We start from the raw sequence: 144179 nt of genomic DNA, 5'->3' as shown, positions 1-144179 counted from the left end.
AGGTGGTTTCCATCTCCACAGTTTTCACTGAGTGAATTTGAATTTTAAATTTATTTAATATTTGCGAAGTTAGTTATTAAAATCTCTCTTCTCACATTTTTCATGTTTATAATGAGGATAATAATAGAAAATATAATGTTACTATTTACACATTTCTGGAAGAGGGACTGACAAATTACTCTATACCAGTTTTCCATTATTTTTCAGATTATTGAGTTTATCTTCAATTTTCAACAATATTGCTGTTTTTCAAGTAAGTTTGTTGTTATGTGAACAGTTTATACTTTTTCTTATTGTTTGCAGCCTAGGAGCTTAAAAAGAAGGCTTTTAAACCAAATTCATGTTTATAACCATGGGAATGATTCAATCTATGTAACAGTAAACTTAAAAGAAAATTAAAGGGGTGGGGCAAAAAAAGAATTGCTTTGTTTGGTAGTGTGCTTTTAATCTAAGAAACAATTTTTTCTCTTTTTGTTATGAGTTCAGGAGAAAGAATAGAATAGAAACCGATAGGGTAAGATGAGAAAACATCATAACTTGGAGTTTCAATAATTTATTTATTATGCAAGTTCTTTAAGAAAAAAATAACTTAGTCAACATACATCTACAGTAGATTAAAACTAGGTGAGACACTGATGGAGGTGACATAAGTAAATATGAGAGCTTATTTATTCTCTTTTTTAAAATTTATTTAAGTATCTCTATCTCACTTATTTCTACAAAGAGAGCAAAGAGCCTGTGGAAAATTTAGCCCAGAAGATACATTCTATAAATCATAAAGCATCCCTTGCAAGAACAGGCCCTTTGATTACCTGTGTCTCTAAGCCAGTTCTGGCATCAAAGCAGGTTTCCATTATATTTGAACACCTCAAGGCCAGATAATTCTCTTTTTGTTCTACATAGTTGTAAGCATGGTCTACATGCTCATCACCCTTGTGGGAAGAACTGTTCCTTTTCCTTTTTGTCTCCTAGTGATAACATCATTTTGTGCAGGTTGCATTTATTTTTTGAGCATCTACCATTAGGCATAGACCTGGGCTAAGGATACATCAGTGAAAAACATGGTCTCCTCCTTCACAAACGTCACATTTTGGGGGTAGCAGAAAGCAGACCTCCAAAAGGGTATGTGCACAATACTATGCTATGTGCTAATATAAACATATGTACCAGGTGCTATTGAGTACATAGGAAGTTCACATGATATGACATATTAGATAAAATAACATTCAAGAAATATTTATTAAATTTTATTTTTCCTCTAAGAGGGCAAGTGAACAAGTGGGCTGATTATTAGAAAATACATATTTATTTTCAGATGAAGAGGAAAGGCGATTGGCATTAGATACATAGGAACAGCATGTGCTAGAGTCAAGAGAGTACAATGTATGCTTTGGAAACTGTATGTAAATCATTGAGTATGTCAGGGACATACTAGCAGTTTGAGACAGAGAGACAGCCAGAGACCATAAGGTAAAATGTCTTGAATGTCATTCTAAAAAGTTCAAAAAGACAAATAGGATACTAACTTTAATCAAGGAGTGACAAGATAGTAGAAAGACTACTCTGGCAGGTTTGTGCATATATCTGAAGCAGATAAGATGAAAAGCAGAAAGATTTCTAGTGTTATGGATAATACATTTTAATTCATAAGCTAAGATGGTATGATGATTATACAAAGAATGGGATATTTAGACCATTGAAAAAACTTTGTGATAAAATGAAGGTATGAGATCAGGAAGAGGGAACAAGTTTCTGACTGATGAATACCCTGTGAAATTTTCATTTGCCAATGTTAAAAAACAACGACAGAGGTGACTACATGGGGAATAAGATGGTAATTCCAGGTAGTTCATTTATTCAACAGATATTTATTGAGCATTTACTATGTGACAGACACCTAACCCTCTAGGAGGATTCTTAATGGCAGAAATAGGCTAGATATATATTTGATGGTGGTAAGTGTAATGACTAAAAGTAGGCAAGGGAGATCAGGAGTGTAATATAGGTTGCAGTTCTAGGTGATGTTGTCAGGAGGCCTCACGATGAAGAAAATATTAGAGGAAAATCCTAGGGCAGGTAAAAGAACAAGATGGAGGCTATCTGAGCTGGTACTGAGAGGGAAAGTTCTAGGTTGAAGGGGCAGCCACTTAAAGTCCCTGTTGTGGGACACCTGGGTGGGTCAGTCAATTAAGCATCTAACTTCGGCCCAGGTCATGATCTTGTGGTTTGTGTGTTTGAGCCCCACGTTGGGCTCTGTGCTGACAGCTCCAAGCCTGGAGCCTGCTTTGGATTCTGTGTCTCCCTCTCTCTCTCTCTGCCCCTCCCCTGCTTGTGCTCTGTCTCTCTCTCTCAAAAATAAACATTTTTAAAAAAGAGAAAAAGAATGATAAAGTCCCTGTTGTAAGAAAATACCCTGGAAGTTGGTGTCCGCTCAGGGAGGCCAGTATGGCTGTTGTCAAATGAACAAGGCATAAAATATTAGGAAAAGAGAGTGTTTGAGAGGGTGGAGTTAATGGATCACTTAGAGTTTTGTGGGTCAACATTAGAACTTTATCGTGTAATGAGATGGGATGAAGAGTGAAGATCATGAAGATATGATCTACTTATGCTAACAAAGAAAAGAAAAGATCTTTAGGGTTACCATGTTGAGAACGGAGAAGTAAATGTTGGAAGGAAAGAGATCCATTTTCATTGATTTACAATGATCTGGTCAAGTAGTGATTATAGTTTAGGCCATAGTGATAGAAGTAGAGGTGATAAGAAATTGCCAGAGTCTGAAAAAAATGTAAAATCACAGGCACAGAACTTGGAATACAAAAGATAAAAATACTAAATGACTATAAGATTTTACTTAAACAAGTAGTGGAATGAAACATCCAGGAACTGAGCTGGGGAAAACTGAAGAAGACATACTTTGATGTGAGAGTTCAATTTTGAACAATTTTGAACATATTAAACTTTAGATATCCCTAAGATGCATAGAGGAGGAAAAACTACATATCCCAATCAAGAATTTGCTGAATGTACCAGATGTGAGATGTGTACTGTGGAGACATTAATGTGTACATAGTCTCATGGTTAATTTTATGTGTGAATTTGACTGGATCACAGGGTACCCAGATATTTGTTAAACAATAGCTTTGAGTGTGTCTGTAACAGTGTTTCAGGATGAGATTACCATTTGAATCAGTAGACTAAGTATGTGGGTGGGCTTTATCCAATCCACTGATGGACTGAATAGAACAAAAAAGTGGAGGAAGGGAGAATTTGCTTTTTTTCCCTTTACTGCAGGAGCTGAGACTTCATTTTCTCCTGCCCTGGGACCGACTTATGCCAACAGTGTTCCTGGTTCTCGGCCTCAGGACTCAGACTGGTATTTACACCATTGGTATTTGTGGGTCTCCAGCTTGTAGATAGCAGCTTGGAACTTCTGTTTCCATAACCACATAAGGACTAAGCTCTATGTTTTGAAGTCTGGAAAGTAAGGAAGAGCCAGCAAAGGAATTGAGAAGTAATTGCCTAGATAGAAGAACAAACAGAAGTGTGTGGCATTTTGAAAGTCAAATGAAGAAAGTGATTCAAATGGGGAGTGGGGGTAAGCAATTTCCAATGCTGTTAGTAACTCAAGATGAAGACTATGGGCTAGTTTTAGACATTACACTTGATTTGTCTCAGGTTTTAGTTGAACATGAGTGGATTATGGAATACACACACACACACACACACACACACACACACACACACACACATATATATATATATGAATTATTTGTGGTATTTGAAGTCACAGACAGGAGAAGAATTTCCCAAGAAGATAACTAATCATGATGTGAAATCAAGAAAAGGAATAAGTTAATCAAACTGATGCATTAAGAGGGAGAGAGAGCAAAATAGGAAAGTGGGGCTTGAAAAACATTCCCAGATATATTGTTGTGTCCCTTGTTCTTTTCTTAACTCAAGGATGGCCTCTCTGGTTTGGATGGCTTTTATTTCTTCTTTTGTAATTGCTCTGGTTTGGATTTCCAGTACTATGTTGCTAGAAGTGGTGAGAGTGGGCATTCTTGGCTCCTTCCCGTCCTTAGGAAAAGGTTTTAGTTTTTCACTGTTGAGTATGATGCTAGCTGTGGACTTGTCATATATGGCCTTTATTACGTTGAGGTACATTCCTTCCAGACTTAATTTGTTGAATATTTTATAATGAAAGAAGGTTTTATTTTGTCAAATTATTATTTTTTTGTCTCCTGAAATGAATATATGATTTTTTATCTTTAATTCTCTTTATATGGTGTATCGCATTTACAGATCTGTTTTATGTTGAACCATCCTTGCATCCCAGAGGTAATTCCACTTGATCATGGTTTATGATTCTTTTAACGTGCTATTGGATTTAGGCTGCTAGAATTTCATTGAGGATTTTTCTATGTTGATCAGGGATATTGGACTATATTTTTTTTTCTTACAGTGTCTTTATCTGGTTTTGGTATCAGAATAATGTTGGCCTCATAAAATAAGTTTACAAGTGTTTCCTCTTTGAATTTTTGGAAGAGTTTGAAAAGGAATGGTATTAATTTTTTAAATACTTTGCACAATTCACCTGTGAAGCCACCTGGTTCTTCCCTTTCTATTGTTAGGAGGTTTTTGATTACAAATTTAATCTCCATACTAATTATTGGTCTGTTCATATTTTCTTTTTCTTCATGATTTGGGCTTTCCAGCTATATCTCTTTTTTCATTATTGTTAGCATCTTTTCTAGGAAGAACAATAAAAATCTTTAATTTATCTCTGTATGCTTATTTAATATTAAATTACTTCAGAGAATATATAGGAACCTTCTAATTTTGTTTCCATCTACCTCACACCTTCACATTTAGTGTTATCATTTGACCTTTCTTTCTTTCTTTCTTTCTTTCTTTCTTTCTTTCTTTTTCTTTCTTTCTTTCTTTCTTTCTTTCTTTCTTTCTTTCTTTCTTTCTTTCTTTTCTGTTTCTTTCCCATCTGGAATTCTCATTCCTTGTGTGTTGGACTGTATCCTATTGTTCTACAAGTCTCTGAGATTCTGCTAGTTTTTCTTTAATCTTTTTCCTCTCTGTTCTTTGGATTGATTTCTATTAATGTTTTGTAAAATTGTGTTTCTTTTTTCTGTCATCTCCCCTTTAAATTTGACCTGTCTGCTGCATTTCTGTTCCAGTTGTTTTACTTTTCAGCTGCAGCATTTCAGTTTTTAAGTTTTAAAATTCTGCTTATGAAATGTATTCATTAACATATTTTCATTTTATTCTTTGAACGTATATATACTTAACTCTTTTGTGATAGCTCTTTTGAATTCTTTATCCGCCAAAGCTAGTATCAAGCCCTCTCACGATGTATTGATATTGATTTCCTTTTTTCTGAGTGTGGTTTATACTTTAAGAAAGTAAACTTAGTTAAAACTGGACATTGTAGATACTATGTTGTTGTAAATCTGCCATCATGCTCTTCAGCAGAATTTCATTCTAGAAGACAGTTAAATTGCCCACATTCAAACTGTGAAATTTTTCTCACTTGCAGTGTTAATTTTATCTTTTCTTGTAGTTTCACACTGCTAGTTTTTTTTTAACCTGCCTTCCAAGGGCCTCTCTTGTACTTCTGTAATTTTGATATCTAGACAAGAATTTAGATAAAGATGATATTTATCGTCTCCGTAGATCTTATCCCTAGGGATCCCTCTGGTTTTCAGATGCTGTGCAAGCTTCGAAATCTGTTTTTGATGCTTCAAATATGTAAGTCTTTAGCTCTTCACTGCCTAAGCTGAATACGGCTGGAGTATGCACTCATTTTGAAAGAAGAGGATCCACACATCTTTTCCTATACACCTTTGTGTATCAGAAGTGGATTTCTCTTTGCTGTCTGCCTGCTTTTCTCTTAGGTTTCTTGGATTCTACCCCACAGTACCAGTCAGGCAGTCAGGCAGAGTTTATATTCAAATCTTTGGGCCCCAGCTCTATAATTTCCTGGTGCCAAAATTCTTGCTTATACTCTCAGCCGAGTCTTGAGTCCTAGACTCTGTGATCCCTAGTAATTTTAGCAGGTAAGTCTGTGGCTTCTGAGACTTTTTCTACTGCCATGACCTTGGGAGTTTGAAGGAGTGCCTACAGTTCAGAAGGTCATAAACTCATAATCTTTATCTCTTGCAATTGTAGTTTCATGAGATTAAATTCTTTAGCTTCTATTTGATTTTGGACTTTTCCCAGTGTTTTTAAATAGCTTTTACAAAATCAATTAAAAAATTTTTTTTAATCTATGGGAGAGATTATGTAACTACTTCGGTCCTCTGCATTACTGCAAATTCTCCTGTAAACATAATTTAAATGACAACGTATTATTAGTCAGAATAAAATAAAAATAAATTTCTTAATGTTGTCCATAAGATCCTGCATGATTTGGCATCATGATACATTCTCTTACTATTCTTTACTTCTCACTCTGCTCAAGACACTGTGGCTCACTCACTGACCTTTGGAGAATCAATGTTTACCAACTTTCATATTTGTTGTTTCCTTTATCTAGAATGAGACATTACCTCAAGGCTTCCAGGTGTCTGCTCAAAAATGATATTATCAGAGGGGCATTTCGTTTCCACAGATTCACACTTTTTTATTTTCTTCAGAGTAATTGTCATTTGTTGCCACATTAAGTATTTATTTTACTCTGTGTTGTCTGTCTTTGGCCCCTAGAATAGAAAGTCTAAGAGAGCATGGACTTTGTCTGTTTACATTGTCCAATGTCCTGGTTACATTCTATTGCCAATGACTAGAACAATGCCAGGCACTAATTTGTTACTCAAGAAATTCTTATTGATTGAATAAATAATTTGTTGAATTGATAAATGCTACACATTTAGCATACTTGATATCTTAGAGAGATATATTGTATGTATGGTATATTGTAGATATATATTTTCTCTTCTATATAATTTTAGGATTCATTTATAATATATGAAATAATTTACTTGTGATTTTAATTCCTTGCTTATTAACTATTTTATTTTAGGACTGACTATTAAAATATTTCAAAGATTTTCCAGCATAACTGAAGTGATAACATTTTTATTTTACTCCAATCCGTTGTTGAAATGAAAGAAATTAATGGAATTTCCAGTGTTAACCATACATAGTTGCATTTTCCGTGGCTTTCTGTAATGTGGGAATCTTTGATTATACAACTTGATTTTATTTACTAATATTTTATTGATGATTTTTGAATCATTTTTAGTATATAAAATTATTCTATGTTTTTATGCTTTATTCTTAGCACTATCAAATTCTGAAATTGGACTTACACAATCTTTATACACTGTGTTGGGAAGTTTTTATCTGCTTCTATACCTTACAATTTTGTTTAAATGTTGACATTTGTGCTTTCAAAATAGAACTTACTAATATAAAAGTCTTTGCTTAGTGATTTTTTCAATGAAATACTTCAGAAATATACAATATCAGAGATTAGAATGAGTATCTTTATATCTACCACCTAATAGTATATAAAACTTTACAGAAATTAATCAGAGCCCCTTTGGTAGCTCTATTTGATCTAATTCCTTTCCCTTTCCCCTCAGGAAAAACTATTATGGGAATTTATGATCATTTCCATGCAAGTTGTTTTCCTTTACCCATAGCATATATCAATAACCAATATAAAAATGTTTATATGCATTAACATTTTGTATAGATAGCACCTGTGTTATATGTCCTTCTGCACTTGTTTTTTGCTTTATTTGATATATTTTTAAATTTCCAGAATGGAATATGCAGTTCTAAAACATGAGTTTTATCTACTCTGTAGCAATACATTGAATATACACATATCACAATGTATCTGTCACTTCTTTGTTCCTGAGCATTCCATTGTTTCTAGTTTTTCTACAAAGAAAATTACCCACTATGACCAATTGTTTAGATTCCTTTTGTGCAACTCTGCAAACAATTCTAAGGTTATTTGCCCAGGAGTGGAATTATTGAATTGTGATGTGTGAGCATATTCAATTCTTTCGCCAAATTCTCTTTAAGTGGTTCCAGTTTGTACTCCACACAATGGTATACATGAGTTCACATTGCCTCCTATAATATTGCCAGCAGTAGTTATTTCCACACATTTTCATTTTGCCAATCTCTTAGAGGTGAAATGAAATTCCTTGTGATTTTCAATTGTATTTTGCTGATTGCCTGTGAGACTGGGCTTTTTTTCCACACATTTTTTCACACATTTTTTTTCATGCACTTTTGTTGTTGTTATTCATTGGCCATTCAAATGTCCTATATTGTGAATTACCTATTAACTCTTCTTCCCATTTTTCTGTTAGGTGTTACTTTTACATTTTGAACACTGATTGATATTTTGAAGTTTTATACATTGGCAAATATCTTTTTCTATTTTTAAATATTTTCTGTTTCACATTGCTTACAGGGACTTTTAAAAAAAGAAATATTGAAAAAGTTAACAGCTTTATTGAGTTATAATTTGCATACCATACAACTTGAAGATTTTAAATAATATATACACTTGTGCAATCATCACCACAATCCACTTGTCTGAACGTTTTATTGCCCACCCCAACTTTCCTTGTTCCTGTTTTTAGTGACTACCCTTTCTCATCGCTAAACTCAGACAACCACTAATTTGATTTCTATCTCTATATATTTGCCTCTCCTAGAAACCTTTATTATATAATACATTCTCTTTGTGTCTGGTTTCTTTAACTTAGCATATTGTGTTTCAGGTTTATCCATATGGTTGCAAGCATCAGCAGTTTATTCCATTTTGTATGGATATACTACATCATGTTTATGCATTCAGCAGTTAGTAGACATTTGGGTAGATTCTAGTTTTGAACTACTGGAAATAAAGTTGCTATGAACACAAAAATCTTTGTGTGACCATGTGTTTTCATTTCTCTTGAGTAGATACTTAGAAGAATAATACTGGGTCATATGAAAAGTATATGTTTAACGTTTTAAGAAACTGTCAAACTATTTTCAAAATATTGAATCATTTCCATCGTCATTAATATTGTATGAGTCTCAGCTGTGCAAACAAGGTCATGGTCAGGATTTTAAATTTTGGAGATTATATTCAGTGTGTAGTGACTTAATATTAATGCATTTCACTAGTGACTGATGTTGAGCATTTATTGATATGCTTATTAGCTACATCTATGTATATGTATATATAAATTTGGTTAAATGTTTTGAAATATTTTGTCAAATATGTAGTACATTTTAATGTATACATTTTTCATTTAATAGATTTCATTTAAAATATTTGATGTATATCAATTACTATATCTTGGCACCTAATTAAACATACTGTCTTTTACTTTGAAATCCTTAATTTGACATTGATTTCTGTATCTGGTACAAGTCTTATACTAATTATTTCTTGTACAATCTTATATTAATTATTTCTGATATGGCTAACCAATTTCCCTAATATCAGATTGGATTTTTCAATGTTTTTCCCAATGACTGGTGATGCCAGCTCTGATATAAATCAAATTTCTATACATATAGGCTTGTTTATACGTTTCTAATTCCTCTATTCTCTCAATAACTTTGTCTTGGTATATAGAAAACTACTATATACCTACTCAATGTTGTTAAAAGTACATAACTGGGAGACAGCTGGGAAGATGGCGGCGTAGGAGGACGCTGGGCTCACCGCGCGTCCTGCTGATCACTTAGATTCCACCTACACCTGCCTAAATAACCCAGAAAACCGCCAGAGGATTAGCAGAACGGAGTCACCAGACCCAAGCGCAGACGAGAGGCCCACGGAAGAGGGTAGGAAGGGCGGCGAGGCGGTGCGCGCTCCACGGACTGGCGGGAGGGAGCCGGGGCGGAGGGGCGGCTCGCCTGCCAAGCAGAGTCCCTGAGTCTGGCTGGCAAAAGCGGAGGGGCCTGACTGACTGTGTTCCGACAGCAAGCGCGACTTAGCGTCTGGGAGGTCATAAGTTAACAGCTCTGCTCGGAAAGCGGGAAGGCTGGAGAACAAAGGGAGGGTGAGCTGCGGAGCCCCCGGACGACAGAGCTCAGTTTGGCTGGGAACAAAGGCGCTCACCAGCGCCATCTCCCCCGCCCATCCCCCAGCCAAAATCCCAAAGGGAACCGGCTCCGGCCAGGGAAATTGCTCGCTCCGCGCGAACACCCAACTCTGTGCTTCTGCGGAGCCAAACCTCCGGCAGCGATCTGACTCCCTCCGGCTGCCACAGGGCCCCTCCTGAAGTGGATCACCTAAGGAGAAGCGAGCTAAGCTTGCCCCCCCTGCCGCTGCGCACCTTGCCTTCCCACCCCAGCTAATACGCCAGATCCCCAGCATCACAAGCCTGGCAGTGTGCAAGTAGCCCAGACGGGCCACGCCACCCCACAGTGAATCCCGCCCCTAGGAGAGGGGAAGAGAAGGCACACACCAGTCTGACTGTGGCCCCAGCGGTGGGCTGGGGGCAGACATCAGGTCGGACTGCTGCCCCGCCCACCAACTCCAGTTATACACCACAGCACAGGGGAAGTGCCCTGCAGGTCCTCACCACACCAGGGACTATCCAAAATGACCAAGCGGAAGAATTCCCCTCAGAAGAATCTCCAGGAAATAACAACAGCTAATGAGCTGATCAAAAAGGATTTAAACAATATAACAGAAAGTGAATTTAGAATAATAGTCATAAAATTAATCGCTGGGCTGGAAAACAGCATACAGGACAGCAGAGAATCTCTTGCTACAGACATCAGGGGACTAAGGAACAGTCACGAGGAGCTGAAAAACGCTTTAAAGGAAATGGAAAACAAAATGCAAACCACCACGGCTCGGATGGAAGAGGCAGAGGAGAGAATAGGTGAACTAGAAGCTAAAGTTATGGAAAAAGAGGAAGCTGAGAAAAAGAGAGATAAAAAAATCCAGGAGTATGAGGGGAAAATTAGAGAACTAAGTGATACACTAAAAAGAAATAATATACGCATAATTGGTATCCCAGAGGAGGAAGAGAGAGGGAAAGGTGCTGAAGGGGTACTTGAAGAAATAATAGCTGAGAACTTCCCTGAACTGGGGAAGGAAAAAGGCATTGAAATCCAAGAGGCACAGAGAACTCCCTTCAGACGTAACTTGAATCGATCTTCTGCACGACATATCATAGTGAAACTGGCAAAATACAAGGATAAAGAGAAAATTCTGAAAGCAGCAAGGGGTAAACGTGCCCTCACATATAAAGGGAGACCTATAAGACTCGTGACGGATCTCTCTTTTGAAACTTGGCAGGCCAGAAAGAATTGGCACGAGATTTTCAGGGTGCTAGACAGCAAAAATATGCAGCCGAGAATCCTTTATCCAGCAAGTCTGTCATTTAGAATAGAAGGAGAGATAAAGGTCTTCCCAAACAAACAAAAACTGAAGGAATTTGTCACCACTAAACCAGCCCTACAAGAGATCCTAAGGGGGACCCTGTGAGACAAAGTACCAGAGACATCACTACAAGCATAAAACATACAGACATCACAATGACTCTAAACCCGTATCTTTCTATAATAACACTGAATGTAAATGGATTAAATGCGCCAACCAAAAGACATAGGGTATCAGAATGGATAAAAAAACAAGACCCATCTATTTGCTGTCTACAAGAGACTCATTTTAGACCTGAGGACACCTTTAGATTCAGAGTGAGGGGATGGAGAACTATTTATCATGCTACTGGAAGCCAGAAGAAAGCTGGAGTAGCCATACTTATATCAGACAAACTAGACTTTAAATTAAAGGCTGTAACAAGAGATGAAGAAGGACATTATATAATAGTTACAGGGTCTATCCATCAGGAAGAGCTAACAATTATAAATGTCTATGCGCCGAATACCGGAGCCCCCAAATATATAAAACAATTACTCATAAACAGAAGCAACCTTATTGATAAGAATGTGGTAATTGCTGGGGACTTTAACACCCCACTTACAGAAATGGATAGATCATCTAGACACACGGTCAATAAAGAAACAAGGGCCCTGAATGAGACACTGGATCAGATGGACTTGACAGATCTATTTAGAACTCTGCATCCCAAAGCAACAGAATATACTTTCTTCTCGAGTGCACATGGAACATTCTCCAAGATAGATCATATACTGGGTCACAAAACAGCCCTTCATAAGTTTACAAGAATTGAAATTATACCATGCATACTTTCAGACCACAATGCTATGAAGCTTGAAATCAACCACAGGAAAAAGTCTGGAAAACCTCCAAAAGCGTGGAGGCTAAAGAACACCCTACTAACGAATGAGTGGGTCAACCAGGCAATTAGAGAAGAAATCAAAAAATATATGGAAACAAACGAAAATGAAAATACAACAATCCAAACGCTTTGGGACGCAGCGAAGGCAGTCCTGAGAGGAAAATACATTGCAATCCAGGCCTATCTCAAGAAACAAGAAAAATCCCAAATACAAAATCTAACAGCACACCTAAAGGAAATAGAAGCAGAACAGCAAAGGCAGCCTAAACCCAGCAGAAGAAGAGAAATAATAAAGATCAGAGCAGAAATAAACAATATAGAATCTAAAAAAACTGTAGAGCAGATCAACGAAACCAAGAGTTGGTTTTTTGAAAAAATAAACAAAATTGACAAACCTCTAGCCAGGCTTCTCAAAAAGAAAAGGGAGATGACCCAAATAGATAAAATCATGAATGAAAATGGAATTATTACAACCAATCCCTCAGAGATACAAACAATTATCAGGGAATACTATGAAAAATTATATGCCAACAAATTGGACAACCTGGAAGAAATGGACAAATTCCTGAACACCCACACTCTTCCAAAACTCAATCAGGAGGAAATAGAAAGCTTGAACAGACCCATCACCAGCGAAGAAATTGAATCGGTTATCAAAAATCTCCCAACAAATAAGAGTCCAGGACCAGATGGCTTCCCAGGGGAGTTCTACCAGACGTTTAAAGCAGAGATAATACCTATCCTTCTCAAGCTATTCCAAGAAATAGAAAGGGAAGGAAAACTTCCAGACTCATTCTATGAAGCCAGTATTACTTTGATTCCTAAACCAGACAGAGACCCAGTAAAAAAAGAGAACTGCAGGCCAATATCCCTGATGAATATGGATGCCAAAATTCTCAATAAGATACTAGCAAATCGAATTCAACAGCATATAAAAAGAATTATTCACCATGATCAAGTGGGATTCATTCCTGGGCTGGTTCAACATTCGCAAATCAATCAACGTGATACATCACATTAACAAAAAAAAAGAGAAGAACCATATGATCCTGTCAATCGATGCAGAAAAGGCCTTTGACAAAATCCAGCACCCTTTCTTAATAAAAACCCTTGAGAAAGTCGGGATAGAAGGAACATACTTAAAGATCATAAAAGCCATTTATGAAAAGCCCACAGCTAACATCATCCTCAACGGGGAAAAACTGAGAGCTTTTTCCCTGAGATCAGGAACACGACAGGGATGCCCACTCTCACCGTTGTTGTTTAACATAGTGCTGGAAGTTCTAGCATCAGCAATCAGACACCAAAAGGAAATCAAAGGCATCAAAATTGGCAAAGATGAAGTCAAGCTTTCGCTTTTTGCAGATGACATGATATTATACATGGAAAATCCGATAGACTCCACCAAAAGTCTGCTAGAACTGATACATGAATTCAGCAAAGTTGCAGGATACAAAATCAATGTACAGAAATCAGTTGCATTCTTATACACTAACAATGAAGCAACAGAAAGACAAATAAAGAAACTGATCCCATTCACAATTGCACCAAGAAGCATAAAATACCTAGGAATAAATCTAACCAAAGATGTAAAGGATCTGTATGCTGAAAACTATAGAAAGCTTATGAAGGTAATTGAAGAAGATTTAAAGAAATGGAAAGACATTCCCTGCTCATGGATTGGAAAAATAAATATTGTCAAAATGTCAATACTACCCAAAGCTATCTACACATTCAATGCAATCCCAATCAAAATTGCACCAGCATTCTTCTCGAAACTAGAACAAGCAATCCTAAAATTCATATGGAACCACAAAAGGCCCCGAATAGCCAAAGGAATTTTGAAGAAGAAGACCAAAGCAGGAGGCATCACAATCCCAGACTTCAGCCTCTACTACAAAGCTGTCATCATCAAGACAGCATGGTATTGGCACAAAAACAGACACACAGACCAATGGAATAGAATAGAAACCCCAGAACTAGACCCACAAACATATGGCCAACTCATCTGTGACAAAGCAGGAAAGAACATCCAATGGAAAAAAGATAGCCTCTTTAACAAATGGTGCTGGGAGAACTGGACAGCAACATGCAGAAGGTTGAAACTAGACCACTTTCTCACACCATTTACAAAAATAAACTCAAAATGGATAAAGGACCTAAATGTGAGACAGGAAACCATCAGAACCTTAGAGGAGAAAGCAGGAAAAGACCTCTCTGACCTCAGCCGTAGCAATCTCTTACTCGACACATCCCCAAAGGCAAGGGAATTAAAAGCAAAAGTGAATTACTGGGACCTTATGAAGATAAAAAGCTTCTGCACAGCAAAGGAAACAACCAACAAAACTAAAAGGCAACCAACGGAATGGGAAAAGATATTTGCAAATGACATATCGGACAAAGGGCTAGTATCTAAAATCTATAAAGAGCTCACCAAACTCCACACCCGAAAAACAAATAACCCAGTGAAGAAATGGGCAGAAAACATGAATAGACACTTCTCTAAAGAAGACATCCAGATGGCCAAGAGGCACATGAAAAGATGTTCAGCGTCGCTCCTTATCAGGGAAATACAAATCAAAACCACACTCAGGTATCACCTCACGCCAGTCAGAGTGGCCAAAATGAACAAATCAGGAGACTATAGATGCTGGAGAGGATGTGGAGAAACGGGAACCCTCTTGCACTGTTGGTGGGAATGCAAATTGGTGCAGCCGCTCTGGAAAGCAGTGTGGAGGTCCCTCAGAAAATTAAAAATAGAACTACCCTATGACCCAGCAATAGCACTGCTAGGAATCTACCCAAGGGATACAGGAGTACTGATGCATAGGGGCACTTGTACCCCAATGTTCATAGCAGCACTCTCAACAATAGCCAAATTATGGAAAGAGCCTAAATGTCCATCAACTGATGAATGGATAAAGAAATTGTGGTTTATATACACAATGGAATACTACGTGGCAATGAGAAAAAATGAAATATGGCCTTTTGTAGCAACGTGGATGGAACTGGAGAGTGTGATGCTAAGTGAAATAAGCCATACAGAGAAAGACAGATACCATATGGTTTCACTCTTATGTGGATCCTGAGAAACTTAACAGGAACCCATTGGGGAGGGGAAGGAAAAAAAAAAAAAAAAAAGGACGTTAGAGTGGGAGAGAGCCAAAGCATAAGAGACTGTTAAAAACTGAGAACAAACTGAGGGTTGATGGGGGGTGGGAGGGAGGGGCGGGTGGGTGATGGGTAGTGAGGAGGGCACCTTTTGGGATGAGCACTGGGTGTTGTATGGAAACCAATTTGTCAATAAACTTCATATAAAAAAATAAAAAAATAAATAAATAAATAAAAAAAAGTACATAACTGTATATTACATCTTCTATCATCAATCTATCTATATTAGAAAACTTCATATATCATAAAGCAAATCTCTCCATATATACATTTCAAAATTGTTATTCTGGGCTCCTGCTGTTCTATATAAATTAGAGCATTGGCTTTTAAATTTCCATGAAAAAGACTTTAGGGGCGCCTGGGTGGCGCAGTCGGTTAAGCGTCCGACTTCAGCCAGGTCACGATCTCGCGGTCCGTGAGTTCGAGCTCCGCGTCGGGCTCTGGGCTGATGGCTCAGAGCCTGGAGCCTGTTTCCGATTCTGTGTCTCCCTCTCTCTCTGCCCCTCCCCCGTTCATGCTCTGTCTCTCTCTGTCCCAAAAATAAATAAACGTTGAAAAAAAAATTAAATTTCCATGAAAAAGACTTTTGATATTTTAATCAGTTATAAAGAATGAATGATTTTTTTAAACTTTTTTAATATGAAATTTATTGTCAAATTGGTTTCCATACAACACCCAGTGCTCATCCCAACAGGTGCCCTCCTCAATGCCCATCACCCATCCTCCTCTCCGTCCTACCCCCCATCAACCCTCAGTTTATTCTCAGTTTTTTAGAGTCTCTTATGGTTTGCCTCCCTCTCCCTCTAACTTTTTTTTTCCCTTTCCCCTCCCCCATGGTCTTCTGTTAAATTTCTCAGGATCCACATAAGAGTGAAAACATATGGTATCTGTCTTTCTCTGTATGACTTATTTCACTTAGCACAACACTCTCCAGTTCCATCCACATTGCTACAAAAGGCCATATTTCATTATTTCTCATTGCCAAGTAGTATTCCATTGTATATATAAACCACAACTTCTTTATCCATTCATCAGTTGATGGAAATTTAGTCTCTTACCATAATTTGGCTATCGTTGAAAGTGCTGCTATAAGCATTGTGGTACAAGTGCCCCTATGCATCAGCACTACTGTATCCCTTGGGTAAGTTCCTAGCAGTGCTATAGCTGGGTCATAAGGTAGATCTATTTTTAATTTTTTAAGGAACATCCACACTGTTTTCCAGAGTGGCTACACCAGTTTGCATTCCCACTAACAGTGCAAGAGGGTTCCCATTTCTCCACATCCTTGCCAGCATCTATAGTCTCCTGATCTGTTCATTTTAGCCACCCTGACTGGCGTGAAGTGATATCTCAGTGTGGTTTTGATTTGTATTTCCCTGATAAGGAGTGACGTTGAGCATCTTTTCATGTGTCTGCTGGTGAAATTTTGATTGGGATTGCATTGAATGTGTAGATTTCTTTGGGTAGTATTGATGTTTTAACAATATTTATTCTTCCAATCCATGAGCACAGAATGTTTTTCCATTTCTTTGTACCTTCTTCAGTTTCCTTCATAAGGTTTCTATAGTTTTCAGCATACCGATCTTTTACATCTTTGGTTAGGTTTATTCCTAGGTATTTTATGATTCTTGGTGCAATTGTGAATGGGATCAGTAGGAATGAATGAATTAAATGCATAGCTTGAATTAGGAGAACATTGTCATCTTTATAATATTTTGGTTTCCAAGTCGTGAATATGACTTTCTCAATGAGTTTGAATAATATTTTATTACATCCATAATGTTTTTGTACATTATATTGAGTTTAAGCCTAAATTCCTTTTTTTTTTTTTAAATTTTTTTTTTCAACGTTTTTCATTTATTTTTGGGACAGAGAGAGACAGAGCATGAACGGGGGAGGGGCAGAGAGAGAGGGAGACACAGAATCGGAAACAGGCTCCAGGCTCCGAGCCATCAGCCCAGAGCCCGACGCGGGGCTCAAACTCACGGACCGCGAGATCGTGACCTGGCTGATGTTGGACGCTTAACCGACTGCGCCACCCAGGCGCCCCAAGCCTAAATTCCTTTTGATTCTTGTTGCTATTGTAAATGGTATTCCTATTTCCCCTACAGTCATACTATTTCAAGTGTTACATGTCAGTATATAAGAAAAGGCATTAACTTTTATATATAATATATTGATTTTACTATTGCTAACCTCACATTTTAGTTCTTATAAATTCCCAGTAAAAGCTTTTGTATTTTCAATGTAGACAAGTATATCTTCTGAAAATGATTGCTTTATTTCTTATATGCGGATACACACAAATTATTATTATTATTACTACTTTTTCTTTGTCTTTTTTTTAAGTTTACTTATTTATTTTGAGAGAGAGGAGAGAGAGAGAGCAGGAAAGGGGAAGAGAGAGATGGAAAGAGAGAATCCCCCAAACAGGCTCCTGCTGTCAGTGCAGGGTCCAATATGAGGCTCCATCCCTCAAACCATAAGATCATGGCCTGAGCCTCGTTTGCTGAACCCACTGAGCTACCCAGGCACACCTACTTTTCCCTTGTCTTAATGTATTACCTAAAGTTTTCAGAACAACCTTATTAAAAACAATGACTACTAACCTTCTCTTTCCTAGTATCTGACTTATAAGAATGAGTCCCTAGTGTCTTAATTGGGAACAGGTTTATAATTGTCACTTCATGTCTTCCTACTGCTTCTTCCATTTTTCTCCTTCCTCTCACTTCTCCTTCTCTACCTGTTTCTTCTCTTTTTCCTCCTTCTTATTCTTTGTTCTCTTCCTCCTCTTTCTTCACCCTCTTGCTCTTCATTTCAGAGTTTTTGGTCAATTTAAAACTTTTCATTGGGTATCATATAGAGAAATATGTGCATAATGGAAAAACTCAGTAAATTTTTATATTCTTAGACTATTTGGTGGCAATTTCATTAAATGGTTTTTCACTAGAGTTGTTCTTTTAATTTAGTTTTCAAAGTTGATGGGTATGAATTTTTACATAGTATCCCCTTAAAATTAAAACATTTAATTTTTCCATCTCTTTTTCCCCCAAATCTCTTCTGTCAGATATGTGTTTCCCTTTTGTGTCATTTTTATTTGGGTTTTCTTTCCGTTTGTCTCAATAACTTGCAATGTTTGGTGATTTTACTTTTCAAAGAAACTGGCTTTTTATTTCTATAAATAAGTCCCATTTAATTTTTTTTTTCAATTTTATTAACTACTATTTTTTAGTTACTAATATATCCATTCAATTCACTTTGGACTTATATTTTTTCTTATTTGTAATTTCTTTCTCCTTTTATTTCTCTGGTCATTTCTGGTTACAGTACATAGTTATTAGCCAGTATATCTAGGATCTATGTCCCTGAAGGTTAACTGAAAATATAGCTAAGTAGAGAAGGACACTGGGTGGTTTTTTTTCCAAAATTTATTCACTAAATCATGTATTCAAGGCATTTGGAGAATCTGTCAAATATATGGCACAAAAATACATGACCTTTGTCTTTGAAGATCATATTGCTTAGTGGAGAAGATTGATTTCTAAGAAAGAGATCATAACTTAAATGTCTATAATAGAGGTTAAGTATGATATGAGGAGGCTGTGAATGAGCATTACACATAAAGGTAACCTTTGTGCTTGAGTAAAGGGTTGGGTATTTTGGTCAGAACTGTGAAGAAATTTGAGGTAAGAACAGATTTTCTAGGTCCAGTTTAGATGGTAAATGGGAGGAGGAAAAAACGAATGATGAAGCTATATCTTAGTAAGAAGTGATTCACTTAATAAATGTGGGGCTGGCAGAGAAAATAAAGCCAAAGGAAATGAAAGCACCTACAGAGAACAACACTTTCTGAAAATAAGCAGTGCAACTCTGAATATTGTATATCTTCTTGACTGTCCTGAATATTTCAGAAAGTAACACAATTATGTAGTCAAAATTCAGCAGCTATTACAATTCTCACATCCTAGCAAATCACACTAAGTGATAATAAAGCCACTATGGCTAAGTAATGCTTCTATGCATTGGGAAAAAAATGATCATATGCAGAGCTTAAGTGGAGAAAATATATCTGAATTTAGATGCTGAAGGCTTTCTTTATAGCAAAGACTGCTTCTAACATCAAAACCTGTCAGTGGGGGCACCTGGGTGGCTCAGTCGGTTGAGCGTCTGTCTTCGGCTCAGGTCATGATCTTGCAGTATGTGAGTTCGAGCCCCGTGTCGGGCTCTGTGCTGACAGCTCTGAGCCTGGAGCCTGCTTCGGATTCTGGGTCTCCCTCTCTCTCTGCCCCTCCTCCACATGCTCTGTGTCTCTCTCTCTCTGTCAAAAATAAATAAACATTAAAAAAAAAAATTAAACCTGTCAGTGATTACCAGGGATTTTCTTCTTTGAAACAATTCTCTGTGTCTCAGTATCTCTCACTTGTTCTCTCTCTCTCTCCCTCTCTCTCTCTTTCTCAAGCCCCCTCTCTGAATTTCACTGTCAGGGTCCCCATATTTGCAGTCTGGGATTTCATTTTCCTTTATTTTTTTCCTTTTTTTATTGTGATAGCAAGTCTTTTGGTATTTAACAGTAGTTCCTTGTGCTAAAGAGTAGATATCTCTGCACTAGAGAATTCCAGATTCTCCTTTTTCTTTATATTATGAACAAAAGACAAGCTATCATATTCATTACTTTCTCAGACAATTGAAAATTAATTTCTGATATATTAAGTCAGTAGGAGAATCTAATAAATTCCATTATTAAAATCAGCAAATTGCTATGGGCTTTCCAATGATTTCATGTTACACTAATCACTATATTCATATTCAACCATATAGTATGGCTTCAGTTGTAAATATTCTTTAAATAATGAAGAATTTTACATTCAATTGAGATAATATTGTAAAAAGAGAATATGTGTATTTTGTGAAAATCACAAAAATATTATCTAAAGGTACTTTTCCTTCTGAACTTAAAGATAGGTCCTTATTCTAATTCAGATTCCTATCATACATCTTTATTGTGAAATAAGAAATCTTGGGGATGATTATTCTGTTTATATGTGTTTTTACTGAGTGCCTACTTTGTGCTGAAAAGTTGGCCAACCATGTTTAGAAGAATTAATTGTATTATCTCTTTTCTATAGTACAATTAACTAATTGTATTATCCCCTTTGCCTAAAAGGATATGTAGTTGTTTTAAAAGTTAAACGGAATAGAATGAATGAATTCCATCAATATATATATAAGTATAAATAGAGATATATAAAATGAGTGGGGGTTCATTTTGTAGTAGACACTGTGATGGGCATTCCTAATGGAATGAGATGTATTTCCTGCCGCCATGGGTGGTAAAGCTGTGTGTACATGTAAAGGGATTATAGAGAAATGGGTCTCTAACTGCATGGTGGAACATATCAGTAGAGATTTCAGGAAGGGGTTGATATTTAAAATTGTGTAAAAGATGAGGGCTACTTTCTCCATATAAATAACATTACTGATACTGATACTGAACAGTGCTACTGATGTTACTTTGGCTTATTTAAAATAGGAGGTCTTGGGGCACCTGGATGGCTCAGTTGGTTAAGCTTCTGACGATGGCTCAGGTCATGATCTTTGGGACCATGGGTTCAAGCCCCACGTCAGGCTCTGTGCTGACAGCTCAGAACCTGAAGCCTGCTTTGGATTCTGTGTCTCCCTCTCTCTCTCTCTGACTCTCTTTCTCTCTCTCAAAAATAAATAAACATTAAAAAAAATTACTGTTATTTATTTTTGAGAGACAGACAGAGTGAGAGTGGGATGGGGCATAGAGCAAGACACAGAATCTGACGCAGGCTTCAGGCTCTGGGCTGTCAGCCCAGAGCCCGACATGGGGCTCAAACCCATGAACTGTGAAATCATGACCCAAGCCAAAGTTGGACGCTCAACCTACTGAGCCACCCAGGCACCCCTAAAAAAAAATTTTTTTTAAATAAAATAGTATGTCTTGACACTTGGTTTCCAAGAAACATCTAAATCCTTATCTTGGATACAGTTAAATGAATAATTTGTCCTTGATGAGCTTGAAGTTCTATCTGTAAATGAGAGACCTAAACAAGTGAAACCACCATAGAAACGTAAGGGTGGAAGGTAATTAAAGATGGACACACGAATGCTTCAGTATCAATGTTGATACTTAGTAATGAGGAGACTGGAATGGCACTCCAGCACTAGTCATGAGACTACCCTGAAGACATGATGAACATGATGGACATACCAAATTCCTATGGAAACAGCCAAGATGCTGTAATTTCCTATAAACCCACTCAGCTTTTGAGCTTGCATTCTTGGAGGTATTGGCCTGATGCAGCCTCCTTTGCCCAGCAAAGGAATAAACTATCTTCTTTCTTTACACCTGAACTCTGTCTTCATGTTACTTATTTCAGCTCAGGAGCACATAGGTTGGTTTTTGTTAACATAAGGAAGAAGCTAAAACTTATTTCATCTTTACAGTTCAATTAGATCCTTTGAATTTTTTGGTGTGTGTTACATACTACCATGTCACCTTAATTCTCTATTTTAAACTCTCTTTATAACCACCTGCTTTCCAGAAATAGCTAGAACCTACTCTAAGAGCAGAGTAACCAAAAGCCCCAAATAAAGCTAGAATTAGTCTTAGTGGTTATGTAATAAATTCCCTGCTGGAATCTAGGGCAGTGTCAATCTTGACACTTGAAACTAGATAATTCTTTGCTGTAGGTGGGGCTGTCTTGTTCTTTGGAATATGTTTACAAGTATCCCTGGCCTCTAACTGCAAGATGACCTCCCCAGTGGTGACAAGATTGTCTTAGGACATGTCAAATGTCCTCTGTAAACTGTAGGATTGCCAGTTAAAATGCATGATACTCTCTTAAATTTGAATTTCAGATAACCAAAAAAATACACTTTTGTTTTTCCATTTAGGCATGTCCCCAATACTGCAGAGATCAAAGTTATACTAAAAAATGTTGTTTATCTGAAATTCAAATTTAACTCTATATTTTTATTTTAAATCTGGCAATTCTACTTGAGTTTGAGGGAAGCATGTGTGTGAAGGGGGTACAGTTGCTCTGGTTGAGAACCACTAATCTAAGGTTATATTAAAAAATAAAATATAAATAAAGTGTTATAAGCATAATTTTGGCATTGCCATGTATTTAATGCATTTAGCTAAGTGGGTTATTGTTACTATTAATATATTATTTTGGTATGTTCACTTGTCTTCAATAATGGAAAAGAAAATATAATGTACCATCTAGTTTCATTATGGGGTCTCAGTTCTTGAGGAATTTAGTACTTTGACTGATAGCTTTAAAGACAAGTGGCTCCATTGACTTCAGTTTTCTGCAGCATTCATTAAGCTGGAGGCAGGCTTTCTTCAGATATAAAAATGATGGATGGAATTCAGGACCTGAGAGTTATTCTCATGATACCATAGACATCAGGAATATGTGTTTGCCCTATGAGTAAAGCCTACACATTCTGCCACGTAAACCCCCAAGTGCATAGACATTGAACCATTTAATCTGCTCTGGGCCCATGTCGCCTAATCCTGCAGTTGATATAATCATCTTCAGACACTTACAGGTCTCTAGACGACACAGCTAAAGAAGATAAAAAGACAAGGTGAACTTGTGTTTGCCCTCTCATTAAATTTTGCAAGCTGCTATGTTTAAGTTTCTATTTTATGGACCACTTAGGCAACTATTAACCTTTAAAAATACATTAGCATTTTTATTCAGACTTTCAAGAAGACACAGATGAAAATAGAAATTAATGATAGTGGGGAGTTCTGACTTACAAATTGATATTCAAATGTTTGAATCATGTTTTTCCTCTACCATATAAAGAAAATATTCCAAATAATCCACCTATTCTAGTTCTCCTTTAAAACTGGCTATATCTTTTGTTGGTACAAATTATGGTATAATGGCAGTAAGCATTTCAAGGTTTATTGAAATACAGTGTTAGAGAAGAATTACTGATGTTCAATTACTTTAAATTGAAAGATGATGAAGACTTAAATGAGCAGAGAGAGACTCATTTAAACAATAAAACTAAATCTATTTGCTTTATAAGATGATAATTAAATACAATTTTATTAGAGCTTTTAAAATTCCATTTTAAAATTTGCATTGACTAGAAATCGTCTTCTATAATGTGGATAATTTAGGCAGATAATGATTAAAAAACATAAAATATTATGATTTGTTTTACCATCATTAGTTATCAAAATGTTTCTTCTTTTTGCTGGCAGGATGGAGAAAATATGATATTTTTAATATTAGTCTTAGAGCATTTTAAAAGTGTTTTAAAAATACACAAACACTATTCTTAATATTCATAATATAAATTATTAATATTTAATAATATTATATAATCAATAACATTACATAATATTAATATATTACATATTAATATATTGTATTAATATTAATATAATTGTAATATGTGATATAATTATATAATATTTATAATATTATTCTTAATAGGTGCATTTTTGGCCTCATGATTATTTACTTTATTTTTGCAAATTTGGAGCCAATCTATTAGACTTTGGATACTAAAACAGTCAGCCATTCACAGCTTTGAAAAGGCCCTTATAAAACTTTGAAGTTTAGCATTAAGAATCTGTAATACACCAGGCTAACTAGACATGGAGCACGAATGACAACTGTTTTGCTGTGTATCCTTCTTACCCAGCACTTTCAGGCAAGTTATAAGGAGCATCTAATGCAACTTCAAATTTACAAATAAAATTCCTGGGGTGCCTGCGTGGCTCAGTTGGTTAAGCATCCAAATCTTGGTTTTGGCTCAGGTCATGGTCTCATGGTTGGTGAGTTTGAGCCCCACACAGGGCTCTGGGCTAGAGGCACGGAGACTGCTTGAGATTCTCTGTCCCCCTGTCTCTCTGTCCTTCCCTTGCTCGTGCTCTCTCTCAGAATAAATAAACATAAAAAAAAATTTTAATGTTTAAAAATAAAATTCCTAAACATGCCTGCTTACAATGAACATGATCTGTTCTATGTGCTTATGATACAACGATGACTAAAACAGGGACCTATCAGCTGAAAGGGTTGGAAAAGAGAAAAGGAATTTTCTTCACTTCCTTCTTTTTTCTATTAATGTGTACTTGGAACGAACACAAGGCGATTTGTTGCATGCATATGGTTATAGATTCTGTTTTCTTAAGATGTAAGAAAGCTGGAGCTTTTTCCTCTTTGAGCTCCTTTCTCCATTAGGAAATTGAATGGCAAAATATGAGACATTGCTGAACCCCATGGTTAAAGCAAAAAGGAGAGTAAGGAATAGACACCAAGCAGTGTTTGTGATGAAAAAGCACTAACCCTGAAGTAAGAAAAAATCAGGTATTTAAGATAGTAAAGAAGGTAAGGGTTTAGGGGTGGGAGAGGTACCCAAGACTGTTTTACAGCTTAGCTGCAGAAGGAGCCTGTATTAAGGAAAACATCAACTGAAAGAACCATTTTCCAGATGTATTGTAAGAAGCTAAGAGCCCGATAACTGACAATCATGAAGACTGGACACTAGCTTAGGTGGAGCATGAACCTCCTCTCTCCATCCTTCACTGCTCTACATTCAAGCTAAATGGTTGTGGGAGACAAAACATGGCCTCAGACATGCCAGTGTTAAGTGGCAAATGACAACTTGGTAACAGTTAATGAAGTTTGGAGACTTATAGAATAAATGCCTAAATTATAAGGTGGAAAATTATAGTAATGACATTTTGGATCAATGTGAGGTATTTTATGTACTTTCTGGAAGCAGAAGACTGGGTTAGTATAATTTAGAGAATGGATAATAATTTCTAGCTGTGATATTCTTATCTTTGCAATATTGTACCCCTAGATACTAACAATTTGTCTGGTCATTTTACTTAATTTATATCAAATTTAGAAGACCATTGTGCTAAACTGATGCATACTGAATCTATTTTTCCTAATAATGTTAATACAATATCAACTTTAGAAACTTTTTTTTTTTTAATTTTAGGGAGAAAGAGCATGAGCAGGGGAGCGGGACAGAGAGTGAGAGAGAATCTTACGGAAAGGGAGAGAGAGACAGAGACAGAGAGACAGAGAGAGAGAGAGAAAGAGAGAATCTTAAGGGAAGGGAGAGAGGGAGAGAGACAGAGAGAATCTTAAGCAGGCTCCACGCTCAGTGTGGAGCCCTATGCAGGGCTAGATCCCATGACCCTGACATTATGACCTGAGCTGAAATCAAGAGTCGGCTGCTCAATGTGACTGAGCCACCTGGGAACCCCGTATCAACTTAGATGAGTCAAAAGACAGATAAAATCACCACCTATCTTAAATTTAGCAGAAATCCAAGTTTCTTTTGATTTAGAAAACATTTCAGAAAAAAATTGTGAACTTTATTTCCTTATGTTTAAATATCTGATTTTGAATCCTCAGAGTTTTCCTTAGTTTGTTGGATGCTGTCACATAAGAAATGAAAGCCAGACAGGGTGGGTTTATGAGGTGATGTATTTTCTCCCTGGAAACTTTTAAGCCTTGAACACAAAAACGTTCTGAAAATTCATCATTGTTTAGTTTTGGTGCAAACCATTCAATATGGCTTTAATTAGCTTTCAAAGTCTCCAGCACAAAATAGAGTGGTGGCAGAAATAAATTGTTTAAAGGAAAAATACAGACTGTGCTAAAATGCACAGCCTAATCTTCAAGAAATACTATATTCTAAGCACAACATAGTGTTTCCTTCATATTGCCTTTGCCTCATTTTGATTTAAAAATGTGTTTCTTCCATTTTCCATAGAATATAAATAGCTTCAGAAATTTAAAGTTAACTTTGAAAATTGTAGCCAACAGTGCTTTTTCTGCAAGAGTTCACATTTGTTATTTAAAGGAACAGTGAACTCATAAAAGTTTCTTTATCACTTATCACATTCTTTGAGGTGGTGTTTATTCACAAATTATTGAAAATGGAATACAAGGATGTGAATCCCAAATGGGAAACAGTGCTATTGAGAGGACTGTCAGTCGTCTTCACACGAGCTCTAAGGTTACGTCCAACTGTAAAGTTTCTATGCTGGAAAGGGCAAATAACGCCTGGGTAGGAGGAACGTTAGTGAAATATAAAATCAAACAGTTGCTCAGTGGGGACATTTGTAATAGTCTTTGGAAAACTACAAGTTTTGAATGTATTTTCCCTGGAAATTGATCCTACAGTAATTCTCCCAAATTGAGCTTGGGATTATAAATCTATATGAATTATTTCCCAACTGATTATAATGAAAGATATCTTACATTTTATCAATATATTAATTTTTATTCCCAGAAAATTCTGTAACTATTATCTCATTTTCATTTAATGGAACTTCTTCCAAAAACCGGGCAGTTGTTTTTTACCACTTGAAACAGAAAAAGACATATAAAAATATATCAATTGGCTTGTTTCCACTGAAAGAAGCAGAGATATTTTCTATTCTTTCTTTTTTGTTTTGTGCATGTAAAAATTTAGTTTTACAAGATGTCAAAAACAACAAAAAATGTCTAGATATGGCGATATAGAATTCTGTTTTTTTCTCAGTATGAAGGGTGCTTTTCCGTGGAAACTGCATCATTTTCATTACCCAGGCAATATCTGCTCCCTCTAGCCTGTGCAGTTTAAAGATTTCAGCTTCCAAGAACAGGACCCAACAACCATTCTGGTTTATTATGCTGTCAAGTTGTACAACCAAAACATATGATATTCTAGCCTGAACCCCTCCATCCCAGCAATGCTAGCTAGCTACCTGACCTTGGGCCAATTATTTCTGTCTTTCCCATTTCTCACCACTAAAATAATACTTACCCCCATAGAGAGCTGAAAGAACTAAGTGAGTTAGCACATGAAACATTTTTAGAACCTGGTAAGAGGTCAATAAATAAAAGTTATCGTAATTTTTTATCAGCATATTAATTTGTAAGCATTACAATCATCTTTAAGAACAATCAGAATACTAACTGTAATTTTTGTTTCACACATTTACATGAATTATGTTATGGAACTATCATAACAGTAACTACTAATCCTAACCCCATTTTACAAGTAAGAACACTGAGATCATGGGAAGGTTCATTAAAATCACTCACACAACTAGTAAATGGTAGAGTTTGTACTATAAATCCATGGAGTTTGACTGCAGAGCCATGATCCTTAAGAGTCATAATAGATGATGCCTTATATATCTCAGATCAGATTCTCTCTCCTCTTGACTTCCAGATGCATACTAAGATTATTTTTCTCACATAAATTGTTAATGGTACTTGCATTGATTGAGAGAAAATCTAGTCAGTAGTTTTATATGAGAATATCTCTCTGATCTTTTTGCATTATTCCTAAGTTTGTGAAGAGGTGAGAATGCCAACAAACCCGAGTTAGATTGGATTATTTTGCGGCCATAGGAATATCAGGCAGCCAGCTGGGTAAGTCAGGTTAGGGCAGGAACACAGAAATCAGGGTCTCTCCTATTGGGAAACTCAATTCTTTAATCACTCATAAGGAAAGTTCTCTGGCTGTTTTGCCACTTTTATCCTCAAGTACACATTTGTCCTCTTAGACATAGAAAGGTGTGTACCACGACCTCCCATTGTCCCTATTTACTGAAGGATCTGTTTGACAGTCATGTCGTAGTATTATAAGTTCTCCATTTTTGTAATTTAGTAAATTCGATATGCTATACAACTTGAAAGCTTCTATTCAGTCCTGATTTTTTAAGTCCAAGTATTAGTATTAGCATATATTGGTGAAATTATAATGTGGCATGCTTACTCTTTTTAATGTCAGATTGTCTGTGATCATGACTAAGGGAAAGTAACCATGACTAAGGAAATCATTAGTGTGCACTTCTTTTATTATTACCTGCACTTAAACCCAGGATAAAATCTTAATATGTCCCTGGAAGAGTGTTTGATCTCATTTAATGCATAAAGGGCAAAACACATTCCCTTAGAACAGGGAAGCAAAAAGATAAAGCTGCTTCATATCATCTCTTACATTAGAAGGGAAAGATAGCTTCAATAATTTAACATTCTTTTCCTAACTTTAAAACAAAATGGGGTGATGATGCCAGAAAATTGTATTTAAAACCCTATTTACATAACATATGCTAAGCATATATTTTGAGTTTTATGAATTTACTTCATTAGAATTCCTGTTTTTGGAATTTTTATTAGATTATCAGAGTGTTCAATTTCTTCTGCCCACTTGGCTAACTGATGGGTCCCATAAATATTGAACCCCATGAATTGTACTGATTATAGTCTCTGTGCTCAGAATTCTTACTCTTAATTAAGTGGTGACGCTCATAAATTTCAGACCGTGAATTGTCCTGGGAGCCACAGTTAGAATGTTTATCAGCCAATCAGATCTCTTAATTCTCTCTCTTGTTTTATGAAATGAAATGTGGCTTCTATATAACATTGTATGTGATGGATACAGAGTGGTTGTTAGATTGGCCTTCTTTCTTTTTGTAAGCACTAATATTTTAGAAGATAAATAGTACTTGATGCTTCATTTACTTTGATTGTTTTTAATCTCAAGATACTTTGGAAAATTTGTTATGCTATAAAGCTTGACTTAGCTACAGCTTTTCTGTTCTGATCCAAATAAGCAATAGTCATCAAAACTTCAGTAATTCAGAAACATTGTGTCATGGCTATAGCAACAAAACCATTTCAGAATGAAACTAATTATTGATTATCCCCAGGGCTTCTGAGATCAAGTATGCCTCAGTATAGTTAATTATGCCCTCAGCCTGGCAGAGTTTTTGCAATGGCAGGTTCAATTTACTTAGCAAAAGTATTGCTTTGTAAGATTTGCAGATGAGTCAATTAGACAGTCATTAATTGGGTGGCAATTGGAAATATGGTGTTGCCCAGTTGGGAAATGGGCTACTCCAATAATTAATGTATACTAATGCCAGCATTAATGACCTTGAGCTTTCCCCCATGTATCCAAGGAAAAACAAATCAAAGAACCATTCAAGGAAAAATAGATTTTGCTGAACTGGTATGTTTTTGAGACAGAGATTCAGACTGCTTACTGAATGCACCAAAAACCTCAAAATTTCAGGCTAACAGTAGCTGTCCTCAGCTGAATAAAAAACTAAGTATTGGGAAGCTCATAATTAATTTTCATAGTATTGTATTTTCAATATTATTTATTAAGTAGCTGGTTTCTGTCTCTTTAAGGAAGAATTTTTTCATTGTTAATAGACTTCAAAATATAGCAATTATAACATTCCCCATTTTAAATGAATTATATAGAGTATTAAGGAACTTATTGAAACATAATACCCAATTTCTCAAAGGTTAACTGAAAAATTTTTAATATTCACTTTCCTTCTTGGAACACAAGATAATTACAATAATAGAATTAGGCTATGTTCTTATTTATGAAACATCCCAAATTGTTAATATACTTTGCTGAGTAAATTGTAATATCTACATTATCACTATTCATTTGAGGCTGTGTGGAGGTCGCATAAATCTGATTTTCAGGAAAAATCTTTGTAATTTATATAGTCACATTCTAAAAGAAATGTAAAATCAAAACCTGAGTTAGACAAAAAGAATACATCTGGCTAAAAATTGACTTGTAATGTATATAAGAATGGACATAATCTTTTTCAAAATACCACACTTCATATTTTGAAAACTATATATTAATTTCTTTGTGGGATGCAAAAGAAATGATCTTGATATATGTGATCTAGTGATCTAATACAAATTTAGTATAAATTATGTACACGCATGGGTGAAATTTTAGAAAGTGTAGACAGCAATGTATAATTAGGTCAACATAAATATCACATAAAAATATATCTAGGCTGAAAGGGCACAAAATAGAGATTCAGTCTCCCTACACAAAGTCACAATTCTGCAGAATTGGTCTGAAAATTGTCCCTAGGGCACCTGGTTGGCTCAGTCTGTTAAACATCTGACTGTTGATTTCAGCTCAGGTCATGATCTCAGGGTTTGTGAGATGGAGCCCTACCAGATTGGGCTCTATGCTTGGCAGCGTGGAGCCTGCTTGGGATTGTTTCTCTCCTTCTCTCTTTTCCCCTCACCTGCTTGTATGCCTGTGCACTCAAGCTCTCTTATTTTCTCTCAAAATAAATAAGCAGTTAAAAAAAAAAAAAAGATTGTCCTTAATCATCTTTCACAGTTTCTGAGAGATTAATTTTTTTTTCTGTTATCGATGCTATTGATGGCTATAGATTTATAGTAACCCTGGTAAGTTAGTCAGCAAAATTTCCTAAAGTATTTCTATTGAAAACTATTTTCAATTTTGAAAAATGATGGAATAACTGTGGTCAAATAAATCTGACAAATGCTAAAATAAACAAATTTTTAAAAATGTACTTACTGAAGGACTTTCTAGGCCTATGCAGGTACATATTAAGAATCTTTAACAAGAAGATATTACAAGGAGTCTATCAAAAAATGATTTGGCCGTGTAACTTTTTCTTTTTACTACAGTACATCTCCTTATGCAAGTATTCCAGGGAAAGTCTTGGAGAAAGCTAAAGATTAAATTGAAGGTCTAATTTTAACTGAATGCATAGAACTCAATTCAGGACATTGGATTAAGTATCTCTAAGATGTTTAATATTTTAAATAATGTGTAATTATATAATATTTGTTACATCTTAAGTCAGAAACAAAGTATAAGATGAGTTATGAAATGTAATAATACAGTGAACGTCTATGAATCCACCAGCATGGTTTTGAATGAGAACATTGCCAACATACTATATCTCACAGTGTGTACCATTCCTAGCCCATCCTCTGCCTAAACATGGTGATAGCTATCTCCCTAAATCTAGTGCCAACATTCTTTTTCTTCTTAAAATACTTTTGCTATGTATGTAGATACCTCCCCAAGTGATTTATTTTGTTTGTATTTTTTTGTTTTATAAAAAGTATATTGCATATGAATGTTTATAACTTAATTTTTCACTTATTTCTAAGATACATCTATGTTGCTGTTGCCTATCTACAAAACATTCATTTTCATTGCTATACAGATTCCATTGTGACAATAACTTTACTTACTTATCAATACTTATATCTTCAAATCATGAGTTATCCACGAATCTTTTAAGAATATTAAAGTCAGGATTATGTTTTGATTCATTTTGTATTTTCCAATGTTTTAGAAATGATTTCTTGAGTACAATACAAGATGGGATATCAAAGATACCCTTCTTCAAGGATCCTATAATCTTGTAGGAAGTATAAATATGCAGATCACCAGTGGGATACAATGCGGTATTATCCTACCTGAAGGAAGACTGACTTATTCTGATTTAGAAAGATAATAAGTGCTATATAAAACAAAACAAAAGTAAAACAGGACAAAGGAGACCAGAAGTCCAGGAAGGGGATGTGATTTCTGATAGAATGGTCCAAGTACCATCATTGAGAAGGATTTGAACAAAGACTTGAAGGAGGTATGGAACTCAATGATTCATACAGATAGAGGATGGATATTCCAGGCAGTACAAAAGCCAGTGCAAAATGCCTAAAGGAAAGGTGTGTCAGACATGTATATAAGCCCATCAGACTTGTGAGACAATAAAGGACCAAGAAGACTAATAGATGAAACCACTGAGGTCATGACTGAAGATCACACAGGGCACTTAGGTCATTGTAATGACTTTGGCTTTTATTTGGTGAGCAATAGGATGCATTTGGAAGGTTTAATCAGAGCAATGCCATGATCTGACCTATTTTGAAATGAACTCCGTGGCTGTTAATTGTGAATTCTGAGATCAAAACAGGTAGCAACAAGGATAAAAAATTTATTGCAGTAATCTCACTCTCCAGGTGAGCGTTGTTGGTGGGTCAAATCAGGATGGCAGCAGAGGTAGAAATGAGTAGTGGTTAGATTCTGAATAGATTTTTCATGAATCGTTCCATTTTACTCTTTAACTTATGTGTTATACTTTTATTATTTTTATTGGTTTTAATAGAAATTAGAATATACGTCCTGATTTATTAAAATCTATAAATTAATAATTTTACCACCACCTAGTCTTAGAACAAGGATTAGGACACGTTACTTCCATATATTCCCTCCCAGCTCACCTTACTGTACTCATGCATTTTAATTTCACATGTATTTTAAATGTCTCAAAATATTGAGGTTGTTTTAATGAATGCTACTTCTTATTTACCTATATGTCTCCTTTTTAGTAGTCTTCCCTTCCTGCATTGTTGTAGTTTCATCTAGGATAATTTTGCTTTTGTCTTAAGAATTACTTGATATTTCTTTTGTTTAAGACTGTAGGCAAACCGGTCTCCCAGTTTTGCTCATCTATAAACATCTTTACATAGCTATCATTTTGAAGGATATTTCTAAGATACTCGGAATCTAAGTTGGCAGGTATTTTCTTTCAGGTCTTTAAAGAAGTCATTCGATTTTCTTTCCATTTCTATTGTTCCTATTGAAAAATTAGCTCTCAGTTTTACTCTGTTATGCCCAGAATTCGTGATCCCCAAAGACCACCAGGGAGCCGAGTCCGATGCAAAAGCAAAAGAGCCTTTATTCGAGCTAGCTCGAGCTCAATCCCCTACCTGCACCGACGCAGCAGTGAGATGCTGGGGAGAGAGAGCGAGTTTCAAAAGCACAAAGGTTTTATAGGGGTCTAGGGGCAGTTGATGAGGTAATGGCTATGGCCTCAGCTGATTGGCTGGGGAAGGGTCGGAGTCCTGTTAGCAGGTGTTTTGATTTGGAAGTTTGAATGGGTGAGCGGGAGGTTACTCAAGGGGAGGAAGCGTGGTCCGAGGTTTCTGCGATTTTCCCAGAAAGGGGGCATGTCGGGGACATAGTTACTCAAGGTGGAGGACACAGAACAAGATGGAGTCGGCCGGCGTAGGTCCGCTCTTTCAACTCTTTCTGTTTAACAGTATTATGCTTTTATTTTTCTTTTGGCTTTTAGATTTCTTGTTTGTTGCTGGGTTTCAACAGTTTTATTATATGTAACTAGGCACAGTTTTTGGCTTGTTTTGTTTTGTTTAATATCTTCTTGCTTCTGGAGAGCTTACTGAACTTAAAGTTGGATTTTTTTTTTTTTTTTGCCAATTATAAGAATTTTCTATTACTTTTCTTGTATTGCCTCTGCCCCTTCTTCTCTCATTCATCCCGTTCAAAGACTGAAATTACACATATGTTACAAAATTTACCCGTGTCTCATACAATGGGTGTTTCTCATACTTTTTTTTTTTCTGCCTGTGTTTTACATTAAACATTTTTACTCACCTAAAGGCCAGTTACCAGTTTGATATGTGAAAGGCCAGTTACCAGTTTGATATGCGGGCCTACACCAGCCAACTCCATCTTGTTCTGTGTCCTTCACCTTGACCACGCCTCCTCGCCTTGAGTAACCTCCCACTCACCCTTTCAAACTTCCCTATCAAAACACACCCTGTGACCTGCTAACAGGACTCCGACCCTTCCCCAGCCAATCGGCTGAGGCCACAGCCATTACCTCACCAACTGCCCCTAGGCCCCAATAAAACCTTTGTCCTTTTGAAACTCGCTCTCTCCCCAGTATCTCACCCCAGCGTCAGTGCAGGTAGGGGATTGAGCTCGAGCTAGCTCGAATAAAGGCTCTTTTGCTTTTGCATCGGGCTCGGCTCCCTGGTGGTCCTTGGGGATCACGAATTCTGGGCATAACAATATGTATCAAATGTGTGTTAAATCTATCTGGTAAGTTACTTATTATAATATTGTCATTTTCTGTTCCAGAATATGCATTTATCTTTTAGTACAGATTCCATTCCTGGTGAAATTCTCCGTCCTGTTTTATACTTTACTCAACACATTAATTACATAATATGAGATTTTTTAATCACAATAAATTTTAAGTCTGTGTATAACTTCAATATTGGAACGACCTAGAAACCTATTTTCAGTGTTGATATTTTCTCTTGGATTTGTCTATTTGTTCCTGCTTTTTTCTTTTTTTTTACTTGCTTTGTATGTGTGTGTTTGTCTGTGTGTGTGTATGTGTGTGTGTGTTGGTATACCTGTTAAATTTTGGCTAAATTCTGGACATCACATTTGAAAAATTGCAGAGATTCAGGATGAAACTGATGAGGAAGCATAAGGTAGGCTGAGGGCAAAATACAAGCTAGCCACCCCCACACCCCCAGACGTGATATGTGTGATATTCCTTATGAACTGCTGGCTGCCCAAGAACAAAGGAAAAGAAAGATGACAAATTGCTAACTGATAGAAATCATAGTCATACAGGACATGGGTCTCCATGTGTTTACAAAGATCTTAGTAATTGCAAGAAAAAGGCAATCTTATCAATAGCCCAATCTCCAGAAACCTATAGACTCCATTTCCTGGAGCCCCAACATCACCCTCTCTTCCACAGTCATGTGGAGAACAAAGGCAAGAAGGAAATGGCAGGTAAAATTCAATTGCCTTATAACCTGCAGCCCATTGACAAATACTTGAGGCTGCAGAGTTAAACATTTCTTCAGGAACTCTTTACTGTCTTGATGTTAATGATTTGCTAGAAGGAAAAGTAACCTTAGCTTGACAATAGCAAGGCCTCAGGTATCTTAGGAGTCTTCTCAAGCATACAAAAGTACTTCTGTTGGCCTCCTTTTTGACTTTACCTCCCGCAACTTCACAATATATAAGGAGCCACTCCTCACAAACCCAGTGAAGCTCTTCCTGCCCATGGTTCCTGTCCCCATGCTTTAACTTAATCACTTGTTTCACCAAAGACATCTCTAAGAATTCTTTCTTGGCCATCGGCTCCAAACCCCCCACCACTCCAAAATTTCAACACTGTCTTCCTCAAAAATAGATGTAATGTCAAGAATTTCTATCTTTGATACAAGAAGATTTGATATGATTTGAGGCTGAATTTCGGTCATCCTGAAGAGCTCGTCTTTCCAATTTACCTTTACTCCTTGAGTTCCTTCGGGACTTTCATATAACAATATAATGTTTCTAAACTATCTCCTAATTGGTGAGTCCCCCCAGAAGTTTTTTTTCTCTTCCTTAGGCCCATGAAATTGCCAATTTCCTGTTTGTTACATTAGCCCCTGGTTGATTATAAATTGACAAATTCCATGAGTGAAGATGTAATGCCTCTTTCTTTCTTGGGATCTTTGTTTCCCCAGCAGATTCTAGCTTATTCTCCACTGCTTACAAAAGCGGTGTGTGTGTTGTATTTTGTTCAGTTTTTAGTTGTCCTTATAGGGAGGGTTGTTTTTTGATATAGGCTATCTCTTTAGAGATGGAAGGAAACATTTGGGGCCTATTTTTAGGGTAAATAAAACAAAGATTCACATCAATTTGGAAGAAAAATATGAGGAAAAATGAAATCTAAGATCACCAAGATTTTTGTCTTGAGCCACTTCTAAGTGATGGATTTGTCATTAAATACGTGTGCTGCAAGTTTTGAGGACAGACCTAGTTATAATAACTGAAGCTTAAGAATGGGAACTGGACAAGAAATATGAATATAGGAGTCACTAGCCTAGAGAGAACTGAAAACCAAGAGGCTGACAGTAGCCTCTTTGCTCTCCAGCTCACGTTTGTCTCACAAACCTTTTACATCTCTGGGACTTGCTGTTTATTATTCTTTATATTTTTTCACTCTCTCAGTTCCTCATGACCTTCTTTCCCTCCTTACCCCATTGATATTCCATAGTCTAGTATCACAATCATTGCCCCAGATATAGTCCCTATTTCTTTATATTATCGCTCTCTATCATACTCCACAGAAAAAAAATCTCATCCCTGATTAAGTCCAACTTTACTAGCTTTCACCTACACCCTAGAAGCTTAGGTCTAGCCACAGAAAACACACAACCATAATGCTTGATACATTTTCAATTCTTGACAATTAAACAGATGTGGAACCTTAAGTTTGCCCAGTGATGCTCTTATACTTCCCATGCCATTTCACTCTCAGTCTCTGAGACAACTATTTCCTTACTTTGCTTTCCTTAAACATGCCATCAACCATGGCTTCTTTCCTCCTCACATTTAGTTCATGATCTTGCTTCCTGTTGCATTGGGAGAAGTAGTAGAAATTAGAGCATTTCTATGATCTGCCAGCATTCTCAATCGGCATCTGTGCCATTGTGATTTACACTCCCTTATTTCCACTGATGAATTTCCCCTTGCTCCAAAATATGGAGAACCCCTTATTTGTGTATTGGATCCATGCACTTTTTTGTCTACTCAAAAATATTCCTAGAATTTTGTCTCATTAATATCTCTACATCATCAGGGTTTTATTTTTCTCTCACAACTTGTTTATTCTCACCATTACTCAAATAATATATTTCTCATCTTAAGAAAAATCATCCCTTGACCCTTATCCCCTGCAATCGCTGTTCAAAGTGTCTGCTTTTCTTTACATAAAAGCATCTTGACAGAGTTCTTTATACTCATTGTCTACATTTCTCCTCCCATTCTCTCCTAAATGGCTTCTTGCCTCCAGCACTCCACCATAAGGCTTTCGCAAAGATCAGCAATAACTTAGATTTTGCAGGATTCAATGATTAATGCTCAGTCAATGGGTTATTGACCTATCTGCAACATAAGTCCCAATTTCTTTATCTTTACTTGGTCTCCAGAATCTCATTCTCTTCCTTATCCTCCTACTTCATTGGCTGATGATCACAGGTCTGTCTTTTCAATGGTTCTTCCTAATTTCTAATGCAATGCCCTGGGCTTACTGCTTCTTCTTATCTTTTACAGTCCCGCCTCAGTCACCACATATATCAAGATTTTAAGATCAGGGGTGTTGCATTTCATGTGATGCCAATGACAATATTGAACTCACTGTCCCTGACAGCCGGCTTAGCACACACTGCTTTATTCCTGTTAAGCCTGTTATACAAGACTTTAGGTGGCCTGGATATGCTGTTTGTCTCATTTGGGAAGCAGTTACATTTTCCACTGTTTCCAAAACCTTTTCTGAAAAAGAGTTAGATTAGAACAAAGAGTGAACTAAAGAAATGAAGGGAGAAAATGAGTTAACTCCCTTGCTGTCTGAATTTTTATTTTGTTTTACTGAACCATTAAAAATGAATATATGAAAAGAATGTAGAGTGGTAAGGTGAATTGAAAGCTCTACTTAAGGTTCTGAATTATGGCACTTTTCTTTGGAAACTTAGAAACATGAGTGTTCTTTCTGGTTGCACCATTTTGTTGGTAGGGTGGTATGTATACATTACAAGTGAATGTGAAATAGCTTTCAGGAAATCTTCTAGGGGAATGATAATTTGGATACCTTAGTCTCACAGTGGTTAATGTGGCAGTTAGTTTTTTGTTTTTATTTTTTGTCATTGTGCTTATTGTGGTCCAGCTTAAAATATTCAAACTTACCTGTTCTCCTACTGGATTTTTTTCTACCTAACTTAAAATCTTATATGCAATGCTTAATTCTGCAGTGACTTTCCATGCTTTTTCTGCATGTGGGATATCTGACATTGCAAATAATTTTATTCAACTGTTAGACATTTTCATTTTTTGACATAATCCTTATTTAACCATGTATACATGACAGATGTTTGGATGAAATCTGTCTATTTCTGTTATTTTGCTGTTTTCCTTAGCAATGCATTTACCTTTTTTCTTTTGCTGTGTCTTTCCTGGTTTTATAAGAACAAGTGCATCTGCACAAGCACGATCATACACACACTATAAGCCAATGAAGGTAAAAGCTTTTCACAGCGCACGTGCCCAAATTGTGCTAGTTTCGGTTAGATAGATTTAGCTATTGATGCCACAGGTCACAATGCAATTTAGAAGCAATTAAAAGGTAATGAATGTGCTGAACTGAAACCTCTGCCTAGAAGCCTTTTTCTGGAGAAAATAGATAGATTTATGTGTCTTTATAGTCCCCTGCAGTAATGTCTTTGGGCAAAATGGCAATTTCAAGGACTATGGGCAAATAGTAAGGTATAATCTTGATTTTTTTTTCCTGCGATGTTTATAGAGAGTTATGAATACTTCATTGATACAACAGCATGAATCATCCTATAGTAGTTATTAGACATCAACTAATTTAAAAGAAAAATTACTATTATGAATAGCTTTCTTTTATGTTTATTTATTTTTGAGAGACAGAGGTGCAAGTGGGGGAGGGATAGAGAGAGAAGGAATCTGAAGCAGGCTCCAAGCTCTGAGCTGTCAGCACAGAGCCCAAAGCAGGGCTCCAACTCCCAAACCAGGCTCTGCACATGACCTGAGCCAAAGTGGGACGCTTAACCGACTGAGCCACCCAGGCAGCCCATTAATATGTTTTTAAGAGCACATTTATTGAAATAGGTTTCATAGTATTGAATAATGATACTTTTTAATGGTCTGTGAAGAAGTGCACTGGCAGTATGGATTGGATGCTTGGGCATTTTCACAGGCTCCTGCAGTTATCTGTAGGATGAATATCCTAACTATTGTGTCAGGATAGTCTATGTGCCTGGTTAATGTCAATATGCACCAAACACTAACAAAATAAAAAGTTACAGTTATAATTTTAGACATAAAAACATCAGATAGTTTTGTTCACATTGCAAAGATGTGGCTAAAGCAGTACATTGCCTTTACACTATTTTAATAAAATGAATAGATTTTTCTTCCAAGAATAATTTTCTGATTAACCCAATTGCTGTGTATGCAGTCCCTTATTTGGGATGTGGTTTGTTGGGCTTGTTCTATAACCAAAAGGGATTTTAAATATGACTAAAATAACATAATAATTATGTTACAAAATCCAGAACTGTCAGCATAACATCTAGCCCATGCCTCTCATATTTTTATTTTCATTGTCTTGTATTCCTGGTAGCCTTAAGATTAGAAGTTCTAGATAATATTCTGGTCAAGAAAGGATAGATTCGTCCTGAAAAAAAATATTATACTATTTTAGGTGAGTTGTTTTAGAAAGTAAACAAGAAAATAACATAAAAGAGCCATTTAAAGGCCACCTCACTGACAAATGGCTTATTTAGAATGGAGAGTATCCTAAACTGTCATGGTTCTCCAAGTCCTACTCTAATTTTATTCTATGACTTTGTCACTAACATTGGGACTGCCACTGAGGAATCATTATAGACCAAAAAAAAAAAAAAAAAAAGTAAAATTATTGGTGCCTATTGATGTTACTTAAAATGGCCCCTAGAGGGGCGCCTGTGCAGCTCAGTCGGTGAAGTCTGGCTCTCTCAGTCTGGCTCTTGACTTCAGCTCAGGTCATGGTCTCATGGTTTGTGAGATCAAGCCCCACATCAGGCTCTGCACTGATGGTACGGAGTCTGCTTGTGATTCTCTCCTTCTGCCTCTCTCTCTGTCCTTCCCCCACTTGTGTTCTCTTTCTCTCTAAAAATAAGTAAATAAACATGTATAAATAAATAAATAAATAAATAAATAAAATGTCCCCTAGAACACCTGGATTGATTGTTGTATTCTCTCTCACTTCAGTGTCTGTATTCTTCATATTTTTGTGACAATTTTTTTATATATACCTCACAAATGTTCACTTTGAGTATACAGTAGTTATTCAGCAAACAAGTATGTATAGAGAAACTACTACATGTCTACTATGTGCTAGAGGTACAAATAAGGATTGCACCAATCCATATCTTTGAGGAGCAGGAGGTTAGCAGGAAATACTTAAGTAACATTTTAACTCTATTTGCCAATACTCTGGTTTCTCTTCAGATCGCATAAATCTTTCCCCTTTTAACTCCATTTGCCTTCTTTGAAATTGTGCATAAAATCTGGATTAAAAAATCATGTAAATCTAAAATTCAGGGGTTTTTAGTAAATTAATACATTTTTGTTGAATTTATTGAATTTAATGAAAGTTTAGTGTCAAGCAAATATATTCTAAATCCCATAGCAGAATTTGCCTTTAATTATCTGAGTAATAGGAGAAAAGACCTGCTTTTATAAATGCCAAAAGAGTATATAGTGTTGTTTTACAGACCAGGCAAATAATTCTTCAAATTTGAGTAAGGTATAAAGCATGACTACCAGGTGTCAAGTCTTCCTGTGTTTCATTTTTGAACAATTAGCAGATACTAATAGTCAAAAAACAATCTCATAATCTCATTTATGATGAATATAGCTATGAGATAATTGTCTTTTTTCACTATTGCCAATGGGTTATTCTGGTGTATGTTCATGGCTGACCTCACTCTGCTTTAGTCAAGGCAGAGCCATATCCTTTAGGTTCACACATTTATCCACATTTAATGTACATGGTGTTTTGTTGTTTTGAATATTTGCAAAGTATCTTCCCCATCCCCCTGCCCAGAGAACTTTGAAAAATGAAAACAAACAACATACTTAGCAGTCCCAAAGTGGATTAAATAAGGGCCAAGGGAAGAAAAACAAGAAAAGATAATAAGAAAATTATAATAGTCAACAAAAAGAAGTAACAATCAAACAGGATATATACATATACAGGAACAGCAGAATTCACAGCATGGTTGAAGTAAAAAGGAATGTGTCAAGAGGAAGGACTGGACAGGCAAAAGGAAATTTCCTGGGCTGAGAAATGTTGGGATACTCAACCATTCATTAAAAAAAAAGTTTTCAGCTTTCCCTCTTAAAGTGTGTATCCTTTGTTGGCTATATGGATTGCCATATAGAAAAGAATGCTGAGTTAATTTTTTTGTTTTTGCTTTTGATAAGAACATGGATAGAATACAGTGATTAAGAGCATTAAAATTTATGATTCTGAGAGAAATTAATTCATATTTCAAATATTTAAATTCCCCAGATTCTTCATATGAAAAATACTGACAATAATACTTATAGCCATTAAGGTTGTAGAATTAGAAGAGAAAATGTTAATAAATCACTTAGTTTGTGCCTGATAACTACTATTGTTTCTTTGCTCTTATTATTGTCTATCTAGAAAAATAGGACACTGGAAAACTTTTTTATACTTGATGCTTCGTATCTTCTTGCATAAAAATATTATTTCTAAGACAAAGTACTATACAAGTGTTAAGGAAGTAGTTTCAGATTCAGTGAAAGAGTCATTTTTCATATATCTCATTTAATCTCAGTTTTGAATGTGCATGCCTACAAAATCAAGTGTGGGGAGAAAAGGTCTTTACCAGCTGACTTCTCTCAAGCCTTCTTGGAGGATATATATTTGTTTTGGGAATATGTGCCTAAGGATATCTAACAATATTTTATATGTAGTTTCCATAGTTCAAATTACAAGCCCATCAACTGGTTTCCATGTAGACTTGCAAGAAAATATATAGGCCCAGTATCCCAACTTTTATAGTTTGTTGGGCAGTTTAATAAAAGCATACTTACTTATGATTTAAAGATAAGTAAGGTACTTAATTTTGGAACTAGTAATACAGAGAATGCTGATTCAATTAATAGGAAAAAGAGCCTACATCAATTCTCACCAGAATACTGACCATTCAAGAAATAGTAAAAACAGAATCTTTTCCCAATTAATTTTGGAAAATATTGTATAGTTTATTCCTGCTATAGTTTTACAAGGTAAAATAGCATATTAAAACCTTTGAAAAGGCCTAATGTATAGAAAGCTTCTTTTAACCTTGATTAATATCCTTGATAACTCGAGATGGCTTGTTCGGGGGATATTGATCTGCATTAAATAATTTAGCTGTGCCTAAATTCTTTTATACTTAACACCAAACATTCCTCAATTCATGTTGTCATGACTTTGTTAAATGAACGTTTATTAAGTAGAGCCCAGTCGGGGTGTTGGACAGCAAAGGGGAAGTTAAATAGAGAAGTTGATACTCACAGGCCCTAGAGGAGATACTCACACAACTGGAGAGACCATGTGACAAGGTCAAGGCTGAGTGCAGACAGAGGGTGGGCCAGAGCCTGCAGCACATGACTGCATTAGGGTTCATGTGTGGAGTGCCTAGGAGTCACTAAGGCTAAGGCTAGATTTGTCAATTCAAACAAAAAATAGTGGGGTTTTAGTAAGCCTCCTAGAAGGTTTTCTAAGGGGCTCATGAGGGAAAGCCTGGGGAGGATGCTCATCATAAGGGCATTGTTGGGAAAGTCAGTACCAGGAATCTACTTTTATTTGTGAAATTGTGGCTGTTGTCTAGATCATGGCTCAAAGGAGAAGCTGGTGTCAGTTCAAGGCCCCTGTAGGTCACTAGGTTGCACAAAATGGATTCTGCCAAGACAGCACTACTGTAGTTTAACTAATATTCAACAGATGTCTTTTACTGAAGTCCCTCAAATTATTATTTATATACCTCTCACTTAAGATACTATGTCTCTTGAGGATGTCCGTTAAATACAAGTTTCAGCAAGCATTATTATTATTTCTTTTAGCAAGCATTATTATTATTGTTACTATTTTTTAGAAGAGAACAAAGCCATCTGAGAGTAACACACAAGACATAAAATATTGACACATTTACTTTTCCAAGCCGGAAATCTGGGGTTTATATACAAGTTTTTTTTCCCATCATATACTGCATTCTATCAACCTCTACTTTTTATTGATTGTACCTCAGAAATATTTAGTGCTGTGTTGGAGCTGGCTGGTGTGTGCTCAGGAGAACTGATTATGTGCACTTCTTCCCAATTCTGCATTCAGTGATAATTCAGTCTGAAGTTGATAAGGTAATTCTAAATTGGCCATGCTGGGGGCATTTGTATACCACAAAAGCTGCCAGATGGTCCAAATCAGGCATTGTTGTGAGCTAGTTCATCATTTACCAGCATACCCCTATAAATATCTTTGTGCTCTGCTCATCCTTTGCATTCTTAGAGCTCAGTGCAAGTTCAGGCCTCCTCATGTCTTACCTGGAATATTGCAACATGGGCCTCATCATTTAAGTTTATTCTCTATGTGACTATCCTATGCTCCTTCTTAAAAAAATAAAATTAATTAATGAGTAAATGAAACATTTCTTCATATTTTTTTCTGTTTAATTCCTTAGCCTGTTATCTATAGGTGATATCTAAACTCCTTAGCAGGTCTGAAAAGGCCCATTATAATTTGGTAACTCCTTCATTTTCAGTTTTGTAATTTTCTTTAATGACTGAACTTTTTATCGTTCCTGAAATGGTTCTGCTTGTCCAGTCAAAATGCTCTCTCATTCATCTGTCCAAGTGGTAGGAGGCTCATCTTTCAAAACATTTGAAATATGATTATCATTTCTGCTCTGCTAAGTGTTTCCTGAATAGCCTGACTTGTTAAATATTCCTACCTGTCTTCATCCACAATTTCATATCATTTTAAAATCTCATATAGAACTAATTAAACTGAATTATAATGATCTGTTAATATGGCTGTCCTCTCCATTAGATTCTGAGTTTACTTACACCTTGATAGGTAGATACCTCTTGAACTGATGGATCCAAAGCCAAATATTCTCACTACTGATGGTAGTAAGTTGGAGAAACAGAGAAGGAATATTAAGGACAAACTTGACAGACCTTCTCTACAACTTTGTCTAGTACCAACTCTTTATAGCATATGACGAAACACAGAGAATTTGGACCATCACACATTCCTTCATAAAATAAGCAATCTCATTTAAGACATAGGCATTTAAACTGGGCTTATGAGAGATTGTGAAGTAAGGGTGATTAATGCAGAACCAAATTACTTTAGAGCAGGCAAAACAGTGGATGCTTATAATGGATTCTTCTAGTCATATGTCATTTGAAAAGCTCATATTTTCAAGAAGAGAACAGAAAGTGGGTTGAAGGGAAAATCAGAAAAGGATTTCTCTTCTTAATCTAGGATTAATTCTTTTATAGGGTGAGGGTATATATGGTGGATATTGATTCATAACTCCATTTAATGTGATATGACACACATGTTTAAAAGCAATTTCTTTTAGCCGCTTCCAAAAGCTGCCTGAAATCCTATTAAGGAAAGAATCTCTGAAGAAATACATCTTACTTGCTGTAAAGCGTTTACAAATACAGGTATCTCAGAATAATCCTGCCTCTACAACAAATGTTATCTCTAATGCAATGTTATGCTGAATAGTCATAAGCTGCTTTACCTCCAATTCTACAGAAAATATATTTGGAAGAACACAGTATATCTGTGCCTATGATACTTTTGACTAAATTGAAAACCGTGTATAGAAGAGAAGAAAGATCATTATCTAAAGTGATGCTCATTCATCCAGAAAATATTTACTCAACATCCCTGTTAGGCCAGATACTGTTTCAGGCCTTTAGGATAAAATGATGATGACAAAGAGGCAGAATTGTTACTCTCTCTGGCAGACAGATATTAAATAATAAAGATGCACTATGAAGGAAAACTATGACCCTTTGAGGGCATGAATAGATGAAAGTGTCATAAGGACTGAAACTATTATTACAATTTGGTGGCTTTTTTTTAAAGTTTATTTATCTTTAAGAGAGAGAGAGAGAGAGAAAGAGAGAGACTGAGCACAGGTAAAGGTCAGAGAGAGATGGAGAGAGAGAATCCCAAGCAGGCTCTGCACTGCCAGCACAGAGCCCGATGTGGGTCTTGAACTCACAAACTGTGAGATCATGCCTTGAGCCGAAATCAAGAATGGGATGCTTAACCGATTGAACCACCTAGGCACACCACAATATGGTGGCCTTTTTTAAAAAATGAGGCAAAGTATAGTCTCATGCAAAGTCAACTGGAAGAAGTCCCAGAAAGTAAGAAATTCTGATGCTTCAATTTTATTAATATTGTTATGCCCAGAATTCGTGATCCCCAAAGACCACCAGGGAGGTGGTCCACCTCCAGGGTTTTGCAAAAGCAAAAGAGCCTTTATTCGAGCTAGCTCGAGCTCAATCCCCTACCTGCACCGACGCAGCAGTGAGATACCAGGTAGAGAGAGCGAGTTTCAAAAGGACAAAGGTTTTATTGGGGCCTAGGGGCAGTTGGTGAGGTAATGGCTGTGGCCTCAGCCGATTGACTGGGGAAGGGTCGGAGTCCTGTTAGCAGGTCGCAGGGTGTGTTTTGATAGGGAAGTTTGAAAGGGTGAGTGGGAGGTTACTCAAGGCGAGGAGGCGTGGTCAAGGTGAAGGACACAGAACAAGATGGAGTCAGCCAGCGTAGGCCCACCCTTTCAATATCACCATTCACCTCTGCTCAAGTGTATGTGACAAAACAAGCTGACTTACAGAGTATTATTCCAGAGGACCAGGCACAGTATCTGAAAGAGTATGTCTGATATTATAGAAGACCCTTGATCTGAAATGAGAGAAAAGAATGTGTAGTAGTTAATTGATAGTGTAAGGACAGGGTAAAGAGAGGAGGGATAAACATTCCAGAATGCATAGCTCATTCAGTGGCATTTGAGAACATGATACCTTCTGGGAACTAAAGATTGGATAATTTGACCAGCTCATAGAGAGTAGAGGGACAAGGGTGTCCAAGAACCTGGGAAATTGGTAGTAGCTAAAACATAGTCACGCTAAATTATGTCATCATTTCCATCCACCATCCTACCCTCTATAACTTTGTTTAAAAATATAAGTAGTTCAGGTATTGAGTAATTAGGATATCTCCTTATGTGGGAGATAGTCTTGACTATCACTGGGATTTAAGTCCCATGGATATCTACTTTTTTGCTTCTCTTTTCTTCAATCCAAGAATGTGGAGCTGTTTGAAATGTTTTTAAAAATTTTTTAATGTTTTATTTTATTTTATTGAGAGACACAGCATGAGCAGGGGAGGGGCAGAGAAAGAGGGAGACACAGAATCCAAAGCAGTCTCCAGGCTCTGGGCCGTCAGCACAGAGCCTGATGAGGGGCTTGAACCCACAAACGCGAGATCATGACCTGAGTGAGTGAAAGTCTGATGATCAACCAACTGAGCCACCCAGGTGCCCCGAATGTGGACTTGTTTGAATTGCATTATTCTGTTTTATTCCCATGTTTCATTAAAAAAATTTTTAATGTTTATTTTGAGAGAGAGAGAGGGGGGTAGAGCATGAGTTGGGGAGGGACAGAGAGAGTGAGACACAGAATCCAAAGCAGCCTCCAGTCTCTGAGCTCTCAGCACAAAGTCCGATGCGGGGCTTGAACTCAAGAGCCGTGAGATCATGACCTGAGCCAAAGTTGGATGCTTAACTGAATAAGCCACCCAGGAACACTTCCTATGTTTTATTTAAGGAAGTGTGTGTGTGTGTGTGTGTGTGTGTGTGTGTGTAATATCTCTATATTAATTTGGTTTGTATTTTTGGGAGAACCCTTTCCTTTCCAGATCAGTGATTCTGATGCTCATATTTTCCTATTTTTATCAGAGTTAATGGAGTGTCATTTTCATGCTGCAAGTTTCAGAAAAGTGGAGCATGGTCTTCAATGACAGAACTCCAAGCATTCTGCTGTGTCCATGTAACCACATCAAACAACAAAAATTCAACGGGGTAGATTTAAAGATCTAATTGGCTTTATTAAGTAATTCGTGAATGGGGCAGCATCCCATCTGGCAAGTAGGGAGGTGCTCCCAAGAGTTATACAAAACAGGTTTTTATAGGTAGGAAGGTAGTGTGAGGAGTTATTAGCAAAAGAAGAGAAAGAATTTTTTCAGTCAGTGGCATATTCCCTTAGGGGAAATGCAGGGAGTCTCATCAGGAAGTTTACTTCATCTTCCTTTGGGGGAGGGAGGTGTTAGATAAGAGGACCCACGTGACAGATTACCTCATTGGTGCTTACCAGAAAATTTCTGACTGACTAGTTAAGACTACACTTTTGGGAAGGTTGAAATTGTACTTAGGTATTAAACCCCATTTTGGAGACTTGTTTAAGTGACACCATTTTGGATCCCTGGTTTTCTTTTTAACACCCCCTAAGCATTAGCGTTTAGTGGGGGAGAAATATATAGTTTGTCTTTTCCTGTACTATTGATTTTAAAGTCAGATGATTTTATTTTTATATTTTTAAGAGATAGGCTTTAACTGTGATATCAGTATTATTATTTTTTGTTTATTCAACTCTTAAATGTGAGTACTTATAGCTACCAAACCCTAAAAAGATTTTTGTAAGCTTCAATGGAACTAAACTATTCATTCATTCACTGGTTCATTCATTCTATATGTATTGTAAACTTACAAATTTTCTTCTTACTGTATTATATTGAATCTAATGCAAAACATACCATTATTTCATATGTCAACAAAAAAAATACAAAAATAAATACTTACAATTATAATTTAAGATTTTGCTAAGTATGAGATGCATTGGGGTTTTAGATATATTAAAAATATAGTTTAGAATAGATAAAATATTAGAGTATTGACATCTAGGATATGCAGACAAACTACTCCCGTTTCTGATAAGTGCATGGCAACATCCTAGTTCCAAATTGAGCCACCTTTTTCCTTCAAAGCCAGAGATGTAAAAAAGAGATTGAAAACAATTAAACATTAAAAAAAAAGCATTAAAAAAAACACTTCTGTTTTCCACCTCCTGTGTATCTCCTTTACTATTCATACAGAACACTTCACTTCTTGTCATCAAATATGTAGGCAGTTTTCCCCACACCAAGCAATTCTCTGACAGCAGCTGGGTATTCTAACAATTCAACTCAGTTCTGACACTATCCATCTGGAGATAATACCAGCTCCCACTGTTCAAGGTCTCAGTCCCATAAAGTGGTAGAGCCCCTCCCTAAGGAATGTGGTGGCCTCTTCCGAACAAAGGAAGGCAACAGGAAATGTGGCCCAATCAACTCCAATACACATATGCATACCTCTGACTCAACTCTGTAACTTGGACTATGTCCAATCAGAGTATATGTCACCATATAGGGGAGACATATAGTGCTACACCCTGATGCACTCAAGGCTCAGTTTTGTGGGTACAAACCTACTAAGCCCGTGCCAGCATGATGAATAAAGTTGCTTCCTGGATAGAAAAGCCTTGGTGTCCCAACTCTCTGTGTGAGAATCCTGCTACATTTCTTGAGGGCTTGTCTCCAGGATTCAGAGATGGTGTGTTTCCACCTCCTTTGTCCTGGGGTGAGAAACTCTGAGCACCAGGAGAAGTGATCTTGCCTGATTCCAGTGGACCACTTGATCCTTAGGAGACTAGTCCCTCCCAGCATGCTGGGAGGAGGGCCTCAGATGCACAAAGAAACCCAGCCAGGCCCAGGAACCAGCTCAGGGAACACTGCCTGTCAGACAGGTAAGAACCTGGGTTTGTTTTGGTAGACCTGGTAATAACTACACCTTCATCACCTGGGTTATGAGAGATTCCCTGACATGTGTTTTTTCAATATAACTGATAATTCTCACAGACTTAGAACTGATATATGACATTTGGGCATAATTGGACAAAGTCAGGGTCTCTCACTGATTGTTTGACTGGTTTGGAAATTGGAGACATTATTTTAAGATGCCATCTTATTGGGCAGTATAATCTTTACTTTGTGTTTTTCTCTTTGTGTGTGCCAATGTGTGTGCTGCCTCATGCCTGCCAGCCTCCTGTAGAACCATACTGTAGGTCACTTGACCAACCTTTGGGTAGACTCTAACTGCTGTACCCCAAAACTGTCCCTTATCAGCTTGAAGAAGCCAGAAGGGTCATCATCCCTGTTCCCTAACAGAAGTTAGGGGCCCTATTCCAGGGGGAGGAATGAATAGGGAAAGGGTTAACATTAGGCAGGGAGAAATAAGGGAACTTCAGGGGGGCAGACTGCAGCTGCAAGTGGGAGGCTGAAGAAGCAGATGGGGTTCTCCCCTTATGGAATCCCTTATGGGTGCTCTCCCCCATTACCAAGGGCAAAAGGGGGGATCTAAATGAGATAGGCAATCTAGCCCTAAGGCAACAGATACAGGCCCTTGGCTCTACCCTAACCACCTTACACCATTGGGTTAGAGAGCGATTACCTGTGAGTCTGACCGCAAAGGCTCACCCCTTTAAACCAGGAGATGCTGTATGGGGCAAATAATGGAATATCCAACCCCTAAAACTCCTATGGAGGGGCCCATTCACTGGCAATTTGTCCACCCCTACTGCTGTAAAAGTAGCCAAGGTGGGTTCCTGGATTCACCACAACAGAGTAAAGCTGGCAGCTCAAAACTGGGAGTGCATTCCTGATCCTTTAATGCTGTGCAAGCTGACCATATGGAAGAAGCAGTCTACGACTCCAGAGGCTCTGGGAGACTGACTAATCTATGCATAGCAGAAGCTTGAAAAATCGACGGTCTGGTGGAACAAATAGACTGTCCTTATTTCCTCTATGTTTCCTTACTGTGATGTATTATCACTCATTGTTTTTTGCCATTATTGTGATTCTTGCTCTACTTTTTGCCATAGGATTGGCAGAGGCCATCCCAGCTAGCTGGGAATGTGGTGAGAGGTTTCTGTTAGCATTCACCTTCTTTTTGTGGATAGGATGCTTTGTTGGTATTGGTTACTTCTAATTTGGATCCCTTCTGTAAACATAGATTCCTCATCATGTGACCCATGTATTCGCATAACCACGTAAGGCCAGGGAGTTTCTTGGACCTTACTAAACCATACCCACTTCTCAGGCCAGCAAAAGATCCTGGGGACCTGAAAACACAATAAGACCACTTATTCTATCTGCCAATGCGAGAGGTCTGCCACACTACTCCCCAACAGAGGAATGGCTAGAGGTCCAGAGTCGATCCAAGACTGGCACTGCCAGTGTGGGCTGACTAATTAACAAAACTATAATTACCAATCCAAACTGGCCGGTGTCTATATTCTTTGATGTATGCGCAGCCATAGGTGACACATAACCATATGGTTTGCCATGTGGAGGTCAGACATGGGAACGAGAGTACTGACTAAACGATAAATATATGTGTGAGGAGTCTGGTACATATGGTTCCTGGCCCCAGGCACCTGAATTCTTCTGTCCTTATTGGGGCTGTGTCACATGGACCACCTGGCAGACTAAATACAAAACAGCACTCCTCCAAAAGGGTGCTGTTGAGTCAAACTGCCAGTTGGGAAGCTGTAACTCCATTAATTTTACCATCCTTGACCCAGGAGTCTCAAAATGGAAAATAAAAAACAACCAGATTGGTATATTTATCTATGGGAGGGGCAGAGACCGAGGAACCATGTTGTATTTCAAGAGAGTTACTGTCACACATAAGGCCATGACCCACCGGGTCTTTCATTCCTTTTATGAAGAAATGGAAAAGGGTCTTCCTGTCTCTTTCACAATGAAAAATCTGTTTCTAGCCCCAGTAGAGACTGTAACCCAGACTCTAAAGATCTCTTTTTGTTATGTATGCAGGGGAACTAACATGGGGGATCAACGGCGATGGGAGGCTAGACAATTAGATCCCCAGAAACTTTATACTGGAACAGAATACCCCAGTCCTACTATTGGGGTTTGGCTCCTCCAAACATCAATTATTGGAAAAAAACTGCCTTGCCTGGTGGGAAAGGAAGCTCATAGTCTCTGTTGGAAGCTTAACATGCCTAGGCCAAAGATTCTAGAACTCAGCCACCCAAGAAACCCAATGGTGGGGGTCCCCAGAACACCTTGAGCCAGATCCCCACCACCTATCTAATTTCTCTCATCTCCGAGAGGCCTTGGACAATGTCAATGAAGCCATTGAATGGCGGGCCCCAGGTGGAATGTACTGGATATGTGGAAGGACAGCGTATACTTCCTTCAGGCTGGTCAGGGTCATGTGTACTGGGAACTATTCCTCCATCTTTCTTCCTGATTCTACCTGCCAGAGGGGAACATTTGGGAGTCCAAGTGTATGGGGACAGGGAGACTCAAAGGAAAAGATGTGCCCTACAAATTGGCATTTGGAAAGATGATGAATGGTCTCTAGAGTGTATAATCCAATATTATGGCCCTGCCACCTAGCAGAGGATGGGTCCTGGGGCTACTGCACTCCCATTTACATGCTAAACTGCATAATCAGACTGCAAGTGGTTGTAGAAATTATAACCAATGAAACTGCCAGAGCTCTTAACTTACTAGCCAAGCAGCAAACCAAAATGCACAATGCTATGTATCAAAATTGCTTGGCCTTAGATTACTTGCTTGCTTCTGAGGGAGGAGTTTGTGGAAAGCTTAATCTGAGCAACTGTTGCCTACAGATAGGTGATGAGGAGAGATGAGGGGATCACAGATCCAATGAGAAAGTTGCTCATATCCCAGTCCAGACCTGGGGAAGGTTGGAAACCTGGGGAGTTACTAGGAGGATTTTTTTTTTATTTTTTTTTTTATAAAACCCTCGTAGGTATTATTCTCTTGATTTTGGGAGCTTGCTTAATACTACTTTGCCTAGCTCCCCCTGGTTACATGGTCTGTCTCCAGCTTCATTGAAGCAATGGTCTAAAGAAAAATGGCCATGCATGTGATGATGTTTGGGATATATAAACCTCTAAACCAAGATGATACTCTTTGACCCAAAATAGGGAGTCCAAGCATCAAAGGGGTAATGTGGTAGAGCGCCTCCCTAAGGAATGTGGTGGAGGCCTCCTCAGAACAAAGGAAGGAAACTGGCCCAGACAACTTCTATACACCTATGTGCAGCTCTGACATGACTCTAACTTGAACTGTGTCCAATCACACTATATGTCATCATATAGGGGAGACAAAGAAGTAGAAATTGTATAAAAGGCTACACCTAGCTGCTCTCAGGGCTCAGTTTTTTGGGTACGAACCCACTGAGCCTGTGCCAGCATGACAAATACAGTTGCTTCCTGGACAGAAAAGCCTTGGTGTCCCATCTCTCTGTGTGAGAATCCTGGGACACTAAGACTGTCCCCCACCTTACTTCAGATGACAATCCCAAGTCTAGTTTTCCACCTATGTTTCTGACTGAGGGACTATAAACCAGAGATTCCCAATACTCTCTCCTCAGGTTTGATTAATTTGCTAGAAACGTTCACAGAATTCAGGGAAAAATGTACTTACATTGACTGGCTTATTAAAGGACATGATCAAGGATAAAGACAAACAGCCAGATGAAGAGATATATAAGGCAAGGTCGAAGGTTCCAGGGCACAGGAGCTTCTGTCCCTGTGGCATTGGGGTGCATCACCCTCCCATTGTGGATGTGTTCAACAAGCTGGAAGCTCTCTGAACCCCAGACTTTTGCAATTTTTATGGGGGTTTCCTCATGTAGGCATGATCAGTCATTAACTTCATTTCCAGCTCCTCTCCGATCTCTGGAAAACCAGGCAGGATAGGAGCAAAATTTCCAGGCTTCTAATCATGGTTTGATCTTTTTGGTGGCCAGCCCCCATCCAGGGGCCCACCCACAGTCATCTCATTAGAACAAAGGGAATTCCTGTCACTAAGGAAATTCTAAGGGATTTAGGGGACCCATGTCAGGGAGCAGGCTCAAAGACTGAACATTAGGAGAACAGTTGCTCCTAGGGCTCTTATCACTTAGGAAATTACAAGGGTTTTAGAAGCTCCATGCATGGAACCAGGGGCAGAGACCAATGTACAGGATATATATTTCCTATTATCACACATAACCCATTTTTTTGTTTTTTTTTAAACCCAACAGCTAACAAATACACATACATGGCATGTACGTGGCCAAGAATACCTAAATACAGCAGAATTGCCAAAGAATCCTAAAGAGGTAGATTCAGTGGGACTGGATAGGACATTAGGCAGATCTTAGAAATTATATCAAATATTCACGTCCAGTAGGACATGGCCCAACATTGAGTGTGAATTGCTTTTGAACAGGTTTGACCACAAACAGGCAGGGATGTAGGTATCATAAGCAGAAAGAATTAGGGGTCCCCAGAAAAAGAAAGAGAAATCGTCTAAAGCCCCCAGCTATTTTCCATGACCTGTGTCTTACAGGTACTTGCCCAAGCATACCTCTTGCAGAATTTCCTAGGAAGTATCAGAATTACAAAGAGATGCAAAATGCTTTTAAAAGAATAAAGGGAATGCAAAACTAACAGTCCCTAATAAGTCTGGAAATAGCCTAACCATATCAGAGACAATAATCAGTGGTAAAATTACTAGTGCTATTTCAAAAGTAAGCAAGACCCTGCATTCCTCACCTAAGATAAGGAGACCAAGACCCCATCCAGTTTATACTGGCTCTTGGAGCATGCCCTTAGCCCCTTCTTGTCCAACAGTTGCTTCTGCTTCACTATAATGTTAAAATCTTCACACCAGGAGGAGAACAAGCTTCATTAACAGAACATAAGGTACAGGTACAGATACCTGTGCAACCTTATGCCCACCTTTACATGCCAAGACAAAACTCCCCTTTCTAAATATTCATTCTCAGCCTAAATAAACAGAACCCCTCACCCCTGTTCAGTGAGTCACAGCTTTGAAGTTATTCCCCCTGATCTCCTTATGTGTTGCAAATAAAGTTTCTTTCATGTGACAACTCCACCTGGTGTAGTCTCTATCTGTAACCCACTGAGGAGCAAACTCATGTTAGTTTGGTTACAGTATCAGGTAAACAAAGGAGAGATGGAAATAAAGGTAGAGCTAGAGAGAGTGGGAACAAATACACAAAGTGCCCAGGAAGCATACGGATGGCATATTTAGGAAGGTACTTTTTATAAAAGAGAGAACTTCCTCCTTTTTTTCCTAAGTTTATCTATTTTGAGAGAGACAGAGAGCATGGGATAGAGAGAGAGAGAGAGAGGGAATTACAATCAAGCTCTGCACAGCCAGCCACTGGGATGGGGCCCTCAGTGGTGTTGGCAGTTGTCTGGAACAGTCCTTGGAACCCGGTTCTGTGGAGGGGAGGGCAGGTATGCCACCTGCATGGGGGTGGGGTGGGGCAGCCAGCAGAGGGATGGGTGTAAAACACACAGACACACCCAATCACCTCGATCAAGTTCAGCAAAATATGGCCTGCCTGCCAATTCAGACCCTTCACCTATGTTTGTAAATAGCTTTACTGGAATATCTGTGTACCTACTGCTTACAGTTCTTTTTGCACTGCAACAGCAGAGTTGAATATTTGTGACCGACATTGTCTGACACACAAAACCTAAAGTATTTACTATCCAACTTTTACAAAAAAAAAACATTGCTGATCTCTGGTCTATACAAATAGTTTCACACCAGAATTTAGGAGTCTGTAAAGTGAGTTGAAATTCTTGAAAATATTGTTTATGCAATAATTCTATTGTTGATAATTTTGAACAACCACAATGTTAGCTACTAGGCCATAACAGTTTCTACTTTATTAGTTTATGTGCATGAGCAGAATATTATTTTTTCTTAATTTAGAAGACTTAAGACCAATTAGTTATATTACATTATTAAAATGGGGACACCTGGCTGGCTCAGTCCAATGGTTATGCAAATCTTGATCTCAAGGTCATGATTTCGAGCCCCCTATTGGGTGTAGAGATTACTTAAATAAATAAATGTTAAAAATAAAATAAAATAGGGATGCCTGAGTGGCTCAGTCGGTTAAGCATCTGACTTCGGCTCAGATCATGATCTCACGGTTCATGAGTTCAAGTTCTGTGCTGACAACTCAGAGCCTGGAGCCTGCTTCAGGTTCTGTGTCTCCCTCTCTCTTTGCCCCTCCCCTGCTCATGCTCTGTCTCTCAAAAATAAACGTTAAAAAAATTTTTTTTAATAAAATATAAAATAAAATATTAAAATGTGTGTTTTACCACAATCAGATAGAATGGCATCAATTCCTTGAAATGTAAACTTCGTAAGCCCCCTTTCTAAGTCTCTAAATGGGCCAGGTAGCTGTTGCCGAATGATGGAAAGCAATTCTTTTTTACACTTCAACCAATTGCAGGACAAAGAACAAAACTTCTGCAGCATGTTCCTCACCTGCTTTCTCAGGAATGGAGAATAGGTTTTTACTAAATATCTCCCACCCAAGCCACTTTCCACCAGTATCAGCCTGCTGAATCTGCTTCAATAATGTATATTTTATCCAGCCCTTGAATTATGTCTCCACAACAGTATATAAGCAATAATTTAACTTTCCAAAATAAATATCTTGAGCATATCTCAATGCCACATTTTCTTCTTATTTTTCTTTCATGTTTGTGATATAGCTACAGAAAAGTAAGCTACCATCTCCTGTTCAAAACCTAGTATTCTTCTATATCTGATTGTAATACATAAAACACCTAAGGTGTTAGTATCTCACATTGAAAAAGCAGGCTTTAAGAACACAAGCAAAAGATGTGAAGAGAGCCAAAGAAGTTTCTAACCTAATAGAATAAATTTGGAACTTCCACACGAAGTAGGAATTTCTGGATAAAATCTAGGGAAGTTTATCTTCCAGAATTTCGGTAAAGACGAGCTCTGGTTTTCCTTTACAGTGGCCTTTGTGTTTTTGTTTTAAGTATATGTGGCTACTTGTGCTATGGAATTATTATTCAATTTCTTTTTTTATTTAACAATTTTTTTTAATGTTTATTTACTTTTGAGAGAGAGAGAGAGAGAGAGAATGAGACTGAGCACAAGTAGGGGAAGGGCAGAGAGAGAGGGCGACACAGAATCTAAAGCAGGCTCCAGGCTCTGAGCTGTTTGCACAGATCTTGATGTGGGGCTTGAACCAGGGAGCCATGAGATCATGACTTGAGCTGAAGTCGGACACTTAACTGACTGAGCCACCCAGGCGCCCCTTGTTTAACTTCTTAAGATTACATATAAAAATAATTTTAAATGCTTTTCTGTAAGTTTTTAAGACGATCTTACATGCAAATTACATCATTCTATTTAGAAATCTAGCTATATTTAACAAATATCTTGATTTTTTAAGTAAATTAAATTTTCTCATACATTTTAAACTATATTAAATATTTAAGTACTGATAAACCTTGGTCCTTTTTGAAGTCATTATAAATAAGAGTGACAGAAAAACCAACATTTCTTGAGTTCCAGTTAAGTCCTTGCCTACTTCTTGGGTAACTTCTTTCAATTTTATGTTCTGTGTGAACATGTAAAACTGCTTTTATTTATTTATTTTTTATTTTTTAATTTTATTTATTTATTTATTTTTAAATTTACATCCAAGTTAATTAGCATATAGTGCAATAATGATTTCAGGAATAGATTCCAGTAATTCATCCCCTATGTGTAACACCCAGTGCTTATCCCAAGAAGTTCCCTCCTTAATGCCCCTTACCCATTTTTTAGCCCATTTCCCCACCCACAACACCTCCAGCAACCCTCAGTTTGTTCTCTGTATTTACGAGTCTCTTCTCTTTTGTCTCCCTCCTTGTAAAACTGCTTTTATTAATTAACAAAAAGACATAGTGCTGAAAAACCATGTTTTCTAAAATTATAGATGGTTAGAAACTTGACTAAAATCCAATCTGTAAGAACAGAATATCTGACTCTTGTCTGAAGGATTTGAGCTACTTTGACAGAGATTCACCCAATTTCTAAACCATGTTTACAACTTTCAAAAGAGATTTTAGGACACAATATTTCACAACTTGGTAATTTTATATTGAGTCTACTTTTCAGCTGAGTCTCATGGTAACCACGTTCATACAGCCTAATCTTGCTTTGAGACATCAAAATATTCCTCTTTATAAATTTTACCTGAACCTCTTCCCCCAAATTCTATGAGGTGATCTCTTCATTTGTAAGTGAAAAATGGAAGGCATTCCATGATTCCTCTTAATGGGATTTTTAAAAGATGAATTTCTGTGATATCTTTCCTGATCACTTCATCACTTAATTGAGCTCAACTGTATTTAAATTTGATAAGTTTTTGGATTGTTAAAAATCCGGGAGAACAGTACAATGCTCACTGATATTTAGATTATATGGAATTGTATTATGGTCATTCTAAAATGAGTTTTCTGTAATGAACTTAACAAATTCATTTATCATTTGTTACTTAACATAGATTTGAAACTACAGAAAGCACAATTGTACATACTTCAGATATATTAGAATAGTAATCATTTCATAAAATGTTACTGGAACAAAGAAATACATTTTAACTTGTAAATATAAATGTGATATATGCTAAAATTATTAAGATAAACTTCTATGAAAGAAAATAATCTTAATTATATTCTTTAGTATAGCAAAGTGATAGTAGCTTCAGTATCAAAGAAAAGGATATATTTAAGTACAAATTACTATTAAATCATGGAACTTATATAAGAAAAACTGGCATGCAGATATACAACATTCTCATTCATTTATTCATATATTTACTCTGGATAATACACCACCAAGCCTAAACTCAGCATAATATTTTCAGAAAAACTCACTTTTTAAGTCATTGCATAGTACAAATAACTAATGAAAATTACTGTGATAATAAATTCAAATCTATGTTCATTTCAATTTAGTGCCACCACCAGTTATTTAGAGTTTAAAATGATCCTTTGTTGGAAAATTATAACTGCCTGATAATAATTACTAGAAACCCAAAAACAAGAATACTATTTCAACAGAGAAATAAGTAAACTCATGAAAATTGCTCAAACATAGTCATGAGATAAAATAATTACTCTTTACTATATATTTTATGTAACATTACCAGATACTTGAGAGGTGGTCATTTAATGCTGTTATAGAAAAATGCAATGCTCCGAAAACAGTATCTGTGTTCCAGGCACAAGAGTTAGCCTGGTATGGGAGCTGCCACAGGCTGACTCAAGTTGAAGAGTCCAAGCTGCCAGGTCCTCTGCTTGCTGGAATTGGAACATAACACGAGATAAATGGTGAAGTCTCCATTCATCAAACATCCCTCTACCCCTTTGTCTAAAACTGTGGGCACGTATTTTAATGTCCTCTCTATCTTGCCCTGTAAACTGCAGGCATCTTTTCATGGCATGCTAGAAGCCTGTGAAGCACCGCTCTAACTCCTGAGGTGAGAAAATTGTGTACAGAATTATACTTGGTTCTCTGTGCTACATTTCCCACTAACCTTAGGGAAAGAGAATAAGTTAATTGTATACAAGCTTCTGGAGTAATTAGGTATTAGTACTACAACAAGGTGAACCTCCTGAGACAGAAAGGAACATATAGCTATGAAACAGAAGCATCTGCCTTTGCTTCTCTTGGCTTTAAATTTATGCTCAAGATATTTGTATTAAAGTTAGGAAACTATCAGTAGGCATCATTTAAAATATGCTATGCCAAATTCCTGGATTTTTTTTAGATTATTTTATAGCATCTGACATCATTTTTTCCTCTAATTTCAGCTTGATTCTTATTAAAAATATATCTGTACATGACATAGTTCTCATTCAAACATTTAACTTAATAAGGGTCATTATTTCCTTTTTCAGCTGAATCTCAATACCATGCAGCTCTTCAGAGGGGATTTTGTCTAGCACATTAGTTTCCTAGAGCAAGACAACCCTGTAATATCCCTTAACAATCAATTAGATCTGAAACAAAGTCTGATATGGTGTTAATGGTTTCAGACTCTTAGATACTTTGAGTGAACAAGAACCTTAAAGATTTTTCCAGTAGGTATTAAATTTGAAAGGCACAGAAGATTCTTACATCTAAATGCATTTTAAAAGGATGGTAAGGCTTTTTGCTAAGTGAAGAATAGGATTAGAATTTATAATTTTCATAATTTTCACTATTAGACATGTTTTACATACTTAGTTGATAATTAAAAGAAATGATATCCTCAGGATGCCTGGGTGGCTCAGTTGGATATGCATCTGACTCGATTTTGACTCAGATCATGCATGATCTCATTATTCGTGGGGTAGAGTCCCATGTGGAATTCTGCACTGACAGTGTGGAGCCTGCTTGGGATTCTCTCTCTCTTCCTCTCTCTCTGCCCCTCCCCTGCACATGCTCTCTTTCTCTCTCTCTCTCTCAAAATAAATAAATAAGCATTTAAAAACATAAAAATAATTATATTCTCATGCAGTGTACTTAGAATAACACATTTAGAGCATTTTGTAGAAACTGAAAAAATGAGGATGATTAAAAAATTTTAAAGGAATAAGGAATTTAAAAAGTTGAACATGTGTCCAACCAAAGTGCCATCAATTCCCCAAAGCAAGAATTGTGTTTATATTCCTTAGCCTTGTTCTTTGTTCTCTTCCACTGTCATTTATCAGTTTTCATATCTCAGTGCTGATTATTGATTCAGTTCCCAAATTATTACCCAGAAGACCCTGACTATACTACTATAATATGATGGAAAAGACCAAAAATAACATTTAATGAGTATCTTCTAATGACATTTACTGCTTGGTGCCTCATACACATTATCCTATAAAAACCTCAGAGCCTCACAACCATTCTATGAGGTAGAGAAATAGCATATACCCTGCTTGTAAGATAAGAGGTAACTTTGCATAGTCATGGAACAGAGAAAATGCATAAATGCCTTGGGCAAAGAAAACAAATGCATGCATACCAGAGAATGAGGTTGAAGAGGTAGACAGGGCCAAATAATAGAGAAGACTATAGTACATGTAAATAATTTTGGAACTTTATCTAAAAACAATGAGAAACCATTTGGAGAGTTTTATACTTGCTTGAAATTTTTGGATTTGCTTGCTTAAAACATGACTCTAGTTAAAATGTGTAGAAAGAATATGGTGGGGACAGAATAAAATGCAAAAATCCAATTTAATATCTTAGATAAGTCATAGTTTTCATGGAGAAATAATGGTATCAGTAAACAGAGAAAAGAGTTCATGTGTCTAAGATATATTTGGGAAACATGGACATTCTTTAGGATACTCTGTATTATAACTACCTATTTACATGTCCATTTACCCTTAAAAAATGAGATTTACTTATCGTTAAACACCTAATACCCAGCATGCTTCCTGGCACATTGTAGCTTCTCATGAATGATTTAACCCATGTCATGGACCAGCAAGCAGAGAGCCACAAAAGAGCCAATGTAATGCCCCCTGATGAACCCCGCTGGATCACGTGGTCCTTAGGTGGCTCCCGCAATGGGACCTGATCCTGTTTGCAAGTCCTCAAGGTTGTAGGGATTAGTATTTTCACTTAATGTGCTCATTCTGACTTCAACTTTATCTTAGGAACAAAAAAAAAATCTTCTATCCCCCAATCTATTGATCTCGAGTTTGGATTAAAGCAGAAAGAGTGATGAGCCCAAAATATGACTTGTATTGAAAACTATGTACAACTTAGTTGTAAATAATTAGGTTGAAAATTATTTCAATAAAAAAACCCTAAATATTAAGAAAAAAATTAGGATAGTAAATGGATTTAAAATGATCCCACTTACTCTTTAGATAGATTACTCAACTAATTTAGCACAAGTTGTTTCAATCATTTTTCATATCACCATGAGGAAAGTTTGTTAGAAATGACATTGCTACTAAAGGCTGTTACTAATAACAAAAACACAAATTTAGACCAAAAAACCTCTCATGATTAATATTTTTCAACAATTTTCTTTGGTTCTATAACATTGGCTAAAAGGCATAATTAAAAGGAATTTGAGCAACTGCACAGAAATAGGCCTTCCAATTGGTTCTACCAGTATACAAATTCCATCACCTCTGCAACTGAAAAGCAGAGTGTCTCTGGGATTCTGGGTGGCTCAGTTAAGCATCTGACTCTTCATTTGAGCTCAGGTCGTGATCTCACGGTTTGTGGGATTCAGCCCCGTGCCAGACTCTGTGTAGACTCTGTGCTGACAATATATATGTATATATATTCTTATTCCTTTGAGGGCTATTACTTTCACTAGTAACTGATTGAATATTACTTAACATTCACTTTTCACTTTTTTTTTTTTTTTTGAGTGTTTGTTATGAGTCAGAGACTATGCTCATGGTAGCCAACACATGATTCCTGTTCTTTTGGAACTGACTGTTCAGTAGAAGGCAATATGCAAACCAATATTTACAACATAATATAAAAGCAATAATAGAAATGTCTGCAACCTGGCAAACATCCACCTTCAGTGGGCCCAGAAGTCATGTAAAATTTGTTACAGAATGTTAGCCATTTGGCTTTAACTTTTAACATAGGATCCATTCCAAATAGAAACTACATCCTATAAAAATTATAGTCTTTTCAACTCTATTAATTAGTAACAGAAAGCCCATGAATTTATCATGACAAAGTCACACTTTTTCTACCCCTCATCAGACTTTCTGTTCCCTACTTACTAGACAATGGTACCATGTCAATCTCTCACTGGTGTAGCAGAATCACAAATGCATACAAAAAAAGGAAAAATACCATAGTAGTTTTAAGTGTTGGCAACAGATTTGAACAAAACTGATATGCTCACTGGTATTGAATCTGGCGAAAGCATCAATGTATTTTGTTGTATTAACAAGTTAAGATGGATGTGTATGATGTGGGACATGCCAAAACCACCCAACACATTCCATGTTGTCATAACAATACTAGACTTAGTTGGTACTCCCTACCTTCTCCTGAAGATAAATGTTGTTTCTTCTTGGTTTGACTTAACTGGATCATGTCCTCATATCATGCCCTCTAAATTGTGTAAAGGCTTAAATATGTGCAAATGCTTATATGTATATATAAGACAGCGAGAGAGAAAGACATGAGAATTTTCATACAAAATCTAGGAATAGTAAAACACTATATGATTAGAGAAAATAACCTCTACCCTATAATTTGCTTTTTGTTTTTTATTAGTTCATATTTTTTAACCTGTGATAAAAGTTAAATTTTAGAGGAAATTTATGTATAAAAAGGGAATATGTCTATTTCATTAAAAAACTTATTCTGTGAAAATAGTTTAGTAACGTCTAATTTTTTTGTTTTGTGTCCTGAATTTAAATGTTTTTTTAAACAGTCAAGTAATGTTTGTTCAACAGTTTATTCTTTGATTCTTTCATTAAAATAAGGTGTTTTCTTACGGTACTGTGCAGTGAGCAGACAACTAAAAAAAAAAAAAAGTATAACAGATGAGCCTGTGGAATTGAGTGAAGCCCCAGTTATTGTGCTGTGGATAGAACTTCATAACAAAAGTAAAATGCCAGGGAGGCTTTAGAGAACAACTTCATTACTGAATGTGGAAGAGAAAATTCAACCTTAGTAGTTGAGAATTATTTTCAGAACTACAGATGGCCATCATGCAGCAAATGTCACTCATTTTTGTTGTTTATACATGCCTTCAAAAATTTCCATAAAACCCCATTAATTAATTATTCCTATACCCAGTATTTGATTTATTTATAAACTTAAGAGTATTTTATACTTATTAGTTTGATTTTCGCCTGACAAAATATGTGCATATTATATTTATATATATTTATGTAGCATATAGTAGAATATAAAGTGTGTATATATATATTCACATGCATATATATTTCAGATTTCTGACTTTTATTTTACTGGTTTTATCTTCCTTCTTGGAAGGAAGGAATCTTGATCTGGGTTGGCAGCAGTTTTGGTGTTTCATCAAAGGATGTTGATGCGTCTTTTCTTATTTGACAGAGATTACAACTCTTATCTTCCTCATCCAGAATTCCATGAGCACTCCACAAAAGCAGTGAAAGGCTGAAAGTTGTCATTGTTGTAACTCTGCCTTTGTGTTTTGGCACTTTTGCTCTCAAATGTTATCAAATCAATACGATCTAATGAAAGTACATTGCTAGTATGATCATGGTCATAGATAACTTGGCACTATGCACCACCAGATAACAGTGTGATTTATTTTGGAATACTGAAGAGTATGGTATGTGTCTGTACAGTGCCCTTTATACATCTGCAAAGTTGATGTGTGTCTATATAAAAGAATTAGCCAAGAAACCTTCATTCTCCAAAATAAAAAACATTTATACCTTCAACATATGAGTTCTGTTTCTTGGCTTCCTATGGTTCAGAATATAACCTCATTATACTTACTAGCATGGATAAAAAGTAATTTATTTTCTTAAAGTCATTAATTATGTTAACACTAAGAACAGTCTAAACATGAGATTCACTGTCATATTTTTTGAAGTCAAATCAGTTATTAAGATGATGAGTTTATGTATGTTTTGATTAGGTAAGAAGTTTAAAAAACAGAATCATAGGTACAATTATAGCTGACCCTATTATTTTAAAAATTTGGTATTTATTATTTCATATTAATCTGATATATGTAACATATACCTACATAATTTTTTTCTCTAAATAGTTTCAAACTATTCAAACTTTTTTTCAATTGTTTTTCATTCAACAATACAATGTGTTCATTTTTCTAGGTCTATAAATAATGTTTTTAAATTATCATAGAGCCCCTACAATATTCTCCATGGAGAAGTGAAATAATAGCCATGATTGCAAAAAATATATTTGTAATATAAATATTGGCTCTATTAGTTTCTTCCTTCTTCTCTTCCCACTTTTGCTTTTTTTTTCTATTTTATTGACTTATAAAAACATGAGCACAGCATAAAAGTCAAAAGGAACAAAAGAGTAAACAGTGAGAACTCTGCTTCATATGCCTTTCCCTCACCCCTTAGTTCTCCTCCCCAGGGTTATTACTCTTCAAACTTTCTATCTGTCCTTTCATACATACTAGAAGCAGTCACAAACATCAATGTATAAAAAAGGGAAGTCCTCTTATTTGGGTAGAATAGTATAAAAATTAAGAACATGGATTATAGAATAAGACTGGCTGGATTTAAAGTCAAGATTGGCCACTTCTCAGCTTTTTAAACTTTGGGTCTGTATGAAGTTTATATAACATTCTGGGTCATCTTCGAATCTATAATTGGATATTATAGAGGCAAATATAGAGCAAAGCAGTATAGAAGTTTATCAGGCAGTCAATGTATATTTTTAATATATTATTTTCTAAGTTTTGGAATCCCTTACCAGCATTTTAAAATTTATATATTGTGGAGTATTTACTTATTTTAATAAACTGTTCAGGGTTGAAAACTCCTTTTTATTCATAATTTTATATTATCTTTTTTTTTAAGCCCCTCAGATTGTATGAGTTTCTCATCCTACAGTTCTTGATTTGTCCCTGCCTATAGGGTATTCAAGCTCTGAGCTTGCACTTATTAACTCCCAATTCTTAGATCCACAATTGTAACTTCTCCAGATAATCTATATTAAGATCTATATAGGCAAGTTTAAGTCTCCCAGAAGCATAGAACAAAGAAAGCAATATGGAAATCTATATGCTGCTCAAAGACTTTTTTTTTTTTTTCTTTTGGCCTCACATTCTTCACATATCTCCTTCTTCTCCAGAATGACTGGAGATTTAAGATCTCATTTAAAAAACATTTTTTTAATGTTTATTTATTTTTGAGAAAGAGAGAGAGCACAAGCAGGGGAGGCGCAGAGAGAGAGGGAGACACAGAATTTGAAGCAGGCTCCAGGTTCTGAGCTGTCAGCCCAGAGCCCTATGCAGGGATCGAACTCATGAACCATGAGATCATGACCTGAGCCAAAGTGGATGCCCAACTGACTGAGCTACCCAGGTGCCCCTAAGATCTCATTTTTAAAAAAATTTCCCCAAGTGAGACAGATGCAAGTGCTTCAATGTTTGTTACATAAATGCTGACCTAGGAATTCCTTGCCTGTACTATAGGTCACTGAATCTCTTTGTCACTAATGGGATCTTGAGGCTCCTGCTTGACCCAAGATCTAGGTGATTGTACTTACTTTCTCTTCTCAACTCTCTAATACTTATTGAGAAGCTACTATTACTGGATACTGTGCAAGGAAATTTTATCATTATTTTCCTCAGATCCTTACTCCAATTCTGTTATGGGTTGAATTGTGTCCTTCCCACCCCCCCCCCCAAGAATATGTTGAAGTTCTAAGCCCTACTCTCTTAAAATGTGACCTTATTTGGCAATAGGACTGTTGCAAATGTAATTAGTTAGGATGAGGTCATACTGGAGTAGGGTGGGCCCTTGATTCAATGGGACTGGTGTTCTTATTGGAAGAGAAGAGACAGATAGAGACACACAGGGAGAGTGCCATGTGATAACAGAGACAAAATTAGAGTGATACAACCATAAGTCAAGGAATACCAACAATCCTGGCAAACCACCAGAAGCTAGGAAAGAGGCAAGGAAGGATTCTCCCCAACATGTTTCAGAGAGAGAGTGGTAATGCTGACACCTTGACTTACTACCTCCAGCCTCCAGAACTGAAACACTAAATGTCAGTTATGCTAAGCCATCCAGTTTGTAGTACTTTGTTATGGCAACCCTAGGAAATAAATACATTTTTTTTTGTGATGGAATTTTATTTTCATTTTACCAAGGAGAAATTGGGACTCTGAAAGCCTAACAGAGGCACCTGGGTGGCTCAGTTGATTAAGCTTCTGATTCAGCTCAGGTCATGATATTACGGTTTGTGAATTTGAGCCTCACATCAGGCTCTGTGCTGTCACCTCAGAGCCTGGAGCCTGCTTCAGTTTCCATGTCTCCCTACCTCTCTGCCCCTCCCCTGCTCACACTCTGTCTCTCTCTTTCTCTCTCAAAAATAAATAAAACATTTAAAAAAATTTTAAGAAAGCTTAACATAATTATTCACATTTACCATACTGATGGTAAATAGCATTGTCTGATGCCAAATCTAGTGGAAGTATTTCTTACTTCTTCTAAAAATATTTTTCAAAAATCTTTATATAACTCCTGCAATCTACTGTGATAAAATATGATAAGAAAGATATTCTATAAAACCTTTGAGCGGAATCTTAGATGCATTCTTCTCTCAACAATAAATAGCATTAGAGTGGTTTTTATATGAGTGAGAGAGAAAGTGCTAACATTCTCTGGTGTCTCTAATTGGATGCCATATGTTGAACTCTGTCAACCCAGTACGTCCCGCTGCCCTCTGTGACACCCGTTGAAATCAATGAGAATGCTAAAATTAAATCAGACTATATGTGCAGAAAGAATCATAAAAGCTGTATAATCCAAATACTCTGGTTAATGACTGAACACATGAAAAGCACAGTAGAACCCTATTTATAAAAATCAATACCAGTCCTCATTTGTAGAGGCAACCTTTAATGTCTTTTGTGTTAACATCAGTTTTGAGGAAATGTTTTATATGCATCATTTTTAGAAACACTCCAGCTGCAGGTTTGAAATAGAAATCAAAACACTCACGGGATTGTTTTGCTATGTATGAATGCAGATATAAAATGATATTTACAAAGTAAAAAATGAAAGCATATAGTTTAACAGAATGAGTTTCAAAGAACACTCTATTTCACTAGATTCATGCAGCAAAACTCATTTGTAAGATAGACACCCCTAAAATGGGACTACTTTTGATGATACGCTGATGTCAATAATGTTATAATAAAATGTCTATATATGGAAAATGCTTAATTAAAAGTGGCAACATTCAAATATTCCTGGTTTAATTTTACTTTATTTAATCTTGACATATTTCATAGAGTAAATTGGACACATAATTTTGCAGTATTAGTAATCTGTATCCTGGACAGTCCACTGCATATTGAAAGCTTCCTAAAATAACCCAAATATATAATAGTGCCTTGATCACATATCATCTTCTGAAAGAAAATGAAGTCCTATAGATAATGTAATCATCAAAAGAAAATTTTGTGATGCAATTGCATCATTTTAATTTCATTTTCTGATAGATTCCTAACTTTTCAGTAAAAACTTTGCATCTTCTAGAAATGAATCTTACCAATTTTTATTTAATAGATTCTAAAATGAAAAAGGAAAGTGATTAGAAACAACACAAACTCAGCTGTGAGTGCACATAGATCATTTGCGCTGAGGGAGTTTTTGGTCAATTGGCTTAACTATACGTGGTATGTGAGTATGCTCAAGTTATGTTCAGCCTTATTTTCCTACCCAGTTTCTTACTGGGTAAGAATGATAACATATTTAAACTAAAACTAGTCCAATTACTGTTAAAACTAGAGAACATAATTTAATGGATTGTATCCTGTTAACTGAAGGGAAGAAATAATGTAATATAATTATATGTTATAATCTTATGGAATATGGATGGAATATGACACAATTACAGACCTGTTTCATAGCACATTATCTAATGAAACAAATACATTTTTTCCCTTGTGAGTTTTGAATGCATACATACTGATACATATCCTTTTTGGGTGTATATCTTTTGCATTGCTTGTTTTCTGTTTGGTTCTTAAACTAGAGTTAAAACAACCTTTAATTGTACCCAAGCATTCATTTTCAAATTCTTTGGACCTGGACCAGCCCTTTATTGTCTAACCTACCTTATGTAACATATCTTTAATTCAACATTTGTTCAGTGACCTCAGGTCAAGCTGAGAGTCATGTTGATTTCAGCTGTGTGGGCAAAACTCTTGGCCTCGCTGGTTGAGGTTGATTCTAAATTTGAAGGATGTTTTTGCATTTATAAATTAGTAGACATCTGTTTATGTGGAGCTATATATAATATGTTAAAAGAGTATCTAAATTCTCATAAGATATAAATTTAATCTTTAATTTTTTTTTATTATTTTACATTTACTTATTTTTGAGAGACAGAGCACTAGTGGGGGAGGGGCAGAGAGAGAGAGAGAGAGAAAGAGAGAGAGAGAGAGAGAGAGAAAGAGAGAGAGAGAGACAGACAGAATCCAAAGCAGGCTCCAGGCTCTGAGCTGTCAGCACAGAGCCCGACACGCAGCTCGAACTCACAAACCATGAGATCATGACCTGAGCTGAAGTTTGGAGCTCAACCGACTGAACCACCCAGGTGCCCCTTATGAATTTAATCTTGGATATCGGGAATTATTTTGGAAATGTCTGCAGTTTAAAAGGTTATTAAAGGGAAGACATCTTTGTCAGTAGGTTCCCTTAAAAGGATCCACCTATTTGGCGTATTTGTGAGAAATGGTTTGGCTTAAGCTCTAAGTGTTGCTAGAAATTGGGAGTAACTGAACTGAGCCTAGGGTCAAGTTTACCATGGCTAGGATCCTCTATTACCATATTCAGTGGTGATTATGCTTGAAGGAGAGGACATAGATGCATCTGCATTAGAGGGTGTAGAGGATTTCTACTGTAAAATAAATTTTTGCTAACTTCTGTTGCCACTTGGTCCATTTCCTAACTGTAAATTGGTGATAAGGAAGGGGATGTTTTAGGAATGGTATGGAGACAAGGCTTTTTGTTATTTTTTCTTTATTTAATAATTTTCATTTTTCATTTTCATTTCTATTCATATTCTTTGTACTTCCTCACTTATGTTTGTCTTCAAGTTTCTTAGTTTCCCTATATAAGTCAAAATAAGTAGCCTAATAAAGCTTTGTCACCATACTGCCAATGAACTCAAGTGTATTTCTGAGAGTCACATTTTATCTATGTCAAGCTTCCTTAACAAAGGTAACAATTTACTCATAATCATTGGTCAAAAATGTCACCTTTCAAGAGATGCTCATTTTAGTGGTGATACTGCCTGTACGTAATGTATCCATAACTTTTGCTAGTGCTCCAGTATCTGAATTCACACATTCAAACAAGCTATGACTTCCACATTGAATTATTTTTGACATTGAAGTAATAGTGACATAAAAGCATTTTTAAAAATGTCAGTTCAGCTAGAGTTCTTAAAGCCTACTTTTTGTTTTTAACAGTGATCATTGTATATGGCTAACCCATTGTATATGGCTAACTCTAGATAACTACAAGTTTTATATGCTTGGGTAAGGGCATGGACATTAAAGGCAAAGTACTTGGGATGAAATCTCAGTTCTATTCACGGCTTAAGTGATCTTGGGAAGTCACATAACTTCATTGTGTTTCAGTTTAGGTATGAAGTGAGGTTATTAATGGTACCTTTTTATAGTGCTATATAAATGCTAAATTTTCTTACTAGAATGAGATGATGACAAAATAGTTTCCTCTCTAAACTTCCACCAATTCCTACAATTCCTACGTATTTCTTATGTTTTTGATTGTTTCTTTTATTCTCTTAATATTTCTAAATAACATGTGGGATATGCTATATATTAATTGTAGGTTTTTGTTGTTGTTATGTTGTTTTGTTTTGTTTTGTTTGTGAGAGAGCATGAGTGGGGAGAGAGAAAATCTTAAGCAGGCTCCACACTCAGTATTGAGCCCAATGCAGGGCTCAATTCCATGATCCTGGCATCAAGACCTGACTCAAAATCAAGAGTAGGATGCTCAACTGACTGAGCTATCCAGGCATCCTGGGTTTGGAATTTTACAAATTCACTTCCTATTGGGAAAGAGGAGGATTTTATCCCTTTTTTGATCTCTCTGCTACACACACACACACACACACACACATACACGTACACATACACACACTTGACCACATGTAACACAGCTCTACCATAAACTGGTTTAGATCAACAACCAATGTAATTATATTGTAAATATTCAGAGTTCAGTCCTGTGGCAAATAAGATTACATTTCTTCTTCTATGCAAGTTGCTCTTTTGCTTGGAACAAATGGTTATCTTTTTGTTTGTTTTCTTTTCTTTTTTTCTTTTTTTCCATTTGCTGAGTTTCTAAGTAACTGATTAATTTATGCAAAACTCTCTGCTAGAAAATACTTACAAATATACTAACAAATATAGAATTACCAACTATATGATTGCTCACTTTAGGTTTGATGTGCAGGTGATTCTTTACCCATTTTGAAGCTTGGGGCTTCTTTTTCTCTTCTTTTTCTCCTCTTTGATTCATCTGTTTTCTGGATGATGCTTTGTTTTAACTCTTCATTTCGATAAAGTATTTCCAGTAGTCTCTGAGAGATTATGAATGGGAAATAAATTTGTGGAGACCATGCATATCTGAAAAAGTCTTTAAAGTCTTTACCCCAATATTTGATTGATAGACTATGGGATTCCATGTGAGAAAGAAGACTGAAAAAAACAAATAAAATAAAACATTGCTTTCTGGCTTCTAGTTTAGCTATTTAGAGTTACAACTGCTTTCAGTCTCCTAATGTTTTATAAATGCCATATTTTTATTTTACATATTTTGGAAGTTTTTTGAGTATTATCAATTTCTCATTTCTGTTTCATCCAATATTTTAGATACTCTATGGTCAATTAACTTTTGAGAAGTTTTCTTATACTATGTTATGATGATTTCCTTACCATCCATTTTATCTAGTCTAGCTTTTGGGAACTTTTATTAATTATTTATTTATTTACTTATTTATTATTTTTAAATTTTTTTAATGCTTATTTATTTTTGAGAGAGAGAGAAAGAGAGAGAGAACGTGAGTGGGGGAGGAGCAGAGAGGAGACACAGAATTTGAAGCAGAATTCAGGCTCTGAGCTGTCTGCACAGAGCCTGACACAAGGCTTGAACTCATGAGGCATGAGATCATGATCTGAACCGAAGTAAGATTCTTAACTGACTGAGCCACCCAGGCACACTTGGAACTTTTATTATTTGGGTGCTTATTTCCCTGAATTCTCTCAAATTTCCTTGATTTATCTCTGATATTTTTCCTTTTATTTTGTTTCATTTTTATTTGTTGTTTTATGCTGTTTACTGTGAGAATTTTCTCAAATTTATATCCACTTTTGCAGTTGAATTATATCATATGAAAGCACATTTTTGCTCTCTTTTTGTTAATTTATATGGCATCCTGTTTTTATGTCATGAATATAATAACTTCTCTTATCATATGTGTGTTCAGAATTCTTTTTTGTTAGAGGTTTCATTAAATTCTTTTCTGAAATATCAGTGTGAGCACGCTCAAAAACTGAGGGTTGGTTTTTATATTAAGGGGCTTATTTAATTTATTAGTGGATACCAAAATATCAGTATGTGTCAATTTATGTTTCTGTTATTTGTCAATATCTCCACAGAGTGGTTTTCTGGTATTTTTTTGTTATAGCAGATTCAAAAATTTTATGGTATTATAGTTTGAAGAATAAAGGGGGTTGGAGTATTTTATTTTGAAATTTTGATCTTAATTTCATTATTTTCAGTGTGTGATTGGGGCCCTGTACATGAATTGAGTCTTCTTCAAGTACTCTACAGGTTCTGGATATGCAGAGTGAAGGACAGACCTTGGAGGTCCAACAGAGTTCATGCAGACTTTTAGTGTATACCCTGCATTCTCACTTTTGGGACATTTGCACTTTTTGAAAATTGCTTAACATTTTGACAATTTAGGGACTCAAGGTGAAAATTGGCCTGGGTCTATGATTTGTTTACAATGCAGGTATTTACTTTCGTAGATCTCTGCTCTGTAAATTCAATTGCTCATCATCTTTACGCTTTCTATTTTATTCACTGATAAACCTTTTAATTAAAGTATAATATAAAGATAGAAAAAGATACTATCAAAACTCTATAGCTCTATGAATTTCCATTAAGTAAAAACATTCATGTATCCTTTTTCAAACATATCAAGGAAAGATAATACTGACATCCTTTGTGCTCCTGTTCCACTAACTTAATCTCTGGTTTTTTTGTTTGTTTGTTTTGATTGTTTTCAATAAACTTTCTATCTTAGAGCAGTTTTTGATTTACAGAAAAATTGTGAAAATAGTACAGAGAGCTCCCATATGCCTTAAACACCTTAAAGTAGTATGGGGCATTTGTTACAATTAATGAGTCAATGATGATACCTTATTATTATTAACTAAAGACCACACTTTATTCATATTTCCTTTAGTTCTACTAAATGGCCTTTTTTATTCAGGATCCTATTCAAGATACCACATAATATATAGTTGTCCTGTCTCTTCAAGCTCTTTTTGTATGTGGCAGGTTCTTAAGAAACTTTTCTTTTTCTTTTCTTAATGATCTCAACAGTTTTGAAAAGTACTTGTCAGGCATTTTGTAGAAAGTCTTTCAATTGGGAATTATATGATGTTTTACTGATGATTAGAATTGAGTTACATACTTTTTGGAGGAAGATCACAGAGGTGAAGTGCCATTCTCATTACATCGTGTCAAGGGCACATGCTAACAACAAGACATGTCTGGCTGAAGTAGTGTTTGTCAGATTTTCCAATGTGTATTTGCCACACTGTACTTTTTGGAAGGAAGTCACAATGCACAACCCATGCCTAAGGAGTGGGGAAGTATGATCCACCTAGTTGAGGGCATACTATCTACAGGAATTATTCAGAATTCTTCTGCATGAGAGATTTGACTCTTCTCCCCAGTCATGTGGTCATTCATATGTTTATCAGTATGAACTCATGAATATTGTTTCAGTTTTAGCTACTGAGATTTCTTACAGTGGCTGCTGTGTCCTTTGGACATACTCCATCATTGTTTTTGTTTAGCACAGCCTTATTTTTTCAGCACTAAAAGATGTCCCAGGCTCATCTTGTATACTTCTCCACCCCCATTCTAGAATCAGCCATTTTTCCTTGAACTCTGGTTCCTTTAATTAGAGAAAGGCATTGGAAACTAAGTTCTGGGTACTTGTGTATCACTGGAGTGTCATTGCTTCTAGGTCCTTTCAGCTGACAAAGAAAGGTATACCAGCTGACAAAGAAAGGTGTGTATATAACACATGTGTAAATATTTCTGAGCATTACCAATTTACATGAAGCGAAAATTGAATTCATACTGATGCTTCTGACTCTAATCCATCACTACATGGATTGTTTTACTCTCTTCCTCCCTGCTTATCTGTAACATCCAACTCTAATAGAAATCTAACTACCACTTATTTACTTAATTGTCTGATTCCATGTATAGCAGTATTAGAATTATTAATTCAGCTTCCATGAGAAATGACTTTACTAACTAGAGTATATATAGTTTCTTTTGCCTTTAGGCTTACAAATTCTACACGTTTTGAAAAGTTACCATATCCTTCAACCTTCTTCAATGGAGTTGTTTCTTATATTTATACTGTAGTTACATTGTCATATTCTGCATTCCACACTAGATGGTCAGATCTCCTGAAAGATATTTTAAAATTAGCACTCATTAAGGTTCACTTTTTTCAATGGATTTTGACAAGTGCATGGTATCACTTATTCAAAATGACTGAAAAAGAATTCCTTATATTTCACTAACTCAGTTCTTCCTTCCCACCCCAAGCCCCTGATCTTTTTATGGTTGCTATTGTTTTGTTTTCCAGAATTTCATATAATTGGAGTTGTCTAGTGTATAACTTTTCAAATTGGTTCCTGTCACTTTCCCACATGCATTTGACAAGAACCATATTGTTTTATTCTTAGTATCTCATCCTTTTTAATGCTGAATAGTATTCCATTCTATGGCTAGACTACAGTTTATCCCAGTCACCAGTTGAAGAACATCTTGGTTGATTTCAGATTTTAGTGATTTCAATAAAGCTTCTGTAAACATTTATATTTGTCTGTGAACATAAGTTTTCAAAATAGGTGAGTAAATACACAGATGTGTAATTGTTGGGTCATATGGTAGACTTGCAAGAAACTGTAACAGTGTTTTCCAAAGTGGCTGTATGATTTTGCAGTCCCACCAGTAGAGTGAGAGTTCCTGTAACTCCATATTCTCACCAACATTTGGTATAGCCAATGTTTTGTACGTTAGCCTTTCTAGTAGATATGTTTGGCATCTTACTGCTGTTTTGATTTTCAGTTCTGTAACGACAAATGATGTGGAGCATCTTTTCATATACTCATTTGCCATTTTGTGTCTTCTTTAGTGAAGTGTTCTTTCAGATCTTTTGTCCATTTCTAAATTATGTTGTTTATTTCCTCACTTAGAATTAAAATTTTTTTAATGTTTGTTTGTTTGTTTATTTATTTATTTATTTATTTATTTATTTATTGGGGGAGAGAGACACAGAGTGCGGGAAAGGAGAAGAGCAGAAATAGAGGAAGACAGAATCTGAAGCAGGCTCCTGAATCTGAGCTGTCAGCACAGAGCCCCACATGGGGCTCGAACTCACCAAAGGTGAGATCATGACCTGAGCCGAAGTCCAACGCTTAAGTAACTGAGCCACCCAGGCACTCCCTCATTTACAGTTTTGAAGTTATTTGTATATTTTGGATCCAATTCCTTCGTCAAATATATATCTTCTATTTAATATTTTCTCCTGTTTTGTGGCTTATTTATTTTCTTAACAGTGTCTTTCACAGAGAGCAGAAGTTTTGAATTTTAATAAATTCCAATTTAATGTTTTTTTATGTGTCATCTTTTTGTGTTTTATTGAAAAGTTCACTGCCAAGGTCACAGTCACATAGGTTCTTCTATGTTTTCCTCTGGAATTTTTATAATTTTGAATTTTACATTTAAGTCTAATATCCATTTTAAGTTAATTTCAGTGATGGATATATCTATGTCTGTGTCTAGATTCATTTCATGTGCATGTGTGTGTGTATGTATTGCATATGGATGTCCAGTTTTCCAACACTATTTATTGGAACAACATTCCTTTCTCCATTGGATTACTTTTACTTCTTTGTCCCGAAGGAGGTTGACTAGAAGTGTGTGGATCTACTTCTGGGATCTCTATTTTTTTCCACGGATATATTTGTTCTTAGGCCAATACCACACTGTCTCAATTATTGTGTTTTGTAGAAAGTCTTGACATCAGGAAGTACTTGTCTTCCAAGTTTGTTCATCAGCATTTTCTTGGCTATCGTGAATTATATGTCTTTCTATATAAACTTTAGAATCAGATTGTCAATATCCACAAAATAGGTTGATGTGACTTTAACTGGATTGTATTGATCTATATAGCAAATTGGAAATAATTGACATCTTAGCAATAGTGAGTTTCCCATGCAGTGAACACAAACAGTTCTTTAGTTTTAGGGTCTTTGGTTTCTGTCATCAGTTTTGTAGTCTTCCACATATAGATTCTGTACATATTGTGTTAAACTTACACCTAAACATTTCATTTTTTGGTCCTATTGGAAATAATCTTGTGTTTTTAATGTCAAGTTCTAAGTTTTCATTACTGATATGTAGCAAAGTAATTCATTTAAAGAAATTTTTTTGTACATTACTCCACTCTTTCTTTGCTTGAGTGGTTTCTTATAAGGAATCCAATGTAATTCTCATTCTCATGTCTTTATAGTCAGGTGTTTATTTTCTTTTTTTCCCCTTCTGTTTTAAGATTTTCTCTTTGTTTTTATTTTTTATTTTTTTCAGTTTGAAGGTAATGTACCTAGATTTCCTTTTTTTTTGGTATTTATTGATATTATGTATTTTTCCTTTTTTATGTTTTTGGAGTTTTCAAGGTCTGTAGTTTCTTGTTCATCATTAATATTAGAAACCTCTTAGCAATAATTGTTTCAAATAATCTTTCAGCTGTGTTCTTTCTTATTCTGGTTCATTTAGAAGAGTATTTCACCTTTACATTGTCCTGCAGGTCTTGGATAGTCTGTTCTGTTCCTTTCATTCCTTTTCTCTCTTTGCCTTTGCTGTGACTTATCTAGAAGTTCATTGATTCTGATTCTATCCTCAAGTGTGTCCAGGCTATTGATAAGCCAATCAAAGGAATTCTTCATGTCTCTTACAGTTTTATTATTATTACTTCTAGTATTTCTTTTAGATCCTTCCTTACAGTTTTTTTATTTCTCTGTCTACATTTCTCATTATTTGTACATGTTGTCTATTTTTTTTGTTAGAACTCTACATATAAATCATAGATATTTAAAATTCTTTGTCTGGTAATTCCATAATTCATGCCTGAAATTCCAATGTCAGTTGGAATTATCTTAGTTTCTGATGTTTGTGTTGTCCCCTCAGACTGTATATTTCTTTGCTTTTCAGCATGTAATTTTTTTGTAATTTTGTTGTTGTTGTTAAAAGCTGGAAAGATGCATTTGGTAATAGGAACTGAGGCAAGCAGAATTTTACTCTCTAACTGGGTCGTAATTGGGTAAAACTTGGGCTATGTTTAATGTTTGCTGTAGTTGTAGAAGGCAGAGACTTCAATTTCCTTTGGTGACCTTGTTTATGTCTCCCATGTGAATTTTGGTTTTATCTAAGAGCTCCTTCTTTAATAGAGTATATGCCTCATAGCTTTGTCAGCTGTAATCTGCAATTATTATACAGGAGACCTTTTGGTGTGGTGGCAAAGTGTTGGAGAGGGAAAGGATACCATAATCTTAAGATTAAACCTTAGTGCTTTAGTGGTCTCTGTCCTTGGGATATGACATTCACAAGTATTTCTTAACTTTTTTCTTCCCTTCAGGTGAGAGAGGAGGTCTAGTATTTGGAGTTGGACAACGGACCTTCCTCCAGGTCTGAGACAGTTCTAGTAAAATCTTTTCCTTTGGAGGGTAGGCTTTTGTTATGAAGATCTTACTAGGCATATTTTAAAATGGGTACATTCCTCTTCACCTTGGCTGAAATATGAAAGGATTTTCTTCATATCTTCCCTATGAGGACCTGGTGGGACTCCTGGTGGTAAAGCCAACAAAAATGTAGCAGACTGGGCTCCAGACTATGTCATATCTGAGTTTGTTTCTGATGATTGCATTGTTCCTTCAGATGGAATTTTTTCTTCTTTTTTTTTAGCATACCATGTAATTTTTTTTTTTTGAAAATAGAAGTATTGAGTAATAGAAGCCGATGCGAAATACCTATAGTGTGAAGTCTGACTAGAGTTGAGCTATGTTAAATATCTGCCAAAGCTGTAGCCTCCAGTGGCTTCAGTTTCCCCTGCCATCTTCGATTTTGTCTCTTCTTTTGACTTTGTTCTTCCCGAAGTACTCCTCCTTAGAGAAAGTCCACCTCTTACATCTCTTTCAGCTGTGATCTATGCTGTTACATGGAACTGTTGGTGCAGTGCTAAGGTGTGAGGTGGGGAAGCACTCTACAATCCTTTGATTAAATCTCAGTCTTTTAGTGGATGGACCTGTGTTTCTGGTCTTTCACAGGTGTCTCTCCCCTTTCCCCATGCAGAGGAAGGAACATTAGAGGGGGCTGAAGTGTGAGGAAATTCCTTCCCCAACTGGAGTAAAGCTCTGATAAAGTTTTTCTTTTAGATAGTAGGCCTTTTCAACAGAGCACATTCTGGGCATACTTCACAATGTTTACTTTTACTGTCTCCCTTGTTCTGGATCTTCACTGAGAGAACCTGGCAAGTTTCCTATATCCAGTAATTTATCCACATGACCATTTTACTGTTTCTACCACTTTGTAGCTCTAGTGGCTTCTGCTCTAGGTAATCAAATCTTGGCTGTGACCCTGAATTTGTCTCTTTCTTCCAAATTTCATGGTGGCAATTTGCCTCTTCAACCTCAGTTTTCTGGAGGTCCATGAAAGGTAATTGATATTTTTGCTTGTTCAAAGCTTTATTTTTGTAACAATAAAAGGGAAGACTTCCAGGGTCTTTACAATCAGAATTGAAAAGAAAAGTCTCTTTTGACATATTGTTTCTTATTATTTCATGTTCTTTTCTTTCTATGCTTTATTCTGCAATTTTTTCTTTTTATATATTCTCTCTTCTAATTTGTCTAATCTGCCACTTAAGTATATTTTGTATTTGATGATAGCTTGTGTTTTAGTCTTCCTCACTGGGAGAGATGATCTTAGATAAGCTATTCTTCCATTGCCAGGAGCAGAAATTCTTCAATAATTTGCACAAGCTGTGTGCTTAACAGTTTTATTCAGTTAAAAAATACACATAAATAAATTAATATGCAAAGTGGTTGTGGGTAAAATTATCAAATGTAGTAAAAATAATGAATTTTGAAAAGAGAAAGTTATACAACATAAATGTCAATAGAGAAAAAAAGTTGTTTAACATGTTATCAGGCTTTGAGGTCCACAAACGCCTGAAGTATCCAACAGTGGTAAGCTTCACTGACAATACTCATATTGTTAATGTGGAAGTTATGTAAGAACTAGGACACCACTATTGTTAAGCAGCACAAAAATACTTTTAGAGGATTTGGATGTGACTCTAACAATTCACCTTACTTTTTTTGTAACTTGGACATTTTCATTTTTCTAGGACATTTATCATTTGATTTTCAAAGCAACTATGATCCCTTCTTATAAATTTTTCCTGGAAATAATAGTTCTATCAAATACCTAAGTTCCAAGAATACCTAATCAAACTGTTCAAAAAGTGAAGGCAATTAGCTTCCCTTAATGTAAATGTTTGCATATGACATATTTTTATTTTTTTAGAACTGTTTAAGCCATTAGGTTTGCAACAATATATCCTGAAGACTATAATCTCATCTCTAGTTTTCACCCAATGCAAATGATGGTAATGACAGTGTGAATGACAGTACAATCACTATTACAGAAGTCAGAGTGGGCTCCTAACATCTCAAAGCTCTTTTCCCCACTGTTCTGACACCAGTGTGCATTATTTTGAGAACAAAGTAGATATTTTTTCTTGGCTAATGCCTAAATATTAAACCACAAAATGAGTGTAAATGCCCTGTTAGCATATGGTATTATGTGACTAGTTTCTATTATGTATGAAAAATTTGGACCATGGCATTGATTTTTGTCATTTCCTCTGTTTCTTTTTCCTTGAACAATCCCCCAGCCATTTACCTACCATTCTCAATGATAGTAAGTTGTTTTTGATGCTTTAAGCAAAGGTAACATTGGTCCTCATTGGGAGGGTTATTCATGTTCTTTCTCTTTGACTATTCAACTGACAAGTGTTCATCTCAGAGGACTGATATTACAGCAATATGCCAAATTGATTTCATGACACCAAACATATAGCTCTTCCTAATTTGCAGTAGTTTTCACTTGTTATTGCCAGTTAGCAGTCTTCTGCTCATATCTATTTACATAACTTCTATCCTTTATTTTAATTAATATATTAAACCAAAAAAGTCTACTTGGTATAAATGCAAGATATTTTTTGTACCTCCCTACCCAGTTAACTACAATTCATTGTGAACACAGAAATAGCAATCATTGTGTTACTTTAACAAGCTATGTAGCCCATATAATTCTACAGAAGTGTTTATATAACTCGTAAAAGTTATAGATACAACAAACCAAAAAGTCACAGTGAAAATTAAAATTTGTGAACTAAATATCAAAATGAAGAGAGAGGAGAATAAAAATGTAAATTTACTTGAACAATTATGCTCAGAAAATAGAATTTATTCTGAATTTGTTAGCAGCCAAACACGAGAATAAAATAGTGTTCTGTAGAGTTTTAATTATTTGACAAAAATCATACTTCTGTATGTATGTACTTTTTTATGTATACTTCATTTTTTTTCCAGCTGAATTCTAAGAGAATATGATGACCTACTTTGTATTCTGAACAACAAACCATATATAAAAATGATCCATATTAGCTATTTTGTTTACAAAAAACACTGAAATGTTAGGTACATGACAATGTTTAAATAAACCTCCATTAAATGTTGAATGTGTAATATTATCATAATCCTGTATGGTTAATAATGGAAATTAGAAGCTTATTTTCACTATCTAAGACTGTAGTTTTGTAATGATTTAATATTGAAGTATGACAACATATGTCTAAATACTGACATGTAACTATTTCTTCTGATAGATAACACACAATACAAACAATACAAAACTGAGGTCCCAAAGGAGATTTGATGGACAGATATTATGGTTCTTTAAATGAAAGAGAATATATAATAGATACACAGGGGGGAAATAATATTTTAAAAAATTCCAGCTTCTGGATGCTGTAAAAGCTATCATTTCACTAACAGAATGCAATACCCCAGAGATGAGGAGTTACAGTGATACCTGTGGGCATGAACATTTTTTTTTCCAAAAACTCTGCTCGGGGAGCATGATATATTTTTGTACAGTCATGATATTCCAAATCTTGCATTTAATTTAATTTGTTACACTGTGGGTTCTTTTAGACTTTTGGCATATGAAGCTACACTAGCTTTTATGGCTTTTTCCCTCCAACTCCTGGCCCTGAAGTGCAACTGGCAGAAAACCAAGAATCATGAGCTAATTTTATAAGAAACTGACACTTCTGAATTTCTTCCAATAATAGTTCTTTAAGTTCTGAATAAAGAACTGTAGTATTCTAATCTTTCAGCGATTTCTGTCTTGCCTCCTTCAGTAGAAGGTTTTTGGATTTAGAACGAGAATGTAGGAGAAATTTCTTTAGTTGCCACAAAGAAAGAAGGAGGAAAACTGTGGGAAGCCAGAAGAGAAATGTCTACGAGTTCAGGAGTTGCTTAAACAGTGGCAAGAAGTTTTGTCCTATTTAGCCTTAAAGGCTGTGGTAGGTCTTAGGAGCCTGAAATCCAAGAATGGAATTTAGGAGCTGTCTTGCAAGGACAAGCAATACTAAAGATAGTGAAATGCAGTTACATGTTTGGAGTTCAGTTAACTTGAAGTCAGAGAGGGATCGGAACATCATAAGCACTGGAGGTCTAAAATTTACAGTTAGGTGTCAGGAGAGGTTTCTTATTAAAACAAACAAACAAAAAGGCCAAGGTTAGGTCAAGAGCAAAATACTAAATTGGAGAGCTTGTAGGAACATTTTTTGAACTAAGGCCAGAATGTAAGACAGGGGAGACAAAATTAAGGAAATGCTAAGACATTTGCAGTCCACACTTCAAATACCTGCAGGCATTTATTGGGTACCAGCAAGGGGATCCATAACATCCCTAACTCTGATGTTGGCCTGCCAGAGTCTGCATTTTCCTTCTCCATCTCTGAGTCCTTTTTATTATTAGTTGCTAGTCTCCATTACTATTGGACTGAGAAGTAAAGTTCCTGTAATGTTGGTTAGACTCCTATAGTTTTTGACAATTTCAATCTTAGGTTATTGCTTCAGTGCTATGACCAAGGCACCTGGGGGGTGGCTGGAGTTTTCTGACATTTTTAAATTCTAAGCCTGAGACTTTTTTTGATCTTCTTTGTCCCTTTTCCCCTCATTTATCAATTAATAACAAATCTCTTTCTATTCTAAGTTGATCGCATCTAGGTTATGATATTAATGAACATAAGGACTATTACATGATTTATTCCAACACTGCAGCTTCCTGTGCTCCACAGGGAAAGCATCTTTGGGTGAAGTTCTTTGCAAATCTGCTTTTTTCTGTCACCAGTTTTTAATGTTAAACAATAAAATATTTGGACTGAGCACTTCCTCTACATTTCCTTCTACAGCTTAGTAAAATCATAGAAATTTTTGCCTGGAATTCATGGCAAGTTGATATTATCACACCAATAATTGAAGATTGCTTTAAAATGAGCACTTTGACTCATTGTCATTGAAGACTTCTTTAAAGAAGAACTATTGTTCTGATTACAATTATTTTAATTATATTCATCTTGACTTTTGTTAAGTGTATTTATTTCTTTGAGAGAGAGAGAGAAAGAGAGCAGTCAGGGGAGGGGCAGAGAGCAGAGAGAGAATCCCAAACAGGCTCCACATTGTCAGCGTGAAGCCTGACAAGGGGCTCAATCTCACCAACTCTGAGATCATGACCTGAGCCAAAATCAAGCTTAGTCGACTGAGCCACCAGGTGCCGCTATATCATTCATCTTGACTTTTTAAAATACCAGTTGAATAATATTGAAGCTAAAAGTTATTTTAACAGTCATTTTTTAATGCGTATTAATTTTCAGATAGAGAGAGATTGCACGACTGTGAGATCATGACCTGATCTCAAATTAAATCAAACCTTGATTTGAGCTCAGGTTGGACACTTAACTGACTTACCACCCAGGTACCCCTTAACATTCATATTTTTAAAAGATAAGCTGGAAATGCCAAAGCTTGCTTTTATTTTATTAGAACTTTCAGTTAAGATTTGGAAATTTTTTTGTATTATATCTTTAACTCAAAGTGTTCCAAATTGTAGAGCTATATCTTGAATTGATAGATGACAGATTTTGACGTTTTACCTCTCAATGCATATATGATATTAAGTATTTCGCTATTTATACTTTTTTTGTAAAAGTGTCATTAAATCAAATGGATGTAATTCTAACTGTTCTTCCTTTTCACTGCTCTTGACTACTTTTTTTGATATGTCACATATGCATACAGGACTAAGGGATGTCTCCCAACCGCAAGCAAAAGCAAAAAAAGCTCTCTTAGACACTTAATAATTTTCAAGTTGATATTACCTTAGTAAAAAGTACAAAAATTGATATCACCTTAGTACCTAAAGTACTCTGGGAAATCACCATTTTACAGGTAACGGATTCTAACATTTTTGTCACTTACATCTGTGATAAGGCTTATTCTTGTTCACCAGTATTGAAAAAGATGTTGACAAGGGTACAATTACTGCAATGGTAATGCTTTTCATTCATAAAACCAACTAGATCTGCTGACACTCATTTGTTCTATTGTGTTGATAATTTACAAGACATTGTGACATTGTGGCAAACTGTCAATAGATAGAGGCCTAGAGCAATTTTCTCATATTTATATGAATACTGCCTGTTCTGTTTTACCTGTAAGGACTGTATAATTGATAAGTTTCTTCATTTTTAACTCATTTTAATACTTTTAATATGAAGTTGTCTTTGACATAGATTTCCAATTCTTCTGGAACTTGCTTTAAAAATAACCAAAAGAATTAATGACTTCTTTTGGCTTTAACAAGCAGAGTGTCACTGGTGCTAGGCATCTTTCCAAGATGATTAAAACAAATTATGGTTTGGGGCGCCTGGGTGGCGCAGTCGGTTAAGCGTCCGACTTCAGCCAGGTCACGATCTCGCGGTCCGTGAGTTCGAGCCCCGCGTCAGGCTCTGGGCTGATGGCTCGGAGCCTGGAGCCTGCTTCCGATTCTGTGTGTCCCTCTCTCTCTGCCCCTCCCCCGTTCATGCTCTGTCTCTCTCTGTCCCAAAAATAAATAAACGTTGAAAAAAAAAAATTTAAAAAAAACAAATTATGGTTCTACAAAGAAATGATGAAGCAAACAAAAAATGAAATAAAAGATTGCTTTAAAGAAACAATAATTTACCATTTTGATGAGTATCTTAGGTCATAGAAAATAAGAAACAAGTATCCGTTCTAATAATATTCTAGATACTTTTCTTATTTTACTGATTTCCATGAAAAGAACATTTTATCTGAAAAATTTTGATAAAAATTTTGATGAAATCTGGTAAATTTTGAGTCATGTTGATTATAGCTTGCAATTATATTACCTTTTACTTAAAATACTTTGGGGCACCTGGGTGGCTGAGTCGGTTAAGCATTGGGCTTCAGCTCAGGTAATGATCTCGCAGTTAAGTTTAAGCCCCATGTCGGGCTCTGTCCTGACAGCTCAGAGCCTAGAGCCTGCTTGGGATTCTGTCTCCCTCTCTGTCTGCTCATCCCCTGCTCATGCCCTGTCTCTCAAAAATAAATAATCCTTGGGGGCACCTGGGTCGATCAGTCAGTTAGGCATAGACTTTTGCTCAGGTCCTGATCTCACAGTTTGTGAGTTTGAGCCCCGAGTCGGGCTCTGTGCTGACATCTAGGAGCCTGGAGCCTGCTTAGGATTCTGTGTCTCATTCTCTCTCTGCTCCTCCCCACTTGTGCTCTGTTTCTGTCTCTCAAAAATAAATAAATGTAAAAAAAAATGAAAAAATAAATAAAGGTTAAATTAATAAAATACTTTCACATGTTCCTTTTTATTGCATCCTCTATTCTAGGCTCCTTTAGCACTCTAGTATAATGAGACTGTGAAAAGTGAATCACATTGTTTTAATTATTTGAACTACTAAAAAAGACATTTTAAAAACTACTCATAATAGCAAAGGTATGTGTTTATAAATTGTTCACTATATAACAGTTGGCTGTGCTATGACAACAAAGAGGATGTCAAGGAGTTCACATCCTTGTCGACATAACCATATAGAAATTTGCAAGGGTATGGGGGTACCTGGGTAGCTCAGTCCTTTAGGCATCTGAGTCTTGGTTTCGGCTCAGGTCATGATCTCATGGTCTGTGAGTTGTGAGATCAAGCCCTGTGTTGTGCTGGGCTCTGCACTGACATTGTGGGACCTTCTTGAGATTCTCTCTTTCTTCTCTCTCTGCCCCTCCCCACTTATGCGCATGCTCTCTCTCTCTCAAAATAAATAAATAAACTTAAAAAAAAATTAACAAGGATAAGTAGACCCAATTTACCTGAGACTTACCTGTTCACTATAAATAACTGTATGTATTTCAGTTTTCTTAAATAACTTCTGATCACGGACTTTCCTGATTAATCAATGCCTTATTTGTTTTGTAAGGCATATTTAAAAAAAAAAACACTCATTAAAAGATATGTTTGTGAATATTTGGCTATTCTTTACCCTAATAAATTCATATATAATTGATTCAACCATTTTAGTTTTATGCTTACCTAGTTGTCCTTGTTTTTAAGCTGTTTATCTTGGTTGTTCTTTTTATACAATTATTTCATATATATTTTCTATATAAAATATATGTTATATTTATATATCATATCCTATGATATATCAATTTATTATGTTAATTCTAGTTCAAACTTTGTCCTGTTAAATTATGCAGCTGCTCAGTCACTGTAACTGAGACTAGACATCGTTGATCTACTTGTTTCATGAAATTGCATATTAGAATAAACTTCTAAAACTTTTAATGTTTTGGCAATGCTCACAGCTATTCTCATAGTTCTTCCATAATTTTGCTAAAAGACATTTGATATATTTACTCAGTGAAGTTTGTAATATTTGTCTTGTAGGAAGTAAACTGGATTGTTTCATATAAAACATAGAACTTTGTGTTTGTGTATATGTGTATATTTGCATTCATATATGTGTAGATATTGTCCACCTATATCCACTTATATGTTTTACATAAGACAGTTTGCTGATAATGGTATAGTGATAGATACAATAAGTGTTAAGAGGGAAAATTAGGTATGAATTGCTAAAGTCTCAGGAAAAATAGCCTTATATTTAGATTAAAATATATTTTATTTTCAGTCAAGTCCAGTGTTTAAACCTCATGTATTTATTGTGAATCAGTATGGTAATTTAGATCTAAATTTAAAATGTAATTTTATGCACATTTTATGTACCTTCTAAGAACCAGCATTTTGCTGGGTGTTTGGATTATAGGTAGATGGTTCACGGGTCCTCCCCTTGAGGTGCTGATAATTGTACTGAAGAAGATACACATGCAAAGTTATAACAATGCATGAAATATGTTAAAATAATAAAAGGCTGTACAATGTATTTATGGCAGTATTTTGCACAAGCTATGGAAAATTCTGCCCAGTTACTTGTATAGTTTTTGAGTGTTTTCTCTTGTTTTAAACTATATCTTCTTTTCAGATACATTAAAATGCAAAAAATAACGTGCAAATTGGGGAAAATGAAGATTGTATTGAAAAAATGCAAATTAATGTTTTTTTAAATATTTATTTATTTTGAGAGAGAGAGAGAGAGAGAGAGCGCACAAGCAGGGGAGCAGCAGAGTGAAAGGGACAGGTTCCCAAGCAGGCTTGGCGCTGTCACTGTGGAGCCAGAAGCAAGGCTCAATCTCATGACCGAGAGATCATGACCTGAGCTGAAATCAGGAGTCAGAAGCTTAATTGACTGAGCCACCCAGGTGCCCCACAAATTTAAAGTTTTAATACATACATTTTTTACCATAGAGAAATAAAAGATCTATGAAATTAGGTCTACAATCAGCAAGTTAAATTTGCTGCATTCTGTATTAAATAACTTTGTTCACCTGTATATTATTAAATTAGTTTTATTTCAGAAATGACAGCTACCTAGGAGTTTTAAATTTTAACAGAAAAAGTTAAGGCAGATTTTATAAAATAAGTTATATTCCTTAACTTTTATTCATAGTAGTGTATATATTACTATGCACCTCAAGTAAATAGTCACACAATACCAACATTGTTGCCTGATTAACATATGCAACTTAATATTGTATATAGAATAAAACATAAGTTTAAGGACATTGGATTAAGTGTTCAGTAATATGTTCAATGCACCAAAAAGTTAATACCAAATTATACACTCTAATGTGATATAATTTGTCCTCATTGTTAAATGTATAATTCTGGGCAAAGTGGTTAATACTTGAGCTCATAATGTATTGCAGTAAATTCTGAATTAATAAAATAACATCTTTCTCCATATTACCTTTGAATATATTGAATAAATCTCTCCTTTACTGTTGTTTCGACTGGGACATTTTCATTGACCATATTCTATTATAATGTTTGATTTATTATTAGCTTTAACTTTTCCAAAAAAATCCTGGTGAAAGCTGAAACATTCTGTTAAACTAAATAAAGCCTTTACTGAAAAAGCATTAGAAATTTATGGAGCAGTCCAAACAAAATGACTCTGATTCTAGGCTTGCTTTTACAATGGAATCCTTACTTAAAGAATTCTTTCTTCTTTTTATGTAAAGACATGTCTCAAAATATCATTAAATCATTTTCAATCACAGATAATACCATAATATGCATTTTAATTTTGCATGTCTAGCCTATATTTCTGAAAAAGCTTCTGTAGTCCATGCCCATGTCTGAAAAGAATTATCTAGAAAGTTTTCAGCAACTAGTTCACTGTTTATTCATTTCATTGTCTCTTTCAGAAGAAATTTTAAGGACAGTTTATCTAGAAACAGACTAGCTCATAAAGTATTGGAAAGGGTGATGAAATGAGCATGAGAATCAGATGATGCTCCATTTTATTTCTAGTAATTTCCTTAATGACAATGGGAATCATGCTATATATTTTAGGTTGAATAAAAATATTTAAATGTAGGAAATATTATGTTTATATAATTTAGGATCTCTACAAGTAATTATATGCACAAATTCACATATATTATTTATTACATTTGTCATCTGAAAATGTGCCTGAATATCCTATATCCTTTGAAGTCTGCACGCATTTGCTTCACTGTGACTTAATCCTATATTAATTTTTCCTCCTTCTCTTTCCATTCAATACATTTCTCAATGTTCACCTCAGATATCAACCCCATCTGAAGTTTCCACTGACTTCTAAACAATATTAATTTTTCCATTTGACTCAATTCCTCCTGAACTTTTAAAATATCTCTATCACAGAAATTACATTGCTCTTGTTTCAGTAGCCTGTTTTCCTTACCATATTTAATACTGAAGTCAAAGACCACAGTAACATACAATAGACACTGAATAAATATTTGTTGGAATTAAATCAAACCAATACTCTTCTCCTTTTTGCAGATAAAAAGCTAAATCCCAAAGGCATGCAATTGATTTGTGGCTTAACTAGGAACAGAAATAGAACTTAGGGGTGTTAGCCTGGTATTCATCATTTTTTGTTGTTGTTACACTGGGGACAAGAAATGTGTTTGCTTTGTTATCAGTATATCCCGTTTGAAAATAAAGTTTAATAGAATAAATGCTTTATCTCAAAAAGTATTCAAATTGAGATTCTATATCCGTAGACTTTGCTTGTATCATATCAGAACTATAATGTTGAAGTGTGTTAGCAATAAAATTAATAATTGGCCAATGAATAGAGAGCATAACTTGTATTGGGATCAAGTTTACTTATCTCTCTAAAGGAGAGAAGTCATATAATTTGATCTGGAGAATTTCAGAATATCTCTGCCCTTCTTTGCCTCTAGTCTTGCTTTACTGGGCTGCCATTAACATCTCTGACCAATGCTCATTGAACCAAGCAGGATGAATAATCAAAGCAGATTAAATCAGTTTTCTCTCCTAGGTATTTGGAAATGTAAGAGATAGGTTGAATTACTATGCTAGGTCAGGTTCCATAGAAGAGACAGAGATTTACATGCACATAATTTATTGAGAGTTGAATCACTGGAAAAAGGGGGTGAGGGAATTAAACAAATTTATAATTTCAGTTGCACTAAGTCCAGCTTCATTAGGATCTGATAGTGAATTCTGGAAGAAAAATTGTACTCTTGAACAAGAGGACTGTCCTTTCGACACCTGTGTCAGTCAGTCATTAGTTGTAGGCCCCCCTGGGGGTATGTTGTACCTCCTGGGTGAGGGAGCTTCCATTCAATTAATGACAATTTTTCAAAGAAGGGACCATCTGTGAACTATTAAGAGGCCAGCACAAACAGAATCTGATCCTAAGTGCAGTGGCTGGCCAAGGGGAATATGTGTAGGGCCCTATCAGCATGTGATATTTTGCTTGGTTTTGAATATTTGAACATAATATTTGGATCCTTGATAATATATCATTGTTTAATTGAGAAAATGTTCAGAAATATTAATATTACTTCAATTATATATGTATACTTCTATAAGTGCTTTTTTTAGATCTGATAAATAAATTTTTTTGCACATTTTCCAAGTGGCAAAAGTATTTCACAGTAGCTTAAGCTTAAAGTAGTGCTGGATTACGGATTTTTTTGGTGATGTTTCCACCTTTAAAGATATATTACATTTATGTATCTATTTATTTGTTTATTGTGCCATTAATTCTACTAAATGTATTTAATTTACTGACTTACTGTTTAATTCCTTTTTTAATAATTTTTTCTCCTTTATTTTTAAGTTTGAGAGGAAGAGAGAGAGAGAGCAGGGGAGGGGAAGAGAAAGAGGGAGAGAGAGAATCCTAAGCAGGCTCCAGGCTGTTAGCAGAGCCCAACGTGGGACTCAATCCCACAAACTGTGAGATCATGAACTGAACTGAAATCAAGAGCCAGATTCTCAACTGACTGAACCACCCCAATAATTATTTTACTTTTTGTAATTTTTAGTAGAAATAATTTGGTCCTCAGGTAATACTGATGAATGCTGAAAGGATAGGAATCATTTTTTTTTTGTTCAGATTTATGAGGGGAAATAGAAAATTAAGAAAATGCATTCATTTATCAGTTAAATACCTACCATCTTCAAACATTCTAAACCTAATATCACTTTATAAGCTTCAGGCTTCTAGATTTAAACTTAATCTACATGTAACAAACAGAATCAGCCTGTCAAATTGATCAAGGTTGGTATCAAGTTTCAGGATGAAGTTCTGATTTTGACCACGATGGATTCAATGATTTGAATTTATGTAAGCAGATACATGTATTATGCATTATGTGACTATTACAAAGATAATTTGAAAGCTCAAATGCAATGAAAAATTGTCAGTAGAATAAGGAATGACCGGATGAAAACTGAAGAAAAAGTGGTACCTGGAAAGGTAAGTGAACAAAGGAAATATTTGAAGAACTTCTCCAGTACTAGCTCAGCTCTCCAAAACGATCAAAGAAACTCATGAATTTGCAGTTCTTTTCTCTCAAATAAATGGAATGGCATTTTCACTGCTCCATACACTCCAGTGAAAATTTGAATCCAGTTGTTATTAGTGTATAGAAATTCAACTGATTTTTGTGTATTGATTTTGTATCTTTCAACTTTGCTAAATTTGTTTATTAGTTCTAACAGTTTTTTTTTGTAGAGTTTCTAGTTTTCTATATATAATATCATGTCATCTGAAAATAGAGGCAGCTTTATTTCTTTCTTTCTGATTTGGATGCCTTTTATTTCTTTTTCTTGCCTGATTGCTCTGATTAGGATGTGACCCTTGAGTTTTGTTGACTGTACACTCTTAGTTCTCCCACCCCCCCCTTTCTTTTAACCACTGTGTTTCCTTTTGCTAATCCTTCATTCTGCTGTAAGTTCTCCCATTTCAGCCCACATATTCTTTCACATGTCACTCCTCTTCATGTTACTAGACACAAGCTTTATGCTGATGACTGTATTCCAATTTCCAGCCCTGAATTGCCAACTCTCTATAGATATCTATATCTGTGTGTCTCACCATCATCTTACACTTATTATTTCAGAGTGTTTGAACTTACACTAATGATGGCAATTTGAATCTTCCCCCATAGTAAGTCCTTTCTTAAATTCATTATTTCAAATAGTTAATTAATTTCACTTTGATATTGGACTGTGTATGGAGCATTTATGATTTTTCTTGACCAGTCTCTTTCTCCATGTATCGAACTCCCTTCATATTCTTACCAAGGGGTGAATAAATGAGCTAAGAGAAATCTTTCCCAGGATTTAAAAAAACTGGATATGGGAAGGAAAAGTGGTTTTTTTCTTCATTTATTGAGTGAAAGTCCAGAAAAAAAATTGAGCTCAGTGCTTTTGGTACAAGCTAACTCACAGAGTGAGAGGCTGAGGTGAAATGGGAGAGAGAGAAAGTTTAAGTCTCTGGTTCCAGAACTTCCTTGGGCCACTAACTGGCCTCTCTCTTTTTTGGTTTCATGAGTAAAATATTGTATCTTTACAATAAACCAATTGTGAATAGGGTGTTTTTTTGTGGAAAAGAATAATACTATAAAACAATAAAAAGTCCCAAATAATAAAGTTTGAGAATCTGCCTCTCTTCTGAAACAACTCTCTATGCATACCTATGAATATTGTTATATAATGTTACAACCACTGCCTTTCAAATTAAGCCCTCTTAAATAATGCCTATCCTTCATACCAATCCTAGAATGAAATATGATGCATGCATTTGGTGATGCCATAGAGGCTAGACCACTTTGTTAAATAATATTTATGAAGCTGCTACTTTGTACCTGTTACTATGCTAGGAAGGACACAATGATTTATATGGAGTTATAAATAAGTAAAAAATTTGGCTAGCATTCTCAGGGACAGTTTGGTTATTTTTTTCCAGAAATTATATTGGCATTTTCATTGATGAAGCACTAAATCCTAAGTTTCCAGGTGTCACTCTAAATAGAAACTGCCAGAATCCTGGCAGTGCATTAGTTTATGAATTTGGAGCCAATTTTCTTTTCAGAGACAATGGAGCCCGTGTGGTAAGTTTAGAGAGAAAGAGATCTGCAATATCTCAAAGTCATAGCTACCATACTGCAGAGAATATTGGGAAAAAGAAAGCTTCTCATCCAATTGGTTCTTCAACCAATTTATAGCCTTGGTATGCATGCACCAACTTTGAGCATGTGCATGTCCAAAGATTAAGATGGATTTTCAATGTCCCTAAATGTAAAAAGCAGATACCATGGCATAAAGCAGAACTAGTAGAAATAGGGGGGAATGGGAAAGGTGTGTGTGTGTGTGTGTGTGTGTGTGTGTGTATGCCCTCACACGTGTGTGTGAGTGTGTGTTTGAAATTGCTTAGAACAATGTTTTTATCTTTACTATGGAGATTGTCACATATTTCTCATGGGGGAAACCAGAGAAGTCTATCAGAGAACAAATTCCATACTCTAAAACATACAAATGTAGAGTGAATAAGCCTTATTATTACAGAGTATAGGTTTAATTGTGGACAACAAATCCTTTTATTTCCTTAACAAGTCTCAAGTTTAAAAATCCCACAGTAGATATTTCCATCTCTGATCCTAGCAAATCCAAATTATTAAATTTTAGTGCCTTGAATCAGAAAAATCAGGTAAATAATTTCCATTTTCTATTTTAACAGGGATTTTTTGTAAGTGTAATGACTAGTGTTTTGAAAGCACACACATAAAATGGAATATCTCAGCAACCATATCAGAAGAGAGGACTCTAATTTGTTCTTACATCTGTTTTATCAAGATATAGATCAGTCTGAAAAAAGTACTGCATTTCGAATGTTGATGCACCTCAAAGCACTTTTAAAAGGCAGAACTAAATAGATGGCATATCCAGGCTGATTATCAACACAAATGCAATAAACAAGACATGTGAGCAATAATATTACCATTGTTCCTTTTGTGGCGACACTGGGGATGTTTTAAAGGGGGCTTGGCTTCTGAACAATTTTAATAGGTTTCCTCGGAGCTTTAATTAGCTAGAGATCCAAGTAGTAGCTGACAGCTAGCAGAATCTCTTTTTTTTGAGTTAAAGTCAAACTAATTAAATTCCAGAAGGAAAACATTTTCTTTCTAGTATCCTTAATCAGTCACCCTTGCTTAGCAAAAATGAAAAACTAAATATGGACTCTGATGGCCTGACACTAATATAAACAGGAAAATTTGTAGCTGTAAACAATGATGAACCAATTATTCAACAGGGAAATTTTGAATTTCTCAGCCAATCATCATAAGGTATATACAATTTTACTTTAACAGTATCCATTTTAGTGAGGAAAAGCTCAAAGAATTCATAATTATTGATATGTCCTTAAGCATTAAACTTACATGAACATACAAATACCAATTTTCTTGATTTCTTTTAAAACACCAGAATCAAAGATTATGGCTCACATTCATATTAATTATAATATTCAATAAAACACTACATAGCTACCTCATGAGATTCCAAGTAAAATTTTCTTAAACAATGGGATTCAATTTTTTTCAGCTAATCACTTTAAATAATCACTTTATTTATAAAAAGAAAATGCTCTTTTGTTTAATACTTGAAGTTATAAAAATAGGGATAATTGCAAAATAGTATTTTGCTGTGTCTTTGGCAATCATTTTCTTCCTATTCTTTTATTTTCTTTTTAGAGAAATGCCAAAGTCTTCTGGGATTCTGCACTTCTCAGCGGCGCTGAGCAGGAATCAGGATATTCCTGATTGCTGTAGCCACATTGCTATAGCCACATTTTGGCCAAGACTTGCTATCTTGTCAGTTAGGATTTGTAGCTCAGTCTCTCAAATTGTGAGCTTGAACCAGAAGTTGACATACAACTTGATCTATGAAAGTTACATTGGGCTATTGCAAGGAAAAACAAAATCAATAACAGCATCTGCAGATGACTAGAAGAATGATACAGGCATGTGAATCAAATAGAAATTAGAGAATGGTGGTAAGAGGAGAGACAAAGAGTAAGAGAAAGAGAAAATCACATTATTAGTAGTAGTAGTAGTATTTTGCACTTCTACTTGATACACTTTCTATCATCTATCTATCTATGATCTATCATCTCTATCTATCTATTTATCTATCTATCTATCTAATTATCTATCATCTACCCATATCTATCTGCTTATCTACTTATTTATATCTTAGTTTTTATACTCTTCTAATTTCTGCTCTATACAGAAAAAAAATTAAGGACATGTAGACAATCTTTTTGTTGTTGTTTCCACTCTAGTCAGACTAAATGGTCTCTTCAATATTTGTTTCCCCTGTGGTCAATAATCTTGAGTATTTGGAAATGAACAACAGTTAGGTATCACCATATACCAGAAATTGAGATAAAAACTATAAACATAATGGTAAATAAGACATTCTATCCCTTTTTCAGTTTGGAATTCCCCCGTACTAGAACCTGACACAATGACTGAGTTGCAGGTGGTTTATTTGCAAGATAATTCCAGAGATAGAGTAGGAAGTTGGGAGAGTGATACAGAGAAAAGCAATAATGGTGCACTATTGAAACATTTGCTCTGAATAGTCAGGGTTAAAAAATTTCTGGGATCATAAAGATGTGTATAAAATCGTCTCCTACATTGTCTTTCCCAAACACAAGAGGCTGGGACGTTCATCCACCAGGCACTTTTGCTCATTGATTGAGGGTTACCCCCAGCACTGTTATCTTTCCCCATCAATTCTGGGCTTCTCTTGGGTAATGGATGAATGGTATCCTGTGGTTTTGGAGAAGGCCCTGAGGAAAAAATTGGAAAAGTCCATGGTGCTCATTTTAGTTTGGAAAAAACCAGGGTTACAGGATCAGCTGCAACTGCAGCTAAACTCACTGGTAAGCTGATGTTATAGGCACACCTGCCGTAGTCCGTGCTTCCATGAACCAATCTCTCATTTGGCCTTCAAGATGCAGGAATCTCTCAGAGGCAAATTTAATTACCAGGTTTATTGCAACAACTATAATCATTGTTATTGCAACTAATCTTAAAGCCCTATTAAGTACTCATCATCTCTTTCTTGGAATTTAATTGTTCTAGTATTTCAGCTAGACTAAGCTATATTGTCCAAACTCCTGGTTACCTTGTCCATGCCAGGTCATTATTATCACCAGGAAAAGAGGAATGGAGACACCTCTTTTTGTTTTGTATCTTTTCTTTTCTTTTTTCTTTTCTTTTCTTTTCCTTTCTTTTATCTTTTTCTTTTTCTTTTCTCTTTTCTTTCTTTTTTCTTTTTTCTTTTTCTTTTCTCTTTTCTGTTCTTTCTTTTCTTTTTCTTTCTTCTTTCCTTTTCCTTTTCTTTCTGTTCTTTTCTACTCTATTTTTTCTTTGGTATTTTAAAAATATTACTTTATTATCTTCTTCCATTGTTTCTAGAAAGAAACCTATCAGCATTATGCCATTATGTACATAGAAACAAGTTCTAGACCTACTCATCCTGGTCCGCATTATGTAGCAGCAGCCCTAGCTGTATACCAGAATAATTTTAGCAGAGTAATTCTTCTCTTCTCTTGGTATGCTGGTCCATTAGTGCCAGATAGATGTTAAGTAATTAGTTAGTTAATAATTTCATGTTCACTGGAACTTACTGTGTCCTTAAGGCTCCCCTGAAGAATATAGCCTGTCTCAGGACCTTAAATAATCATCACTGAGAGTGATGATGGGAGGGGGTTAATCCTGGGTCAGCCCATTTCTCCCAAATTTGTGTATTCTAGGTATTAGAACCGCAGCATCACGTATTTGTTGTTTCTTCCACACATAAACTGTGTTCTGAGGACAGCACCCTAATCTTACAGGGTGGCATACCTAAACTGGACCTTTAGCTGAGTCTTTAGGCTGCTCTGATGCTCTCTATTAGGATGTGCAGAGTAATGGATGCTGTGGTCAAGCACAGTTATGAATCTCCATCTTAAAATGTGTCTCCTTGGGATGCCAGGGTGGCTTAGTCAGTTAAGCGTCCAACTTTGGCTCAGGTCATGATCTCACAGCTTGTGAGTTCAAGCCCCACATCAGGCTTTGTGCTGACATCTCAGGGCCTGGAGCCTGCTTTGGATTCTGTGTCTCTGGCTCTCTCTGCCCCTCCCCTGCTTGTGCTCTCTCTCTCTCTCTCTCTGTTTCTCTCTCAAAAATAAATACACATTAAAATGTGTTCCCTTAGTTGTGATATTATCATATGGAATCTCATGAAGGTAAGTCAGGCATTCTGTAAGCCTTAGTGATTTTGATGTAGGCTGTAGGAACATATCTAGAGGAAGTGTCAGTATCATAAATATGAATCACTGACGCCTCCAGGGTTGAAGGAGACAAATGTAATTAACTTTCCACTAAATCACAGGCCGGTCTTTTCACAAGATGGTATCTTATGAAGAAATTGGCTTTATTCATTGCCACTGACAAGGTGAACACTCAACAACAGAAGTAGTTAAATCAGTCTTGGTGTCAGTGAAGCCACTCTGTTGAACACTTAAATGGCCTCTGTCCTTGCTACCATGCTACTCCATTTGTGGCCCTTTGCAAAACGTCATCATACCCAAGAGCAAAGGTTAACTGAGGGCTCCTGAGAAATGGATCTTGCCTACCTGATTGCTGAGTGCTTCTACAATGGATGCTCCTGGAGGGGGTTGGTAGTGAGACAAAAAGATCCACAGACTTTTTACTCACTTCCATAGGTCCATTCAGTTGTTTTTTACCCAGAACCCTTTGTATATGATCTTCTAGTTATGTGCTTTTTTAGATGCCTAATCAACCAGTCTAGCTCTTTATTAACTGTCCTGGAATTTGTTTATTTTGTTGTCTCTGGCAACTTCCAACTCCAGACAAAGTGGAAGTACCACATGTACTTCGTGTATTTCTGTCCATTTGAATGTTTTTCACCTATCACTGTCCTTTTGAAGTTAAATTGTAGTGTGGTAATATTTTATTTTTAGCACACACCTACATTTCAAGAAAACGTATCTGAACCAGAATTGTGCTTTCTTTTCCCTTCCTGCAAACTGGTCATATATAAAACCTTCCACCAGGCTAAAAGCATTGAGTTGAAGAAGAGACATTGGTACAAAGAGGTAAGTAAAATGGGTGTTGGGTCCACCTCTTTGTGCAATTTAATTGTGCTATCTGGTATTAGCTGGGACCAGTGCCAAACATACTTACCACTGTGAAGTGGTATTTTCTGTATGTATTAAACCTTATGATTTATTGGTTCTGAAAATACCCAACTTAAGAAAGCCACTCAATTTTATAGTTAATCAATGTCCTCTATCTATTTTTTATTTTTTTTTTCAACGTTTATTTATTTTTGGGACAGAGAGAGACAGAGCATGAACGGGGGAGGGGCAGAGAGAGAGGGAGACACAGAATCGGAAACAGGCTCCAGGCTCCGAGCCATCAGCCCAGAGCCTGACGCGGGGCTCGAACTCACGGACCGCGAGATCGTGACCTGGCTGAAGTCGGACGCTTAACCGACTGCGCCACCCAGGCGCCCCTCAATGTCCTCTATCTAGGTGCTAGTTTCTTAGGGATCCAGAAGCATAACAGGAACTGATATTTATTTATTTATTTGTTTATTTATTTATTCATTCATTCATTCATTTGGGGGGGGAGAGAGAGAGAGAGAGAGAGAGAGAGAGAGCATGATGCCAGAGCAGAGTTTGATGTGGGACATCACCCAACAAACCCTGAAATCATGACCTGAGCCTAAATCAAGAGTCAGATCCTTAACTGACTGAGCCGCCCAGGTGCCCCAAAACTGTTTAAATAGTAGTTTCTGTAACTATTATGCATTCCTCCAGCAACCTTGGATCTTCTAAGTCACAACCCTGAGTGGGAACAGCAAGGACTCTTACATCACAGTCTAGAGCAGTTGTAAAATTGTTATATTTTGATCTTGCAGCCTCCTCGATCTTGCCGCCTTCCAAGTCATTCAATAAAGGAGCTGGAGGAGTATCATGAGCTATGTGTTCTGCTGTCTCCAAAATTCAGAGGCCCACCTAGCTTTGTTTCTGCTGTTTTTACAGGTTGCTTTAGAGTGCATAGTATACATTTTTTATTAATCTATTTTCCAAATATATTATACCACTTTACATATAATGTAAGAACCACACATTAGTTTCCATTTCTCCCTCTTGACCTTTATGCAACTGTTGTCACATATTTTTTTATACATGTGACCCAAACTCTAACACACTGTTATTGTTTTTGCTTAAAATGTTAGTTATCTTTAAAAAATAAATATTGAGGAAAATATCATATATTTACAAATACGATTACCACTTGTTCTTCTTACTTTTGTGTAGATCCATATTTCTGTCTGATGGCATATTCCTTTTGCTTGGAAAATGTTAACTTTTCTTGCAAGGAAAGTCTGCTGGTGATGAATTCTTTAAGCTTTTTGAATGTCTTTATTTTGAAGATGTCTTTATTTTATCTTTGCATTTAGAAGACACTTCCCTGGATGTAGAATTCTATTTGACATTTTTCCCCCTGTACTTTAAAGATGTTACTCTATTACCTTCCAGCTTGCTTTGTTTCCAGGAAGGAATCTCCAGCCATCTTTATTTGTTTCTTTGCACATAAAGTGCCTTTTTTCTGGCTCTATTAAAGTTTTTTTATTACTGTTTTGAGCTTTATGGTTTTGATGTGTCTTTATGATGTGTCTTTGTGTTTCTGATGCTGGGGGTCCACTGGGTTTCTTGAATTTTTATCAAATTTGGAAAAACCTAATTATTTATTCAAATATTATTTCTGTTTCTCTCCTCTCTCCTGTCCTGCAAGGACTGTATTACATATGAATTAAGCCTTTCGAAATAGTCTCACAAGTTATGGATAAGCTGTCCTTATTTTTATTATTATGCATTTTTCCTGCTCTATATTTCATATGCGATAGTTTCTACTGCTATGTTTTTAAGGTCACTTATCTTTTCTTCTGCAATGTCTAATCTAATATTAACCCCATCTTATATAATTTTTATCTCTTGCATTATATATTTTAATATTTATTTATTTTTGAGAGAGAGAGAGAGAGAGAGAGGGAAAGACAATGCAAGCAGGGAATGGTCAGAGAGAGAGGGAGAGACAGAGTCCAAAGCAGGTTCCAGGCTCTGAGCTGTCAGCACAGAGCCCAATGAGGGGCTCGAACCCACGAACCACAAGATCAGGACCCAAACTGAAGTTGGACGCTGAACCAACTAAGCCACCCAGGTGTCCCATCGTGCATTATATTTTTTATCTCTAAAAGTTTGATTTGGATTTTTTAAAAATATCACAAGTATCTACTTAACTTGTTTGAACATATGGACTAGAGCTGTAATAACTATTTTAACATTCTTCTCAATTAATCGTAACATCTGTGTCAATTTAAAGTCGATTCTGAATGACTTTTTTCCTTATATGGGACTTATTAATTAATTAACTTTTTTGGATTTTTTTTCTTTGAATAGTTGACACACAATGTGACATTAGTTCCAGGAGTACAACTTAGTGATTTGACAAGTTTTTATATTATACTATGTTCACCACAAGTGTAGCTACCATCTGTCCTGTTACATTGCTACTACAATAACAAGTGTATTCCTTATGTTGTGTCTTTTATTCCTGTGACTTATTCCATAACTGGAAGCTCTATCTCTCTTTCTTTTATCCCACCTCATTTCATACCTGGTTATCCTGGATTCGATGTCCCTTTACCTTGTTGGTTTCTAGATATATATATATATTTTTTTTTTCTTATGCATCTTCATGAGCTTTGTTTAATGACACAGTTAAATCATTTGGAAATGCTTTTATTCTCTTGAAACATATAGTGTAAATTTTGTTAGTTGGTTCCAGGAGAGTGCTTAGTGTAGGGGCACTAAGAGAGACAAGCCTCTCTTGAATTCTTTACAACATGTTGTAGATTAGAAGATATCCTTGGCTGGCGCGTGGGAACAGGCACTGTTCTCTCTTTTCCTTGTTAGTGGTTCATTTCTTGGCCTGAGGTAGTTTCCTTATTTGCACGTACTGCTCAGTACTCTACTGAATAATCAAGAAGACCCTCCGCAGGTCTTTGGGCTTCTGTCTGTGTACAGTTCTTTTCTGTTATTTACTTCTAGGAACTCTAGCTTTCTTGGTCTCCCCAGACTAACATCCATCTCCTTAACTTGGGAAAGTCTGCTGAGCTCTTTTTCAGTTTCCCTTTTCCTGTGTCATGGTCTACAAACTCTTTGGATGCCACTGGGAAATTGCTAAGCTCACATTTGTTTCCCATTTCTTAATGATCACTGTTTTTCATGGCTTGATGTCTAGTGAATCAAAAATTATCATTCTTTGTAATCTTTCTGTTTTGTTGCTGTTGTTACTGTTTCAGACAGGGAGGTAAATGAAGTTCCTTTTACTACATCATTGTCAATGGAGTGAATTTTCCTATGGTCTTTTAAAGATTTTTGTTGTAGTTGTCATTCTTGGATTTTAGCTTTAACAATATGAGGTGCATACAGATGGTTTTCATTGTATCATTTCTGCTTATGTTTCTTAGTGCTTATTGAATATACAGTTTGATTTTTTTCAGTTTTATAAAAGTTTCAGGTATTTCATTTTCAAATATTGCTTTCTCAGTCTGTTTTTCTGTTTCCCCATGTCTCTCTTTCTCTATATCTTTCTTGTTTTCTCCCCCTTTCAAGACTTCAATTATACATATTAGAACATGTTTATTTCCTATATTCATAATTTATACAATCTATTTTCTTTTTTTTTTAATTTTTTTAACGTTTATTTATTTTTGAGACAGAGAGAGACAGAGCATGAATGGGGGAGGGTCAGAGAGAGAGGGAGACACAGAATATGAAACATGCTCCAGGCTCTGAGCTTTCAGCACAGAGCCCAACGTGGGGCTCAAACTCACAGACCGCAAGATTGTGACCTGAGCTGAAGTGGGACGCTTAACCGACTGAACCACCCAGGCGCCCCTACAATCTATTTTCTATATACCTCACTTTTAAAAATATTCACCATACTTCATGGTAAACATTTTAATCTGACACCAAAACCAGTGTATTAGTTTTCTTTTCCACTGTATCGATACTACTATTAAACCCAACCACTGAGCCATTACTTTATTTAATTTTTTTTTCTCTTTAGCTACATTTGGTGACCCTAATAAGTGGAGGAGTTCCAATATTCGGGTGATGAGAAATGAGAAAGCGATTACTCTTCTACTTTATCTTACGGTCTAATTTATTCTGACAGCCCCAAGGGAACCTTTCTTCCTAAGAGTGTATGCTAGACATAGGGATGTTAATGATAATTGTCTCATATATTCAGCTGACTCAGTTTCATAATCAGATTTACAGTTCTATGCTATAATTTCTCCTCCCTCCTCTCAGATAACTTTATTCTATAATTATCCCAAACTTAAAGAATTTCCTTTTCACAATTACCTTCCTCCCAAATATTTTCAGTACTCATAACGACTACCAATAACCTAATTATATTTGCCTTCTAATTATACCTGTGAAGATAGATAGATACATAGATAAATAGATAGATAGATGATAGATACACAGATAGATAGATAGATGATACATACATACATACATGCGTACATACACACCTAAAGAAAATCTTCACTTTGTGGAATAAAAAAGTGATGAGGGTCAAAATAACAAGTTCTACATCTTTTAGTTCCCCACAGTATGTAAAGTAGTTTTCTGCTCAAATCAATACATGGTGGGTCAAATATAAACTAATTATAATTAAAGATCAAGGATAATTGCATCAATGCTTTGTCTAAAAGTGTTGTTATTCAATGTTCATTCTAAACTATATGCATATCAATTATTATCTCTTTTTGATAGGTCTTTTTCATATTTCCATAAATATATATGAATATATATTTTTGCATGTGTGCATGTGCTCCTTTTCTAGCCTAGCTTAACTTTTATTCACTGCCCCTACTGCTTTTAATTTATTTTACTCTCTTGTGCTCAATGACATCTTAATTAATGGGCCTTACTTGTTTAAAGGAATTTCCTGAAACATGAATGATGAGATTCATTTAAAGTACTTAGGCATTACTACTACCTGTTTTTTTTTTAAGTGATTATGGCTCCCCACCCTTTTCTTTAGGTCAAGTTATTGCCCAAACTTTTTAATCTAGGTTTTAAAAAGATCTGCATGCTTCATTTTTCCTATGTTCTATATGGTATGCACCCTTTCTAATACAATAATTTATTTTTATTATATATGAAAAATGGGAGTGACACCAGTCATTATTCCCCTTACTGACCTACCAGCAAGATTTTTTGCTTTCTATTCCTACAACACTAAGCTCTACTTACTAGCCCATAGGTTTTTCTCCAAAGAGAGCAAGGATTCTACCACGGAACACAGCAATGATTCCTTTGAACTAGACCTTAAGACTTTGGCCCACCCATGTTGGACTCCTCCTGGTTCCAAATCAAAAGGCAGAGAAGGGGGTTATTGCATTGGTTGGGTAATTAATATTGACTACTAAGGGGAATTTGGACTACTGTTCTATAATGGAAGTAAAGAAGAGTGTATCTAAAATATAGGAGACCCCTTAGAGCTTCTCTAAGAGCACCTTTTAGTTTTATCATGCCCTATAATTAAGGTAAGAGAAAAACTACAACCACTCAGTCCAGGAGGACTACTAATTACTTAGACCCATCAGGATGAATGTTTTGGTTATCCTACCAGGTTAAGAACTATGGTTAGCTTTATATATGTATATATAAGATCTTTATTATAAAATTATTTTATATACTTATATATAAATATATAGTTTACATATTTATATAATATATATAATTTTTATATGTGTTATATAATATTTTATACAAATTATCATAAAATATCTTTATTTTAATATAGATAGATAACAAATATCTTTATTTTTCCCCTTAATCTTTATCATGTAACAGAGACTGTATTGACTTTACATTGCAATATTTAAGCTACATGACATCAAGGAGAAGAGTTACATCATTCAAGGTTTTTTCTTCTGTGGAAAAGGGATTAGTACATTTTCAGGTGTATGCAGGATAGTTGTATCATGTTAGGCAGAATTATGGCCTTATTATTGTCTTTACTTGGTGATTAAGTATGGTTAAGGGGACATGGGTTAAATTTGTGATGGCTCATTTTATGTCAAGTCCACTAGCCACAGGTGTCCAGACACTGGCCAACATTCTGAGTATGTCTTTGGGGGCGTTTCTGCATGAGATTAACACTTGAATCAGTAGAGTAAAGCAGATTGTCTTCCATGGGTGAGTTTCATCCATCAATAGAAGATCCAAATAGAACAAAAAGGCTACAAAGGAACTCCTGGTATCTGGCTGCTGAGTTAGGACATTGGTCTTCTTTGGCCTCAGATTCAGACTGAAATATCAGCTATTCTTCAGTCTCAATCCTGATGGCTTCCAGACTAGAATTTATACCATCAGCTCTTCTGGTTCTTAGGCCTTCAGACTTGTACTAGAACTATCAGTGTTCCTGGGTCTTTGTCTTGTCGACTACAGATCTTATGACTTATCCCCCATAATCATGTAAGGTTATTCTTTATAATAAATCTTTCTCATTCTTTCTCTCTTTCTTTCTCTCTCTCTGTCTCTGTCTCTGTCTCTCTCTCTCTCTCTTTCTCTCTCTCTCACACACACACACACACCCCATATTAGCTCTGTTTCTCTGGAGAACACTAACACATTATTTTTAAAATAGTGTTTGATATAAAAAATTGCATATAATTTATGATTGGCAATTGCCAGTATATACCCTCAAATTAATTGTATTTCTAATATCCATGTATTTAACTATTATTGGTGTATTGCTTCATTTTGTTGGCTTTGGAGCTAAATTGCTGGGTTTAGTTTTTGCTCCACTGCTTATTAGTCTCATGAACTTGAGTGTGTGTGTGTGTGTGTGTGTGTGTGTGTGTGTGTGTTTGGTGTGTTTTCATTACTTCTTTTGTAAATATGGATAAATTAGCATCTATCTAAGGTTATTGTGAAGATTATTGTGAGAATTATTAAGTACAATGTTCATTTAAAAAGTGCTTGGCACAAAATAAGCACTCAATCAGTATTATCTATTTATTATTGTTTCCTCAAACCATAGGCATTATATAACTCTTTCCATCAGACGTTCCTTTCTTTTCTTTGGTCAAAGATTGTTTAATATCTCCCATTCCTTTATTACATCAGACCACTTCAGCAAGGTTTATTCTTCAAGGATTTTTTCTTTGTTTATCCTTTAAAATAATTATTAGTTTGATTTATCTTTCCCATATTCTATCATAAGAAGTCAATATATTAATGACAATATGCAAGTTAATTGATTTATTTTTAAGGGTAATATCCTATAACACAGACATAAGTATTTTAAATTCTAGCTATAAAGAAAAAATAAATATTAATTTATATTCACTTTCTTATCATATAAAGACACTGGATATGTAGAGATAAATAAGAAAAGATCCTTGACAGTCAGTAATTCAACATGTAGTGGGAAAGACAAAGACATTAAAGAGAATATAATGTAGTCCAAGTTCTTCTCTTCCCCGTGTCAGCATTATCAACCATCAGGATTAAGCAGACAGTTTTGTTTGCTGCTTGTCTTGAACTTTTCCTCTCTGAAGCATTTTTTGCTGGCTCAGGTGTCCCTCTCCCACGGCCCGGCTCTGATGTGTATTATATCATTAGAACCTGGAGCATCGCTTAATGTGGCAGAAGGATGCCCTCTCTCAGTGTGAAACAGCAAAGAGCTAAAGTACAGCAGACCTCTCTCCCTCTTTCTCCTTACACCTCTTCCCCAGAGGTTATCAGACAGTCTATTTATATAAATAAATACTTTCATACAAGGTTTGGAGACCATTTCAGGAGGGAATGAAACATTTGATAGATCTTGGATTCTGAGCTTTGGTCTTGAGAGACAGAGAGAATATTGTCAATGGGTTTCTGTTTGTTTTATTGTCCCTTCCTGACTCAGCTTTTTGAGAGATTAGCCAGTGATCACACACTTTATGCCTGTTGTTTTATATTTTTCTCCCAGCTTGGGGCAATGTGATGTCTCCACCATTTGGGGACAGTCCTTTAGTAGAGAGTTATTAACAGCATTCACAGTGCCACAACCTATGAACAGTTATAACCCTTTCTGGCCAAAATTCCCTATAATATTTGACACTATTGAGCTATCCCCCCTTTGTTAAAACTCCTCTTTTACTCCTGTAATGTCTTTTTTCTCTTATGTCATCCTTTCTCTATGATTATTTATTCTATGACTGTGAGCTCTTGCTTTCCTCCTGCCCACTAAAATGTGTGCTTTTCAGGAATCTACCTTTGTCTTATTGCTTTCTTTTCTTTCTCATTCTTATTTCAGTAACTAATTTTTCTGCCTATGCTTCCATAGAAATCTGAGCACGTGTCTTTCTTTACTGAACTGAATTAATATGTGTACATGACTATATTTCTCACTAGAATGCATGGGTTTTTTTTTGGGGGGGGGAACAGGGACTTCATTATAGTCATTGTTGTATCCGTATCACTTAGCATGTCATTAGGTACACAGAAAGGGATGATAAAATCTTGTGGAAGTGAACTGAATTATCAGTAGGGGTAATCCAGAGAGTGAAATGTCATCATTTAAAAATTCTCTATAGGAAAGGGATGGATTGTTTACAAAACAAATTTTAAAAAGCTAAAAATATTTTGGGAGACAAAAGAGGAAAATAATGGGAACGATGTGATTTGTGCATACATGGGATGGGAATAGAAGAACCTGAATGTGCAGAATTGTTTTCATCCATAGTGAAATTTACTAAAATGCTTTTTACCTTGGTTATTTTGTTCTTTCTAATGTCACATTCTCCTTTTTCAATTCTTAGTGAATTAGGTTTAAAAACAAAAGACTTGGGTAAAGCCAGGGTTTCCAGTGTATGGAAATTTAACTAGACACAATTTCAAGGTTTCTAGGCATGCATTACAGTGGGAATGGAATATTGGCTTGCAGCTAGAGCATAATAGATCAGGTTGGCCGTGGAAAACTATTTAGTGAATTTAACCAAGTGAGATTTTGGGTGGTGAAAATATGGGGAAATGGAGCCAAATTCTCAGTATCTGTTTCAGGATATTTAACATTAATTATACTGCAGATAAATAAGAATATTAAGATTATTCCTTTAGGCTAAATTGAAGTAAATGAATAAATAAGCAAGTTTTCCCTATGTTAAGTACCTTTCTGAAATTATAGAATTTGCAGATAGAAATAAATTTAAAAGACAGGGCCTCCTGGCCTTCATTATAAAAGAACTGAGTAAATTAACTGGGAACACAGCAGGATTTTATTACCAAGGAAGAAATTAGTTCAACATCTTTTAAAACACAATTTTGGAAACTGTGAGTTCACTGGAAGGCAGAGTGAGAAATATATTTGACTGTCAAAGAGAAGCATTCATTAGTTCTATCATATGTTCTTTCATTTCTTTTTTTCTTTCTTTTTTTTTTTTCTCCTGTTCTCTCTTCCATGGCACTGAGTCCTAGTATTTTCTACTTAGTACAAAGGGTTAGGAATATAGTAGCCATGCAGAATCATAAAAGATTAAAAGTAGCTATTTGTTCAAAAGATAATTAACCAGCATGTGAATTGGTTAATTTGTAGTCTTTTACCATTTCATTTGCATTTTCTTTCTCTCCCCAGTTTTACCCCCTCTACAGAAACAAATAAGGCAAGGTATTTTTTAACAAGGTGCCCATGATGCCTACTATAGTAGCCTCTACCTGTTAAGACCGTCTTCAAGAATCATGTGAAGTTTTAAAATATAGACACTCAGAGACATATTGAACCAAAATCTCTAGGGGAGAAGCTGAATGTTTACATTTTCTGAACAAGTTCACAGTTAATTTTAACATCTACCAAGGAATGAGAATGGCTAACACCTGAAGCAAACAAATAATACTCCGTGGATTGTGAATAGTATAATAGTTGTATGATAGGGCGTTTCTGACTGCTAGTATTGTGTGAAAAATTGGGTGCCTGAACTGAATCCTTGTTTAGGTGCTTCAGCAATTACCAAAGTGAACATGTGTGTATCTGTGGATACCTATGTGGCTTCCTTTCACTGGGGATTGAATGAATTACACCTCAGGAAGACTACTTTGTCAAATTTGTGCACATTATATCACTATATTAAGAATACCTTACAATAGAGGATACATGGAATTCCAGAAAATTCCATGAAGTAGTCCACATACTTTTCTATTGTATGTATGTATGTATGTATGTATTTTTAGTTATTGTATGCTTAATCCTCTTTTAGGTATTAGGGAATTAGCTGTGAACAAAGTAGACAAACTCTCTAACTTCCAGAAGCTGACATTTTAGTAGAGGCAGAGAGAAAATAATTTTATGAACAACTGAATAAATAAATAAAATTAATTATAGTCCAATAATTGGAAGAAGATAGAATGGATGAAGTTAGAATATATCATCATAGAAAATGAAGGAGGAATGCCATTTTAACTAAAATGGTCAGAGATTATACATAAATTAATCACAACAATCAAAAGAAGGTAATATGTGAGGATGAGCGAGAAAATAATTCTGGCAGAAGAAAAAGCAGGTCTAAAGGCCTAAAGATGGAAAAGAGCTTGGTGTGTTCAATTAGCTGAGGGTAGTAAGAGCTCACCACCTTCAAATATGTATAATCTAATTCATGTCAAATGTATGACTAAAACAAACAATGCTATTTTAGCATAAAATAGCAATTAACCAAACTTTATTTAAATAACTTTTAATATAAAAATTGCATGTCTTCCTTTACTTATTATTTTAAATATAAGAGGTGATTGTTTTTTACCATTGCTTTAACTAAAGAAGAGCAGCTATTAAAGTACATTTTCTATTGTAGCATTTACTCTGGCTATAAATTTTCTGGTACACCTATCTCACTAAACATATATTTGGGATTAATTTATTTTATACAACTGAATATATGAATTTTTATTTTAAATATCTATGCAACATTCATAAAAAGTGGTCACATGAAACAAAATTTCTCAAAAGGGGCTATAATGATAGCTTGCCATTTTTAGGAGGCCATTATTTTATTTTAATCTCGTATGAAAGATTTACATTTTAATTTGTCTGTTTTTAATAAAGCCATATTTAATATTAAAACATTTTTGCAAATACTGAGCATACAAAAAATCATATTTTCTAATCAGATTTATAAAACCAGAAATCTTACCTTCCCTCAAGGTTTAGTAATGATTTAAAGGATTGAAGCAATTATAAAGCTCAGACAGAGTAGTGAAGGATCTGGAAAACCTTGAAGTCACTTTCTTGGATTAGTCAATTATTCTTTGCCCTACTAACATGCTTATTACCAGATTTGTCTTAGCATTGTCCTAATTAATTCACAAGCATTATCTCACTTAATTCTTCTCATGGTCCTGTGAGATACAGATGATTTTTCATACACAGAAGTTTTAAATCTATTTTACTGTTTATATTCACTTGGTTGCTCTAAAAATGTATTTTCAAAACAACAAATATTTGTAAAATGTTAAAGTCTTTATGTTACAAAGCTTCAGATGCATTTTCCTTCTAAGCGTCACTCTTGTAGGAAATATATTTCTTTTAAATAGTATGAAACATTTTGATAATGTTGTTTTCATTAAATGTTGTTTCAAATAATTTTTACTCACATAAAGATATCAGGGATAGGTTTAAAAATAGCTTTACCAGGGGTGCCTGAGTGGCTCAGTTGGTTAAGGATCTGACTTCAGCTCAGTTCATGATCTCTCGTTCATGGATGTGAGGCCTGCATCAGGCTCTCTGCTGTCAGCACAGAGCTCACTTTGGATCCTCTGTCCCCCCACCCCCGCCCCTTTCTTGCTTGTGTTCTATCTCTCTCTCTCTCTCAAAAGTAAATAAAATAAACATTATAAAAAATAAAATAAATAAAAACAGCTTTGCCTGTATATTGTTTTCATAGTCACATGCAGTGTGCAATCAATCCCAAACAGGCATAGATAGAGTCCATTTTAATTTTCTTTGCATCTATAGAAATAATCTCATATCTGTTTTTATGCAAATACTTCTGTACTCTCATGATAGCAATAAAGTCATCTAATTAAAATGTAGATTTAAGAATGTTAAGTATGTGCTTAAGTAAGGGTATATTTATGTTTTGGTGAGCGAGAAACATGATGTTTGGCCTTTGTACTGAAACAAACTTGATATGGGACTTCAAGTAAGATTAGCATTTGTAGATTGCATTTAAAAAAATTAATTTAAATTTTAATTTTTTTTTTCAACGTTTATTTATTTTTGGGACAGAGAGAGACAGAGCATGAACGGGGGAGGGGCAGAGAGAGAGGGAGACACAGAATCGGAAACAGGCTCCAGGCTCTGAGCCATCAGCCCAGAGCCCGACGCGGGGCTCGAACTCACGGACCGCGAGATCGTGACCTGGCTGAAGTCGGACGCTTAACCGACTGCGCCACCCAGGCGCCCCTAAAAAAATTAATTTAAATTTTAGTTAACATATAGTGCAATATTGGTTTCAGGAGTAGAATTTAGTGATTCATCAATTACATTGTAGATTTCATTTTAATAATCTTACTTTACCATCTCTGCCATTGTATAATCCCAATGTAATAAGGGCTACAATAACTCTTTTTTGATCATCTAATCCATATCTACATTTTTATCAATGAGTAAACCGAAAACCATACAACTTGAATAAGTTCCCTGGGCAACATAGTTGAAAGCCAATCTAATCCCAGGATTTAGCTATTTCACCTTAGGGCTCTTTATACTTGTTCTTGGTCCCTCAAGTGTGTGAATGTTGCAGTGAAAATTCATCCTATCCTTATGACAACAACTCAAGTACATGCAAAAAATGAAGTGAATGCATTCTGCAATTAAAAAGCATAGGAAAATATATCCCAACATAATTATAAAACAGAATAATCTAGCAGTAATAGAATAGCCAGTACCAGAAGACATGAAAACTAACTGAAAAATTATGTGACTATTTTTATTTATAAATACAACACTATGCAATGGATCCAATGAATAAATATTTCAACTCATTTTTGTACACAGGTAAAAATAGAAATTCAAAATATGGAAATTAAAAACTCTATTTTCCTCTGCAGTAAATTATTCCTCTATGTAAGACTACATTTCATGATTTTCTTCTTTGTGATGTTGGCATCGATTCACATTCCTGTTAAGCATATGTATAAATTATAATGTAATGTTCTTTAAGAAAAATTAGTGTCAGGGTGGTTGCTTTTGTGCCTGGAGTAATATGACAATCATATGGCCAAATAGGCTGAACAAACAAGAAATTAAAACCATGGATAAATCTGAGCAAGAGCAATTTTAGAAGAGATTTTAATATATTTTAGGGAGTTATACATGAGTGCAAGTATAATAAGGTTCCTAATACATAAAGAATGGTTGAAAAAATTACAATTAAACCCTCTCTATGCATTCTATAAAATGCATGCCATTACAATTGGAAAAAAAAAAGGTCTTTTCAAGGTCACAGCTAGCCTGTAATAAACAATTGTTAAGGAGTTGGTTGAGGTGTTTACTATTGGTCTGATTTTCAAGTAAGCAAAAACTTCATTAAACTAAAGGCAATTAATTTTAAAATGCTTCAAATTGCAACTAATGAGTTTACAGGACTCATTACCAGTGAAGGTCACAGAACTAACTCGATTCCTGAGTTTATCTCTAGTTGTAGGACTCAGTTGAGTATTGTGAGGCCTATCGACTATTGTGAGGTAGTCGATCAGACCACCACCCAGCAGTAGGGCTACAGCAAGGCACTCTGATAAGAAGGTCAGACTGGATTCTGTGGACTATGTGTATCATATTAACATCCCATTTCTTTTTTTGAATGATTTAACTCTAATTTTGTTTAAAAATTCCCTTAAATATTGAAGTGTCTCATGCTTCTTAACATAAGAAAAGAAATAAACACCTTCTATCTTAGCTAACACATTTCTGTATTCTTTTTAAAATCCACTGGGAATAAAATATTTTATTTTTATGAATAAACAAAATACCCAAAGCAGCTTACTGTTATGGATGGTGTAAGTGAAATGTGCCATATTGAAATCAATGAAATGTACCAGCCATGTACACCATCTTTTGAACCACAGTGGCTGGGATGACATTGAAAAGTATTTTCTAATCACATTTTGGCATTTGTTTGCTGTTCTCTCATTAATATTCACATTGATTTATTTACCCTATTCATTTTTTGAACAATTATCTGCTAAGTAATGACAGAACAGTCAGTATGGTATAGGTGGTGGGAATAAGGAAATAAATATAAGATGTGACTTTCTCTAAAGAAATTTAGACTTTGGTGAATAGAGTAAGGTAAAAATTCCAAGTACAAAATAGTATCATTATAGCTGCTATCATAGAAGCTCTTCCAGAGCACCATCGGACCACTAATGAACACTTGACCATTGTAACTAATCCTTATAAAAATGTGATTTTTAGGGGCGCCTGGGTGGCGCAGTCGGTTAGGCGTCCGACTTCAGCCAGGTCACGATCTCGCGGTCCGTGAGTTCGAGCCCCGCGTCAGGCTCTGGGCTGATGGCTCGGAGCCTGGAGCCTGTTTCCGATTCTGTGTCTCCCTCTCTCTCTGCCCCTCCCCCATTCATGCTCTGTCTCTCTCTGTCCCAAAAATAAATAAAAAAAGTTGAAAAAAAAATTAAAAAAAAAATGTGATTTTTAAAATGTATCCTTCTTTTCTAGTAGTTTTCTGCTGAGGTATTATTAATCTCTGAGCTACTAGGCCTTACCTGAAATTGAAAGTCTATAAATTATGTGTGTGTGTGTTTATGTGTATGTGTGTGTATGTACGTGTATATTCAATATTTTTCTGTCCACACTGTATAACATGACATTTGGAAGTTATACGACAAGACATAGGAAAACTAATTTAAAGCCTATTAAATAATATTGGCAATCTATTATGACTCTGTAGATTAAGTCATCAGTATTATTAACGGAAAGGACAGGGTTTGTACAACAGTGTAAGAGAAGAATAGTTAAGACTTATGGCTTATTGGATGTTAGAGTTGAAGGAGAAGAAGGTTTTTGGCTTGGATATTTAGACTCTATCACTTAAAATAAGGAAAACAGATTTGAAAAAAACTTATTTGAGGAAGAAACCAATAAATAAGATGGGGGGCATATTGATTATTATATGCCTGGATGACTTCTAACAGAAGATTTTAAGTAGCCCAATGGGTACATGGGAATGGAGCTCACGTAAGGATATTTGGTCAGTATTTTAATCTTCAGTTAGAGGGAAAAAATATTAGTTGTGTGAATTTCAAATAATAAATTTGTAATTATATGGGCTCCTAACTCTAGAGAACAAACTGAGGGGAGGTGGGTGTGAAGATAAGTTAAACAGGTTTTGGAAATTAAGGAGCACACTTGTGATGAGCACCAGGTTATGTATGGAAGCGTTGAATCACTGTATTATACACCTGAAACTAATATTACACTGTATGGTAATTAACTGGAACTTAAATAACAACTTAAAAATTAACTAAAAGATATCACAAGAAAAAATAAATAAATTGGCCGCTTGAAATGAGTTGGCCCTTGGAAAAAATACATTTGTAATTATATGTTTTTTGTTTCAGTGAATATCTGACATCTTCATTCAGAGTAACTGAAAAAAGCTAAAATTTTATTATTTAAAATTCATAAAACTCAATGAGTATAAAGAAGTGTAAATAATTAAATTCTCAAGTAATTTTTCTTTTCAGTTTATAGCATTTAAAATTCTAAAATTATTAAAGCTTAAAATTGAACTCAGATTTATGAGCAGCATCTGTAAAAATGTGGTCCGAAAAAGAGAATATGTAATGTATAAGATTCAGAGAAAGGAGCAAAGATCAAGGAAGATCAGCTTCAGAGAGGCCAAAGAGAAAACAATTTCAAGAAGTAAGTAGTTGGCAGTTTCAAATGCTTTATATTGGTCAAATAATAGGACCGAGCGATTCAGTGCTTTTTTATATCAAGCAGAGACCATCATTTTATTTAAATGCAAGTAAACAAATTCCCAATGTTTAGGGTACAATAGCAGTGAGAAAGTGAACACAGATGGTAATTTATACCATTGAGAAACTGGCTAAAAAGGGAAGGTGATTGGGGAGTAGTTAGAAAAGTTCATGGTCAAGTAATGTACTTTGGCTATTTATTTTTAGTTTTAATTATATTTCAAATATCAGTAAGTTTTCTAGCTGGCAACAAAGAACCCAGTGAAGAGGGAGAGATTGCTAATACAGAAGAGAAGAGAAAGAAATGGTTGCACAAAATCCTGGAGTAAATGGAAGTGATCAAATCAGGACCTAGGATAAAGAACAGACTCTTACAAGTAGATTAGACTGGCAAATATGACAGATTTAAGCTACAGAGACAAAACTTTCAGCTATTATCTGCTTAAGGAATTACCTTTTAAAGTCATTTTTTTTGCATCTTCTATTTGCCTATTGGATATGGCATAGAATTAAGAATCATCTAAATTCAAGTTCTAGCTACTACTTACTTACTAGCTAAGTGACCTAAAACAAATAATGTCTATGAAAATTGGTTCTCTCATTTGACACATTGAGACTATAATTTCTATCTTAAATAGTTCCTATGATAATTAAATAGACAACACAAAAATATTTAGTAGAGTCTGTCGCATAATGAAAGGTGATAAGCAAATGTTTGTTCTCCTTCTAGTAGGACACACAAGTGAACAATGTGCTTTAATTTTTCAATGAATTGAATTTAACTTGCTAAAGGAAACACCTGCGAGGACTTTCATTATAATATACTCTTTTACTTATGTATTCAAAATTGAAAAACAAATTCTGTCCCCCTTTTAGCAACTCTCCTAGATTAATTTAATGGAACGAGAAGTTACATAAAATAAACATGTTTTTAATTACTTATTTTTCCTATACTTCATACCTATGATGGATGGTGCAACACAAGAATGCCTTCCAAATTACACATAAATTAATATTAGAAGAAATTTTGTTGCATTAATCTTTTTCAAAAATAGCTGGTTACCCCTCTCCCAAATTTCCCCTTATATTTCAGTCTTACTTAAAGCAAGACTAACGTGAAGGAGAAAAACCACAGCTGTGCCTTTGGCAGGATTTTCAAATGCTGGCTGCAAAGAATAAATTTTAATTTTCTGAATATTCCTTGTTTAAACCACATACATCTATAGTTCTCTTGCGAGTGTTAGGAACACTGTCTATGCATGCTGCTTCTCCCTCAGAACGTCTGGAAATAAATTCTACATGAAACCAGAAGTCTTTACCCTTCTATCTGGCAGACACTTCCAAAACAAGGATAGAGAAAAAAATTCAATTATGAAAAAAATTAAATAATGAAGTCAGTAAAGGCTGAATACTTCATCAAATAACTGTTTGAAGTACACATTTATCTTTACAACTTCATTTAAATGTATATCCATCATATCCAATGTGTATCTTCTGTATTTCTCCATCATCCAACTCCTCTAGCCCTCAAATAAATGAAAACTACAAAGCTAAACAATTAAAAATATCTACTTTTCTTTGATTCCTTGTCCTGGTCAAAATATCTCTATTTACCTAGTCACTTGCAGTTTGGAGTATCCTTTTCATCACCCCCTATGCCAATATCCATGTCCTCCAAATCACACATTAAGCTCTTGATTTCCTTCCTTATGAACAAATTTTAGGATCTTTTTCTATATTCGCCAATCATACAATATTAGAATACTCAGAATAGTTTTCACCTGGCCTGCTGCACCAGCTCTGTAACTTACTCACTTCTTAGAATCTTGTCTCCTATCATTGTCCACATCACTGGTAGTAATCACCTTTCTAAAATCCTCCGATCTCTTCTCACTGATCATTAAATAAGATATATATTTCCTGGTATTATATGTTAAGACATTCACGATCAATCTCTCCTAACTATTTTTTGGACCTCTGTCATTGCCATGTCTCACCTATATCATTACACTTTGGCAATGTGGAAGTATTTGCTATGTTCCAAATTTGTTCTGCTCTCTCTTATAACCCTTCCCTGGACATCAGGTTCATTCTTATTTGAAATGTCCTCTACTTATTGCTGCTTGCTCTTCCAGCTCCCTATAGGGAAATGAAATTTTTTAGGCAGAAATTTTATCTATTTTTTTATTATATACAGGGCAGTGTTTTTTTTAATCAAGTTTTTATTTAAATTCTAGTTAGTTAACAGTTAGTGTAATATTGGTTTCATGGGTAGAATTTAGTGATTCATCACTCACATATAACATCCAGTTCTCATCACAAGTGCCTTCCTTAAAGTCCATCACCCATTTAACCCTTCCCCTGCCCACCTCCCCTCCAGCAACCTTCAGTTTGCTATCAGTAGTCTTTTATGGTTTGCCTCCCTCTCTTTCTTTTACCCAGCCATAAAAAAGAATGAAATTTTGCCATTTTCAAGGACTTGGATGGAGCTAGAGTGTATTATGCTAAGTGAAATAAGTAAGTCAGAGAAAGACAAATACCATATGATATCACTCATATGTGGAATTTAAGAAACAAAATTTAAAAAGCCATAAGTAGTCTCTTTTTGTTTTATTCTTTATAGCCTCTGCCACATAGTTAACAGTTAAAAATTATTGAATTTTTGCTAAATTCATGAAGTAATGGAGGCGTGTAAAACTGTTTTATGAATGGATAAAAGAAATCCAACATTCAAGGATGGAGTAAGTTTACACTACACTATATCATATTAGATCATGGCTTTCATGTTCTATTTTTTGCTTAGCTAGAACTTTTTCTTAGCTAGTACTCTTATCATGAACTTATCTAAAATCATAACTTCATTTATTAAATATTCACAATTTCAATCAGAAATAACTTTCCATTTATTTTATCACCAAAATTTTCTATAGCTCCACAGGCAATAGCCTATTCTGTCCTCTTTTGGAGGGAGTGCAAAATGCCTACAGATCTTGTCAAGAAAGTAGCCCATTCTAGTCAGCACATCTCCTAAAGTACGATCTGCTGTCGGATCCCAAACACTTTGTTTCTTTAACAAATATAATGATTATAATTATATATATGTGTATATATATATATACACATATATATAATTACACATATATATAATTATTGTTCCCTCTTTTCCATTTTTCCCACCTTTTCCCTATACACACCAGTGGTGTCACCTACCTTCAGTGGCGTCTGAGTGCTGAGGGGACGCGGTTGTAGTGAGGAAGCAGGGCAGGCAAACATGTTTCAGTTTAACCTTTTTAAATCCCATTTCATGTCTGTGAAATACCCCAAATAATTTGAAACTACACTAACATCCAACAATACGAAATTTTATACTGTAGGAAAAAAAACATGCAACCACTTAACCATTAATTTACTACTCAAAAAGTACAAAATATAAAATATAAAATTTTTTTTATGCTATGTTAGTGTTTCAGGATCTGTCCTACAAACTATGAAATCTATAAGTTAGACAATGACCTCTTTTAGAAAAATGGAAGTCCAGACCCAAAATAGTAGCAGAGGAGATCACTGTGCTAAATGTTACATGACTCGTTAATGCTCTTTAGTTGTTTCACCCTTTCTAAAAGCTATTAGTATTCCATTACTTTGTAACTCATCAGCATCTCCAAATCATGTAATAATGAATCCACAAGTATAAACTATGAAGTTGACTTGTGATTAATTTTGGAAACATAGAATATTCATGAGTTGTTCCATTGCTATTCTTATGTATTTAAAACTCTCTTAATAACTACTTTTGGAAAAATAATTGACTCGGTCATTTGGTCTGAACATGCATTTGATGGTTATTAAACTCAGACACATGTCTACAGAATTCAAATATCTAATCTCCATTAAGATTAAAATATGAAATCAACTTCCTATTCATAACATAATTGTTCTGTGTTTTGACAAGTGTGTCATCACAATCTGAGCATCGGGTGTGAATGTGCAACTGTTTTTCAATAGCTAGGAACATGTTTGTCCCTTTATCATATAACTTGCTTACTACAAATGTCCTATGTGCCTGTAATGAAAAATGCTCTAATAAGATCAAAGAAATTCCAAAATAATTCGTGAACTCAAAACTGAATACGCAATATTTTTTAAATGCTTAAGATACTCCCCATGAGTGAGACTACTGCTAGTGTATTGATCAGTGTTCGATGACAAGACATAGGGCACAGAACAAGGACATATATGTTAAAATAAGAGTTCTCACTTTACAACCCACCACCCTGCTATCATAAAAGGATCATAGGGATGAGGATGTGACTGGAAAAGTGTCTTTCCTCTTATTCATTAATATTAAAACACTAAGTTCCCTGTGAGGAATTAACCTACAATGAAATAATTTGCTAATTTGTTCATTCACTCAAGAAATATATTTTCTACCTATTTATATATAAACACAGTGATAGATCACATGAATACAGAAATAGATAAGTAAAAAATGATCCATGCCTTATGGCCTTAATTCCAAAGGGGGGAGACACAAGAAATAGTTATTAAATAATTAATTACACTGTGACAAGAAAAAAATGAAAAAGTACAGAAAGCTGTGACAGCATTACAAAAGAGCCCTGAGATAGTCTGTGAAGTAAGAAGAGGTTTCTTTGTGGTAAGATCACTCAATCTGACATCTAAATAGTGATTAAATTCGAGCTAAGACATGGATATGAGGAGGAGAGAGTTACAGGCACAGGAACATCTCATATAAGGTCTTTGAGATTAGACGGAATAATAGAAAAATAGCACAAATAGTCTGTGTGGCTGGATCACCGACATGTGGAAAGAGTAGTTAGATATTAGGCTCTGAGAAAGGCACAAGCCAGATAACATATTTTTTGACAGCCGTGTTGAGCATTCTGAACTGTAATCTAAAAATTTTAAATGTTTTAATAAAGTCTACCTATCAGTCATAAAATATATAAGACAAATTGTCTTTTTTTTTTCTTCCACTGTAGTAAATTAAGTTCCTTGCCCAGAGCAGTGTTGATGGACTGCCAGAACAGTGTTCACTAAATTTAAGGTTGGAAATCTTGCAGTGTTTCGAAGGCAGTACAATCCAGAACAACTGTCTATATTGGTGCAAATAAACCTCTGCCCACATTGATGAAAAGGATGGAAAGATTCCTATATAATCATTTTCCACTAGGGGGATGACTGGTTCTCAGGTTTATGGTACTGGAGAATGAGCGGTGGCAGTAACCAGGTCAGTTGTGGTAAGAGAAAGGCTACGTTGTTGAGACTCTACCTAGTCTTCAGCTCTGCAACCAGGATCTCTTTTCTGTTAACCTGGGGAATAATGCTGACCTACATCACAAAATGAATAATTTTGCCCATACTGTCATATTACAAGTCTCTTCTACTCTGAGAGCTTTTGCTGACCCACTACCCGAGAATCAAATATTCTTATATTCTGCTCACAAATCAGAAGGTCCATTAATATAGATATTCCCAGACTTTTTAAATCCATCCATTCATTATATTTCTTCTAATTTCTTCTGATTACCTATGAAAGCATTATGCATAGATACCTCAAACCATGCCTCCTTTCCTTTCAAGTCTAATTAAAAATGTGATTGTGCCAATTGAAGTTCTGGCTACTGAGAGGTGTTACTTTCTTCACTGCAGTTTAGAATTATGCAAAAGTGTGATTTTTAATACTGCTGTAGTGTACTTTTTGCTGGTGCAAGTAAATAGTATAGTGTTATCTATAAGCCAGACTTATATATGTTTTTTTCATCTGACTAGTGGTCATAGAAATTACTGATGATGTCATACATGTGTTTTGAGATGAGACATTGAGGGACAGCACAGTAAAGCTGTGAATAAATCAACTACTAACACAAATTGCTTGTACTTGTCTGGACATGCTTGAAATAATCTCATATGTACCAATTTTATTCATGATAGAACACTGCTAAGGGAATGTCTAAATTTATTGCTTATGGGATTGTAATAACTCCTAAGTCACCACGTGGAATTCAGGTTGGACAATCATCTCATCCCATGTTAAGAATTTTAGTTTATTTCATGGTACAGGGGAACAGGAAAAAAACAATTTCTCAAAAAAATAATAAAGGTGGCACATCTTTTCTCCCCAGTCCTTCAAGGACATCACTATGACTTTTTTTTTCCTTATTAAGTATAGTTGAACAGTGTTACATTAGTTTTAGGTGTACAAACAACATAGTGATTCAACATTTCTATACTATGCTGTGCTCTTCACATGTGTAGGTACCCTCTGTCACCATACAAGGTTATTACACTATCATTGATTATATTCCCTATGCTATGCCTTGTATTCCTTTGACTTACTGATTCCATTCCTGGAAACCTGTACCTCCCGCTCCCCTTCACCCATTTTTCCCAACCCAACACTTCCCTCTGGCAAACATCAGTTTGTGCACTGTATTTATGGGTCTGATTCTGCTTTTTGGTTTGTTTGTCTATTCAGTTGTTGTATTTTTTAGATTCCACATATGAGTGAAATTATGTTATTTGTCTTTCTCTGTCTGACTTATTTCATTTAGCATAATACCCTCTAGGTCCATCCATGTCACACATGGCAAGATCTCATTCTTTTTTATGGCTGCATAATATCCCCTTGTTCTTCTGTCAACAAAATGAAAAAAGCAACCTACTAAATAGGAAGAGATATTTGTAAATGATATATCTGATGAGGTGTTAATATCCAAACATTCAACACTAAAGAATTATAAATAATTTATAAAACTCTACACTAAAAACCAGTCTGATTAAAAAATGGGTACTCATTTTTCCAAAGAAGTTATACAGATGGTCAACAGACACATGAAAAGATGCTCATCGCTGGTCTTCAGGGAAATGCAAATCAAAACCATAGTGAGCTATCACCTTACACCTGTCAGATGACTAGAATCCAAAAGACAAGAAAAGCAAGTGTTGGTGAGGATGTGGAGAAAAAGGAAGTGCATTATTTTTGGTGGGCATACAAATTGATAGAGCCATTGTAGTAAATAGGATGGAATTCCTCCAAAATTTAAAATTTGGAATACCACAGGATCCAATAATTCCATTACTGGATATTACCTAAAGAAAAGGAAAACACTAATTCAAAAGGATATATGCACCTCCATATTTATTGCAGCATTACTTACAATAGCCAAGGATGGAAGCAACTTAAGTGTCCATTGATAGATGAATGGATATATATATATATATATATACACACATATATATATACACACACACACTATATATATATATATATATACACACTATATATATATACACTATATATACTATATATACTATACTATATATACTATACTATATATACTATGTATACTATATATACACTATATATATATACACACACACACATCTGGGATAGAGCTTATTGTTTTGTTTTGTTTTTTAATTTTTTAATTTTTTTTTAAATTTATTTTTGACTGAGAGAGAGAGAGAGAGAGACAGAGCATGAGCGGGGGAGGAGCAGAGAGAGAGGGAGACACAGAATCTGAAGCAGGTTCCAGGCTCTGAGCTGTTGCACACAGCCCGACGCAGGGCTTGAACTCACAGACTGCGAGATCATGACCTGAGTGGAAGTCGGACGCTCAACCAACTGAGCCACCCAGGAGCCCCTAGCTTATTGTTTTTTAAATCAAAAAATAAGAAATAATTTATCATGCACAATTTATCCATTTTACTTATTTATCCATTTTAAAAGAACATATCTGGAATAGCAATGACAAAGTCAATTAAAGATTAAAAACATGATAATCCACTCTTATTTTCTAAGACCCATCTGTTCCATTCTCCAGAAATAATTGATAACTAAAGGAAGGCGTGAAAGGAATTATTTCTTCAGTTTAAAATTTTAGATAGTTGAATACATTACTCTGAACTTTCCACAAAATTTGGTATTGTTTTTGATTGAGTGATTGATTAATCAAACACTAATATATAATGACTGCGTGCCAGACAATTATTATAAGTGCTCTATAAAAATATAGCATTCTATAAAGTAGATATTAAAATAAATAATTAGATATATCAAAATTAAAATCTAAAATGATTAAGATATTTGTCTAAGGTCACAAAGCTTTAGGTGGTAGAACTGTGATTTTAACCTGTGTGGCTTGATTCTAGAGTTTGTGCTCTTAATGACTACTATTTTGAAAAGTAAAAACATGCTTGTAGGAATTTCCATTTGGACTTTCTATTAGTAAACCCTACTTTTTTGGTCAAATGACAATAGGAGAATTTTTTTTTTAAAGTAATCTCTCCACCCAACATGGGCTCAAACTTACAACCCTGAGGTAAAAAGTCACATGCTCTACTGACGAGCCAGCCAGGCTCTCCTAGGAGAATGCTTATAATTGTACTGCATACTTATTCCTGAACTATAAATCTAGTAATTTGTGAAAGGATAATGAATTAGTTTTAGAATCAAAGTAGGCTTACCATGAGGTGAATTTCGTTCAAGACTTCATTCATTATTGGGTGCTTTGGTCTCCACTGTAATTAAGGAAAGAAAAACAGGTCTTAGTCCCCAGATTAATGAAAATTTATAGTCACTGTTGACAAATACTAAAAAGATCTAAGTGTTTCACTTTCTGATTGTGTAGCTATCCCTTTGTCTTTGGAGAAGGCTAGAAAGAAGATTCTGAGAATGTATCTTATTATTTTAGGTCTTTCTGAATCTGTGAATTAAATTAGGAATTAATTCAGCAGTCATGATTCTATTATTTTAAATCAAGCCTCCATTACCTCAGCCTAATTTTATTTTATTTTAAAAATTGTTAATAAGTGGAATATTAGCAAATTGCCAATCATGTGATCTTATAAGCTTCTACTACAGGCTCTGTATGTGAGATAGATCTCATAAATACTTGGACCCCCTGTTGAAAATACTCACTTTGCTCCTGGTCATTTTGCCCCTCACAGGATTGTGCCATGCCCACTAAAATCAATGAGCCATTTTTAACTGAAGTGGATTTCAAGAGTATCATTATATTAAGGGGTTTATGGCATATGTATTTATCATTGGCCACTACTGAGATCCAGTCTCAGACAATCAACCAAGCAAATAATTGATATTTTATTCTGATAATTGACCAGAAACCAACAATGGGGGGGGGGAGGATAATATACAGGTACAGATGCAGGGAGAAGATGTTAGAGTGGATTTATGATTTGAAAATCATCCATTTTGTATCTATATCTTCTTATAGGACACTTAAGACATCTACTTCATCAAAACTTTGAGAAATTCATTAGTAAGTAATGTGTTAGCATCTTTGAAAAAGATTTTCATAGCTTTGGAAAATATTTTTACATGGGTGAAGAAAGCTCTGTAGTGTATTGATTAAGAGGATAAACTCTGAATCATAACGGCCTGTTTCAGACTATCTATTAGTTTGGCAAATTGTGTAAACACTGTATGTCTCTTTATCTTCACTTGTAAAGTAAAGATGACACTAATAACAATCTAACAGAACTGCTGTTAGTGTTACCTGACAAATAGAGAAGTCCTCCACCTTCTGCAATCTGAAACCCTTAATTGGTTTCCTAAAGCTTGGCTGTCAGTGAGGGCCACTCACTGCTAATCATATAAAGAGGTTGAATGCTCTATTGTTCCTACTTTGGGGATTTCACCACTAATGCCAGATTCAAAATCTCTGTGTTTTTTGTTTTGTTTCTCTTTTCTTTTCTTTTCTTTTCTTTTCTTTTCTTTTTTTTCTTTCTCTTTAGTGTCTGGTTACATGTGCCTTAGACCCATGGCCCTCTTCTAAATGCCAAGGTAACTGATTAAATGAATTATCTAGTCTTTCCATCTGGTACACTGAAAACACAATACTTCAAGAATCCTATGACACTTTAAGGTTACGTAAGATAAACTTTAGAAGGCTTAGATGATTGGAAGATAAGAAAATGATACAAATCTGCTTGAAAGGTAGCTCATACAACTAACTGTAATACTAAAGGAACCTTCTATTTATCTCCTCTGATTCATCAGCCTACAAAAAGAGAATTTGTTAGCCAGATAGAAATGAGTATTCCATTCTGCATGGCAATTAAAGATGATTGTTAAATTTGCTAATGTGATGCCATCCAAAATTTTAAAAATTATGAACTGTAGTAAAAAGTCAGTGAAAATATCTTTATAACGGCTTTCAATTTTTTCTCTTTGATGTCTATTTAAATACAAAACATACTGTTCTCTCAAAGTAGCAATAGTAGCTGTCCTCTCAATATAACAAATAGTTATCTGTAACTATTTATAGACAGAGCAGACATAAGCAAAATACATAGCAGCGTATGCCATGTAATAACCCAATAAATTCATACTAATAAAATGTTATGAATTATGTATATTGCACTTGCCTTATGAGTGGAAAGATTTTGCTATTTTCTAGCTTGAGAATTATTAATTTTTTGTTATAATAGGCCAGACAATAGTTTTGAAGTCAAATTTTAAAGTTTAAATTAATTGTCCAGATGCGTTTTCACATATCCATGGTCTTGCAGCAGATGCGTTTTTTGAAAGGTGTTCAATTCAAATTTGAGGATATTTAGCCACAATTTAAGTGGCCCATATAGAATTCTGTGTTGTAATTAAAGAATATTTCTCTACAGAAAATAACTATCTTCCAATACATTTGATCAGTAAATTGTAATTTTGTTATTTTTGAAAAAGAATCACCTCTGCTTTTTCTTTGGTATTTCTTCTCATATCACTATATAGCTATAACAAAAAACATCTGCGATGCATAGATAAATCTACTGTCTGGAGAACAGTACAGTTACCGAACTCATATCTCCATTTCAATTTGTGACTGAATCCTATCTATCATCCATATAGTGGCAAATTTAAGCTTTCAAAATGTAAATCAGATCACATTGTTTCTGTTCAATCATCTTTCTCTTGAAATTAGAATCAAATCCCAATGATCTCCTATGACCCTAATTTTCAAATCGACCCTAGTTCATTTGCAACTAGACTTTCATAATTTTCCATATTTTTAGCTCCCTACACCCACCTTGTGCCATTGTCCTTGCCTTTTGTATACACCTATCAAATTATTCATCTGTTAGTTCGGATATTAAGCATCATTTGGACTGAGAATCTTTGCACATTTCATTCCTTTTACCCAGAAATAAATCACTAATAATTCTTCCTAGTTTTTGTTCCTTGATCTCCTTTTCAACATTCATGTAGATGCAAATATTACCTCTTAATAGAGACTTTCTTTCATAATCCTATCTTTATCCTTGATACCAGGTTCTTCAAAATATTAATACTCAATCAATTTAATTTTAATTGTTTGCTTTCTTTGAGACTCAATCTAGATTTTTAGCTCTGTGAGACCGGGTACTTTGCTTGCTGCACTAGTGCTAAGTAAAATGTCTGGTGCATACAGACATGATGTCGTTTATTGAATAAATGGAATGGATGAATGGGATTTCATGATTAAACTTACTCATTTGTGTGTGTGTGTGCATATATATGTATATATGTATATATGCATTATTATTACTCTTGTTTTAGTTGTTTGATCATAGTGTCAATAACTATAGCTACAGACCTCACAAATTTGTTAAATAACAGACCCACTCAGCATTTTCAATGGTTTTAAAAATCTACAAGGAAGGGAACTATCCTGAAAAATTGTGCTATTTCTTCAATGACAGAAGATATGTCTTTAAATTTTATATTAATGTGTATGTATATAGACATGTAATGATATATATGCAGAGAGAAAGAGAGATACAGAGAAGAAAAGATTTAGACTTAATTTACATATATGCAGATAATTTGCATATTATTTGCGGATAGTGGTTGAAGGTATATTCTAAAGCTCTATTTTATTATATTCATACATTAGTTTAATGATACAAAATGATTTAATAATATTAAAATAAGAATATATAATTTGTCATAAAAACAAACATACATACAGCCAAATGATATGTGCTTTTTCCTTTGATCTGCTCTGTGTAGGGGAGACACACAAGTAAAACATTTATATTGCAATATTACAAATGTTATACTAGTGATTTAGAGGGAATACAAAAGAAAAGAGTATCAGGAAAGACTTGCTGAGAAAAACTGTAGTTGAACCTTGAAATATAAATAGGAGTTCGTCATGGGTTGGAAGACTTAATATTGTTAAAATGTTCATACTCTATAAAGTCATCTACAGATTCAATGCAATCCTTATCAAAATCCCAATGGCATTTTTTATGTAAAAGAAAAACAATACTAAATTTCAATTGGACCCATTAAAGACTGAATAGCTAAAGCAATCCTTAGAAAGAAGAACAAAGATGGACACATCACCCTTTCTGATTTCAAAATATATTACAACTAAAGTAATTACAACTGTATGATACTGGCATAAGGATAGACATATCGACAGAGCATAGACTAAAATCAGAAGTAAACTCATGCATATATGGTAAACTGCTCTTGGACATGTGTGCCAATCGGGGAAGGATAATGTCTTCAACAGATAGTGCTAGCAAAACTAGATAGTCATGTGTGAAGGAATGAAATTAGACCTTTATCTTACACCACTCACGCAAATAAACTCAAAAGGAATAAACATTTAAACATAAGACTTAAAACTGTAAAACCCCTGGGAGAAAATTTAAGGGAAGACATCATGACTGTCTTGATTTCTTGGATAGGACAGCAAAAGCATGGGCAACAAAAGCAAAAATGTAGAAATGAGAAATCAAGTAAAGGAAAGCGTTTCTAGAGTGCAGAACAATAAACAGAGTGAAAAGAAAACCTAAGGAATGGAGGGAAATATTTGCAAACCATATATATAACACGCAGTTAATGTCCAAACTATATAAGGGAACTCATGCATCTCCATATAAACAGCAACAACAGCAACATACAACCTGATTTAACAATGGGCAGGGGCACCAGGTGGCTCCGTCAGTTAAGCATCTGACTTCAGCTCAGGTCATGATCTCGTGGTTGGTGAGTTCGAGCCCCGCATCGAGCTCTGTGCTAACAGCTCAGAGCCTGGAGCCTGCATCAGGTTCTGTATGTGTGTCTCTCTCTCTGCCCCTCTCCTGCTCATGCTCTGTCTTTCACTCTCTCAAAAATAAATATTAAAAAAAATTAAAAAAAAAAACAATGGGCAAAGGACTTGAATAGACATCTCTCCAAAGAAGATATACAAATGAACGACAGGTATATGGAAAGATGTTCAACATCACTAATCATTGGGGAAATGCAAATCAAAACTACAATGAAATATCATTTCACATCTGTTAGGATGTGTGTGTGTGTGTGTGTGTGTGTGATGTGTGATGTGTTCGTAAGGAAGTGGAGAAATTGAAACCATCACACAATGTTGATGGGAATGTAAATTGGTGGGGCTTCTATGGGAAACAGTATGAAAAGTCCTCAGAAAATTAAAAATATAGCTATCATATGATCCAGAAATCCTGTTTCGGGTTATATATCTACAAGAATTGAAATCAACTTCTTAAAAAGATATCTTTAATCTCATATTCATTGCAGCATATTTACAAAATATACAAGATCTAGAAATAACTCAAAAATCTGTCATCAGTGGATGAATAACCAAGAAAAATGGGAATATATTTAAAAAAAGAAGGGGGGCGCCTGGGTGGCTCAGTTGGTTAAGCGTCCGACTTCAGCTCAGGTCATGATCTCACGGTTTGTGGGTTCGAGCCCCTCGCCCGGCTCTGTGCAACACACTCAGTGTCTGGAGCCTGCTTCTGATTCTATGTCTTTCTCTCTCTCTGCCCTCCCCTGCTCTCACTCTGTCTCTCTTGAAAATAAAATAAAACATTAAAAAAATAAATATAAAAAATAATAAAAAAAGAAGGAAATCCTGCCATTTGTGACAAAATGGATGAGCCTGGAGAATATTACGTTAAGTGAAATAAGCCAGTCACAGAAGGACAAATACTGCATGATTTCACATATATGAGATACTAAAATAGTGAAACTCATAGAAACAGAGAGGTTGCTAGAAAGTGGGGGGAAGGGGGGAAAATGGGGAGTTGCTGCTGAATGCATATAAAGTTTCAGTTACATAAATTCTAGAGATCTGCTATTTAACATTGTGTCTTTAGTTAATAATATTATATCATACACTTACAGATTTGCTAAAAGGGTATATTTCATATTAAGTATTTTTACCATAATGAAATAACTACATACATACATACATACAAATAGGGTTTGATCATGTTAAAAATATGAAAGAATTATTCTGAGCACCATGTGTAAAGAACAAAAGAAAGGAAAGGCAAATATGTTGGGGCTCACCAAACTGTTTGGCAGTGTCCTATTTATTACATAATGTTTGTGTAGAATGAGCGGACACAAATAAACCTTTATTTTTAAAATATTTCTTTTTAAACTACTTGCGTCATAATCATTACAGTGATGTTTCTTAAACTTTGGATTATTCCCTTATTCTATCACATTTTAAATGTTCAAGAGTGTTAAAAGTTAAGTGGAACAGATTATTACTCCTAGTTTACATACAGGGAAAATAAAAGTAAATAGAAAATTCACAAATATCTTGACAGTTTGAGTAGCAGTTGAAATAGCACCCTTTATTACTTTTTAAAAGTCATTCAAAAACAAAACCACTTTCCCTTAAAACCCCAGTAAAATGTTGATCTAAAACAATTTACATTTAAAAAAGGACAAATGAATAAGCATTCCGTTCAATTCAAGTTTCAATAGAAAAACCTGCAACATATGAAGAAACATAATTTACCTTGACACAACATCATTATTTGTTAAGATAAATTAATAAACAGCACCTTTGGGTGCAACCAATCTATTCAATTGCTATCAGTGTTGATTAGAATATGTCTAAACTGTAATAAACTGTGAATGTATTAATATATGATAGTGTCCTTTGTTTATTTAATGTGAAGCAATTACCACTTATTCATTCCACCAATCACAATTTTCCATGAGTGATTCTGCCTCTTCTTACAGTGTTCAAATGAACAAGGCCATAAGTCACATTTTATTGTTGCCCAAAGCTATTATTTACTCTGAGTTAGAGATACTGTGGTGATTTAAATAGGTAATATGCAACCTCACTAATCAGGTTTGTTCAAGAGATATATGATTAGTAACATCCGAAAGAGAAAGATGTCACAAATGAGAACAACATAAATTGAATCTCAGTATATATATTGGTTAATTGCAACAATATTCAATTCAAATCTTCCATGAATGTTTTTCTACTAAATAGTACAATATTCCTTATATATTAATATTTAGTTTTTGTAAGAACTTCTTTACAAAAGTTATGATCAAGCTAATTGAAAGTTAATTGTATCAATAAGGTATCACATTAATTCTACAAATTATTTCTCTTTAATTTCCAATTATGACTTTAAATAATTTATTGTCTCTAATATTTTTGTTTTGCTATTATTTGTCTTTGTTTCCCAAAGACTAGGTATTTTAATATTTATGAAATAATTATACCTACTCTGACTAAATTTTCCCATATTCATTTTTTCATTAATAACTTTGAATTTCGTAATTGTCTGGTTTTGCTTTGTTTCAGATTTTAGATTGACATTTTGTACTTTCTTCATACGTTATGTCTTTCTTTCATTCCATAACTATGAAGGGTTTCAAATATTTCTCTAATATACAGACATACCTTCTTTTATTATGCCTTGTTTCATTGCACTTTGAAGATACTGTGTTTTTTACAAATTGAAGGTTTGTGGTAACACTCACTCGAACAAATCAATTGACATAATTTTTTCAAAAGTATTTTTTCACTTTGTGACTCTGTGCCACATTTTGATAATTCCTAGAATATGTCAAACTTTTTCATTATTGTTAGATTTGCTACAGGGATCTATATTAGGATCTTTGATGCCATTATTGTAATTGTTTTGGGGTGCCACCAACCACACCTGTATAAGATGGCAAACAATTGACAAATGTTGAATGTGTTGTCACTGCTCCACCAGCTGGCTGTTTGCTTATCTTCTCTGTCTTCTTGGGCCTCCTCTTCCCCTGAGGCCCAAGGAAATATTGAAATTAGACCAATTATCCACCCTGCGATGGCCTCTAAGTATCCATAAGGAAGAGTTGAAAGTCTCTCGCTTGAAATCAAAAGCTAGAAATGATTAAGCATGGAGAGGAAGGCATGTCAAAGCCAAGATAGGCCAAACCTTAGGCCTCTTTTGCCAAATGGCTAGCCAAGTTGTGAAAGCAAAGGAAAAACTCCTGAAGGAAATTAAAAGTAGTACTCTATTGAACACATGAATAATAAGAAAGTGAAACAAACTTATTGCTGATATGGAGAAAGTTTTAGTGGTCTAGGTAGAAGATCAAACCAGCCATCACATTTCCTTAAGCCAAAGCCTAATCCAGAGTAAGGTCCTAACTCTTCGATTCTATGAAGGCTGAGAGAGGTGAGGAAGCTGCAGAACAAAAGCTGGAAGCTAGCAGAGATTAGTTTGTGAGATTTAAGAAAAGAGCCATCTCCATAATATCAAAGTGCAAGGTGAAGCAGTAAATGCTGATATAAGAGCTGAGGCAAGTTATACAGAAGATCTAGCCAAGATAATTAACTAAAGTGACTACAGTAAACACTAAATTTTCAATGTAGAAAAAACTGCCTTCTCTTGGGAGAAGATGCCATCTAGGACTTTCATTGCTACAGAGGAGAAGTAAATGCCTGGCCTAAAACTTCAAATAATAGGTTGACTCTTTTTGGGAACTAATGCAGCAGATGATTTGAAGTGGAAGCCAATGCTCATTTACCATTCTGAAAACCCCAGGGGCCTGAAGAATTCTGCTAAATCTACTTTGCCTGTGCTCTGTAAATGGACAACAAAGCCCAAGACAGCACATCTGTTTACAACACAGTTCACCAAATAGTTAAGGCCTGCTATTGAGACTTACTGCTCAGAAAAAAAGATTCTTTTAAATCTTACTGTTCATTGACAATGTACCTGGTCACCCAAGAATTCTGATAGAGATGTACAACAAGGTTCATGTTGGTTTTGTGCCTGCCAACACAACATCCATTTTGCAGCCCATGAATCATGAATTCATTTTGACTTTCAAATCTTATTATTTAAGATTTTACATTTTATAAAGCTATAGTTGCCATAGAGAGAGATTCTTCTGATGGATCTGGGCAAAGTAAATTGAAACCTTTCTGGAAACGATTCACCATGGTAGATGACAATAAGAACATTCATGATTCATGGGAAGAAGTCAAAATATAAACATTAACAGGAGTTTGAAAGAGGTTGACCATAACCTTCATAGATGACTTTGGGGGTTTAAAAATTCAGTGGAGGAAATAACTTCAGGTGTGGTGGAAAGAGCAAGAGAATTAGAGGGGAAGCCTAAAGATGGGGTTGAATGGCTGCAATCTCACGATAAAATTTTAATGGATGAGGAGCTGCTTCTTATGGATGACCAAAAAAAAAGAATTTCTTGAGATAGAATCTACTCTGGTGAAGATGCTGTCAAGATTGTTAAAATGACAAGAAAGTACTTAGACTATTGGGTAAACTTAGTTAATAAAGCAGTGGCAGGGGTGAGAGAATTGACCAGTTTTGATAGAAGATCTAGTGTGGGTAAAAAGCTATCAAACAGCATCACATGCTACAATGAAAACATTTGTGAGAGAAAGAGTCAATTGATGCAGCAGAATTCACTATTGCCTGTTTTAAGAAATTGCCACAGGCCATCCCAGCCTTCAGCAACCACCACCCTGGTCAGTCAGCGGCCGTCAACATCGAGGCAAGACCCTCCATCCTCAAAAAGATTACAACTCACTGAAAGCTCAGATGATGGTTTGATTTTTTTAGCAATAAAGTACTTCTTTTTAATGTTTATTTGTTTTTGAGAGAGAGCAAGCATGAGTTGGTGAGGGGCAGAGAGAGGGGGACAGAGGATCCTATGTGGGCTTTGCGCTGACAGCAGAGAGCCCAATGCAGGGCTCAAACTCAGGAATCATGAGATCATGGACCTGAGCTGTAGTCAGATGTTCAGCCGATTAAGCCACCCAGATACCCCAGGAATAAAGTATTTTTGAATTCAGCTATCTATATTGTTTTTTTTTAGACATAACGCTATTGTACACTTAATCGACTACAGTATAGTACAAATTTTTATATGCACTGGGAAGACAAAAAATTCATTTTGAATAGCTTTATTGCAATATTCACTTTCTCACAGTGGTTTGGAACTGAACCAGCAATATCCCCGAGGTATACCTGTGTGTGGAACAGTTATTACCACAGGAGGAAACATGCTGCAGTGGAGTTAAAGACTTTGCTTGCTTAGAGTAGTAGTCAATTTCTTCAGTTGTATTTTCTCCAATGCATTCAGAAAACTCAGCTTGTCATTAAAATGCTTTTAACCTTTTGGGCAACAGTATCAGGTCAAATAAAGATTTTTTGAAACACTGATACGTAGAATACTAAATTTTTAGGTATGCGACCACCAGTAACATACTACACGTTGTATCATAGCAAAATATATGTGCGTTCTGTAAGAAATAAACTGCATTGGGGGCTCCTGGGTGGCTCAGTCGGTTAAGTGGCCGACTTCGGCTCAGGTCATGATCTCACGGTCCGTGAGTTCGAGCCCCGCGTTGGGGCTCTGTGCTGACCGCTCAGAGCCTGGAGTCTGTTTCAGATTCTGTGTCTCCCTCTCTCTGACCCTCCCCCATTCATGCTCTGTCTCTCTCTGTCTCAAAAATAAATAAACGTTAAAACAAACAAACAAAAAAAGAAATAAACTGCATTGTATGGAAATACAGTTCTCAAAAATATTTGCCTTTTGGGGCACCTGGGTGGCTCAGTCCATGAAGCATCCAACTTAGGCTCAGGTCATGATCTCTCAGTCTGTGAGTTCAAGCTGACAGCTCAGAGCCTGGAGCCTGTTTCAGATTCTGTCTCCGTCTCTCTCTGCCCCTCCCCCACCCACATTCTGTCTGTCTCTGCCTCTCTCTCTCTCTCTCAAAAATAAATAAACATTAAAAAATTGGAAAAAAAAATTTTGCTTTTTGCCAAGTATTAAAATCAAATGTAAGTACAATAGTTCTGCTCTTGAAGCAACTCTAGAATTATCTACAGAGCACAAATTAGTAAGAAATGGGAAAAAATTTTCATTGAAACTATTATATTTTGTATACATTTTCTCTCTATATTAGAGAGAGTTACAATGTCCTGAGACTTGTGATTTGAACATGGTGCTCACAGAAATAAAAATTCAGTAGTATTTTTTGAATCTTATCAAGACCCTTACCATACATTACTATTACTTACAGAAGACTTTTGTGTGTGCAGATAACATTCAATATTAAAGAGTACTTTAAATATACAAGTCTGTAAAGGGAACAAAAGATGAACACCATAATGAATTATAACATACATTTCTGAAGCTGCATTTGTTAGAACATATTTGCAGTGAAATTTTTATTAGGTGAGGTAAATATTTTGTCAGTGATTATTATTGTTTTAATCTGCTGGTTCTTAAGTATGAATTATAGTACAATGACTATTAGTTTTTCATTATGAGCAATATATTTTCACTTATCTTCACTCATGCACCCACAAACCTTTTCATTATTAAATGTAGCATCACATGTTTGTGATTTAACTTGCTTGGTTGTGTCAATACTGTCTTGAGATTGTTTATGACTGTATGAAAGATCAATTAATGGTATGTCACTAGTTCATATATATTGGATTTAAACCATAACTTGAATTTAAAATCTTAAATTACACTTAATTTTAATAGTAAGCATTGATAACTTTATTGATTTCTATGTTTCCCTCAATTCATCTTGGTCTTGACTGCATTATCACCTCACTCTTTGAGCTTCATATTCCTTTTTTAAAATTTTGCTTCCTAAAAGAGAAGGTCAACTGAAAACAAGTATACTTACAGCAAGAGTACTATGTGGGTTTGAACTTGCTTTTGAAAATAATCCAGACATGAATTATCTTACAAAGAGAAGGTATTATGACCATTACAGGTCCAGAATCATCAGGCAGCCTAATAAACATACAACTTATTTTCCCACAAATCTTGATCTTGACATACTACCTAAGAACATATTAACATAAATACTGTTTTAAGATAAATATTGCACATATATGGAAGTACAGTTTAATTTCATATCCTATTTAAAACATCAAAAGAAGTAAAAAAAGAAAAAAATATTAGACAATGTTTTCATGAAGCTATGAGTTAAATTTCCAATTAAATATTCATACCCTCAAGAAAAAACAATGCAATGTATTACAGAATATTCAAATTTACAATGTCCTGAACATGCTATTTATTTACTCTACATTCTTCAGGCAATCACTTCATGAAATGAAGCATACTGAAATTTTAAATTATATATTCCTCCAAGGTCTACTAAGAAAATCATAGAAAGTGTGGAGCAAATTTGAAAAATAATTATAATATTATAATAGTCTGACTTAATTTGGGACCTTCAGAACTCAGCTTTTTTATTTTTAAAGATTTTTTTTTCGTTTATTTATTTTTGATAGAGACAGAGCATAAGTGGGGGTGGGGCAGAGAGAGAAGGAGACACAGAATCCGAAGCAGGCTCCGAGCTGTCCGCACAGAACCTGACGCTGGCTTGAATTCACAAACTCCGAGATCATGACTTCGGAGATCATGACCTGAGCTGAAGTCAGACTCTTCACCATCTGAGCCACCCAGGCGCCCCAGCTCAGCTTTTTTATTAAGAATAATTTACTGTGGACCATGACTAGATTACAAGATAGTTGACCAAAAGCAATCAAGAGAGATTCACATGGCCCTGGTTCCATCACCCCTTTCTGCCTCCACACCATCATCAGTGGAGAAAACACAGTTTGCCTACCAAGTCTTTCATAGTCTTATGTTCCTTTCAGTGCTGCAACTATAGAGGAGTCCATGTACAATCACTATCTCTAAGTGATAAAACCTTCTTCATCTCCACTCTGCAGAAATCTCAGAACCTTGCAGAAATCTCAGAACCTTGCCACAAAGAAATCATCAAGAATATTCTTAACATACTAGATATTCCTACTTACATACTTACATCTAGTCATCAAAAGAAGCACAAGACTCAGCTGTTATGCTTTATTACCTGGTTTCTCATTTCCGTGTTGCCCTGTGATTCTCCTATTCTGATTGAATCATATACTCCACCCCACTATGGGAACACTTTTTCTGTCCTTTTTTTAAAAAAAAAATATAATTTATATTCTGTCTTGAATGCACAGTTACTAGCAAAATCTCCCGCATCTAATATTTCTCTGAATTTTCCATCCTCCATTTTGTTCTAATTAAAATGTAATGGTGCCCTGAGAACATTTGTGACATAGTTTATTCTTCTGTACCTTATATCTCAGAAGCTGGAAATGGAGTAACTGTCTTCATCTGGCCTCCAGAGTACCATTGTCTGTTTTTCTCTCAGGATCTATTTTCTTCTTTTTTACTTGCATCCGCTCAATATTTTAATCTAGTACACTGGCTTTAAATATGAAAACTGAAGACTCCTAATCTTTTACCTCCAGCCCAGTCTCTCCTTGAGCTGCAGTCCCTTAAATTCAACTGTCTCCTTATCAATTCCTTCCACGTGAATATCCAATTAATTTTTCCAAAATGAAAACATTAATTTCTCTGGTACTCAAATTATTTGTTCTCCAGTATTCCACAATTTAATTTAATTTTACATTTTTTATTTTGGCAGAATCATCCTCTTTCTCTCACACTTTACGTCTAGTAAATTCTGAGTTGATGCTAGTATTTAAATATACACATAACCTGTAGTTGTGTGTACTTTTGATAAAGAATCATTTTGTTTTCTCCTTTACTGAGACAACTTTGGAAAAAAAGAATCTATAATGCATCAGTTTTATAATAGGGATTCCCTGGTATATAGAGTTGATTGTAGTAATGGAATAATTTTATACGAAGTGGTATTAATTGCACAAAATTCAGTAAACTTAAAGTAGTAGTAAATTAAAACAGCAGTAAATTAAAGATATATCCACTTGTAGAAATATAGATTGATATAAAAAGTCTATTTTGAAAATTTTATAATTTTACAAATTAATATTTTACTTTCTTTAGTGTTATTAAACCAAATTAGTTTATTAAAGACCAAATGCAACTTGCATAGACTACCTAATAATGAAAACCTTTCTCTTAATATCCAAAGCTTCATAAAGACAGTGGATTTTGAGTGAAATTCCTTCTCTCTTTTTCTCTCAGGGTTTCTGAAATAGGGTATTTGGTATTGATATTTAAGACAGGAAACATCTTTGTTCTGAAATATACTGGCAGGCCATACAGCAACTCTGACCCTCAAGGCGCTATCAATAATATTACTGTCATTTTGATACCAAAAAATGTACTTGAAGATTTCAAGATGCCTCCAAAGAAGAATACTACTGTCTGAATTACTCACAATTAGACAAAGTTTCTATTTATAAATATAATGGTGGCCAGCACCTACCAAAGCACTATATTGTGCAGAGAATATTAAACAAGCTAATGTATGGTGAGGCAATGGGTTCGTCATTGAGTGATATAAAAATATAGACCTTTATTCTTCAGCATGAGCTCCCAAGACCTAACTTATTTTTTAATTTGTCTAGTCTGCTTACTTGACATTACAGCTTTCATTTACATAGGAAATGAAATTGGAAACATTCCTGAGTATACTAGAATTGGAAGAGTCACTGTCTTTGCCAGCTTTGTAATTTGACAATCAAAAGCAACATTCCTTCTTCACTGGAAGCTGGTGAGAAGTAAGATGGGATAAATACAGATTTTTTTCTTATTAATTTAAGAAGTAAATAATGATGGCGTGCCTGGGTGACTCAGTTGGCTAGGTGTAATGATGTCAGGGTCGTGAGATTGAGCCTTGTGTTCAACTACATGCTGAGCTTGGAGCCTGCTTATGATTTTCTCTCCCTCTCCCATTGCCCCTCCCTGCCACTCTCTCTCTCTCTCTCTCTGTGTCTCAAAATAATAATAATAAATAAAATAAAAAGTGAATAATGAATATTTATATCATTTTAGTGGGTACTGACTTCTATGGATAACGCTAATCAAGAGAGTCATTTTTCTCATTGAGGTTTTTGTATAAAAAATAGAAATAATTATATAGCAATTACAGTAGAATATTAAAAGTGTTATTATATGGGGAAAGTGGGTATCTACACATTTACAAGGCTTCTTAATGTGTTTTCTAATGTCTGAGTAATGTTGAAGAGTTAACCATGTGAGGGGAGGAATAATAGAAAATAATTTTTACGCAGACGGAGTAACTATGTTGTGATCTGGAGGTTAGAGAGTACTTCCAACTAAACAAATGCTGATAACCAAACTTATATGTATACCACCATAAGTGATATAACATAAATTATATATATCACTATATATATTTATGCACACATATTTATACACATGTATCTGAAAAATTCACAATATTATGGAAATTACACAACACGCTCTTAAACAACCAATGGATAAAATAAGAAATCACAAGGGAAATTAGAAAACACTACAGATTAAACTGAGAATAAAAACACAACCTATGAAAATTTATGACACATACTAAAAGCAGTGCTAAGAGAAATTTGCAACTATGAACGCGTACATTAAGAAGTTAAGAAATACCTCAAATCGGAAACCTAACTTTATAACTTAAGGAATGTGAAAAAAAGGAACTAAACCCACAGCTAGCAGAAGGAAGGAAATAATAAAGATTAGGGCAGAGATAAATGGAATAGAGAATTTAAAAAATCTAGTAAAGAAAAATCAATGGAATCAAAATTGATTCTCCTAAAAGATCAACAAAGCTGAAAAACTTTTAACTGTATGGACTAAGGAAAAAAAAGAGAAAAGGATCACATTACTAAAATCAGAAATGAAAGTGGAGACATTACTACTGGTTCTACAGAAATAGAAGGGATTATAAATGAGTATTGTAGAAAGTTGAATGCCAACAAACTGTATAAACTACATAAAATGAATGAATTCCTAGAGGTACAAACCCTACCAAGATGAAACCACAAAGAAACAGAAAATGTGAAAAGAAATATTATACTGTATATTAATTAACTGGAATTTAAATAAAAACTTAAAAAAGAAAATATGAATAGATGTATGACTAGTAAGGAGATTTAATTGGTAGTCCAAAATCTCCTAACAACAACAATAAAACAAAACAAAAAAGCAAAACAAACAAACACCTGAACCAGATGGTTTCACTGGAGAATTTTACCAAATATTTAAAATACTAACACCAATCTTTATCAAACTTTAACAAAATATTGAAATGGAGGGAATACTCCCGAACTTATTCTACAAGGCCAGTAATATCCTGATACTGAAGACAAAGATACCAAAAGAAAAAAATCTACAGACCAGTGTAGATGAAAATTGATGTAAAAACCCTTTACAAAATACTAGCAAACTGAATTCAGCAGCATATTTAAAGGAGTATACAGCATGAGAATTAGTCCTGGATTGAAAAGATAGTTCAACATAGGAAAATTGATCAATGTAATACACAAGTTAAAGAATAAATGAATAAAAAGCACATGCTTATCTGAACTGATGCAGAAAAATTATTTGACAGAATTCAACATCTTTTATAATAATAAGAACACTCAAAAATTAGTAATAGAGGGAAAATGCCTCAACATAATAAAAGCCAACAGTAAACATTATAGTCGATAATGGAAGACTGAAAGTTTTTCTTCTAAGATCAGGAACAAGGCAAGGATGTCCACTTTTGCAACTTCCATCCAGAATAGTACTGAAAGTCCTAGCTCGAATTAAACAGGAATAAGAAAAATTCTTTCTATTTGTAGATGACATAATCTTATAATGTAGAAAATCTTAAAGAATTCACACAAAATGGTGTTTGAATAAACCCAGCAAAAGAGTACACTCAAAAAGTCAACACACAAAAATGAGTTGCATCTCTATACACAAAGCAAAAATGAATAATCTGAAAAGGAAAATTTACAAATGATTCAATTTATAATAAAATAAAAAAAATACTTAGGAATGGACTTAATGAAGGAAGAGAAAGATTTCAATAATAAAACTACAAAACATTACTGAAAGAATTTAACGAAAACACCAATAAATTGAAAAACATCCTGTGTTCATGGATTGTAAAACTTAACATTGTTAAGACACCAATACTAGCCAAAGTGATCTACAGATTTAATGCAATCCCTATCAAAATTTCAATGACTATTCATTGCATAAATAAAAAAAACTCATCCGAAAATTCATATGGAATCTCAAGCATTTCCAAATAGGCAATATAATTCTTGAAAAGAACACAGCTAGATGACTCATACTTCTTGACTTCAAAACTTACTATAAAGCTAAAGTAATCAAAACAATGTGGTATTGGCATAAAGGCATACATATAGACCAACACTATCAAGAATCTAGAAATAAACTCTTGAATATATGATGTAATGATTTTCAATAAGACTGCCAAGGCCAATGGAGAAGAGACGGTCTTTTCAATAAACAATGCTGGAAAACTGGATATCAACATGCAAAAAAAAAAAGTTGAACACTTACGTAAAATCATATGCAAAAAATTAACTCCGAATCAATCTGTGACCTAAATGTAAGACCTGAAACCACAAAATTCTTAGAATAAAGAATAGAGCAAAAGCTACATGTCTTTAAAGACATACCCAATAAGCACATGAAAATATGCTCAACATCACTAATCATTACGAAAATGCAATTCAAAACAACGAGACCACCTCATACCCATTAGGATGACCCCTATCAAAACTAAACTAAACTAAACTAAACTAAAAAACAATTGTTGGCAAGAATGTGAGGAAACTGGAATCTTTGTGCACCAGTGTTGCAAATATAAACTGATAGGGTCACTGTGGAAAATAATATGGAGATTTCTCTAAGAATTTAAAGTAAAATTACCATATGATCCAGCAATTCCACCTCTGAGTATATACTCAACAAAACTGAAAGCAGGACCTTAAAGAAATATTTGTATACCTATGTTCATAGCAGTATTTTTCAAACAACTGAAACGTGGGAGCAATACAACTAACTGATTATGGAAGAATGGATAAGCAAAAGTAGTATACACATACAAAACAATATTATTCACCCTTTCAAAGAAGAAAATTTTAACATATGCTACAACATGGATGAACCTTGAGGACATTGCACTAAGTGAAATAAGTCAGTTACTAAAAGATAAATATTGTATGATTCCACTTATACGAGGTACTTAGATTAGTCAACATCACAGAGACAAAAGTAGAATGGTAGTTGTCAGGGGATAAAGGGAAGGGGGAAAAGAGAGCTATTGCCAAATGGGCACAGAGTTTTAGTTTTACAAGATAAAAACAAGTTCTTGAGATGGATAGTGGTGATAGTTACCCAACACTATGAATGTACTTAGTGTTACTGAACTGTACACTTAAAATACTTTTAGGATAATATGCAATGTATATGTTACCACAATCAAAAAAATAGAAAAAGTTAATATATGCTCAGTACTGTGTTGGGTGGTTCTCATTTTTTCTTTGATATTCTTCATCTTTATTATCCTGTGCTGCATTTCAGATAACCTTTTCAGGTGCAAACCCTAGTTACTTGTCTTTTTTCTCTCTTTCTAATAAACTCTTCATTTATCATACTATTTTCTTGTTGATTCTATTTAAAATGCTACTTCTGGAAATGCTTAAATAATAGAAACCACATTTACTTTCCCTCTTTGCACAGTTATAAAGTGAGAACAAATATAGGAAACCAAGGTTTGCATCCATTAGTCCAGAGTCAGGGAATGACAGTGAGAGAAGGGCAACAAATGAGGTGGATGCAGTGAGTCTGATCTCACCGACTGCAGTTTCCAGCCCACAACACGGAAAGCTGCAAACCTTGCCAAGCTTGGCAGTTTTGTTGATTTGAGGACAGTTTAGAGTTCTGGGAAGACTAAGTTGTTAGAATTTGTGGAGTAGAAAAGCAAAGTGGAGAGAAGTGTAGAGAGAAAGCTAAAATCGAACAAACAAAAAACACACACAAAAAAACCCACTTGATACTGGTGTCCTTCTATCTCTTGCTAAGTTTTTTTGTGTCTGCATAGGAGAAAATTATTAGAGGCGGGGAGGAAATACCAGAAAGAAGTAAGGCAATCTCTGAAGCCAAACAGGACTGAAGAGTGTTTTTTTTTTCCAGAGTGAAAAAACATCTTAATACACAAGATATGAAATAGAGTCATCTAAAAGATATTACCTCAAGTGGGATTACATTAACCCTATATTGAGAGCTACATTAGCCCTAAATTGAGAGCTCCTCTCAGCCTGCCTAAAAGCCTAACGACAGCAACAAAAAAATTCCTAAGCATACCAAAACCCAAAATACCATTGCCCATATTTTGGAGAAAAATCAATCAATACAAATATATCCAGATTCATAGATGGAAGAATTAATTGACAAGGACATAAAAACAAAACAAAACAGAACAAAAACTATTACAAATACACATGGATGTACAAGAAAGTAGAGGAAAGAACAAGTATGTCAGGGAAATAAAGACAATATCCTTATTCAATTACTAAAAATATTTGATAGAGGAAAAAATTTAAGCCTCTGGAGAAAAAATACACATTGTAGACAGAGGAAGAAATAGGAAATTTACAAATGTTTTCTCAGAAACACTATAATCTACAAGATATTAGAAAATATCTAAAATTGCTGAAAGGAAAACAAAGGCAAACTAAGATTCTATATTCATTAAAAAATTATTTCAGAAATAAAGGCAAGCCACTTGGGTGGCTCAGTCGGTCGAGCTCCTACTCTTGATCTAGGCTGAGGTCATGGTCTCACGTTCATGAGAGTGAGTCCCGCGTGGGGCTCTGTGCTGACAGTGTGGCGCCTGCTTGGGATTTTCTGTCTCCCTCTCTCTCTCCCTCTCTCTTTGCTTCTCCCTTGCTTGTGCACACGTTCCTTCTCTCTCTCTCTAAAAAAATAAATAAACATTTTAAAAAAATAAAGGAAAAGTACTTTTTTTTAGATGTACAAAAGCTCAGAGAATTTATTGCTAGCAAAACAGCATTAAAGGACATGACACAGGGGAAACATTTCTGGGTGAAGGAAAATGATACTAGATGAAAATTTGGATTTAGAATAGAGAATAATATGACTGGAAATGGCAAAAATTGAGATAATTATAAATACTTGCTTCTTATATTTTAAATCTCTGTAAAGAAAACTGGCAAGCTATTGTAAAAGATAACTGACAATATATATGGTAACATATGTAGAATTAAACTATATGACAACACAACCACAAACTGGAAGAGACAAATGGGATTATATTGTTGTAAAGATTTAACAGTTTTCTGATGTGTTAACTGTTATTTGAAGTCATATTGTGTAGGTAAAATAAGACCACTGTAACCTTTAAAAAAACAGAATAAAGATGGATAGCAAATTAACCAATTAGGGAAATTAAGTATAAATACTTATAGATATGAAAAGAGACAACAGAAAAAGGAAACAAAGAATTGACAGGACCATTAGAAAACAAAAAGCAACATGTCAGATTGAAACCCAAACATTTTGATAACTGCATTAAATTTAAATTAAATTAAAAACAAGAACTTGTCAAATTGGATAAAAATGTAAGAAACAACTGTATGTTGTTCATAAGAAATCATCTTTTAATATAAAAACAAAAGGATGCATTGTGTTAACATGAATCAACAGAGCACTGGAACAGCGTTGAAATAGCAAAGTACGGAGCACCTGGGTGGCTCAGTCAGTGAAGCATCCGACTTCGGCTCAGGTCATGATCTCACAGTTCGTGGGTTTGAGTCCATATCGGGCTCTGTGCTGACAGCTCGGAGCCAGGACCCTGCTTCGGATTCGGTGTCTCCCTTTCTTCCTGCCGTCTCCCATTTGCACTCTGTCTCTCTCTCTCAAAAATAAATAAAACATTAATTTTTTTAAAAAAATATCAATCAAAGTAGGTTTCAAAGCAAGCAATAGTACATGAAAGAAATAAGTTATTTCATAAAGATAAACATGTTGATTAATCAATAGGACCTAATGATCCTAAACCTTTATGTATCTAATTCATACAGCCTCAAAATGCATGACACAAAATGTGAAGAAAGTACAAGGAGAAAGGGATGCATTGAAAATTACAATCGGAGATTTTAGTAATTGATGTGATAATGAAATCATTAACATTATAGAAACCTTGAACAACAATATCCATCTACTTGACCTAGCAGATATATATTAATCAGTCCACCCAATAATAGGAGAATACATAAGAATTAAAAAGAAAACAGAACATTTGCTAAAATTAACCATATCATGGGTCCTGGAATGAAGAGGATCAAATGGAATTAAATTAGTTATCAACAAAAAAAAGTCATCTGAAAATACCAATATATGGAAATTAAGAAAACACTTCTTATTAAGCTATGGGTTTAAAGAAGATATCATGAGAAAAAATTCAAACTAAAATAATCAATGAAAATTAAAACAAAAAATGTCAAGATTTGTGGAATGAAAGTTCAGAGCTCTTAGTATGGAATTTATTTCATTAAATGCTCATATTAAGAAAGATTAGTGATTGAATCAATGATGAATGACTATCTTATGAAGTTAGAAAAAGGAGCAACAAATAGAGTCTAAAGCAGAGAAAAAGTAATACAGAGCAGAAATAAATGTGTGTGAAAAGAGTAAAGCAATATAGAAAATCAATGAAAACAACTGGATTTTTATATGATCAATAAAACTGATAAAGTTTATCAAGATCAATCAGGCAAGAAGAAACAGAAATCCCCAGTATCATAATGATAGAAGAGACATCTCTGTAGAAATTGCAGACATTAAGTGGATAATAAGGAATATTTTGGATGATTATTTGTCAAAAATTCTGCAATTTAAGATGCAATTAACAAATTCCCACACAAATTACCAAACTCATAAAAAATTAAATTCAGTTGTGTAGCCTTCAGCAATTTACCCAAACCCTCTGTGCCTCATTTCTTTATTCATAAAACATATCAATTGCTCATAAATTACAAAACTCTAAGGATACATGGATAATTTTTAATATAGTGTTTGTTACATAATATGCACCATGCATGTTTTAGCAATAATGATTACTGTTATTATTATTGTTATTAATTTCTTAGATTTAACTTTTTGCCTTTGGCTCAGGATTTTTTTCCTGCTTTTTGTCACCTAAGCCTTCATTTTAGAAAGTTTTGTACAGTGTTTAATCCAGCTTGTTTTATTTTTACCAGAACATAAAATCTCATTATCTCATTTATTTTTCAAAAAACAAGTCATAATAATAGACTAAAGGTATCACTAGCTAGCTCATAGTGCTGACTTTATGTAATCTATGGTTGATTAATTCCTAAGTTTTTGGACTTTTAGGAAATCTTTAATTTTTTTAATGTTTATTCATTTTTGAGAGAGAGAGAGAGAGAGAGAGCATAAAAGGGGGAGGGGCAGAGAGAGAGGGAGACACAGAATCCGAAGCAGGCTCCAGGTTCTGAGTTGTCAGCACAGAGCCTGATGCGGGATTCAAACTCACAAACCGTGAGATCACGACCTGAGCTGAAGTCGGACGCTTAACCGACTGAGCCACTCAGGTACCCCAGGAAATCTTTAATTTTAAAATAATTTATCAAACTTCACTTGATGATATTTGTGCTTTTTTTTTTTAATTTTTTTTCAACGTTTATTTATTTTTGGGACAGAGAGAGACAGAGCATGAATGGGGGAGGGGCAGAGAGAGAGGGAGACACAGAATCGGAAACAGGCTCCAGGCTCCGAGCCATCAGCCCAGAGCCTGACGCGGGGCTCGAACTCACAGACCGCGAGATCGTGACCTGGCTGAAGTCGGACGCTTAACCGACTGCGCCACCCAGGCGCCCCGATATTTGTGCTTTTAATATCAGTTCTTTGGAAAATATACAGTGATAGAAAGCTACTTTGAATTTAGTAACTTTAAAAAAACAAATTTTATCATTATAATCCAGTCTAAACACATTTGAAAAATAGCAGTGAATATACATGCCGTTGAGTGTTTCTGTGTAAAATTTACAATGCACTCACCCTACTGAAATACTTCTTTTTGCATGGGCTTTAGTAAACTTCAGCACCTTAGCATTTTGTATATCACACATACAAAAACAAACAAAAAAAACCTAATTTATTTTATAAAAAATCAAAAAAAATTGTCTTATTTCTTGAAAGCAAAAATTAGATGACTAACTTGGGAGATATAAAGACATATAGGATAAAAATTATACATGATATAGATCCTGTCTAATTATCATACTCATAATATTATTCTTTTACATATTATAAGAGGATGATAAAGTAAGCTTATTGATGATGATGCGTTTAATGGTCAGCTATGGTGAATTGAGTAATATTTAAAACCCATGTTGTCTTCCTCATTAAATGAAGCCGTTGGCCATCAGGATATTACTTAGGGTCTTGTAATGTAATTTGTCAAATGATCCTTAGCAGTAAACTTATAGTATGTAAGTCGATATTTGAAGGTAGGGCGTCATTAGCTATGCATTATAACAGCTCAAATCCACTGGCATCTTTTTCTAAAAATATTCTACATAACTCCAAGCCTTTGCTTTCCTTTTGTTGTTGTAATATATACACCTATTAGAATCTACTTATTAGTTATTTCCCCCTTTTAAACAAAAGGAAAATTATTGTGGCTTGTTCACCTTTATGTTGTAATATATCAGGTTGGTGCATTAACCTGCTAATAGTGTCCTTTCCCTTTATTAAACACTAAAGTATTTAAACTTCTATTCAGTGGGGGAAAAATGCTTATATAATCCAGTTAAGGAGACACTATATCTACCCTCTATGTATTAAATCTGCCATGTAATCATATATGTAGATTTATACCTTCCATTATGAACTACATATATATAAAGATGTGTAAAATGTTAACAACATACTACTGTTGTGAGTCTGTGTTTTAAATTGCTAGAGTTTTGCCAGTTGATAAATAGTTACCCAATGAAACAGAAATATAGCTATAAGTTCTCATAAATACAGTGTCTCCTTTACAGGGGACATTGTGAGATTTATCT

Source organism: Lynx rufus, unplaced genomic scaffold (genome assembly GCF_022079265.1).
Source record: "Lynx rufus isolate CCGP_SWC_20201006 ecotype Redwood Valley unplaced genomic scaffold, mLynRuf1.p SCAF_2, whole genome shotgun sequence".
In the NCBI taxonomy this organism is placed as follows: Eukaryota; Metazoa; Chordata; class Mammalia; order Carnivora; family Felidae; genus Lynx; species Lynx rufus.
Note: the sequence above shows the minus strand (reverse complement) of the source record.